Here is a 125,732-nt window from a genome sequence, read left to right as displayed (position 1 = left end):
TATTACTGTCACTATTTTTACTGTAGTTGTTTTCTAGATGACGTGCCAAATGTGCATTGGTGTGTGTGTGTGTGTGTGTATGTGTGTGTGTGTGTGTGTGTGTGTGTGTGTGTGTGTGTATGTGCATATGTGTGTGCATACATCTGTGAGTGTGCGTGCGTATGTGTGTGTGTGTGTGTGTGTGTGTGTGTGTGTGTGTGTGTGTGTTGGTAAATGGCATAGGACGTGTCAACAGCAGGGTTTTGCTTGTGTGTTGCCACCTAATCTCACGCTTGATTAGGAGAGCAATAACACGACTGTCTGAGCAGGTTACACAAATGTGAGCTCTTTCTCTCTTGTGTTTTGGTGTGTGTGTGTGTGTGTGTGTGTGTGTGTGTGTGTGTGTGTGTGTGTGTGTCTGTGTGTGACAGTCTAGAAAATGTTTACTGAACCAGTGACTGTCACATTACAACCAGACTGTCTCTCCCTGTTTTCCGTCATTGCTCCCTCAATCTTTACAGCTCTGTTTTTTTGACATGCTGCATTTTACCTGCCCTTCTTTTCGCCTCTGACCTTCATCCATCCTCACTGATTGCTTCCTCTATACCTTCACAGTTTCCTTCTCTACCACTTCTGTCCCCTGTGTTCTCTCTCTCTTTACTCTCGGTGCTCAAAGGGGTTGATTATGGAGATATCCACAGATATAGCCTAAGGTTTTACCACTAAACACATTCAAATAGCACACTCATGATAGATGCTAATGGTCTCTCTTCAGACTGCTTTTTTCTCATATTCCAGCTGTCTCCCTCCCACCGTTCCCATCTTGTCTTGCCCCTTCATGCCTTCCTCACCCTATTGCATTCACTTCCTGACTCTGCTCCGCCAGTGATTGCACCATTGTTCTGACTGCAAAAGGTATAATCTACTTTGAAAGAAAGCGAGAGAGCAGGGAGCATTTACAGTATAGCATTTGTGTGCGTGTGTGTGTGTGTGTGTGTGTGTGAGAGAGAGAGAGAGAGAGAGAGAGAGAGAGAGAGAGAGAGAAAGGGAAAAGGGGAAGAGGCTGTGTAAAGGAGAGATAACTACCATTCAACTCTCTCCAAACAGTGGGATATGGCGCCCTCCGATGGTGGCATTACAGTCAAACAAGCTATTATTTTCAGATACTCCTAAAGGCAATAATACTTGATGGTTCTGGTCAACTGAAGGTACTTTCATGGATGGCTGATCAATAAAATGGAAAACTGAAAATGTAATTTTGAAGTCACAAGGCAAAATCACTGATCACATCTGAAGTAATGGATTTGTCACAAGAAAATGGTCTCTTCAGTGAAACTAAATCGATTGAAATACACCCACTACTGAGCAAACTGTGTAATAAAGAAGGTAGTATTAAGGAAATTGTGGAGCCGTGTAATAAACATGACAGTCTTTGTTTACATGTTGCATCATGAAATACGTAATGAAATGCACCTTCTTCTGTGGCTCTGGCTGACAGCACTGCATCATGCTGGCAGGGAATAGCAGGCTTGACACTGGTGGCTGGTAGAATGTCTGAAAATAACCTGTACACAATGTGAGAAGAATTTTTTCCACCTCAAATGGTCTGAAGCACCCTGAGACCACACTCGGGTGAGAACCCTCACAAGAGTTCCCAGTGTCAGCTGACATTTCCTATGTCAAGCTCCATTACCACACACACTGGAGTTCATTCAGGGAGAGAGGCTGCACTGCTGCAACTTTTGTGATTATAACAAGGGCTTAAAAAAATAAAGCACTGAAAAAAACAACAACAACACAATGGCACTTTTCCATATGTGACGAAAGCTTCAGGAAGTCATGTCTGTCAAAGAGTTACTGGCATGATGTTGAGGATGATGAAGAGAAGCCAGCCATTGCCAGGGCATTGAAAGTACTGAAAAGATATTAAATTTGGGCAAGTTTTCACTTGAGAGCAGTTCAGCTTGTCTCATTTATTCACAAGCAGTGAGGATACATATGGCTTACATTAAATTAAAGTCACAATTAAATAAAAAGGCTAATCGTCTGGTCGCTAATTCTTCATATTGTTAACTAATTGTTATCTACACCTTGAACAAAAGAATGGGCCAGTTGCCATGAAATCTGATGAACACGTCCATGCTCATCGGAAGATGAACCCTCTCAATTCTGGTGAAATTGTCAGGGTGACAGGGTGACCTTTTCCTCTTACGCCACCTTCATACAAAAATATCAAACTTGCACACAAAATATCACTAAATCTAACCAGCGGATTGACATGATATTTAGTAAGTGTATTCATACTCCCCCCAAAAAAGATTCTTCTTGATTGTAACAACCCTATGACCTTTCTTCCTGTACCTGCGAGCATAACATTTGATTTTTGCGCAGCATACCTCTAACGTAATGGACTGAAGTAACTCACTGAACATACTGATGCGTCCCTGTGAATGAACTGAATAAATTTTGGTGTTACCATCACTTTTCCACTAGGGCCACCCATGGGTCAAAATTTCAATTTTTCTATCTAAGAATTTACTGGGGTGTTTGCAATGAATGTTGATGAGCATATGCATGCTCCTAGGAAGATGGACCTTGTCATTTTCAAGTGCAGAACATGCCCCCATACCTCAACATAAAATCCTTCTCTCTTTGAGTCGACAGTAATAACCACTGAGCCGTTGTGCCCCGTTGCAGCTCACTTTTTGAAGCTGTAGTATAATAGTTGAGATTCAGCAGAGGCACGACACATCAACTCCACTTGTTCTGGTCATTTACCTTCATAAACCTGCTCTACACACCTGTCTGCTCCTGTTCTGCCATGCTCGTCCCTCCTTCTTTGTTCTCTCTCCTCTCTCTTTATCACATGGTTCCCATGGGTCGTCCTTCATGCCCAGGAGCTATAGCAGATCCTTCCCCAATGCCTTCCCTTCCCTGAACCACAGTCAACTCTTTTCAGATGTCATCTCACTCTGTCAAGACAGTGTAACTTCATGTTGAGTTACACGACCTTGATCAAGAAATTATGTATTTTTTATGTATTTTTAGTAGCTGTTTCATTGTATACCCTGCTACAGGGCTTCTCAAAGTCTGGACCTCAGTCCGCATCTGGACAAAACGGCAAAACGGCAAGCGAATTTGGATCCATCCCATGGTGGTAATTACTTCAAGGTTGGCAGGTCTGGTAATGTAACAAATGAAGTTATCATCAATTTGAGTAACAATATCTTCACTTCACCTGGTTCAAACAAACAGCCTACCAGTGCATGACGCACATTTCTGCCACTAATTTCTCCCACAAATGTATTTTAACAATCTTGACTGTCTTGAACATGAAAGTATGTTTCTTAAAAGTGAGTTGATTAAATGTAATTTTGTTATCACCAATCATTCTGGACCTCTAACCTTGAATAAAATGCCTAAAACTTATTACCTTTGGGTAATAAGTTTTAGAACCCTTACCCTACTCAATGCACCCTGCAGACAATGTTCTGCACATACTGAGCTTAAATGTTTTATCATGTCCCTTTGTCTTGCTTCTCATATGTCCTGGTCCTTTTACCCTGTCTCACATTTTAATATAAATGCCGAATAAAAAATTTGAAACTTGAACAGGCCGATGAGGTGCTGCATATAAAACTAACATCATCACAGACATTTGAACAATTCTTCCACACTGCCCTTCCTGTCATATTAAAATAGCCTGCAACTGTTACTTTCAAAGTGACACCACTTCATTTTGCTAAGACACCATGGATGTGTCCCAGTGGCTGGAACTTATTAATTTTGAAGCATCCAAAATTTGTGACAGCTAAGGATTATCTGCAACGCATTTCACAGTGGATTACTTTACGAGCTACAGCATGTATGCATTGGACTTCACTGCCTTTCTCCCCCTGATACTGCTCCCATTAATTTGTTATGGTCCAACCCACTCACTTTTCAACAGCCCCTCTTTGTGTTATGTCCTGCCCCGACAGCCATTTTCAACAGAAAATTATTCAAATTACAGAAGCAACCCAACATCAATATTATATTTCATTGTTACTTTACAAATTCAAATGCTGTGCAGGTCTGCAGCCCAACTGTGGCGGTGACATAAAAATGATTAATGATCCATTTGTTTGAATGTGACCCCAGCTGCCTCGCTCCAGCTAATGTTAGCAACTGAACCCTTCACACACACTTTATGGCCAACCATATACAAACATAGTAGAACTGCTTCTGCAACATTTGACTTCATTATGAAATGCCGTAAGACGTGTTGTCTTAGGATCAAGATTTGTATACGACCATTAAATCAGAGCTGAAGTGTGATAATAAAGTGTGGCGATAAAGTTAACTTCCACAATGACGGATGTTTTACTGCTCAATAAGGAACAGACTTGATTTATAGCACATTTGATAGAGCACAGGCAGAGGAAAATTACAGTAAAGTGTCTCATCCTGACTGACTCACAGGAATGTGGCTCTTGATGGGGAGGAAAACACTTTCAGTCCAGCGACCTTGATTCAAAGAAAATTCCATATGGGCTCCCGTTGAGGAGAGAGAGGGTAGTTCATCCTGGCTGTTAGAAGTGACATTTCTGGGCTCACGTCTGTGAAAGGCCTGACATTTATCCTCACTGTAAAACACCATAGGATGACTAATCATATTTTTAACCTTTATTTGCCCAGGAAAAGTGCACTTAACACACTTGATCTTTTTCAACAATAGTCTGCAGAGGTCACAGGGATGAGGAAACTCTGAGCAACACTAATTCTGAAACAATACCTTACAGGTCATCGGAAATAAGGGTGTCCCACGGGTCATTTGTGATTCATGGCCCTTCTGCTGAATTTACACAGGAACACACACACACTCGCGCGCGCTCACACACACACACACACACACACACACACACACACACACACACACACACACACACACGCCCTCCTATGACTTAATTTCCTCTGTCAAGCCTAATTTCATTTTTCTTAATTCCCCTGTCATTTTATGTAACCTATTATCATCATACTATTTGGCACCACGTTGTGTTCTGCTGTATTTCCATCTGTTCTCCAATTCACTTACATGTTTGCTTGTCATCTTGTTGAAGAGTAGGTTTAAATAGCAGATCATTAATTAGCTCTGTTCATGTCTTATTAGTGAGAGCACAGTCTAAACAAGCACGTCTACTTAAGGCCATCACTTGTCAGAGCAGTCCGTCTGATGTACTGTAACCTGCACCTATCTGGTTGCAGCCAATCACTGATGCATGCTTGTTTATCTCAACTGAGCATTTTTTTTTTTTTTTTTTTTTTTTTGTATTTTTAGCTCTGTTTTTCATTTTATTTCATCACTGTTTATCACTCTGTTTTGTTTTTATGAGAAAAACTAGGCTAATCTAAGTGTAAAGCCTGTCTCCCATCTGTGCAGAAAACATAATAAAACTCAAAGCAAGGCATACAGAAACACTAGCTAATTAATGCATAGAGGAGAATTACCCCATCAGTGTTTGAAAGTGAGCAAGACATTTTGACATTACACATCTCTATGCATGCACAGAAAATTATATATTTGATTTGCTGTGAGAGAGCTTATAGTTACGCTGTATGTGTATCAATGTTTGTTGAGTCTGAAGGCTGGAAAAAACTCAAGATTCATGCTGGAAAAATACACTGTGCAAAAATATTTACCATTCTGTAAATGTTATCATTTCTGCGCTTGTTGAAATGTCATCACAGCAGTCCTACAGGAGGAATACTTTGCTCCGTTATCACCATGGAAAAGTATTTCCTTATAAAATTCATTTGATGAAAGTCATATGAAGATAAGCCGTAAAACTGGTCTCAACGAGGAAAGTGTTTCTGTCTCAAAGACAGTGAGTGAATGTGAAAATGGCAGCTGCATCCACATTTTGACCTTAGAGATGCACAAAAAGGTTTCACGCTGACTGGGCCACCGCCCACCAGCAGCTCTTCAGCCCTGGAGCCAACATCCTGAAAACACTGGTAATCCTTAGGGGTCTGTTGCCAAAAGCAATTTTATTTATTTATTACATAAATCAGCAAGTGGCATGCCACATAGCTATATGTTATAGCTATATGCAGATATAATCCAGATTATATGGGTGGGGTGTTTTTGTTTCATTGCTTCATTTATTCATTTTTAAGAACAAATTCTTTATAATGATGGATTGGCACATGTTGGCTCCGGGATTTTGTTTGTTTGTTTGTTTGTTTTTATTTAGATTACTATTAGCTGTAGCAATAACAACAGCTGTTCTTCCTGGGTCCACACCCCAGTCATTTTTTTTCATCAAAGACAAAACATCTCTGGGGAATCCACCTTTTGGGCCTAATTTCTGAGAGAAGAAAGTGGGCCTTGAGGTGGTAAAGGTTTAGAGACCCAGGTCTACAACAACTGAGGTATCATCTGGGACAGAATGAAAACTCTTGTTGGCAACTCAAATGTTCTGCTGGAGGGTGACAAGATGTGACAAACGGCTTGCACAAGAGTTCAATGAGGTTTTTTTCAGCAATATCATTCTAGAGCTGAAACCCCACCAAACAACCAAAATCAAACACTTCAGAGCTAAGGAAAGCCCAAGGCCTGACAGTATAAGCAAAATGTGTGCTCATCTCCTATGCAGAGCAACTAGGTCCCATTTTTAATTACATTTTCCAGGTGTCCTTCAATCAACAAACTATACCAAAAAACTGGAAACAGTCTACAGATATCCCAGTGGACAAATTCAATCACCCCAAAGTGCTTAATGACTTCAAGACAGTTGTCCTGACCTCCTTAGCTGTTAAGTGTTTTGAAAAACCTGTTAATCAAACACCTTCAAGGCAGGAAAACTAGGGATGGGATTTTATCACAGATCGCAAGAAAATAATGCATATAATTACATACAAGTTAAATACAGAAGATAACCACCACCAGTTCCTAAGAGCCAAGATATTGAAGTTACACATATTTAGATGTACAACGCCAGCAAAGAAGTGTAGTAGGCCAAGTGTATTTAATTATTTTTGTTCATGACATGTGAGCCACTGACTGATGGCACTTGGGTCAAGGCCAGGGTGGCAGGTGATTAGAGGCCAAGCAGTAGCCTATTGAAAGGTCACTTAGCCACCATAGGTTGTTAAATACTTCAGTGGCTGGCAAAAAAAACTAAAACTTTACATGCTCAGGGACACAGTACAGCTGTACTGTAGTCTGAAGAAAATGATACAGTGCAGGCGAGAAATAACAAATCAATGATTAAATCAACATGAAGGCTCTTATTCATACAATTTGACAAATAATCTGAAGTAAATTCATCTTCTTTCTTGATTTTTTTTTTTTTTTTTATGAAACACATAACTTCACATCAATAAAAACAAGACTACCACGTTCATGTTTTTCTGGCATTCCCCCAATCAAAGACTGTATAAAAGATACACAGTCTAAGCCCAAAACATGTGCTTCACTATCCTGTTACAAAGTTGAAACATTCGACGTTTTTTGGTAAAAACTTGATATTAACAATAAACTCGAGCTATTCAGAGTCCAGTGTTCACATACACCTGCATGACACCGATAAGAATCAGTTTTAGATTAGACACTTCTTGCCACTGGGCATGTAGTTAAGATTTCCTCCATGGTTAACTCTCCGAAGCCGTTTTGTCCTTTTTTCTCCGTTACCCTGAATGCAACAGCAGCACATTTGCGCTACGTCAAAAACGTCACACGCAGTAGCACCGGACGTGTTTGTAAAAGGGTTAAAAGACAATTGAAGTAGGCTAGCTAACATTAGCTGCCAGTTGAATTCAGTCGTTGTGCAGGCATGGAAGTGACACGAAAAAGTAAGTGGCCAGGTTTTACCTGCGGCATTTTCAGCTTGCCGCGTACATTGTTAACCTTTGCAGCTAACGTAGCTGCGGCGGAAAATAGAGTTCAAACGGACAAAATGTTCCTGTTCATGTCAGTTAATGTTATCTGCATCCAGCTAGCTAACAGGGACGTTAACTAGGCAACCGCGGCCGGGGTTGCCAGCGTCCTTGTGCTGGCCAGCGTGCATGGTGATCATCATGCCGCTGATAACGATGCCCTTTTCTCTTGGCAGATTATAAGGACTGTCTAAACGTTGTCTACAGCGCGATAGAAGAGGCTGATTTCCTTGCCATCGATGGAGAATTTTCAGGTAACGCTTATCGGACTTGTGTTCCTGTATTGCCAATAGGGAAGCAAAGAAACACGGTGTTATTGACGCTAACTGACGCGCTGTTTGTAAATACAGGAATAAGCGATGGTCCTAATGTCAGTGCACTTACCAATGGCTTGGATACACCGGAGGAGCGGTACATGAAGCTTAAAAAGGTTGGTGAGATTGATCATGTGGCTGCACACTCAGCATGCATCCCTTTCTCTTAATCGATCATTCATCTCTCCACGCAGGCCTGTCGGATTTAGGCTTTATTAATTTCACCTTGGCGTTTGAACCCCTCTTCTCTCTCCATCAGCATTCCATGGACTTTCTCCTGTTCCAGTTTGGACTATGTACATTCAAGTATGACCAGGCAGAGTCAAAGTGAGTAGGGTGAAGTGTGTGTGTGTGTGTGTGTGTGTGTGTGTGTGTGTGTGTGTGTGTGTGTGTAAGGGTTTTCCAAAGAGATCGAAATTTGGCAGCAGTGTACTCCATCTGCCATTGCCTGCTGACTTCTGTTGTGTTTATGTTAAAACTCATTTCCTAACCCTAGTCAAATGGAACTGTGGATATGTGTCCATGCTATTCTTGGCAATTGAGGAAAAAACATACTTATATTATTGGAGTTGCAACATCCATCTGACTTGTGTGTCACTGGTTTGTGTTGGGGTGTGCATATACATGTTACTGTATTAAATCCAAAATCAACATGAACATTTTTGTTAATGCCTTAATTTGTTTCTTACAATCCTGTCGTTGCAGGTACATCATGAAGTCTTTTAATTTCTACATATTCCCTAAACCATTCAACAGGACATCACCTGATATCAAGTTCATCTGTCAAGTAAGTCAGTGGTCCATCATCTTCACTGGATTGCTGCTCTCTGAATAACTGAGGAAAATAGCTTTAATTACAGTGATTGAGACAGTTTGAGAATGATGGTTGCTGTAATTTCTTTGTCAGCTGTAACAAGATGATTTGATTGTTGTTTTGTCTGAGAGATTCCTGATGCTGATGGGTCATCCTTGTCATTCCAGAGTTCCAGTATTGACTTCCTGGCTAGTCAAGGGTTTGACTTTAACAAGGTTTTCTGTCATGGTGAGTAGATCACTGGATGACAGTGAAGCTGTGAACTGTGAACAGGATAGTGTAATAGTTTGTTCTGGGCCACTTGCACTTTACTTAACCCTGCTTTGTGTGACATGGTCCTACAACTGGTGTGGTGTGAATCCTCTTTTCCCTCTGGTTTCCTAAGGAATCCCATACCTAAATCAGGAGGAGGAAGCCCAGCTGAGGGAGCAAACAGAGGAGAGGAGAAACCAACAGGCCAATGGAGCAGGAACACCATCCTACATCTCCCCATCCTCCAAAGGTTCTGCACATGTACCTGAAGAACACAAAGACTTCATCAACAAAGTGGTGTAAGTGTAACATATGGATTATTTTTTAAAGGACCTTGAAGGACTAGATAATCAGATGAGTGCTTAATTTATCCCAGGGAGAAAGCTCCCACATCACAAGACACAAAAATTTGGCACACAAAGCAACAAGAAGGTACTCAGTAGAGCTCAAGGTCACAGCTGGAAGTTATAGCCCTGTTTGTGCTAAGCCACGCCCCTTTCAGCCAATTAGTGGGGAAGGTTGGTCAGTGTAGCCTTGACCCATGACCAGCTTCCCCACTGGGTTTTGTTATGTTATGTGAATACATTTTGAAAATACTCTCCATTTCTGCTAAGCACTCCCCACTGCCACACGACCTTGCTGCTGAATGGCCAGAAAATTTAATCACCTCTTTGCTGGTGCATGACCAACATTCCCACCAAGTTTGAGCAAAGCCGGCATGTGTTTTTTTTTTTTTTTTTTTAAATATCCTGCTGATGGATGGATGGACTGACAGACAGACAGGTGACATAATGACATATTTTTAATGAGAATTTGCAAAGATGGCAAGTGCTGATTTTTCTGAGCTGATTTACATGGATAGAAATCAAGTTATTGCACCCAAATGAATATATTAATCCAATAGCCTACATGTCACTATTGTAGTGTGAAAACCATGTATAGTGGTCATGTATGAAGGACTGTTGGAACCAATGGGTTGCTTGTAGGGCAGCTGAAATCCTTTAGGTAGCTTTCTGCTCCAAAACAAAATCAGTGTTACTGGTTGAGAGTGGCAGTAGAACTGGGACTAAGGAAGGGGTCAATCTCTTTATCAGGATGTACCCAGTTAAGAGCTTAATTGGCCTTTTAGGTGAGGTTGGTTCAGGGAGCTGGTTTAGGGTTTTCATTATCATGGTTTGAACATTTCTGTTTGCTAAATATAAACAGTTTGTCTTGTTCTCTTAAAAATGTTCTGGATCAGTGAGCCCTTTCCAAGCCTTAGGCTACATCACTCTGAGTGGTTTCAGTCTCATGGTCTCTGATGGTCTTTAGAGGTAAATATAGAGGTCTGCATGGGCCTGTTTGGTTTTTAACACTGTTTCTGCTGCTTTTTGTGCTGTATCTGCTCACACCCCCAAGCTTTTGTACCATGCCTGTCCACCATACTGCATGCAGGCCTGCAACAGTTTTTCTTTACTGGTTTGATTTGTTTTATAGGCCTGCACCAAAGTCTGTGGGTCATGTGGTGTTGCAACACAAATTGGGGGACAATAACAGTGCTTACAAACAGATCTGTACCCAGGCCGGAAAAAGGGCCACATTAGACAAATGTGCAGACAGTTCAATCTGAGCTAGGTCATTTCCATATAAAATCAACCAATTCAGGAGGAAAATTCTCACCCGACCCCCTCAGTCAGCTGATTTTTTTTTCTCTCTTTAAAATATCTTGTGCATATTAAATGAAGCCATGCAAAATTTTACATTCATACTATGAAGACCTGTAACTCAGGAAGTAGTCGAAGTACATACAGGTTGGTCGAAATTTCACACTTTTTTATTCACATTGTTTTCTTCTTGCATTTTTGAGCCCTCATAACTTCATTCCTGATAGATATAGCCACAAGTCAATTTTATATCCAACCCAGGTGTCGCAATCTTAAGCTAAAATCTTTTTTTTTTTTTTTTTCTCAACACGATTTTTTCTGTAACCAACTGGAACATCAATGTCTTGGGAAAGATGAAAGCAAAACTGTTAATGTCTGTGACACAGGGGAATAGAAACAAGCATTGGTATGCTGGATGTGTCATATGTTTTCTGATAATTGATCAGAGAAAACTTGAAAGTGCATTCTGGGAAAACTTTCAAGGGTCATATCACCATGTGGGATAGGTGGCTGGTTTAAACAAGTTTGGCATATGAAAGGTCTCGCTTTTAGCAACATTTTGAGACCAGGCTCATGTTAGAGCCATTATACATTCTTTGTCAAAAATATTTGAAAATAGGAATATTTTGACTCTCGTTAAATGTAAAAGTGGAAATTCTGTTAAAGCATGAAAGGAATTACAACCATGATAATGCTCAGTGAGCAGACACCATATACAAGTTTTACCTCGCAACTTATGCTGATGTCAGTAGCAGCGTGCCCAGGGTTTTCCCAACTGGTCATCTTGAGCATATGAAGCTTACATATAAGTGAGTGCCATCAAGTCAGTCTGAAAACAGATTTTTAATATACCAGGTAGAAGGGATGAGATTGGCTATCCCCAAAACTCAAGTAGACACTAGCTTAACACAAGTGTCTGTTTGATCATTTTGCTCGATTTTTCCATCTACAGAGAAAAGGTTGAGGCCCTGTTCATGAACTCTGAGAAGACTGTGGATTTGGAGCCATGTACTGGGTAATCCATCTTGGTGTGCCCTATCAAAGAACATACTTATGTCCACTTTTTGCTATTCACCACATAAATTTGATGCTTTAATCTCCTCATTTTTGCTTTCATGCCAGGTTTCAGAGAAAGCTGATATACCAGACACTGAACTGGAAGTGAGTGTCTCTAAATATTATTATTTACTGTCATTGTTCTTCTGATGGTTTGCAGAAGGTTTATATTTGTTTTGCTCCTATAGGTTCCCCAAGGGGCTTCATGTGGAAACCATGGAAACAGAAAAGGTAAGAACTTTTTTTTTTTTTTTTTTCTCTTAAGCCAATGTCACTTTATTTTCTTCTCAAGCAGTCAAAGTAATATTTTGTTTATTCAGAAGCAGTCTTTATCAGGTTTTTAATTCTGTGTACAGAAGGAGCGGTATATCCAGATCAGTAAAGTAGATGAGGAGGAGAGGAAGAGGCGAGAACAGCAGAAACTGGAGAGGGAGCAGGTGAGAGCAAATATCCAAGCCAGATGTTTCCAAATGTGTCTTTGTGTTGTTGGATACAAGAAAATTAAGGCATTGATAAGAGTATAGCACAAAAATATCACACCAAAGGAAAGCATTATAAATATGACACATTTTTTGTACCCGCCTGCTTTAGGAGGAGTTAAACGATGCTGTGGGCTTCGCCAGGGTCATCCATGCCATCTCTAAATCTGTAAGTCATCTCCCTTCATGTTCAACTTTCTTAATTTCCACAAGCTTTGGCATTTTCATTAGTAGTGCAAGAAATTACACAAATATTATAAATTGGAATGCCATAAGTGATGAGCTATCTTGCCAGTCAGCCAGTCAGCTTATCAGAGCTGTATTGCTCAAGTAAAACATGAAGGTGTCAGCTGATAGTGTTGCTTTGAATGAGTCTTGGACATTTCTTCTTTAGCATGATATCTTCAGTTGCTAATCCAGTGCGGTATGACTGTTTTGCAATGTTTTATGTTTTGGTAAATGTTACGTATATCCACTTGTGTTTTTGAATGGCACACAGGGTAAACTCGTGGTTGGCCACAACATGCTGCTGGATGTCATGCACACCATCCACCAGTTCTACTGCCCTCTGCCAGAGGTACAGATATCAGATTTCAATTTTTGAATCCTTTTGAAGTCTTAAAGGGACAACAGTTTGAGTCTAGTTCATGCTTTTTCAAGTTTTCCTGTGATTTTTGTCAACGCTTTTTTCTCTCTAGGATCTTCAAGACTTCAAAGAGGTCACCCAGTGTGTCTTCCCAAGGTAAAAGTCTAATAAAAAAGTGTTTTCACAACTGTTTTCTCTGCACTGTAATCTTTTTGTTGTTCAGTCAATTATTCTATGCCCCTGTGCTTCTCTCCTCAGACTTTTGGATACAAAGTTGATGGCCTCCACTCAGCCTTTTAAGGTAAGTCATCCTCTTCAGGCCTCTAGATTAACTGGGCCATCACATTTTAAGTGGTGGCACCAACAGAAAATTTAGTGCCACTGATATTTTGCTCAAGAAACCGCTTCACACTGCTGCTGTTTGTGTCATCTGTTCAAACCTGTTGCCTGTTGAAATGTTTGAGTGCCTAGTAAATGGATAAACACAGTTAAAGTTCTATTTCAAAATATGAAAAGAATTCATATTTTTTTCTTTTTAACCAAAACCTTCATCTAGGGCAACAGAAATAGAGCTCATCCTATTATAGACCTGAAAATCTTGAAACACAACCAGATGACACTGGTTTATATTAGGCTGGACATCTGTAAGGTGAATAAGGTGATTAGAATCAGTCTTTGCAAGGAGTGGACCAATGTCTATTTTGTGGCAAGCCAACAAAATTTGTGCTCTGCAGTGGATATGATTTTAACATGTAGCACTCATTTAAAATTACTGACTTAAAAATGCTCAAAAGTCACAGTAATAGGAGTAAATGCAATAAATAACTTTCACATCAAGCACAACTATCACAAACAAAATAAGAAACAAAGTAAACTAAAGCTTAGCAAAAATAAAATGCACTCTGCTACTAGGGTCCCTGCTGTTGCCCCAATGTTTTTGAATTGAATGTTACATGTGATTATTGAACAGATGAGAGATGTTAGGAGGAGCCATATTGCTGGTTACTTATTGCCAATTGCACATTTTAGGAGCTGATCACCAACACGTCTCTGGCAGAGCTGGAGAAGCAGCTGAAGGAGAGCCCCTTCAAAGCACCTCAAGTTGGTGAGGGAAAACACACACCAGTGGCTGCTTGTCCTGTTCTTATGCCACACAGTCCTACTCACATCCCTTTTCTCCATTGTTCCTCTGTCAGAGACGGCAGAAGGGTTCCCCAGTTATGACACAGCACAGGAGCACCTCCACGAGGCTGGTTACGACGCCTACATCACTGGCCTCTGTTTCATCTCCATGGCCAACTACCTGGGTAACACACACATTCACACTCATGTCAGCAGATAATGAAGGTTGTGCTGATGCAGATATTGTGTAACTTGATCTGCTCAACATTGGCTTTTTTTTGTGTGTGTGTCCAGGCTCATTCTTGACTCCACCCAAAGCCCACATCTCAGCTCGCTCTAAACTGATTGAGCCTTTCTTCAACAAGTAAGAGAATCAATTACTTTTTATTGGCCTTATTTTGTATAGCTCCCTTCATTTAACTGGAGAGAGTCCACTGTTAGAAGTCTTCATTTTCTATCGTCTTTATATCATCATGTTCTCCAGGCTTTTCCTGATGAGGATTATAGATATTCCCTACCTCAACATCACTGGACCAGATTGTGAGTAAAATAAAGGAGCATCACATGCCAACATGTCAGGAATGTTGAAAGGACTACATGTTTTGAAATGATCAAAACGTCTTTCCCTCACCTCTGTTTTTAATTTTCCTCTCTACTATATTCTCTGTTCTTGTAGTGCAACCTAAAAGAGACCACGTTTTGTATGTCACCTTCCCAAAAGAGTGGAAGACCAGTGACCTCTACCAGCTCTTCAGTGCCTTTGGTAGCGCATAAATTTGTATGTTTATTTGACTCATACATGGGCATAATGCATCTTGATCGCTCACTTTGTCCCTCCGTTACCTCTGCTACCTCTGATATCCCCCAGGTAATATCCAGGTTTCATGGATAGACGACACATCAGCCTTCGTCTCCCTAAGCCAGACGGACCAGGTGCAGATAGGTGAGTCTTGGACTGTAGAGCAGACTTATTCATCTTCACAAACTGGCACAGATGAGTTGCTTACCCCTCCAACACTCATCACACAGCTATGAACACCAGTCGCTATGCGGAGAGCTACAAGATCCAGACGTATGCAGAGTACCTCCAGGGCAAGCAACAGGAGAGGGAGAGGTTCAGTCAGACTGCCCACTCGTGGGGAGAGGATGGCTGGGTTAAACCTCACTACACCACCTCCACTACTGGAGCAACTGGATTTGGTTATAGCAGGTGTGCATTTATGCAACTATATGTTTGTAAGACAGTCTATTTATCACTTGCTTTGGAGTTTCTACTGGCACCCACAATCTTGTTTATTAATGTGGATTTTTTTTTTCATTTTGGCTGTGTTTTTGTTGTAGGACATTGGGGAAGCGCAGCATCAGTCCCACTCAAGCAGAACAGGGGACTGGAGATCCTCTAATTACAGATGGCTGGAGTCACTACACATACTCAGATGGCACCGGCAGCAAGAAGATCAAAACTGATGGTGGGTGCATGCATACATGCATATGACATAGTTGCCAGATGCAGTGTGTTAGCACACAGGATAACACAGGGTTTGCCCCAGGGCAGTAGTTAGTGCAGCTGTGATGCAGCCTGAGGGAGAGGGCAGGCAGTGGTGGGAATAATGATCACAACCATGGAGATTGCCAAGTCAACCCAGACTGGGTAATTAGTGTGCTATGCAACTTCACAGTGATTGGCACAAAACAAAGAAAACAATGAAATTCTTATTCGGCACCCACACATTTTTTTTTTTTTTACCACTTAAAAGTAAAAGCCTGGTTCTGCAGAGTTTACAGCCATTGAAAGTAGAATAGTGCATGCTTCTAGGTTTTAAAGTTGCTTGGCCACCATAAACCTTGCAGTGCTCTGCCTTCATGTGGCAACTGAGGTTAACTTGGCCTCATACCCTAATAGACTGTGCAACACGCAAACAGAAACATGAACGTGTCAATACAATACATTGTGCTACCATTTAAAATGATGGAGATTTATACAAGATGTTTTTCAACTAAATTACACAGCCAGCAATTACTGGTGTGTACTAGTGGCTAACCAATCAAATCATTAACATTTACTGAGACTAACAGACCCAGCACACTGCCCTTTTCACATCAGTTTAAATAGAACTAGACACTGGCTTGGGTCAAATGGAGCCTCCATGTCATATCTGTATTTTGTCTGAAGTTTAATTGAAAATTTACATATTGGTGCTAGGGAATTTAACGTGTTGGGCACAGAGAAGCGATGTATTATATGTAGTCAGATCCATATGTAGTCATACTCCATGCACTAGTTGTGATTTGTGGGCTAGACTAATCACAGGATGCCAAGACCATAAAGGCTTTAAGAGCACAGACAAAGCGATCAACAGACCAGTTTAATTAAGGGCACATAAGCAAGCACAAAAGGGCAAAGGGCAGAGCCACGTCCATACAGGCACACTAATTCATAATGTTCAATAATTCAAAACATCATACCATAACTATACCATCAGTCGCTTAAATCTTCTCAGTTTTCACACTTCTTAAATAAAATTAGTTACAGTAAAAACATCCTCTGAATAATTTAATCTTTCAGACCAGCTTTCTTGTTTTTGCATATACTCAAATATAGGCAGTCATAATTAATTATGCAGTGCATAGGAGAACAAAAAATGGAATTCATCTTCAATAATACCAAGATCACATACAGCACTTAGCCTTTCTTCCTTAGACATAGGATTAAATCTGCCCTCCTCAATTGCCAGGGGAGTACCAGTTCTCAGCTGGGCACACAAAGATCATCTGGATCTTCTAAAGTTTAAAGTGATATTGGGTTCTGAAGTATAGAGGTTTATAATTTGTGATCAGGTTGTGAATTTGCATTGCTTTTATAGATACAAGTGGACGGACATATGCAGGAGTTGTTGACAGCAAGACATCAGAGGGATGGCTAAAGACGCAGTAAGTTAAATGCACATCACCTTTGCGCACACACAGATTTTATCATTTACACTGTAAATTGTTGCTCTATATCCTTCATGTACTGTTTTGCCAGTGATAAGACTCTTAATGATTGCAATGCCCTGCAGATCCTCATCAGATTCAGCAGGGTTAAGTCCAGTCCAAGAAGATGAAGGAGCTGAGGCGTCAGACCCGGGCAATGATGCTGAAGGAGCCGTCAGCTGGCAGCAGGCCTCAAGCATCCAGGGAAAGAAAGGTCGAAAGAACAAGAAAAGGAAGCCTGAAGGTGTGTTTCTCTTGGCTCTCTGCATAATGTGCATTTTAACAAGATTATCACTTGACCCACTATATTAAGGTGATTGAAATGTGGCTCTTGTTCTCATCATGTCTCATTTTTCTCTCTTGTGAAGGAGCTGAACCTACAGCGTCCCTGTTTGAGGTCCCTGAAGTCTGGTAGCGAGAGGTGAGGAGTGGAGAGGACCACCTCGCTACTCCACCAAGGACCTGTCCCCTACTGGGCCATCGCCCCCTTTATCTACTTAGCACTTGGGGCGCTTTCCTTTTAGGGTCATAACAGAAATGGGAGTGGTGCATGCCCCAAATTCATTTGTTCGCTCAATAGCCGTGGATACCGTTCCCACGGCTACCAGCCAATCAACTTGACTGGACTATTTGAGAGAGAGGGAGAGAGAGAGAGAACACAAGCCATAACGACAGCTGCCATTTTCCCTGCTTACAACAGAGGAGGAGCGGGCAACTCTTCATGATTAACACACACACACACACACACACACCACTAAATCTGAGAAATCTAAATTCTATAAATTCTGTTTTGTAGTCTCATATGTGTTCAGACTGGAATCTGCCACCACAGCGATGCTTTCAGTTTGGAATCGCTCATCAATTTTAATTACCCTGTCATCTTGACTCAGTCTTATATTTTGTGAGTGATTTGTATGTGAGTTTGTGCATGTGAGGGAGTTGTACATTTGCTCTAGTCTTTGTATGTCTGTCAGTCCATTTCAGATTTGTGAGAGTTAAAACACAACTTGACTGTTCCCGTAGTTTACAATGTCAGGGTTACGTAGTATTTTAAAGCAGTCAAATCTTGATTTTTTTTTTTTTTTTTTTTTTTAAAGTGTGTAAGTTCTGTCAAATTCCAGTTTTATCAACTATATAAGCTTATCAATGATAATGATATTTATTATTGGTGGCATTTTGACCCTTCATGAGAGGAGCTAGTGGTGTTTATTTTGTACATTTAATGTTTTTCTTTACCTTTTGTCTTTGTGTTAATGTTTTTGTAACTGTGTCAACCTGCGATGATGTCAAAGTATGTTCTAATGCAAAATGTGTAAATGTTACAAATACGTGAACATTTTTGTACAAGGAAAAATTAAAAAGATCCCTAAATATTTCCTTGGAGAGGGGAAAAATTAAAGAATGTTTCTTAGTACACCAGTTTGCTGTCATGTCTGTTCACAGGTCTACACACAAACTTTTTTTGTTAGTACATGTTTTAGTTTAGTATCAACATCAAAATTCTCTCAAAGGTTATGGCAAAAAAATTCCAAAATGTTAGTCTTTCTAACAAAGGTAAAAATGTGCCATCAAGTGAGATATGAAGATTGTCACTCATGTATTTCATTAATGTTACTGCAATGTACTGGAGCAGATATTAACATTAAGTCAATTTTAGAAATGAGAACCAAAGATTATAATCTGAGGACACTCCCATCATACAATTTCAAACTACTCCATTCAAAGTTAGTGCGCACTAAATCTGCAGTTATCTCTAAACTATTACATGTATGTAATATACCATGATGAAGAAGAATGTACTGTGCAATTCTTGTAGAGCAAGTTAAATACTGGTGATCACTGTATTGAGTCATCATAAAACAAAAGTTTGACATTAAAACTTTTAATGGCACAATATCAAAAGGCACAAATATTACACTGTACAAAGTAAATACTGTCAGTATATTTCAAGATACTATTTATAATACAAATTATTGTGGATCAGTGACCACACTAAGTGGCCTTGTTTAGTGTCACATTTTAAGTGACATCTCTGTTTGGGAAGATAAACAGTATTTATTAGACATTAATATATGCTGTTGTGAGCCCAACACTGGCTGTTTGGCACGTCCACATTAATGTCATTAATGCCACTTCCCTCTGGCAGATTTGGCAGAGAAAAGTCTGCTTGGAGTGTTTCTCCAACTTTAAGACCGTACTTTTCCCAAACTAATTTTGGTTGTTATCAATTAAGGATAAAACAGTAACACTAAAAGCCAACTTGCCAGTGGTGAATACACACATCAGTAGATTAAACAACAAAAGTTTCCTGTGCAGGGAATGGGATGATAATGTTGCACCAAAGGCAAATGTTACTTCAGAGCTTTGATTATATCCAGGCTACAAAATCAAGACAAATTCCTTGGAGGACTTTGTGAAGGATCTGACAACACTCTCTTTAAGCAGACGTACGTGAACTGAGATGTGTGACATACAGATATAGATTTATGTTGAAATGAGTCCGTCATTCAACCCTGCATGGGGATTAAATGCTTGAAAAACAGGGCAATTCTTGGCTCAGGGTACTCTGCTGTTCTAGAAAAATTCTGCATTAACATTAACAAGCATCATCCTCTCTCAAGACCCTGAATGGAAATAAGCAGGTACGGAATAAGGCTGGGCAATATGGACAAAATGTAATTTCACAATATATTTCACCACATACCTCGATACTGATTGTTGGTGCTTTCAAAAATTATTTATGATTTTTGCTAAACAATCATCGGTGATGTGAATATAATGACTAAACAGGTAGAGGCAAAAAAACAAGAACTAGAACCGTCTAATAAGTTCAGAAAGTTATGCAGCCTGTAAAACTAGAGTATGACACCCATATGCTGGAAAATGATATGACGATATCAAATTCCCAGACAATATTTAGTCCCACATCATGATATTGGTAAAGTTTTGATATATTGCTCAGCCCCAGTAGGGAAAATCATTGGATGTAACAGTAATAAATATGTTAAAGTGCATAACAGTGTTCTTTGAGCATCGGCAGACTGGCTGAAGTGTGCTGGTGTGCGTCTGAGCAAGTCCATCAGAGGCTGGGCTGACGACCTCATGAAGACCCTCGCTTGACCTCCATGAAGCACAAACCAGGAAGATGGCCGTGGGCGCTGGAGAAGAGGAAAAGGTAAGAAAGAGAGAAATGGTTCAGGATTATTTAAAGGAATACTACTGTTTTCACCTCTGTATGTCCACTGGTTTGGTTCCAGTGGGGAGCATTGCGTGTTAGCTTAGCATGAAGACTTGAAGTCTATGGGAGTCATTAGCCTAGCTCCATCAAAGTGAAAAAATAAACCTTACAACAACTCCAAAGCTGTTATTTACACTGAACCACTGAACATACAGGGGCGATAATGGTATCGAACATCTGGTCTCAGTCTGGGTGAGTCAGAAAAAGGGTATTTTGTCCAAAAGTTTTGAGTATTCCTTTAACTGCAGGGCAGAATGACCCAAACACATCCAGATTCCTCACCTCATGAGGCCAGGCAGCACCACCACAGACAGCGTGCCGTCTGGAAGGGATCTGAAAAGCTTTCCCAGCCAGCGGTCCAGCTTCCTCATCACAAGCTCCGTCTCCTGGTCCTGCACAAATTTGATAGTGAAATATCCATCAAATCTGCTCTCTATATAGTCTGTACAGAACTGCATGAACATACAGTACATCATATTACAGACTTGTTGATGACTCAGCTGAACCAGGAAACCACCTCACTGATAAATTCCATGCTTATTCCATGTTTTTGTCAACTGAGTCTATAGGCTTCCTCACTTCAATGGACCATTTGCCTATGCCTACTGGCTCTTTACATGATACTGCCACTGTTATTTTATTTTCTTCAACAATCTTTAGTAAAGGTTATGAATTACATTAATCAGTGCAGCACAATGTCTCTGCAAGATGTAGATTATTGAACAACAGGGGCTTATAGCTTCTCTGAGGTTAGACAAAGCTGCAGTACAACAGACTTCATGAGCATTAATGGTGGCAGGGAAAACTGAATTACACTATTCTTTAATTAGGACACTGATTCATCAATAATCATAAAAAGGCCCAACCATGTACACAGATCACTGTGTCATAAATCATGGACATAAAAAATGATCACATCATCATGTTTGTAAGTGGCCTGCAGCAAAAACAAGAGAGTGATGTCATTATGGAAACTCAGGGTACCCAGTATAGACAAACTTGAGTATTAATGCACTGAAAAAGTTCTGCTGAAGTGAAAAATGTCTTTAAAGGACTGTGAAAACTGACTGCGGTGCATTTCTTACCTGAGGGCTGGTCAGCGTGAGGCTCCATCCCTCCTCTATGGCTGTTCCCACTACAGAGTACGCAGTACTGATGGGAGTTGTCATAGCAACCCATGAATGTAAGTGGGGCGGAGTCAGGGACGGACAGATGAGGTACTTCTCATCCCTAAGTTCCTCAGAGGAGCTGAGGGCTGTGTGCACACTCTCTGTACTCTCAAATTCTGTCAAACACACAAACATAAACTCCCAGGTTAGAGAGACACGCACACACACACCCAATCCCCACACAGAGAAAACCTGATAATGAAGCCATAAGTTTTTACTCACTTATGTATGCATGTCTTGCACGTTTTCCAAAGGGCTTGGCAGGCAGGAAGATGCTCTCCACTGTGCCAAAGTGACCAAATCTCTCTCTGAGCTTCTCCTCAGAGAGTCCAGAGGAAGTGGCATGGAGATGCTTTGCTGCGGTTAAGTCCGTCTCTCCGACTGTTGTGGACAGTTCAGTGTAGCAACTGTCTATTTTTGACCCATTTACTTTGTCAGGGTGCAAGCCGTCAGCCATTTTCATAGCCGTTAAATCTGAATATTTACTGTCTAATGTGTGTCCATTGGCCTTTCCAGAGAAGTGTATGTGTTTCGCCTGATTAGTTTTTAACTTAACAGCATAAAGGTGACTAATGTTGAGAGGGTCCGCCATCAAAGCATCAAGAGTCAGATCCAGGTCCAGCATTGACTCATTAACAGGCCTCTGGACCTACAAATCATATGCACATGTGCACATCCACACATACACATCAGAGACAAAACAATTGACAAAATTTGAAGTTCAAGTTTATTTACAGCCATAAATCACTTAATCTAACATTTGTTCATCTTCACAGTAAGATAAAGGGACAGGGTAACAGCAGACAGAGACACACACAGAGGGGAAGGGGGGAACATACCTTGATGTACTGTCCATGCACATGAAGTCCATTCAGTGTCTTTAGAGCCAGCATAGCTCCCTCCAGCAGCTCAAACTCTATCTCTGCATGAATCTGGAAAGCAAGACGAGTCAAAAAGTAAGATTTACAATGCCCATCCAAGGTGAGGGGAAAGCCAGTACTGTTAGAGCTCAGCATCAGCTGGCGTTGAATGCTATTGCCTATGATCATGTTAGAACACAAAGATGTCCTCTACTGTCTGTGACCTCTAAGAGTATTAAAGTGGAGAGGAAAAAAAATCTCACATTAATCACAGATCCAGATTTCCCACGAGAGGCAAAAAACAATATGTTAATGACGGCCTTAGAGAAGATTTTTATCAAGACAAGTAATAATCTCAGAGGATTTCTGCTGTGGTGACACAAGATATCCCACCATAATCACCATTATATTAAATATAACTAGTTATGTTTATGAAGCTAACTAATGTATTAATTAACATATAGTTCCATTAAGGATGCACGATATTAGATTTTTTGGTGATATCCAATATGCTGATACATTCCAACTCCTTTGGCCAATTGCAAATGCAGATATAAATACACACATATTTCTTCAACCTGATTGCAGAAAACATCAAGGCTCTCCTTAATTTATTATTTTGCCTACTCTTATTGTGATGGTCCACTGGCAGATGCTAATTTAGGTAAGACACACCATATTTATTTTTATGTAACATTTTCTTTCAAACAAAACTGTAAGATTCATCCTACTTAAGCAGACTTTGAGGACACTCTCCCTGAGACGACCCTGACAGTCACCACAACCACTTCACATATCACATAGGTGGTTTCAACTAAACTGTATCCTGAAGCATTCTTATTAATAAGCAAATTTATGCAGGAAGATACTTCAGTATCTAATCAGCTAAATCTATTTTGCAGGGGAAACCAGTGGCATAGACTAAAGTTTTCATCACATGTTGTTTTTTTTTTTTTTAAGTTATTGTGTTCACAATAATGTGTTGGACACAGAGAAGCTACCATGATAAAATCATGTCCTGAATTCTATATACTGTACCATGATAATAAAATAAAAATTGCAGTTTATTAAATCAAAAATCGCAGTGCATCAATAATCACAATTCAGGCAGAGCATACCCTGACAGCTGCGTTAAGCATTTTGATTCTCCGAACCGGTCCACAGTACCGAAACAGCCGCCTCACTTCCTTCTCAGAGAAACCTGCTGGGAACGGCCCTGCAAACACTACACACATCTCTCTCAAATGTGCACACACCTGCAGGATAAATGCACACACACATAGAAACAGTAAGTAAGTAAATAGCACGTTGCTGCAACACATATACAGTACATCGCAAAGCATAGCATGACTGACCTTCTGGTAGTGGTGCTCCTGATGGGGGAAGGAATTTTTTAGGTGGTCTGAGAAGGAGGAGAACTGGAGCACAGAGAAGTAAGGACACTTTTTCTTTCTCCTGAAAGAGGCCAGCACCTGAAGGAAACAAGATTAGATATTTAAGGAAGGAGAATAGGGAGAGGGAAGGTTACACTTCCTGCAGATGTGCAGAAAAGGCGAGAAAGAAGATGACAACGGGTCACCTGTTTATTTTTGGTCGTGTCATTTTTTTTTTTTTTCCCCAGAGCTAAAAACAAATTTATTTGGGATCCCAACAGGCCTGTCTCATTGGGCCTGTGGATAGAGATGCTGCACTGGCCTCAGTCACCAACCCCCATAACATTACTCTCCTTCTCTTTTATACAGAATAAAAGCCTGGAAGGGGGTCCCAGATTATTATAGGGAAAAAATGGGGGGGTGTAATGAAACCCACAAACCATCCTTACATCAGATTTGTCCATCTGAATTTGAATGGGAAAGCCCAACTTATTAATGCTGTCAATGATTTGTACAAGTCTCTGCAACAGCTTGACAGAATTTCACCTCCAACAGCTCCGTATTTCACCAAACACCCTTTTATCACCTTCACACTTTCCCAGGGGAATCATATTCCACAAAGCAAGCAGAGGCGGAACAGGAAACCCCAAATTCTCTCCATCCGGCAAAACTGGGAGTCCAAGAGACCAGAAAAGCTTTGTCAAGACTAACCTATACCCAACCACAGCTTCTCACCTCTTTGTCAGAACTGTGCCACTGCTGATTGGATAGACTGAGCGTGATATCAGCACGCTTTCCTATAAAGCCAACTGAACAACCTCTGTCTTGTAGTACATCAGCAAACCTGCATGAGAGAAAGAGAGAGAGAGAGAGAGAGAGAGAGAGAGGGAGAGAGAGAGAGGGAGAGAGAGAGAGGGAGAGAGAGGGAGAGAGAGAGAGGGAGAGAGAGAGAGAGAGAGAGAGAGAGAGAGGGAGAGAGAGAGAGGGAGAGACAGAGAGAGAGAGAGAGAGAGAGAGAGAGACACAGAGAGAGAGAAGGGAAGGGAAAACTTTATGTCTAATATAAATGCATCAAAATGTTTGATTAGTAGGGGTTTACATCATAAGCATTGCCACATTCACGGGAAATTACAGTTTAGTCAAGATTTTTATGCCTTCATGAATAGCAAAATTCACTGACCACATTAAATGACTACTACCGGATCGCTCTAAATCTCTTAAAGCTTTCTGTCATAATTTACATCAGTGATCAAATAAATTACATTTTGGATATAGCTGGGCAGGAAAAGAAACAGAGAGAGAAATATTAATGTGTCATGTAGTCCTTGCACCTGTTACTGTGTGTTGGTGGAGATTCACAGACAGCAGGCTCAGTAATGGCTAGACATCCTCCCCACAGCTCCTCCAGGTGATGCTCTACAACCTGAAGAGAGCACATAAAGTTGCATCCTTTGTGTGTTTTTGTGTGTGTGTGTGTGTGTGTGTGTGTGTGTGTGAGAGAGAGAGAGAGAGAGAGACAGACAGACAGACAGAAAGGAAGAGAGAGCGAATGTGTTACCTGTCCTGGTCCTGTTTTAATAAAGTACTGTGCCAGCTCCAGGGCTGCCACAGCATCCTCAATGGGGTTGTGTCCCTTCTTCTCTTCAGTTTGTATTTGCCTCCTGGTGCACAAGAGCAACAGAAACAATGACCACTAGCCATGCTGAGAGAGACAGACTGATGGAGACAGAGAGAGAGACAGGACTTACTTCAGCACAGTCTCAGCCAGGACCTTGAGCTTGAATCTCTGTCCAAATTCTTTCCTGTAGAGCAGTGAGGTGTCAATTACATGAGGGTGGATCAGCTGCAGGGGAGGACAATGATCAAATCAAGTCAAACAAGCTTCTTATTAGACATACAAGTGTATCTAAGAAGTGTCTTTGATATCAAAAATACATATTTGAAAAATGTAACTCCTGTTACTGCTGAAAATAAAGTGAAAATAAAGTCTACTCAGTTATCTAACAGAACACAATAAATTGTAACTTTTTTGTCAGAGAAGTTTAAGTAATAAATGTTAAATTAATTCTATTTTTTTCACATTTCAGAAGGAGAAAGATAGTCTTACTTCATTGCATGTTAATTTAATGGATACAAATTTGGCTAAAAGCACTGAATTAAATAGTTTAAATCATAGTTTACAAGGTCAAATGGAAATGAATAATTTTTAAAAAAGTTCTTAATCCACTAATCAGTGAATCATGAATTAAACTGAACTGATGTTGAACATTCACACCTCTACTCAGAACTCAACTTCTGGAAGTTTGTGAAAGTCACTCACTTGGAGTGCCCTGAGGTCGTTGTTAAGGGAATGGCCCACCAGGACTGCATCCCGCGGCAACAGCATCCTCATCTTTGTCTGAACCTCCCTCAGGGTGGTTGTCACGGGTCGCAACATCGCCGAGGTGATACCAGAGAACCTATCAGGAGGCACACAGCAGGAGAGGTACCAGGAAAGTGTTTTAACACTTTAACACAGTGCATGTAGTCTGTCATCAATTATCTGCATGTGTGTGTGTGTGTGTGTGTGTGTGTGTGTACCTGGTGAGATAGTTGATGATTCGATTCTGGGGTTTGACCAGCTCGTCCAGTACACATCTTCCACTGCTGTCCACCAGAGAAACACGGGTCAATTCGTGCCCCTTTTCTGTCAGACACTGGAAACACCGCAGGGAGTCAGTGATGAACTAGTGGTAAAATACAGACCTGACCTGCTGTTTATCACGGATTCAAAGTAGTAATTAAGTACATAATTGACCTTGAGAGCATCTCACCATTTCACAGTCAAGTCCATACAGAGGGCTGTTGTCCGTCACAAAGTCATCACTGTCTGTGCACAAAAAGCCCTCACAGCCCGGCATACCTGCACCAACACAAAAATAGGAGGTGAGGGGAGGACACCAGAGAAAGAGATGGATGGAGAGAAGGGGGAGGGGCTCACCTTTCACAGGGAACTGTTTTTTGATCATCTCTTCCTGTGTGAGGACGTAGGCTGTTAGACCTCTCACCTCCGTCCCAAACTTGCTGATCACTGGGTGCCATTTCAGGGCTGCAGCAAAGCACAAATCCACACAAACAAATGCACTTACAACTAAAACACATAAACGAACAAACAGTGAAAAACACAAAGGGAAAACCCAAGCACACACTTGGAACACTGTCAAACACACATAGCACACCTTTCTGCAGATGCCTGCCTTCCTGTTCTCTTTGGGAATCAGGTGAGCTCTCCGATCCAGGAACCTCGCTGCTGAAGATTCCCGAGGCGATGCCGCTCGATGACGGGCTGAAGCTGACCCTCTAACACGGCCAGATAAATACAAACATCAACATGAACAAAAAGTGTAATAAGCACGCATTTTATGGGTGAGTCAGCCGAGAGACTGATGCTCAGACTGTATTACTGTTTTTGGTCATGATTTCAGTTTCAGATCAGTTTGTTTTGTTCATCAGGGAGAAAAAAGAAACACTACCACTTTCAATGTTCTCAGTATTTTGTCTTATTTGCCAAAAGTCAATTTTTTTTTTAAATTCATGGAAGGTAGCTTAAATTGGAGAGAATGTAGGACATACATATTTAAGTATTATGCTTCTGCTTGTGTCTTTTCATTCATTATCAATCGCCATTTCAGTCATTACTTGTCACTTTTAATTACTTTGTTTACATTATGGACTGTTTACACTTATTGTTTAACAGACTGTATATACTGTTTATACTTATTATACTGTGTGTGATGACTTAGTAAAAACACTACCACTACCACTGCTACTACAATACGCTTATTCCATGGCTCTTGTCAGTTGACTGTATACGGTCCTCATGACAACTGACCCTCTGTAATACTGCATGGTTCACCCTTAAACCGAAAAAGGTCAGAGTGAAAAAAGCATCCTCTATTTTAGATGCGCCACTCAGTATGTAAGGATGTAAGAGAAGGTAAGTGTCCCCACATTTACTTGTGTGCTGTGCTGGTACTTACAGTGGTGTAGTTGGCCCTGAGGTGCTGCAAGGTGAGATAGTGTTTGTAGAAGTGACTCTGGATCAGACCCTCGAGGACCACAACATTCACCCCTGTCACCCTCCTCTGGTGGTGGAGACGACACCAGCTAGCAGAAAAATAGGGAAAGGAGGGTAGAACAGAGGTATTTCTAGAGTATAGTAAGAGTGGTCTGCAATACAAAGGCCTTGACTTTCATATTCTTGATGGAAGAGTATCAGTGTCTGATGCTGAGTCTACCTTGGCTGTTTGATGCCGCACGTTTTCCCTAAAGCGGCAAAGTGCAGCAACTCTGTCAGGCCATCCAGTGTCAGCGGCTGCTGCAGGTGGCTGAGCAGCACCGAGATCCTCGGGGGTCGAGGGACACGCACAGGCTCAAACAACCAATCGCCGTCCTCGGTTTTCAGTCTCTTGGCATTTTTTGAAGGGTTGTCCTTTCTTTTCTTGCTGTTCCACGATATTGGCAATGATGGCTCCATTTTCTGGCTGATTCTATTCTAGAAAAAAAAAGGAAGACATCACAAGTGACAATCACTATTAATAATCTAATTAGAGGAACCCATTTGCTACTGCTACTATTCTGTCCACAGTGACGTGTTTTGCAATATGCAAATTGGAAAATGGGAATGACTTGTTTAATGAGTTTTTTGATGTATAGGCCTGCTGGATAAACACCAAGAGCAGCTCTTGTTAATGTATAGATGTATTTAGATGTCACTGTATAGACGCTGAGGGTTTGCTTGCATATGGCAGGCACTGTATGGCAGGCATATATGTGCATTTTTCCTGCCAATTTTGCGCTGAAGCTGCAGGGGAATTCATTGATGATGAATTTACCGGTGAGTTTTTCCTGCCAACCAATCTCAAGTTATAAGTGATTTTGATACCGTGAGAATGAAACACACTGATGCCCACTCATTCAATCTGATGCTTGGACTTGGACCTTCATTCAGGTGAAAACATTACTAATCATCATGCTGCTGTTCATCACACGAATAAACACTACTTCGGCTTGTAAATACGAACTTAACAAGCACGTAAACCTTATGAACATGATCAGCAGGTAAAACCAATGTCCACAAAGGCTATGTTACGTGTATGGTGGCTTGAATGCTGTGAAACCATCTACGATTTGTTCAGCGCACACATGAGAACAGAAGCGAATAATAAATATGGATAAGTACCAGATGTCAGCGCTCCTGCGACTTTCAATGGAGTGTTTTTCTCCTCCTGTGTGACCACATGGCCAGATTTCCACCGGAGGTGTACTGCGGCATGCTTCAGAATGGGATCCTTCCTGCAGCAAGCGAGAACAACAACAACAAGACAACTTCCGGCTCTACTTTTCAGAATAAAGGCATTATTCCGACAAAAACACACAAACTTTGTCAAAAATAAATTCACAATTTTTCAAGCACAATAATTAATGATTAAAAATAAATAAATAAATAAATAAATAAAAAAAAACACCCTCTCACACTCTGGGATGTAAAAAAATGGATTTAAAGACAGTATAGGTATTGTGCTGTGCTGATCCAGAAATAAAATTTGACCCATTACTCACAAGGTCCTCATTAGTTATCGTTCACTGGTTGTTCTGAAAAGGTCTCATATCATACTGGATTGCAGAAATATGAAATATAAAAGTATTAGGCTATTGCAAATCAAATTCTTATGGGCCTTGAAAGCACCATAATGTATATTATTTAGTTACTTTCCACCTCAGATCATAAGACCTGTGTTTTTTAGGCAAAGATAGATTAATTGAACGCATGTCATGCATGCCATGGTTTTGGCACCGAGCAGACGAAAGACTCATATCTGGTGCTGAGCTGAGTCTGTATGAGATGCATGACAGTTATTAGTTAAACCATCATGATAAATGAGTTATGCTTTTACTTTACAGGCGAAATGGTAAAATCGGAAGTGTACGTGGTGGTTATCTTCTGCTAATTTGTCAGGATCGATTATCTCTTTGGCCAATTGACATGCCTCGCAGCCGAAACTAGTCGATATCCGAATAATGGATATTGACGAATATTTAAAAAAACACCGCGAAGTTGTTTTGCATTGTTGTGGCTGCGTTTGCAAATATCCGTGGTATTGATTCTGCGTAAATTTGTTTCTACTAACAAAAGTCTAACTGGGTCGACGAAGTCACAGATGGCTACAAAGAAGCTGGCAAAGTAAGTGAAGAGGCTAATAACATTTGTTTAGCAGTACTGGCTAACAGTCGCTGAGGAGTAAATAAAAGAAGAGAAAACTCACACGGTGTTGATCAGTCGGCTACTGAAAAACACAAGCAGACACTTTGAATATGTGGAGCGGGGCTGATGTTGGTGTCGGCTTGAGTTCATAAGTGTTGAAATGCTTTTCTTTGTTAACACTTTCCTTGTTTCCTTTTACCTTTTGCGCTTATCACTGTGCTGGTTCATATGACTTTACAGCTCTGCTCACAGGACAAAACCTCAGGCCAGCTTCCATTAAAAATGTTTCATTGCGTTGCGTTCCTGGTAATAGATAAACACATGCACTTGATACAACATGACTTAAAATTGTATACGAATTGTTTGGGTCCACTGGTAAATTCGGCATGCCTCTCATGTTTTTGATGTGCATATTCGGCAGAGGGGACTTGTGCAGATTAAAATTTACTAAAGTAAGTCGATTTCATGTTTTCCTCTCAGACAGCTGGGATTAATAAGGAAGCGCAGTCAGTCCTCCACTGGACTGAAGAAAACACTGATATCCAGTAAGTATTCAGGAGTATTGGAATTGATAATGTGCAGATTTAGTTCACTGAACACGATGGTCTATTATTTTGGTGTATTTGTGAGAATTGGTGTATTACTTTTCAGATCAAATATTTTCGTACCTGATTGTGATTGATTTTGAGTCAACGTGCTGGAAAGAAAAAAACAACTACGCCCAAGAAATCAGTAAGTTTGCTCAAGTGTGACTTTGGCGCAACATTATACTTGTCTTGATTTTCAGGTTTCATGAAACAGCAACACATCTTTTTCTCCCCTCTTCTCCTTACCTCTCCCTTGTCTCGTTTCCCAACTCACTCATCATTCACCTGTAGTTGAGTTTCCTGCTGTTCTGCTGAACACATCTACAGGAGAGGTCGAGTCTGAGTTTCATACCTACGTCCAGCCCCAAGAGCACCCCACTCTGTCCAATTTCTGCACGGAACTTACTGGGATTACACAGGTGGCTTTCAACAGGCACAAATTACCAAAATGGCATGGCTTTTCTACCTGTATTTGTTGAGTTGTTTTTGTTTTTTAATGTGACACCTTTCTTCCCGTGTCTCACAGAGGCAAGTTGAGGCAGGGGTTCCCCTCAACATCTGTCTCTCTCAGTTCAGCCGCTGGCTGCAAACCCTGCAGCTCAAATTGGGTGTGGTCTTCCCCGGGGAACAGACAGGTTCTTCATGCTCAGCCTCTCCAAAACCATGCACTTTCCTCACGTGGTCAGGTAACACTTATCTGTATTGGTCTACAACTTTGTAAGGTCAGCTTGAAGCTGCACCATCCATCTTAGCCCCACTGTGTGATGTTGTCTCTTCTACTGGAGAAACTATTTAAAATGCTCTCGACAGTGTGACCATTTTCATCTGCAAATATTAGACTTTGTCAAACATCAAACCATTTCTCAATCATTATAGGTACAAGCCATAGATACACAATCCACATCATCTTATCACAAAAGTAGCATCTTAGGAGGTGTTTGGTGTGATTTTTCACTCCATACAAGGGAATTTCACCTATCAGAGCCACGTTTATCTAAAACCTGCCCAACATGGGGGTGGCACTTTACACCTATACAAAACAAATGCTTGTGATTGAATAAAGCAGTGTTTTCTGCTTTATCAGTCAAGTCCTGGTCACATTAATAAGCCTTCACTAGCCACAAATTCAGACCCACCCACCATTGGCCACTAGCCACCATTTGTCTGTGAAATTAAATGCTGTCATGTTCACTGTGTTCAATCTTGATACAAGACCATGTATCCCAGCAGACAAATCACTCAGCACCCTTTGCTTCTAAGAGAACTCACCCTCTGATGACTGTTTTTTTCTTTCCGGTTGGCCAAAAAGAAAACCCACCAAGAGTTCATAAACATCAGGTGGCTCACTTGGTAGAGTGCATACTACGTATTAAGGCAAAGACCTTACTGTGGTGGCCTGGGTTTGGTTCTAGCCAGAGCCACTTGCTGCATGCCATACCCTCTTTTCCCTGGCTTTCCATAATTTACTGTCACTACTGTATCAAAAAAGCAAAATGCCAAAAATCCTGCATTTCTAAATTCTGCACTTTTTTCACACTTTGTTCACATTCCTTTGTCTGTGGTGTGTGTATCAGACTGGGACCTTGGTGTCTGTCTGCAGTATGAGTGTAAGCGTAAGCAGCTCCATAAGCCTGACGTGCTCAATAGCTGGATAGACCTGAGAAGCACTTACAGGGTATGTAGAAGCACACTTCTCTTTCTTCCTGCCTCATTTCTTCTACCTCTTATTATTTCCCAAACTTTCTCATCCATTTTGTGAGGAACCCCTTTTTTGTGTTTTTCAGCTATTTTACAACAGAAAACCCAAAGGTCTGAATGGGGCTCTGCAAGATCTAGGAATCCAGTTTTCTGGGCGAGAACACTCTGGTACAAAATGCAGCTGTTGTTTGGTCCAATTTCACATATAACATAGGCTTGATCTAATCATTTTTCACACTCACTTGCATGTGTTGTCTTCTTTCTCAATCTTCCTCAGGTCTGGATGATGCCCGAAATACAGCTCACCTGGCAGTGAGGATGATGAGGGATGGGTGTGTAATGAGGATTACCAGGAGCCAAGAGAGGGTGAGTGGCTGTCTGACGACCCCCCTGATGTACCCCCACTCCTAACCCCCCGCTTCCTTTTCCCCTGCAAGGACTCTCACAGGTGACTCCACTCACCCTCCTACCTGCTATTCCATTCTGTTCTTACCTCCAGTTGCCATTTCCTTCTCTCAAAATAACCTTTATTTCCCAAAGAGCCTAATCCATACTGTGCCATGCGCTAACCCGTTGCCCTATCTTGCCAAACCCTGCCGGTGTTCTTTGACAGGAAATAGTACCCCAAATCACTCAAAGTCTCTAAGTATATGGATGGATAGATTGAACAAGGAGTAAGTGGGAGAAGTTGTTGTTGTTGTTGTTTTACTTTTTGAACTGTCCTTTTAAACTTTTGGAAGACTGAAATGGAAAAGACGGGAAATAATGAAATCAGCTGAAGGGAATGTAGAATGCAAAGCCAATGATTATTAAAATAACTTGTATGACTATAAATTCAGAGAAAAAGCAATATTGGCGACAATATATTTTATAGCAGTTTACTGATTACATCTGTCATCGTATCTTCCTCTCACAGACCCCACTAATGACCAAACCCCAGTGTGGAAACACAACTTGCCATGCGGAAAACAAGACAGAAAAGCACAACAGCAAAGAGGGAGAGGTGCTTGCTGCAATCAAAAGCTCGTCATCCAAGACTCCTCTACTATCTTATCAGCTAAAGTCATGTTCAGGCAACATTAAAAGGGCTGTGAGGACAAAGGAGAACTCTGAGTCAGTTCAAGAATCTGGTCCAGTTTGTCAAAGCCTGGTGTCACCAAAAACACTTCTGAACAGTGCAAGTGTGCCACCGTGGGGGAGGAGCAGCAGCAAGTCAGTCACAAACCTTTCCTCCTCGATTGTGATAAATGGTCGTTCACCACACAATCACGGTAACAGCCTTGTTCTGTGCTCTACCACAGTGAATTGCCTTTCGCCTCTACCTCAGCCAAACCAAACCTCCAAAACAGACGTAACAGTAGAAGTCACAGAGGAAGAGGAAGGAGCTGAAATTTTATTGGAAAATGAGGAGGGGCGTGGTTCGTATGACGATGCAGTGTTGGAGGGTGACGATGTCGTTAGTGAATTATATAAGGGGAATGGAAAGTATGACGGTGAGGGCATATCAGATTTTGACAGTGGATGTTCTTTGTGGAAAGAGCCAAATAATTCACATTCGGTCTGGGGTCAGCCTATATTAAGGTTAAAGTACAATAAAAGTACTGAAAAAAACTTGGGCATTACTAATGCATCATCTATTACTTCTGTATCTACAAACTCGGAAGACTTAAGCAAGACGAAGTCGCACTCCACTACCTCACTGACAGATGTAACTTTTGCTGTGCCTACAGCTGCTAATTTGAATTTGAAATCTGCCTCCATGTTAAAGCACACTGAGGTGTGTGGTACAACCTCTTCACAACACCAAGCTGAGTCAAAGGCATCTGATAAGAGCTCTAAAACAGTCAACTTGTCTTTCCTGTCCAGGCCTAAGCCACTGGCCCAAAAAAAGACCTCTATCCCGAATATTTCATTTGCCCGTCCCAGAGCAGTCATCACACAACACAACACAACTGGCACATATTTGAAAAGACACAAAGAAACTTCTTTTACGATCTACTCTGACTCAACAAATCCAACCGCAGCCTTCTCTCGTTCCCTCTCCAGTGGCTCTCTCCCACCGCATGCTCTCTCCTCTTCCTTAGCCAACACCTCCTCCTTGTCTACCAGCTACTCCTCCAATTCTCTGGCATCTAGGACAGGAGTGCCTAAGATAACATCCCCATTGTGTGCATGTGGGCGCCGTGCAAAGCGCCAGATCGTGTCCAACGGTGGGCCAAACCATGGGCGAGTGTTTTATTGCTGTCCAGTCCGCCGGTCAGGCAATGGGACAAAGATCCAGAAGGGATGCCAGTTCTTCAAGTGGGAGTCAGCTTTGATGAAGAGCAGTTCACTGGCTACTCCAGCTGTCGGGTCCTCTGTGTCGCTCTGTCAGCTCAGCACAAGTCTTCTCTGCCGGCCACCACAGAGGTCGTCACTTAGAAAGAGCTGTTAACCTTTTGGAGGCAAAGCTTACAACTTGTCCATTCTCAAAACCTCATAAGACTCATGGACTTTTAGACCTGATATTCCTCAGTCAGTACTCACAAAGCTAATTACTGAAGTATGAAGTATAAGTAGTGAATGTCAGCATTTTAATAGTTAAAATAAGCATGATAGGGCAAATGGTCATGCAGCAATGATTTTTTTGTGTGTGTGTATTAAATAAATATACCTATGTTTTATTTGTATTGTGGTTTGAAGGAGTCAGATATTTTAATTTAATAAATTATATGACTAGAGATTGTATCCAAAACTTTTTCATCTGCCATAAAGATGTGTTCCGCAGTAATGGTGAATGTTGGCATTTTAATTATTGAATGAGCATGATAGTCATGGTCATGCAGTAGTCTTATCACTTTTTGTGTACTGTTCAATAACTTTATATGCTTTGACGAAGGAAAATGTCTTGTTATAATAAATTATGACGATTTGTAACATGCTTTGACGACTATTTGTTACAACATGTGGTCATGCTTTGGGTGCATTACCCGATACTAGTCCTACTGTAAACCAGTGCACCTACAGCTGAAAACGTCCAACACTTTTGTCCCCCCGCACGCTCCGTACAGCACACATGTTGGCTGTGTTGTGAACATGGGTTTGTAGTTGGTTGTGAATGAACGTGACTGCGCTCCCCGGGGTTGTGTTTGGATTTAAATTTAAGCAGACAGGCTGTAGCTAGCGTTTTGTAAACCTCATATGACACGTTTCAATTAACAGCAGTGACAAAGTGGCGGGGAGCTCGGCGGTGTAGCTACTGTATTAGCCACCGCTGCTTAACGTTAGCTAACAGTGACGACTCGCAAGGAGTAACTGGACTAAAACTGGTGGTGGTAGCTAGTCACTCAGCTGCTGGCGACGTTTAATTTTGGTACATTAATTTTCACGTTTCCTCGCTAGCCTATAAAATGTCTGCCATGTCAAACGAGTCCAGGAAACGTAGTAAGAAGCGCTATGTGGTCGGACACCACAGCAAGCGCTCCAAGGGCTCCAGGGAGCTGGAGGTGGGCATGCAGGGCATTCTCATCACATGCAACATGAACGAAAGGAAGTGCACTGCCGAGGCGTTCAATCTCCTGAATGAATACGCCGATAAAATCTATGGCCCCGAGAAGGTGAGTCAACAAACGGGTCAGTGTTTTTTTCCGTGTAGCCTCACACCCCTAGTGGATGCTTCAGGTGCCAACTAAATAAGGCCAAAATTGTAGCCAACCTCTGATTTCTATGGAACAGGTGGCTGGATCATGTTTAGTGCACATCGCAGTAGTGGTAAAGTCAACCCTCCTGTTACCTTTAAATTTACCAACATATTTTATCAATTGAGGGTCAGTTTGACCCCTGTGAAACCTCTAGAAACAGAAAATATAATAAAGCTAGACAGATTATAATAAAAAATAGTTTCTCAGGTTTATGTGTTAGGTCCCTATGTTCCTCGTTGACTACCAAAACAGCCCTTTAAATAAACATTCACCCCATTTATACATCAAAGTTCCTGTGAGCATTATGTTTTTCCCCTGCCAAATGTCATATGAACTTGACTGGCGCTCTCACTACTACAGGTGTGGTCATATTTGGTGAGGGCGCGAAAGCAGAGGGAAGTTTTTTGGAAGTTATAAATTGTGTTATAGTTCCTCAGTTTCATCCAAATCAGCCAAAACAAATATGTGTAAAATATTTATTTCTGATATGTGTTACACAGTTGCAACAGCCTGGGGTCAGATTGACTCCTAAGAGATACTGATGCATACAAAATGTGTACAGGACATTGAAAATGTACCATCATCTCAGTTTTATTTAACATTAACATTTACATAGTTTTCCCCATTAAATTAGGAAAAGTCATTAAATATGAAGTAAAAAATAAAAATGATGTTAATCAAGTATTTAGAGATGTTAAACAGTGAATGGGGTCAAATTGACCCCAAAGCTAATAGGAGTGTTAAGGACAAACTTTAAGTTAAATGAAATTGCTTGCAGCAGTGTTTCTCACTGTTTCAAATGGCTAAGAAGAATTAACTCATTAAAATGTGGCAATCTGATGTTGGTTAAATTGCTAAACAAACCTTTCTTGTGATAACAGTTGCAAGATAATGACAGGAGTAGTAGCGAAGAAGAGGAGGATGAAGATGATGTTGATGCAGCCCTGAAGAAGGAAGTGGCTCAGCTGCAGGCATCCAGAGTTAAACAGAAGAGGCGCTTTGAGGCTTTGGACAGCGGTGCAAACAATGTCATCTTCATCAGGACTCAAAATCTGGGTAAAGAGGCCTAATTTAACTTAAGAGCAGAGTTGGTGAGAGTGAGTGTTTTTGGTCATTGGTATTAATTAATTAATTTGTCTCTCCACTAGAGCCTGACAAGCTGGTGCATCACATCCTGTCTGATCTCCACACCACCAAGAAGAAAAAGTCCCGTGTCATCCTTCGAATGCTGCCTGTGAGAAGCTAAACCCACACTAGTCAATGTAGCTATGTTAATATAGTACGGCTGCTTCAGCAGACACCGTACAGAAAAATCTTGCTATTATAATGACACTAAAAGTGGAAAGAGATTTGCATATTTTTCAGTTTTTAAAAAAAGTACTAGGCTAAAGCTCATTCAGAGTATCAAATACACAGATTTGCTTTTAATGGCATACAAATCCTAATTCCAGCAGCTGAGTAATGCTGTTTTCATAACATCAATCAGGATTGAGCTGTCTGCTCTCACATCAGAATTTCACTTAAATTAGGTCATGTTGTATAATCATCTATTACAGTGCAAGTAAATATAAAACGTGGGGATTAGTGCAGTTCAGCAGTTCACTGTATTATCACTATCTAACTCTCTTTTCATCTCATCCAGGTAAATGGGACATGTAAGGCCTTCCAGGAGGACATGGAGAAATACCTGACCACTTTCCTAGAGCCCTGGTTCAAAACCCCAAACCATGCCACCTACCAGATTGCCTTCAAGGCCCGCAACAGCAGCCACAACAAGAGAGATGAAATAATCAAATCAATTGCAGGTAGTCTCCAAACACAGCGCATGCTATATTCCATCCATCCATTTTGCATACCTGCTTATTGGAGCCTGTCCCAACATGCATTGGGCAAAAGGCAGAGAAGCACCCTGTAGAGGTAGCCAGTTCATAACAGGATTAACACACACACAAAAAACCCCCCTCACTCATTCACACCTATAGCAATTTACAGAAATCAGTTCCATATTCACATTCTTAAAGGTCATGGCTGATGTGCTTGTTAAAATTAAACACTCTACAAGTTTTGCAAGGTCTTTGAAATAATTCATGAATATTGGTCCTTAAAAGCAGCACTTAGCCATTTTTCTGCTGATTGCAAAACCATTGCTGATATGATTTGAATAGCTGCACAAGACTCTGAAATGTTCTTTTTGATTTGTGCTCATTTCAGGTCTGGTGGGGAAGCTGAACCCAAAGAACAAGGTGGATTTGACCAACCCAGAACTCACTATCATCGTGGAGGTTATCAAGGCTGTGTGCTGCATCAGTGTGGTACAGGACTACCCTCTGTACAGGAAGTACAATGTCCAGGAAGTGGTGAAAGAGGACGTATCCAAATCTGATGGAAACTCAGCAAAAAAGGATACACAAATGACTGACCAGAAAGAGAAAGCAGATGTAGTGGAGACAGACCGGGAAGAGAGGAAAGGTAATGAAGAAGTGGCCATAAATGTGCCAGCACCCAACAAGGAGGGTGGCAAAGGTCAAGGAGAAGGAGAATAATAGGTCAGATGGTGAGTTAGATTAACATTGAAATACATCTTCCTAATCTTCTTCATGGTAGCCTCTGTTGTAATGGATGGCAAAGCACCAGCTGTTTTACCTAAGCCAGCCATGTTGTCCCATAAATGACACCAGACGAAATAACAAAGTGGATGTGATGGCTTTGTTTTGGTAATTACAGAATACATTAATATCAGTAATAACTTCATCTAGTTGGCCATTTTGAATTGATTGTAATGTTGCTATCTGTCAGCATTTCCCTGCATAACTCTGCCAACACTGACAATTTTATTTTTTTAGAAGTCTGAATTATTTTCTCTTTGTGATTTCAGTGTCATTTTATTTTTGATGTGTCATTTTTGAAAAGAACTGGTCCGGTGAACTGGTTTCCCCTCTATTTCCAGTAACGTGTGATGTTCTCTAAACCAATGGGGGGGAGTAGAGGGGGTTGTAACTTTCCAAAGCATCACATGAATTAAACTTAATTATGTGTTTGACTATTCCTGCTGTAAATCAGTTTCTCTTTATGTGCAAATTTTAGCGCATTTCTGCTTCAGTGATCAGCACAGTAGTGTAGAAAGAGAGGGAAACAGAGAGATGGCATCGAATCACAAGTGTATTACCCACTGCCTGTTCTGATCTCCTGATAGAGTTGCACCTGCCTTCATCATTGAGAAGACATTTCTTCTCTACTCCACAAGATGGGGTTGAGCCCTCTTTTTGTAGAGGCAAGAACATTTATGTGACAGGATTGCTATTGTTACTGTTCACAGATCATCATTTTGTCATTATCCAGTGAAGCCAGTTTTTCTTGTTTGCTTTAGTACAGATTCCTCTCTTTTATTGTGTGTGTTTCAATTCCCAACTATCTTACCGCCGGTGGTAATTTTTACTTGGCTTTTATAGGCTATGCACCTGCCTCCTCATACCTTCGCAGATGGTGTGCAGATAGCAAGACAGTATGCATACGTACAACATACGCACTTCATATGCAGGCGTTTGTCAACAGAAAACTGATTAAATAGAATAACCCCTTCAGAAGGATGAGGAATCAAGTTGAATGCATCTTGAGTTAGTTAAATAACCTTCTTAAAGTAAAAAAATCAGTTTCAACAGAGTTCTAATGATATTACACAGTTATTCTTTGTGAACATGAAAAATCTACCAGAATAACATATTTCTTATAAAGAGGTCAAAAAATATGTATATTTCAATCTGTGATGTCATCATGTGACAAAGGACTGAGCTGCTCTGTTTCAGTGAACTGCAAAATTACTGTTCAGCCAGGGTTTGCTTGAGATTTACATCCAAATTAGCTTCATATCACTTTAACAGGTTGGAGCCAGAAAATGTGCTCAATAGAATTATCATGGGTTTTTGTTTGGGGTCCAATAAGCATTTCTCTAAATGTCATTGTCGGGAGCAGTTTTACGCTTTGTCTTTTGGGGATATTATCAAGACTCTTAGCCGTTTTGTTTCTAGATTTCGGGGGGCACATTGAGACTAAATTACCCAAAAATAGGAGAAATGCAGTTTTCTTCAGAATAAAACTGTATAGCCAGGGTCTCCAAGGCAGCTATAGTATATAGTGAAGTTGTTAATCATAGGATTGCCCAGCCGTGTTTATGGGAATTGGGCATAATGAGTCAAAATAAGCAATGAAATAGGAGCTAGTAACTGGCCTTTACCAATTGTGTTATTGAAGGGGATTCTCAATAAGACATATAGGTACTGAGTAAGCAATAATCTGGAGTGGAATATTACAGCTCTCTCTCACATACACACACACACACTCACATATATCCTCTGCTCATTAGAGTTCACTTACTAGAGTTGAACTGTTCCTGTGACCTGCCAGTCGTTATCTCCACCATACTTTATGTAAACTCACAAATTGCACCGCCACTGGATCTCAGGTGACCCAATCAGTGTAACCTACTGACAGGCTTGTAGCTTCAACACAAGGGGGATGGTTTAAGTGCTTTAGATTGCCAGTGTGTATTAGAAGTACACCAATTAGGCTATGTGACTAGCCTACATAATGGCTAATTTACAGTTGATGACTGTATGCGATATCACAGTGGTAGCAAGCTAATGACAGGTGAATTCCTTATATGTGTAGAAGACTTAATAATCGAAGGAAAAAACTGTCAAATTTTCCCACTAAAGCAAAGGTATTTTGAGATGGAAAAGCTTTTGAATTTGATTTTCACCAGCCTGAGGTTCATGAAAATTACTCGGCGCATAAAAGATACCAAAACATTTCCATTTCAGTCATAAAATGCATTGTCTGCAAATAATGACACTTTAAATGTCCAGCCTAGTCCAACATAATCAGAATCAGGGGAATATTCTCAGTAGTAACCATTTGGTGCTGTCTACTTAGAAAAACTTCCTCTGATGTTTTAATTGCCCCCATGACCATGTCTAATTAAATCTCTGCGGGCACCAGAGCCCACTGCTTCTCAGCCAAATAGGCATACAAACACATACACACTTCTGCCACCCAGGATTGTAAGCTCATTCAGGTTTAAATGTCACAGGCCTGTGAGACAATTGCATTCACAGGCGCATGTGCACACAGTCCCTGGGGTCAGGATTAGCATCCATTGGTTTAGCTCCATATCTGACCTTTATGAGTGTCTAAGTAGTGCTCTCCAGGGTCTCATTTGTCTCACTTTGCCCAAACAGTGGCCACAGCCCCACAAGTGTAAAATCCTCTCTCAGTGTAGTGCAGCAGGGCACTAGCACTCAAACTAATGTGGGCTTTTTGGTTTAGCTTCACAGCTTATCTGGAATACCAGGTGTACTTTTCCTTACATTTGGTCAAATAAGCTTTAACAGTCATTGGAGAGGACCCTCTGTCTATATTAGCCCTGTGATGGAGTGGCAGTCTGTGAGGGGTGTTTTCCCCGGCATTCAGCCCAGTACATGCTGGGATAAGCCCGAGCCTATGTGACCCTGAATAGGAATAAGCGGGTAAAGACAACAAAAAAGAAGAAAGAATCACAGAGAAATGACTTTTTCTCAGTCATCGCTAACATTATCAGCACTAAAACTGCACAACAATATACATATTTTGACACACTTGTTGGCATCCCTGCCTAAGAGGAATCATGTAGTCAGTGTAGTCACGTTTCATATGTTAAGCAGGTAGATGCTATTTTGTAGCTTTCCAGATGGTCCCTCTTTTGTCTCTCTCACACACATGCATGCATAGCAAATACATGCACACACCAATAATTTATCATAATTATTGTTACAGTGATGGGAATGTATTTTTGGGAGCATCTATTTTTCCTGAGAGATTGTCAGAGTGGAGGTGCTTTCTGCTTTCTGTGTGTGTGTGTGTGTGTGTGTGTATGTGTGTGTGTGTGGCAGCTGCCTATGTGAATGGGGTTCAATAATGAGAAATGCTTATCAACCCCCTACAGCCTGTCAGCTCGCCGCTATTAACTGTTACCCAACAATCCTACAGGTAGGCCAAGAGTGCTCATACTGATTCCAAATATTCCTATTTGTCCCTGCAGAAAGGGAGTAATCAATGGGCGGATTTTGTTGATTAGGATTATGGGAAGTCATTTGTGGAGGCAATAAGGGAGCATTTTAAAGGGCCTATTAATGTGGTGAAATTAGTTTCTTAATACCTGGTATGAAGCTGTTGTTAGAATATAAATGGCTGTTTATGTTTGTGTCCGGGATGTGGAGGGGAGAGGAAGGAAAACAGAATGAGGGGGTGGCTTTTGCAAAATGCAAAGCAAAACAAAGAGATGGAGTTGTGGAGTAAGAGAGAAGAAATCACAAGGAGAAAGGACCATGAGTGGAACGACAGATTCAGCAAGAGCTACCCTCTGTCACAAGTGCACACAAATTTGTTCATTCATTCTCATCGGTGGTATAATGCTCAGTAAGAATACTTTCCACAGCACTGGATAGCTTTTGCCTCTCAAAGATGCAGTTTAGCATAATACTAACAAGAACCTTGACAATTATGTAGACAGGAGAGGGGACTTGGGGGCATGAGGGCAGTGCATGGATAAAAATGAGAATGGGGGGGAGTTTGTGGGATTAAGGAAAAGTGGAACTAGAGCATCAGCTGTTTGACTCATACACTCTAATTACTTGTCTTTCTTTCCTTCAAAAGACCAGTGCTTAAGGAAAAGAGGATGAAAGCCCTATTTCACTTATTGGGAATCATCAAATGACTGTGGTACTGGCCTAGCAGAGAAGTAGACGGGAGAAAGGTATTGCATTCAAATAAATGGTAACTCTGAAATGTCATGAGTTTTAAGAAATTGCATCATGGGAGGCAACACAGTCTTGCCAAGGTCCTGTCTATATTCACATTTGAATGATCACAGTGTTTAGGTTGGCATTTGAGAAATAAAGTTTGTTAGCTGTACGATTAGCAAAGAGATTTGTGACACTGATGACCAGTTATTGACTTAACTGCATTTTTTTTACATTAATTTTGACTTGGGGAAGTAAAAAAATAAAACCTTGTGCCACTGTTCCTTGTCCTGTTGTCGTGTGTGTGTGTTTTTCTGGCATCCTGTTGGATTTGATTGCATATAGTCAGCTGTCAAAGGATACTGTGAATGTGGTTGTGACACTTGTATATGTGATTTTCAGGCAGATGTCAGACAGACAGGCTCTGATATACAACTCTAACAGGATTGGAAATGGTACTGACCAGCTGTGCGAGGTAAGAGAGCAAGAGACGGGGATGAGAGTCACAGCGAATCAAGATGGGGAGGAAGGGGGGCCATTGAGGAGTCAGTTTGAGAAAAAAAAATTAAGAGTCATTTAAACAAGCAGGTTGACTAAGAATCGATTTTTACTCGCGGTAACAGTGCAGAGATCGAAAAGAAAAACAAATAAAGATGTGGGAGCAGCGGAGAGGGCTGTGGGATGAAAGAAGCTGTTAAACACAACATCAAACACTGCAGGCACAGCAGGGGGCTTGTGGATACACCCGTCTGAGAGATGGGTATTGTGGGTGTGTTCATGTGTGTGTATAGTTTTGTATTGGCCTAATAAACCATCCATCTGCAGTGAGCAGAGTGGACGGGGGGGTACAACACTCTTTATGCTCCATATTTACGCCCTTTTCATATGCACAGACAGACAGACACACGGTCCTGCCCAGAGGTTCTTTGATGCTTGTCGATACTGCTGCGTGATGATGTCATACGGCAGAGAGCAAGGGAGGGAGGCATGATCAAAGCAGAGAGGGAGGGATGAAGACGCAGGAGAGGATATCCAAGACAACAACGGGACAAAGATGGCGACTGCTTCTACTATGGGACGTCCACTAGTGTCCAGACCTCCGAATCACCACGAGGAACCCAGGCAGCGCAGCGACTGTATTCATTCCACCTGTTCTAACAGGATGACCACCACCATGACATACTGGGACCACCAAACCAACCTCAGCCTCCAGTACCGCCGGGCTAACACGGTAAGCTCTCCGTCTACCTCAGCCTCTCCTCCGCAGCCGTTTAAACCATCAAACCTTCAAAGCCCCGATGTCTGTTGCCATCACTCCGTCCAAAGCATTTATCATGTTTTTCCATTCTTTCTAATAACACATTTTCTACCCATTTTCTTTCTTTTTTTCGACCCTTTCATCATGGTCCTTTTGGCTGTTAATATAGGCCTCTCTTTGCCATCAAAGGCAGCACATCAATTGCTTTGACTCCCAAGTGTATGTGAGAGAGAGAGAGAGAGAGAAAGGGAGAGAAAAGAAAAAAGAAGAACACCACGTATCAAAGATCAAGACACGCTTTCATGCCTGATTTTGGCCTTGGTTGGGTTTCGCTTTCCATCATCTTTCCATCCTCCTTTTCTCCCTGTTCTAGGCTGCAGACTGTCTCTGAACCTATCAACATTTTCGCCCAACCCTCAGCGCACCAAATTCTACATTTCCTCAAAAATGGAATCAGACGCTTTTGTGGGGAATGGATGCAAAGACATTTTCTTTTTTTCTGGTTTCTTTGAGAATATTCTGTAGCTTGCAGGCTCCTGGGCCAGAGTGCTGCCCAATGATGACAATACGTGAAACAATATTTGAATAAGCAGCAGGAGGGCAGCCAGCTAATCCACTGTGGCTAATCCAGTATTGGTGCAGGCCATATTGGTAGCTCGAGTATTCAACACCATCACAATACACATCAGCAGGACGCCATGGCAGATATACTGACACTCTTTTACTACAGGCATGGCTGGGAAAGGCCAGCAGATGGATGGATGGATGGATAGATGGATGGATGGATGGGTGGATGGATGGATGGATAGATGACTAGATGGATGGATGATAGATGAGTAGTTGGATTGAGACCTCTGATACTGATGCTGATCCTTCATCTTTTACCTATTGTCATTCTCAACAAACTGAGTGTGATCATGTGGGGTATTTTGACAATAAGAGAAAAAAGGAGGAGGAAAATGTTGGTTTAAGAGAGACAAAAGGAGGTGGTGGATATAAGCTTTGACTCTCCAGTTCCTGGACAGTGCTATGTCGATGTTTATCTCTAAATTTATAGTTTCAAGGAATACAGACCCACATGAAATGCTAATATCCCATAATTCATTAAATGTATAATATAATGAAAGGACCCACTGTACAACATCTTTCACATCCTTTGTTTTTGAGCCTTTGTGGTGCACCAAATAAAATACTTGTCTCCAATTAATTCTTTTAAAGAGCAGAGGTCTGTTTCTCTTTCAAGAGGTATATAATGAAGATTTCACTCTGTGTGAGCATCTAAATGGGTCTTTGTGTTGGGAGGCCCCCAAGAGATAAGCCTGTTTCTGACAGGCCTCCGTACAGACGCCCAAATCTGCTCTGGCAGCTGGAACAAAGGACCCCTGAGCTGGACCAGCATACTGACAAAAGCTCCATCTCAGTAGTATAAGAAGGTTCCCTCAACTTAATAATCCATGTTTTTTCACTGGAAAATACAATTTTGTATGTTTTTGCAGTGTACTGGCTGCACTTGAAGAGTCCTTCACTTAGGCCTTTTGTCTTTTGATCACAGCAGTTTTATACAGTGCTCAACCTGAGATTGTACAAATAGATTCAAGCTAATTGACTTGCATCATGGAGGCAGGTCTTGTATCATCAAAGGTATTACAGTTACGCTAACTTTTCCACATACTTACATCTCAGATGTTACCAGGCCTTTGTATATGCTCTGTTTAGCCCTGAATAGCCTATTACCTTTACATTTGCCTAATAGTCAAAACACAATCTGCAAGTTATAAAAGGCAACACAAAATGACTCAAATAACACCTCAGGACTCTTACAATGCAAAGTAATGCTGCAAACAGAAAAACTATAATTTAATTTAATACATATTCAGGGTATAGTACTGTTTGTTGAATGTGATGGCTAATTAACAAATTATTATGATGTAATTGTAGGTTTTTATATATAAAAAATCAATTGATATTTGCCCCAGTGTGAGAATCATCCAAAAGGATGATTCTCACACTTTTCACAGATAGATAGATAGATAGATAGATAGATAGATAGACAGATAGATAGATAGATAGATGACATGCATGGGGAGTATAAGGGCCAGGTGTGTTGGTGCCCCACTGTGTGGTGACCTTTCTTCAACTAAGAGCCCAGACCTCTAGGATGTGCTTACACACACACACACACACACACACACACACACACATACAATAAGCTCATTATAGATTCATAAGTACCAACATGCCCCCAACCCCTCCTCACCAAGACATCATAAAAGGTCAAGTTCATCTTCCTCAGTATTCTCTCTTTGTCTCCCCTCCCTCTCTCCTCATTGTCTCTTGGGGTGCTGCAGCAACCATAACAACACTAGCCTGTAGCAGTGGTTCCCTGTGTGTGTGTGTGTGTGTGTGTGCATGCGTACGTGCATGTGTGCATCTGTGTTGACTGCTGTGGACATAAACCAAAGTAACAGGAATACATTTCCATAATGAAGTGTGTGCGTAGCTTGGCTGCTAAGTCTGCCAATCAAACACGTTGCAATACATTTCATCATTATTTTCTCCAGCCACCATCTTAAGCGACCCTGCCTGTCTTCATCTCTGCCCTCTGTAAGCGTTCTCTGCCTCCAGGGCTGTAATTTCTTAATGCTGGTCTCTCCACGGTCCAGGTTCAGACTGCCATGGAAAACCAGTCAGTCCAGGAGTGGACCGAGACAGAGACGTTTGTGTGGACCTCACCTGAGCCACCAGACCCTACCCTCTCCACAGGACGGCTAGTCTGCCTGGTAAACCATGTTCAATACAACAACAACAACAACAACAATAATAATAATAATAATAATAATAATAATAATAATAATTTATATAGGACCTTTCAAAACACAAGTGTTTTACAAAAAAAAAAAAAAACGTTTAAAACACAAGACGAGTAAAATAAAATAAAAACCATTAATTAGAAAGGGATTCACTGAAAAGTTGCTGGAATCCACTTGTAACGACAGTGGAAAGAAACTGGGTTCCCAGAATGTTAGAGTGCATAGAGTACGTGGGGAAAGCGTATAATGCATGAAAACCAAACCAAAAAAAAAAAAGTTTGCTGTATTGAAGTTGACCCATGACTTATAACAGTAATGATGTTTTTTTTTTTTCATTTATTGTCTTTGCATATTTATTTATCTTTAACTTTAACTATGTTGCGCACTACCAATAGTGAACATCTTCACCTAGAAACCGCTTCTTAAAATTGGGGATTTTTTTTTTTTTTTTTTTTACTTTTTGCAGAGCAATTTTTAACATTTACTAACATCACTAAACCTGGCTGTGAAAAAAGCAAAGTGGAGTATATTAACTCCATATGTAATGTTGATTCCCAATACAGCTCCTGTGCTTTAACTGGAGTTTTGTCTTTAAATCAATTAAGAGACAATGAGTGATATCCAGTTGGTTGTAGTCTATAAATCTCTCTCCTCCCCTCGTTCTCCACATCCCTCTCTCTCTCTCTCTCTCTCTCTCTCACACACACACACACACACACACACACACACACACACACACACTCACCCGTACAGCCTGTCATAGCTGGACTGACTGACAGCTCGGCGTAGGCGAGTGACAAGCAGAATGCTCAGCTGGCGGCGGCGTGCATTCTCCGTCCTGTCAGTCACTGTCTGCCACCGAGGATGGGCTGCGTGATCTGAGCACCTGCTCAAAGGTAGGAAATCTCAATAAGACCACCACTGCTGTGTTATTTCAGTGTAACCCATATTGTATCAATTTAAGACTGGTTTCGTACTCTAATGTGCCCACCAGCCTGAGGAGAACTGGGCAGGACCCGGACAGGTTCTCCTTAGTTCTGCTCCTGTTCTCCTGGATTTGAGCTTTTGCGCTTAAGAATTTCCTCTTACCATAGGTATTTTTTTTTTTTTTTTAGGTGTATCTCATTTATTTAAAACCATCACTCGTTTTTGTTTAGCATTGTTTGTGCATACACGCTATCATATGATCAAATAATTACTGGAGTCTACATTCAATCATACTTTATATGCCAGCAATATATTTTAGAATTTTTCATGATGTGTAATGTTCTCCCCGTACCGGAGGTGGCGCTGTTGGGTGCAATTTCGCCACCCCGCCACAGATCTACGACACATAGAACTGGGGAGCCCGTTGAAATTAAATCACCCAGCAGGAATAGCAGTTTAACTCGTAAGCCGTTTTCTGTAGAGATGCAATTTTTTGATGGAAGTTGTTCGGAGCATTTTTTTTAATGCCTGAGTTTCAGAGAGGTTGGTGCATCACCATGACAACAGCGTAAATCACTGAGCGGTCCAGTTATGGTGCTGAGAAACACTCCATTGGTCTTTAAAACTTTGTGGCACTGCACTGTTTACACAAATGAGAATAATTTCTACAACAGACCTCGGATGATCAGCCCTACTCCGGGACGTTTCTCTTCTATCTGTTGTATTTCTATGGCCGTGCCACCACACACGCTCACTTCACGCACAGCGCGGCGTGCACGCACGTATTCTCTCGCTCTGTATTATTGCTCACAGAAACCGACCACTATGGGGAGTTAAGGACAAGACGACGGGTTGTTTTCGCAAATATTTAATACCTGAAAGCGTCCTTATGCTGCGTTTTGGAGCACCCAGTTCACGCCAGTATCCCCAATGCAGCGGATTACGGGGAACGGGCTTTCAGAGACGGTAGGACGGACACTTTTATGAAAAACATGGGACGTTCACGCACCTAGCTAACCAAACTAGCTAACGCACCAAGCTAGCTAGCTGGCGCTGCAGCCAGCAGAGTGGAAAACGTGCCTTCGTTTTTTGTGTTGTTTGAGCTCTGATCGACTGGTCTGTTGGCATTAATCAGTGCGACAGTTGCCGTTGCTTGTGAACTAGTTAGCTTTGTACGAATAAATTCAAAAAGTCCTCTTCCGCCGAAGTGCTTTTGTAGTAACTGCAAGCAGGCCCGTCTTGTGTGGTTGTAGAGTTTGTTTCTATACCCATCCCCCACCGTCTTTGCAGGCCAAGATGAATGAGATTCTCACTTCAAAGCACTGGCACTGGTGGTGGCATTGCTGCAAGGCTAACTAACTATCCTAGCTGGTTAACTTTAGCTAGTTAGCCAGCAAATGATCTTTGCCTCTAAGAAGTGTCGGTTTTGTTTTGCCAGCCGCTAACGTTAGCTTCTTTGCTAGTTGTTTGCTATGCGAAACTAAAAAAAAAAGTTGCCAGCGAAGTTTAGCTGGCCAAGTTACTTCATTAGCCTTCAAGTGGCCTCAGATAGACGTGAGTCTTTCGGTAGTTAACCGTAAATATAGTATAGACAGTATCTTCCCGGTTGCCGGTGTCAGATTGACATTCTAACAATGTTAGATGGATAATCTCACTTATTGGCCAGTCACATTCTTCTGCTGCTGATCTCAATCGTACATTCATAAAGAACCATTTGTAGTTTGTTATGCTTCTCATTATCTCGTTTTGTTGGCCCTTGTACTGGACGTGATGGGCTGAAGTATTGAGGGGGATGAGGAATAAGATGGAGATGAGTCAGTCATGTCAGTCATCTCTTTATCAATGTATGCTTTGTCTTCTTTGTGTCATCCACTCTCCACCACTAACTGTCTTTTCTCTTGCCTTCATCTTAGGGAGAATTGTTTGTCAGCAGAATCTTTGCTAGAGGGGAAGATCTGACCTCTGCTTTCTGCAGTCAGAGACATGAGTGTTGTCAGAGAATTACATGGGATTGGGTACAGAGGCGGGGGTGGGGTTGCGACCTCCCTTGGTGGCACAACCCACTTTACAGAGGATGCTCCACGGCCCCCAGTGCCTGGTGAGGAGGGCTCTGATGTGGACCCCCCAGTCCAGTCATCCAATGCCCGTCTAAACCCTCTTTCTCAGCCCCTCTACTATCCCCCATCTTCCTCATCATCTAAAATGGCTGATCTGCCAAGCTACACACCTTCTTCATCGTCTGCAACTCCGCGACGCCCAGACCTGGATTTGGGGTATGAACCTGAGGGCTCAGCTTCACCAACACCACCTTACCTGAAATGGGCTGAGTCGCTTCATTCTCTCCTGGATGACCAGGAAGGCATTCATCTGTTCCGTAACTTCCTGTGCCAGGAAGGGTGTGCAGATCTTCTCGACTTCTGGTTCGCCTGCTCGGGGTTCCGCAAGACCAGCCAAGAGAAGAGGGCTAAGCTGGCCAAGGCCATTTACAGGAAGTACATCATAGATGGAAGTGGGATTGTCTCTCGGCAGATCAAGCCAGCGACCAAGAGCTTCATCAGAGACTGTGTGGTGAGGCCGCATCCAGACCCTGCCATGTTCGAACAGGTGACTAAAACTCTGATATATGATGTTAATGAAGGAGCTTATTGAGCATAGGCCAAAGCATGTCATATTGCACAGACTAGTGGAAGTGGAATGATTGCATCTAGGCACAGTTAATCAAAATATTGAAAACACAATATGGCCAGTTGCAATATCCAAATCACAGGAGATGCAGTTTTTTGATGAGAGGTGGAATGTGTCACAAAGTAGCTTTATAAATGAAGTATTGTGGTGCGACAGAGATGACCAGACATAAGAACATGTGTTTGTTTGGTACAGACCCCAGCAAAAATCACATCATCATTTTAATAGTTATTTTTAGTGAACATAAAAATTATGATGGAAAAATGATCATCTCCACTAAAATGGTGAATGTTTTTGCAGTTGCCATATCTGTGAATAAATATCGAAGAGGTGTACACTTTGGATGAAAAATTAGAGTGAATAGAAGATAGTAATCACATATCCATATACCACAAATCAAAATTATGATGCAAAAATCATCAAATTGTGGAATCATGCTGCGGTTGCAGTATATGTCCAAATAATTCATTTAGTCATTCGACTGGTTCAAGAGGTGATGGTTATTGTTGGTAGTTGTTAGAGCGACAACACACATCACTTTACAGCTGTAAAACACGTCACACTCTTAAGTCTAAGAACCTCTCTGTTTTTGGCCTACCGTCCACACTAAGCCAGCATTTTCCTTCTGCCTTGTTGTCTCTTGTTGAAGTTCATCATGTGACCTGGAGCTAAAATCTCAATTTTACTGCTAATTTTAGTTCTGAGAAACCACATAACTTCACGGGAGAAACCAGCAAAATTCAAAGTGCTTTCTAACAAGTTTTATGTTGCATGTGCTGTGACAGGCTGAGTCTGGTTATGTCCAAGAAAGTCAGGCTTTAAGAAACATATGTCTCACAAATTTCAGGCCGGTGATATCCTATGGTTCTTTTATGGTATGGTAAAATCAGGAGATTAATGCGCACATGAAAAGAAAAAAAAAAAACTTTCCCCCATGAGAGTATAACAAAGAAGAGAACATCCATTTTTGTGAGTTGACAACATAAATGCCATGTTGTTGAAATTTTATAAATGATACTTTGATTTCCACTTTCCAGTGAACACGGGATAGGCACAGTTTTTGTCTGATTTTTCTTTTTCTTTTTGCCCATAATTCACAAAATGAAAAAGCACTCTTAAGTAATGTTCACTCATTTTTGTAACTTTTGAATTCTGAAATATTCAATTAAAATGTAATGGATAAAACTGTACTTGTCATTGTGCAAGACAATGAAATTACAGAGCCCTTCATAGTGCACAGCACACACAAAAAGATCATCAGATATATCATCACACAGATTTGTCTTGATGTTGCCCTTCACATCACCAGTCCCTGTTAATTTTGTTGCATCCAGCTTTAATGTATGCATCCAGTGGGTTTATTTTGCATGGCTGCAGACTACATTCAAATGGTACAATTTGTTTGAACCCAACTTGGGACCAACAAAATCTTGCTCAGGTAATGTTTTCTTTGTGAATTCTTTGTAAGCCAGACATTTTGCAGCATTTTGTTTCACCACTTTTACACAGGACAGTATCAAGGAAAGAAATGTGACCATCAAATAATTCAATCTAAATGACAGTACACACCTGCTCTTCTCTCCCATGTGGTTCTTTTTACCCCCTGGTAGTTACTGCTGTCATGACAGCCTGGTGGTCTGAGACCCTTTTGAATTTTGTTCCACTCCAGTATGTCTCCTCAAGCATCCTCCACCAGAGCGCACTTGATTTACACTTGATTAGATGATGGGAACATTTTTGAAGTATCAGTGCTGAAGATTCTGTCTGACATTTGCAAATGGTGCCAACAGCCCCAACGGTACGCGTGACCATCATATGTGTCTGTGTCCCAGGCTCAGACGGAGATCCAGGCCACCATGGAAGAGAACACCTACCCTTTGTTCCTTAAGTCAGATCTGTATCTGGAGTACGCTCGGACAGGAGGGGAGAGCCCGAAGCCTAACCCCAGCGATCAGAGCCCCTCTTCAGGGAGTGCCAAGCCTGTGCCTGGATATTTACCCACGCTTGCCGAGGATGAAGAATGGAGGTGAAATGAGCTTGCGACTTGGTGTTGCCATACTAATGTCATATAATGTACCTCCTCCCTCTGTGACTTTGAGCTAGCACACGTTTTTTCCCTCTCTTTTATTAAATATACCCAGCAAAGTGAGGGAATACGTCAGAAGTTTGAATCACTCATCTGATATCGTCTGATCTTAGGTGTGGAGGAGGAGCGAGGGAAGAGGAGGAAGAGGAGGATGAAGAGAAGTGTGGAGACACACCAGCTGGTAGGCTGACTCATAGACTGCTGATGGAGACGGCACCACAGAGAGCCTCAGCCAGCAGGAGGAGGCAGGACAGCAGGGAGTACAGGTATGCGTGTGTGTCAGGGTTCCTGTGTTTATCTAGCTATAAATTAGAGAAATCTGTGTGTGTGTGTGTCTGTGGCTCGATTATCTCTGCAACTGTACGTCCAATCGACTTCAAACTTGTCAGGTGTTTTGCCAAGGACCCTCCACAGTGATGTGGCAAGCATGAGTATTTATAGTTCAAAAGCTTCTAACATCGCTTTTTACGGTGTTATTTCTAATATTATTAGACAGATTTCGAATGTTAGGGCTATGCAGCGCGCACACTGCAGTTTTGAAACACTCACAAGACACACAAGTTTATTTCTGCATCACACAAACTATTATCAGTTATTATTTTAATTCATAGGACTTTTGCAATAGAAAAATGCATTGTCACAATTCTCTGTGTATAAATTATTAAATCACTTGGACCTGCATAAGCATAAATTTACAGTCCTTTTTCCACGGACACAATTGAGTTACTATAGGAATACTACTGAAATATTACAGGCGACAGTGTGAATGTGTGTGTCTGTGTAGATTCATCTCTAAACCTGTGGGCACACACAAAGCCAGACATATGTATAGGCTTTCTGTTTGTCAGATTAATATAAACCTGTGTGTACACATCATTGTGTTTTATAAAACTCAATCACTGAGGAGCTGTAGGAGCCTCTTTTCCACTCCCACAGATAATGATAAATGTATGGACACACAACCAACAATTTTTATATCAATCCGCCACCTATTTTACCAGTCTTTACACATGTCAATTAAACAAATGGGAAATAAAAAGTGCTGTTTTACAGATTGTACTGTGTTCTCCAGCAGCAGTTAATTCAGAATATAGACCTAAACCATCTCTTCCTGAAGTTAAAAGTGATATCTCAGAAATGTGTCAATGAGCACGTTTACATGCACACCTTATTCCTGTATTAACCGGAATATTCGCAATATTCCGGTTGCGCATGTGTCATGTAAGCACGCACCGAACCCGATTAAGGTCATATTCCGGTTGGAGAGAATTCCGAATAAGCCCCCTGGAATATTCCTGTTCCAACCGGAATATTGGGGCATGTAACCACCTTAGTCGGAAAACTCCCAGAACTGGAATATTCAGTCACGATTGCGCATGCTCGACTCACAAGGCGTCTTTGTTGCTATGGTTACCTGCAAGCGGGGAAAACGGCAGGGCGAACAGCAGCAAGAGCCAGGAGACTGCAGTCCGCCTTCAGCTAATGAAAGACTTAAATATCACGGAGTATATCGATGAGAGAAAACATAGAAATAGCGACAGAAGAAGAAGAAAAAGAAGAAGACGAGGAAGAAGACTTCTTCGTCTGTTTTTCCGGCAGACCAGACGCCTATACGCGTACTGCTGCCCCCCGCGGCTGAGTGTCGCATTACGTCAGAGAGTGGAATACGCCGAAACACGGGGGCATGCCAAGTGACATGTAAACGGAATATTCCAGTTGCCGCGGCGCAGTTACCTTAACCGGAATATTGAGCCGAACCGGAATATGGTGTGCATGTAAACGTACTCAATGATTAATTTGTAGAGCTCCTATCTACACCGACATTACACAACGTGTAACCAATAAAATAAAAGAATATTACCGGCTACAAAAAATGTTGACTGACTTACTTTAAAGAATGAGGAAAAAAATCAGTTGCACAAAAGTAATAATAATAAATGGAACCATAATAAATGTGCAGCAGTGAAATCAGTGAAGATAATGAGGCACAGAGGTGTTTCACCATGAAGTGTAGGCTCCACCTGAATAGTGTAGTCATTACTCACTCGCTATGGAAAACAGTATCACCTCAGGTTGTACTATTGAGGTATGTAAAATCTGGGCCTCGTCCAAACATTAAATGTCACTTTGACTTCATTAACCTTTTTAGTGGACCCTATACTCATTTTCACACATTTTAATGGCCATTGCACTAATTAAAAAAAAAGCCCTTGATGTTACACCATTTTAATTATTTCTCATCCTAGAGAAGTTGTGGAAGGTAACACACATATATATATATGTAAAACAACATTTTGAGAATATGTTAGGAATGTGTTCATGATGTATTTCTCAACAGTCAAGCTTGATTGTCTTGTTACCTTTAAAGTGCGGCAATATCATTGTTTGCAGCACTGTGATTATTAAGATGCCTGTATAATACCATGTGTCATGGAGCATGATGTATGACCGTGAGCACGCAGATTGCATCACTTCACATATCGCTATTTGCATATATATTTGTGCGTCTGTAAAACGCACTGAATGACACTAATAACTGGAAATGATGTACATCACTCAATTGAAGACAGTTTGGATTGAAACCAATAGATCTAAACATAGAGAAAGTGCTTTGCCGTCCTGGTTTGAGAGTGAAAGAATGTTCAGCAGCATACCTATTTAACCTTACTCGCATTTAGCACCACATGGCAGATTGTACAAAGTTTTATGACTGATCTTCCCCCTCAAATTATTGGCACAAAAACAACCCAGACAAAGACTTTTCTAAGATTGAGCTCAGCGTTGAAAATTTTACCCAGCTGTTATCTTAATGTTTAATTGCAACATTTTTATGACTGGTATGCCATTAGAGTTCTCATATTCTGCCCGAACCCGACCCGACCCGACCCGACATTTTCGGGTCGGGTCGGGCCTAAAATTTACGTGAATTGGGCGGGTCGGGTCGGGCTTGGGGTTCTGTGGGGAATTTTTTTTTTTTCTAAATAAAAAATAGAATTATGTGTTCTGTTATTGATTATGACGTTTCATTTTTATGTGACTGGTGGAGAGAGTGAGAGACTGGATTGGATTTGGAGGCTAAACTTTCAGTGACAGACAGGCGACCAGCTGTGCGAGCGCAGCGCAAACAAGTGAGAGAGAGTTGCAGCAGTATCCCGCTGTGCTGGCAGACTCAGCAGCAGGGACGGTTTCTGCTATGGGCAGTGCAACTGCCCAGGGCGCAATCTACTTGGGGGCGCACGAGAAAAAAAAAAAAAATCTCCAGTTTTCTAGACTACCGTATTGACCCACACATGCCGCGGCACCATCAGTCGGCATCAGGCGGGCCAGCCGCGGCACCGTCCGATACCGCGCCCACCCATCAGGTCTGCCGGATCTGACAGGTGAGCTGCCTCATGCTGGCCGGTGCCGCGGCCGGCCCGCCTGATACCGACTGATGGTGCCCCGGTGCCGCGGCCGACCGGCTCTGCTAAATAGCCTAATGGCGAATTTGGCGATTTTTTTTTTTTTTTGTTTTGTTTTTTTTGTTTTTTTTCGGGCTTTATCGGGCTGTCGGGCCTAAAGTTCGGCTAATTAGTCGGGTCGGGTCGGGCCTCGGGCTGGCCCAGTCGTGCCCGGGTCGGGTCGGGTCTTAATTTTCAGGCCCGATGAGAACTCTATATGCCATATATTTCAACTGTTTTTCTTTCAGTAGATTCCTGTCTGGTGTCGATTAATTTAATAATTTATAAGTGGATCAAAAGGACAGAAGCAATCACCTTCCTATTTTCAACATGTACCCAACAGAATCAAAAATTTGAAGAATGGAAAAGTGTCTTAACACTGAAATCTGTTCCTACGTGTGTAAATTTAACACCCGTACACAAATGACATTTTTGCTGCTCCCATTCTATAAGTAATGGGAGTGATAAAGTAATGTGTGTATTTAATTCAGATTGTTAATTAAAATCACGAAAGTGCAGTGTGCTGACTCACTTAATTAGGCTTTGTATTGACTCAATGAAATGGACTGACTCACCCACCAAAACACCATCAACCGGCCAAAAAGTTCCCAAGTTTCCAGCAGCAAAGTCTCAGACACCTCACATCACGCGTACAAAAAAATCAACACAGTTACATGCAAGGAAACATTCATCAGTCATGGCAGACATTACTGGTCATTGGTCACATGTAACATCTTATTTTGCCTCTGTGTTTGAATATAACAAATGCCTGCTGCTTATTTATAAGAGCCCTTCTTTTAACTTGAGCATGCACTTAAATTACTTCTCTGTGTTAATACTCAGGTATGAGGTACGACTGAATGTTCTGCTGGGTTTCAATTTTAAAAAGCTGAAAAATGCTATGAGAACACTGATAGAATCAAAGCATCTTGAGATGTGTGATACATGCCCAGAGTGACACAGGACAGGAAATCACGCTCAAGTCAGCACAACATGACACAGTCAGGGGCACATCCCATAACACTGCTGTTGACATCACAGATGACATCAGTGGACTCGGTGGTGCCTTTAATTTGTAAAATAATGGAAGCAACTGAACCCAAAACTACAATTAAGTCATAACAAAACCATAAACCATGGATTACCAGAACCATCTGGGATGCTGTAAACACACGTGCTGCATTCTACAACTTAGGGCTGCTTTGTGGAAACAAGGGCAGTTACAAAGCAGCATCCCACAATGTCAGAAGAGCACTAAAGAAGGCAAAAATTAGTAGAGGAAACAGGAAGAAAGTGGAACTACAGCTCCTTATATTACGTCTGTGGGGAAAACGACATGGCGCACAGTACAGCATGGCGAAAAGCAGCAAGAGCCAGGAGACTGCAGTCCGCCTTCAGCTAATGAAAGACTTAAATATCATGGAGTATATCGATGGGAGAAAACACAGAAATAGCGACAGAAGAAGAAGAAGACTTGTTATGTATTTCCGGCAGACCAGACGCCTATATGCGTACTGCTGCCCCTAGCGGCTGAGTGTCGCATTACGCAAGAGAGTGGAATACGCCGAAACACGGGAACATGCCAAGTAACATGTAAACGAAATATTCCATTTGCTGCAGCGCTGTTACCTTAGCCGGAATATTCACCTGAACCAGAATATGGTGTGCATGTCAATGTAGTCATTGTGAGGCCATTTGTAGCAAGCAAGCAAAAACAGCTGAAGCAGAGGTTTAAGGCTGAATTATGCTTCAGCGTAGGAAGAGCGTACGGGGGTTGTGCGAAGCACGCATTTCCTACGCAGCGCGTGTGTGTCCAACATACCTCTGCGAAACACACTGAGCAATTCTCCTCCCACCAACGTCGCTGCTCTTCTGTACGTCTTTGTAATGGCGAGAGGACGAGTGGTATAGGTGCGGGTACTTGCGCACCTCCTCGGCCAGGCACGTTCTTCCACAAGATCCAGCATTCTCCAAAGTTTTCAAACACAACCGACGAGTCAAGACACAACAGTTGTTTTAAAAACAGCACTGCCGGCCGGCACAACAACAGGATGTGATGCCGGTTGCAACGAAATGCCGGAAATGATGTACTTCGGCGGACCAATCACAGCTCTTGTGGGGCTGCGTAGGGTCCACGTAGTTACAATTTTTGGGAGGCGCGCGGCAAGGCTCTGCGGCGGTCGCACAACCCCCGTAAGCTTCGCACAACCTCCGTACGCTCTTCCTACGCGGAAGCATAATTCAGCCTTAATAGATGGGTGGGTGCACCTTTCACACTTATCACCCTTTCTGAGCTTGACGTCAGGAGGGCTTTCAAGCATGTGAACACTCAAGACAGCATCAAGACCGGACACATCCGTGGTGTTGACAGTGATATTTGACCTGTCCCTGGCTCTGATCCGAACTCTGTCTTCACCATGTAAAAAATGAAAATTCATTTTTTACCTGACAGAAGAAAACTTTGTCTGTAATGAAATTAAGATCAAGATGTTGTCTGTAATGTAATTTGTGGCTTGGAGCAGAGTGTGCAGGTGTTACATTGTTTGAGGAAACTGTGCTGTATGTCATGGAAAAGTCATGAAGCACAGGGAGCAAAAGTGCATATATTTATCCTGGTGTGTGTGAAAATGTGTGCATGTAGCCCTGTGTTTTTGTGTGCGGTTCTATAATTTGTCTATCCCTCCTCAGGCCGTGGAGAGAGCCGGTTAACCCGTACTACGTGAACATGGGCTACGCTCGCGCTCCTGCAACCAGTGCCAATGACAGTGAGCAGCAGAGCATGTCAAGCGACGCAGACACACTATCACTGACCGACAGCAGTGTGTAAGTGCACAGAACAAAAACTGTTATCCCACATGTTCATATCTGCTGGGAATTACTCTCAATCTTCACTCTTTCTTTTAATCATTAAGCTGTTCATTTATTGTTACTGAATATAACCTTGCAATTAACTGATAAGCCGTTAAGATCTGGGGTGCATTGTTGCTCATGTTTGTCTGTGTTTGTCTGTGTGCAGAGATGGTATTCCTCCATATAAATATCGAAAGCAGCATCGTAGAGAGATGCATGAAAGTGCCAAAGCCAATGGACGTGTGCCCCTACCTCATATACCTGTGAGTCATACAGATACCGCAGATTTCACCTCACATCAACATACCAAACTGTCTTCATACACTGATAAAGATAACATGAATCCTGTCTATTTATTCATCTAATGTTTACAACTGTAACTATGTTGTTGTAGGTTTAATCAAGATTGTAGCAGGTGCAGAAAAGAGTGACTTTATCAATGACTGACAGAGATGACTTCATCTCATGTCTTTTCATTGAGATCTGTCACTGACTTAAAATATATCAAAGTGTTAGTATTACAGGGTCATTTTTATCAAGGAAACTAGCGGCCTCATTATTGCTACAATAACAGAAATAGGCCTTCTTGTCAAAGTAAGCCATTTGGTCTTGGCTGCGTTTTTTGACTCATGCTTTTATAAGCTGTCAAATACCTTGCTGCCTTACTGACTATTATGATATTGAATAGTGTTTCATTTTGAAAGGTTATGATTTTGATCTAAAATATTGCCAGTTTCTCATAACGGTACATAATAGGACATCTTGGAAGGAACAGCTCAAGCATCCTTGATACGACGGGCAATTGGGTCATTCTCCAGAAAAGGTGGAATCTGGGTGACACAAATCTGCTGAAATGCATTCCTTTTTACACCCCTAAAACATCTTTAACAGCAATACCTAACTTCTTAACTTCATGAATCCACAACAAGTCAAGCTTAAAGTATTTTTATTATTTTTATACATTTAACTAAAGAATTAGTGTGTCGTGTTTTTGTCATTGGTGTTACCAGTAATGTAAGCAACATTAAATGTTTATAAAAATATTTTTTCTCAACACAGCCTGAATATTTAGTTAAAGGCATATTAATAGAGTGATAAGACCATGAAACATATTTGATTATCTTGTTTTTTTACGATGATATTGCACATTTAAACAACCGTGAAGGAACACATTTGATTTGCACCACAGTTTTGTTTTCTGTCAAACCAACAACAATTAAAGGATTGACAAACAACATGTTTGATACTAACTCAAAAGTATCAAATAATGATTACATCATGAATCAACAAACAAATAATTGCTAGAAAGTTTTAAAAAATACATTTATAATATCACACCCCTGAAAAAAACATGTAGTAACACCAGTGACGCAATATAACACCAATGACTTCTCAACAAGACATTATTTATTTATTTATTATTTTTATTTATTTATGTGCAGACAACAACAAACCAAACCTTTTGACAAGCAAAGAAACAGATTGTGCAGGTGAGAAAACCCCATGGGGCTTAAAAAAAAAATCTCATCTCATTCTAACTTTAGCAAAAACAAAGACAATAAAAATAAGACAGTAAATTTCAATTCATGTTTTAAACAATCGAAAATGCCATCAGAAACAACATACTATACCTACTACACTGTAACCTCTCAATTTAAAGGTATACCTTGAGATGTGGGGAGGTGATCTTTCTGGTGAAGACTGGGGGGGTCAAGACTGCCTGTACTGTTCTCATCAGATGTCTGTCTCTTGCTTGGTTAACATGCCACTGCTTTCTCTGAAGTAAAAGCAAACAAGAATAATGATAACAATTAGACAAAGATTTAAATATATTCACCTTTTTTCTCCAAGTAATGTCTTTTTGAAGCTCATTTCTATAGGAATGTCACTGGTGTTACCAGGAAGAAGAGTAACACCAGTGATGGTAACACCAGTGACAATTTGGGAATAAAACTACAATTTGAACAAAATGGTTGCCATTTGTCAGTCCACATGCCTTCAGTCAATATCTAAATCATTTAACTCTTCAATGTAGTACATTTTTATGATAAAATGTTTACCCCTGGGGCCATGGAATGGGTAACACCAATGACAGACTTAAAAGCTTTACGTAAAATTCTAAGATAAAATGACATTTAAAACAAAGAAAGTAAGATGTATCTGACTTACCTTATGCCTGTGTCCACTGCACTGCACAAAATAGCCTCTTGATCCAGCAAGTACCTCAAGGTCAGTTCATTACTTCAAAATAAAAGTGCTTTGTGTAGCAGTAACACCAATGACGTAATTTTGGGTGACTGATATTTATTTGATATTATTATTAATAATAATTTCTATTTCTTTATCATATCAATGTTGTATTCAGTGTATGTATTGTTATGCAAATGTGAATGAGCTTTAATTCATGAAAAAAAGTATTTTTAAATTAAAACTACAGGCTTCACTTCCATGTATGATGAAAGTGACAAGACAATTCCTTGAACTTGGCATTTTAAATAAATTCCTATTTTATATTTTTTTTAATTTTTATATATTTTTCTATTTGTATCAATGCAAAGACAGTCTTTATTTACTAAACATATATAATGAATGTGATTATTAGGTCAACTTAAAGTATTTTGGCATCTGCGAAAGTAAGTGACAGCACTTCCACCGTTTTTGGAGAATGACCCAATTGACATATCTAATGGCTACCACAATGGAGATAAAGGGCTTCTCTACTTTTTCCTCAGCAGACCTATGAAACATCTCTTAAAATCTTTTCCAGTGAGCTTTGAAAGCCAGATAGAGCCAGTTTTACTAAGCATACTGGCCCAATCCATCTGTTTTCTGACCATTTGTCTTGTGAGTAGGCATCCTTGTGACATGAGCATATTTATCTGCACATAATTTATATATATAAAAAAAAAAGATGGGATTTGCAAGAATGCATTTTACATTGTCTAAGATGATCGTTAATGACTGCTTCCACTCATATATAGAAGTTTCCTCCATGGAAAAAAACATCCTTCACAACTTAAAATGGCCTAGATATAACTTGCACACATTGCACTTTTTCAATATTTGCAGATCTTTTTTTCAGCAAATCTCATAGTTACAACAGTATTGTTCATGTGAAGCAGCATTTTGAGTTGCTGCCATTTTTTTGGAAGATAAAACACTCAAGCAACCGGTGGAGCTAGTGCTAATCATTGAAGAAGAAAAAACACGTCAGTTGACAGGATTGGCTGTAAGATGTGTGATGCACCCAATCTAGCTTGCCTGATGAATGTCAGATTTTAGGGAGGTGCACTGATACCTCTCCTTAAAGCAGAGGATTGTGAAACACCTCTGCTGACAAACTTTGCGCAGAAACAAGTCAGTATAGTCAAGGTCAGACATTTTGGGGGGCACAAACAAGAAAAACACATTTTTGAGTGGATGCCTACTCATGTTCTTCAGAGACTCTTTAAAATACATCAATACCCTGCAAATCCATCTTAAGCTGCACTGCTTTCACCCTGTCTTTCTGGGAATTGGTACATTTGGTCCACTCTGTCTTTATTAATCTTGTAAATACCATAAAATGTCTCCATACAGGAGAGACGCAACTTTTTGTCCCGTTTTTAACGTGTATTGCCTTTTTGAGCTTCAGATTCAACAAACACAGTTTCCCTTAGATTTGTAATTTTTTTCCCTTAAAGTATATGGTAAACTTGCCTTCCTGATATTAACAGGAATTCATGGCATGTATTTTGTGTTGATGTGTAAACAGCGCACATACCGTATGCCAAAGGACATCCATGTAGAGCCGGAGAGGTTTGCAGCTGAGCTCATCAGCAGACTGGAGACTGTTCTGAGAGAGAGAGAGGCTCAGGAGAGACTGGAAGAGAGGCTGAAGAGAGTCCGACTGGTGAGTCTAGATGCGTCTGTGTTACTGTGTGTGTGTGTGTGTGTGTGTGTGTGTGTGTGTGTGTGTGTGTGTGTGTGTGTGTGTGTGTGTGTGTGTGTGTGTGTGTGTGTGTGTGTGTGTGCCTGCCTCAGGCAAGTTTGGAGCAAAGTGAATATACATACATGGACCACACATTGGATAGGTGTGTGTGTACACTGTATTAGCAAAGCAGAGTGGCAGACCACCAAAGTGATGATAATAATAATAATAATAGCTATATATGTTGTTCTTTTTATCCCAGTGATGTGCAGCTATGGCAGTAGAAATTAAGCTGACGGGCTTTTACAGTTTAGTGCGTTAATGGGAGGCCCTGGGATCTGATTCAGTCCATCTGTTCATGTAGCTTTGTGAATTGACAGATGTGTTGCTGCTTATCTGTTTAGTACTACAGTGAATGATTATCTTGATTATCAATGTGGTTTAGAGCAAATTGCAGGATTTCCCCTATCATACCACAGTCCAGGGCTGTCCAAGTTGTGAAAATCTAATTTCTACATGGTGTCATTAAAAAAAATATCAGCATGATGTTAATCTTTAATTATTCCAGAAGCATTTATCTTTGCCAGTCTGATTTAAGCACACTTGAGCATTGATGTCATCTTAGTAACACAAATTTTTGTACTGTTACATATTACAAACTCTACTCAGTCAAAATACAAGGCAGTAAATGAGTTTTGACAGTAGACTTTTCTTCAGAAGAGCATTTGGGTGAATTCTGAGCAGTAGTGTGTCTTGGGCAAATTAAACAGAAATTTAATTTAATATTTTAATTTAATTTAAATTTGATTGTGGGTTATTTGTAACTGCCAAAGTGACGTCACATAAGATGTTTTCATAAATTGTTCACCACAGTAGTTTAATACCAAAAAGAAAAGCTTACAGGTAACATTGCTTTCATTGAGGTTTTGTTTTGTTTTGTTTGTTTGTTTGTTTTAAAATAAAGCCAAGATCATCAATTATCTGACTGGAGATTTGTTTGCACTGGCTTCATGGTACCAGCTATTATTGAACAGAGATAGTTGTGTCATGGTGCTTATTTTTACCCAGGCTTTGTGTCAGTGTATGCTCACACATACAGGCATACACATGCACATCTAGTCAAATCAAGTGTTTGTGTCTCTCTCCAAACCAGGAGGAAGAGGGTGACGATGCTGATGTCTCCATGACAACCTCCCTGTCCTCCCATAGCATACCACTTTCCCTTCCGTCATCCTTTCCACCTCTCTATGGTGCCCGTTACTCAGAGACCACTGCTAACACAGCTACAGTTGCAACTTATGGTGGCCTGGTTGCCATGGAGGATTCCCATGATGATGACCCGGAATCTATCTTGGACGAGCATGTGCAGCGTGTGATGAAAACGCCAGGCTGCCAGTCTCCAGGGGCAACCAATGCCCCACTAGGGGGAGGGGGACGACACACTCCTCCTAAATCATCACGCTCACCTGATGGAGGGATAGCGCCACCTCACTACCCCCCCTCGCACTACCCTCCCCACCGAGGGGGAGGCCACAGTCTGCCTGCTGCCGGGGTCAAAGGTAGGAGCTGGATGTGGGATGTGGGAGGCAAAGCAGAGGGACCATTTGGCCTGGCCCTTGAAGCCTTTCTCTTAAATTTGAATCTTTTTGACAGGTGTGAACATGTCAATTGAACTGTGGTCTGAATCACACAAAGCTAAAAGGTTTTCCAAAGAAAGAATGTCCTGTTTCACTACCAAGCTGACTTTAGTTGGGACTATTCCTGTGAGAGTAATTTCAATACAGTCTGAAACAAGAAAGGAAGTTATGCAGTGTGTACATTGAAGTTAAATTGTAAAGATTCATTATCAATTTAAAGGTGCATTATACAAAATTGCCAAGGGTCAGTTACAGTGTGGACTATTGGTAGACTGATTAATTGGGCCAATATCTGGCATTTTGAGACAATCAGCATTGTCCGATGCCTGTGCTCTCAAGGCCGTTGTTAAGTGCACTAAAACTGTATTTATTTTCCATTCCGCCACTCTGTTTGCAGTGCACTTAGTTATTTTAGATCTGCTCAAGGAGAGACAACGCAGACAGCAACATTAGTCTTAAATAAATGTCCATTTAAGTTCAGAAATTTTGGGTCTCATTTGTTATTATTATTGTTAAAATTGTTATATTTTTCAGATGCAAAAACAAAAAACATCAACTTGACATTTGCATTATATATCAGCCATCAGCCACCCTGCTCTAAATTTTGACAGCAGCCATTGAAAATCCCATATCGGTCAACCACTAGTGAGGACAATTAAACTCAACGGAGTTGATGAAATGTTTATTTCATTGAACTCAGCTTGGTATCTCTGCAGACTAAGAACCACAGAATAGTAAACATCGTTATGAACTAGCAGCGCTGATCCATATTGCTTCCCTCGTTGCTCTGATGCTTGTTGTAGGGTGTTTTAAAATTAAAAAGACCTGTAAAAAATGAAACAAACCCTCTTGCATTAGGTCCACACCAAGGAAAGTGCCCTAAGTGAACGGAGATCATGGACTAATGAATCTCCCAATTATGTCGGTCCTAGGGCATCACCACAAGCAGCTGTATCACCACAGAGGAAGAGAAGGGCAGGAAGAGGCAGGCCCTAGGTCTCAGGCCAACTTCCTGTGGAACGGTGACCCAGCCAGCCAGTACACAGGGAGAAGTCGTAATTACGCCGATGGGGCTGGAGCCAGCACACTTGAGGGCATGGGTTACAGGTAAGTTAGTGTGTGTATATCCATGCATGTGCATACACATGCCGGGACAACAACAGATTTGCACTTAGATTATCGTAATTTGTTTATTTACACACAGTAGCCACTTTATTGGGTAATCCTGCACAAACTAATGGCGCTTTTCCACTAGTACCTACTCGGCTCGGCTCGACTCTACTTTTCCATTAGGTGGTAGTACGTGGTACCAGGTACTATTTTAGTACATACTCAGCCGGGGTTCCAAGCGAGCTGAGTCGAGCCGAAATGTGATGTAAACGCCGTGCAGGCCACTGATTGGACAGGGAGTGACGACACATGAGAGCGACTCCTTCATGAAAACCAAACCCGGCATTTTTAAAAGAAAACAGCAACAGCGACCGTGCACATTGATCATCGCTGAAGTTGACAAAGTTGGAAAATGGCAAGCAAACCGGTACTCAGTTGTAATGGAAAATGACCGAAACCGAGGCGAGCCGAGTTGAGTCAAGCCGAGTGGGTACTAGTGGAAAACCAATCCAATACGACTGTTCTGCCATATAGTTTACTGTTAATGATGCCTATAATGCAGTAATAGAGATGTTCAGTCAATTGTGTGTTTGGCGTTGAGCTCATACTTAGTGGTACTGTTGTACTGGACTGCATTTTATTGAGAGGTGTTTCTAATATTCTGTCCCCCTCATGGATATAAATAGGGAGAACAAAAAATTAGACACACCTCTCAATATAATGTAGTCCAGTACAAGATCTCTGCAAACTACAGCCTCAACAACAAACATAATCAAATTTACACATTCTCCACAATGTCAACAAAAACTGAACATTCTAAACTTTTATGGCATTTATGGCAGAGCTGTTACATTGAATTGTATTAGATTATACAGGTGTACCTAATAAAGTGGCCACTGAGTGCATTTATTTTATTTTTTTTTTTTTTTTGATGAGGAGGATGCAGTTTAACATAATCTAGAAGAAAGTATGAAATTAACATGCTACATATGTTGCCTGCTTCTGTTTTGCAGTAGTAAAGGTAGCACATTATCTCGGCGAGGCTGTAAAAAGTCAGAGACGTCAGGCAAAGGTGATGAAACTGGGCGTGGCCTGGAGCCCCAGGTACCACTTGAGGATCTGGAGAGAAACCAGAAGATCCTGCAGTGGATGATGGAAGGAGAGGCTCTCAGACACAAGAAAAGCACACACAGGTGACTTTCACACCCAGTCTCCTATAGAAAACGCATTGTGCAATGTTAACAGATAGGCCTGTTTTACCTCACAGTTGTGATGCTGTTTTGTTGCATTCTAGTTTAATTCACACCATAAGTTCCTGTTAGAGTGACAATATAATTCTGTGGTGGTTGAATCTAAGAGACTGCGGGGGGGTGAAGGGGAAGGACTTACATCCACAAGCAGCACACATTTTCAACGTTGCATTGTGTTGTCATTCTGACCTCTTAAACTATGCAGTTACAGAGTTTGCCACTCAAATACACACCTTGCCGGAAGATCTTGGGAAATGGTGTTTTCCAGTTTCTGATAACAAAATTCTGTCTCATTTTACCTTCTTATAAAATGCTTTAGGTGGTGCATTTTTTTGCATTCACTGAATACTAATTTTATTCTGCATATATGGTTACATCTACCTAACACTGCAGAGCCGAAACCTCCTTTAACATATCAATCCCAAGCTAAAAAAGACTGTATCTTCCTCAGTCTCAAGCCTCAAGAGCAGAGAGCCTACCACACAACAACAACAATACAATACACAGCATTTTTTTTTGTCAGTTTTGGAGGCCCCTCCTATATTTTCCTTGTGTTGTTTTCTCAGCAGCAGCACCAGCGGATCTAGAAGGACAGGAGCCAGCAACGAGTCTCCACGTCCAACCTCGGTGGAACGTCCCGGAGCTGTGCACCCTTGGGTTTCGGCCCAGCTGCGTAACAACCCCTCCTCAGTTTCCTCCTCCATCCCCTGCTCGTCATCCGCCCAGGTCCAGCCTTCCCATCCTTTCATCCAGGACCCAGCTATGCCCCCGAACCCAGCTCCCAACCCCCTTACCCAGCTGGAGGAGGCTAGGAGGCGGCTAGAGGAGGAAAGGCGGAGGAACGCACTACAGCAGGCCAAGCAGAGGTAGCTTTCTATGTGTTTTGTGTGTGTCGGTGTGTGTTTGTCTACAGAGAAACTTTGGTGTTCTGACATGCATCTTGCACTCTCTTAGGCACAAGTCTGGTAAGCGCCAACTGTGTGACAATGTGACAGTTGCTTACTACTTCTGTGGAGAGCCAATCCCATACCGAACATCAGTCAAAGGCCGCGTGGTGACTTTGGGCCAGTTCAAGGAGCTGCTTACCAAAAAGGGCCACTACAGGTGAGAACATGTGATGCATATATACTTAAACACTTTGTGTGTGAGAGTATTACAGTTTGGAGGAAATGTAATTATTTTTGCCATCGGTTGGTTCACAAGTGCTAAGGAAGTTCATGACTGTATATTGTCCCTTTGTGTGCAGGTTCTACTTTAAGAAAGTGAGTGATGAGTTTGACTGCGGTGTGGTGTTTGAGGAGGTCCGTGATGACGACGCCATCTTGCCCATCTTTGAGGAGAAGATCATTGGGAAGGTGGAGAAGGTTGACTGAAATTAGGAAACGGGAAGATAAAATAGAATTGGAAAAAAGAATATCATTTGCAAAGAAGAATGATGAAGACGGATACAAAAATTCAGCGGTTAGAAAATGAGTGAAAGGAAGTAGAAAGATGGAAGGAGGAATGTATGACACCGGGGATATTACGCTGCATGTTAGAAGCTAGGCTTGAAGTGTTAAGGAGGACGATCTTTTTTTTTTTTTTTTTTTAATGAAATGCTACCTGTGTCAATTCCTGGATCAAACCTACATCGAGTAGAGGCTTGGCCAGATGGAACAGGAGCGGAGGAATGGAACACAACTTATTTCGCCTGTCATTTGTCTTTACTGTGGACATTTGAGGAGGACTGTCAAAAGCTAATGTCTAACCAGTCTTCCACTTCCACTACTATGGATGAAAAGATGAGGGATTGCTGGAAGGAGAGAAGTTAACCAGTCTTCCACTTCCTCTGCTCTGGAGGAGCCCCTCCTCCGCAGACCATTACGATGCTGCTACATTACCACGGAAACTCTTCAAACGGTGCTTGGAACAGTAAAGAACGCAGTTACGTTCCATCCTGGAGTCTTGCTGCCTTCCGCTCTCTCTCTCTCTGTTCCTCATCAGTCGGTGGCAAGGGGAGAGGACGCAGGACTTTAGGAATGGAACTTGGCCTGCTTCTCTTGTCGACTTCATAGCCTCAAGACAGAAACTCGCTTACCCTTGATTCCTAGATGTCATGTAATGATTTATCACATCATTGTTTTCAATGACAACAGTTCTCTACATAACTCGTTTACCAAAGCTACATATTTTTGATATGACAAGTACCATAACTACTTGTTGTCGACTTATTTGCATTGTGTATGTATAAGGCAGGTACTATTACGTATTAATGCAGCCTACAGATTTGTCATATCTCGACTTAATGTTGTATAATTGTCTATGTTTTGAAGCAAGTTGTTAGTCATTTCAGGGCAGCCATTTTGTGTTTTCCTTGCTGTTATTTTTTTTTTCTTCATACCAGATCCCTTATATGCAAATTCTGTACTCTTTACCATTGTGTGCAGCTGTCTTCTACACCACAATGGATTTTGAATATGGAGTTGCTTTTCTTCCTCCCCCCAGTGCTAATTATTGGTGCCATTCTTTAACTCTCATGAAAAAGAATGGTGCACCCAATAAGGCGTGCCATCTCTGACCACAGTATCTGTTGCTTTGACTGGCCACTCTATCCCCTGATATATATTGTACCTTTCTACTATACTAGACCCTGTGTACTTAACTCCAAGCTCAGTCTAGGTGCCTGTCCGGCCAGTGCCATTACTCTCTAGAATGCTTATACTTACGAGTGTTTGTGCGTGTAAAAGCCTGTGTTTGTGTATGCCTGACCTCAGCCAAAGAGCATATTGCGTGTTCCGTATGTCTGCGTGCGTGTCTGTGCAGTCTGCATCTGTGATCAAATAATTTCCAATGTCATGTTTCAGCTCGAACATCATGAACTCTCCTCCGTATCTCACAGGTTCCAAAATTTCAAAAGTTGTAGATAAATCGGTGTTGAGTTCAAACTCAACAGCTCACCTTAAAAATTGCTCCCACCACTTCAGTGGACTGCAGAAGCGTCATAAGGCCAGAAAGTCAAAAAGCGTCGAACAAAGACAGTCTGTTGACGACACCAGCTATGTAAGCAGAATGCAGTTTTATGTTAGTGCGGTTTCTTTCTGACACCCTCTTTGTCTTTGAAGGAGTAACGTCCTCGGTCATGTCATTATGCTTGAGTCTGTCTTTAGTTTTGATCCTCAGCTGTTGGGCAGATGGAGTGCTTTGTGTCATCCATACTGATAGTGTCCCCGAGGGCGAAGAGGTCCTAGGTCCCACAGGAATGTCAAATGAAATCTGTCCTGGGTTCGGCCTAGTAAGGGAAAGCATAGGATTGGAAAACATATTTGTCCTTATGTCAACACATTATGCCTTCAATATGGAATATAAAATTTTAGATATGTTTTTGTTTATACAAAAAAATGTAATTTTAATAATCACCAAGCATGTTCTTTATATGGATTGTTTTCCTGATGAGTTGAATTATCTGTTTTTGTTCTTTTGTTTAGCTGCGGTCTGCTACGGCCCTCTTGATATATTATGTTTTGTTAGAAAGAATGCCCAGGGATGAATGAATGACAACAATGTAAGAGTTGTTTCTTGTGATTGCTATAATTATTTTCTTCTGAGATGGACAAAACCAACAACTACGTCGTGTGTCGTCAGCTTGTGTGAAACACAGTGCCTTTATCATTTTAAATATGTTATTGAACCAATGCGTGCTTTTAATGTAAGTTTTTATTTTCAGTCAGTCCCATTGTATTTTTTAGCTCACACCATGCTCGCTTCGTTCCGGATAGGTCCTGTACTGTAAATATGTACATTATCATTTCATACGTGTCTTCAGACCTGCACCACATGTCCATGGTGTTTCTGTTTTTTCAAAGGTAAACGCCAAGATGTCACTGTGCTGGGTCCACTTGTACATTTCTTTTAAAAAGGTACTTCATAATAAAGATGTTGAATAAACCCTTTCTTTCTGTGATCAGATATTCTCATATTCACTACTTTTCTTACCCATCTTAAGGAGACATGCAACATACCTGTTTCCACAACCTCGCTAATACCTTTTTGCCTCCATAGTGCCTAATGAATTGGATCATGCTGAGTTTATGAATTTATCTGTGTTAGGATGATGAATAAATATGAAATACTTATTTTCAAAGTGAGGTCTTGGAGTCCATTAGGAGCCTCCAGTGGGGTCCCAGGCAAAATGAATAGTCAGGTTTCACTGTAATTTACCTCAAAAACTGCTATGATACCAAAAAAAAATTTAAAAAAATGCACAAGTGATTATTTTAACATTGTGTTTCAGTCTCACCACTTTGAATGTAGCCTGTTCAAATATGACATATAAACAAGTTAACACAAAGAAAGATATCTTTTAATGTTCTCTAGGGATCCTAGAGCAAAATTGCTTCAAATGGGGATCTTGTTCTGCTCTATAATCTTAAAGTCTTGCTCCATGTTGGCAGTGTTGTAATGTGGATATAACTCTTATTTCAACTCTTATTGAACAAGCAGATTAACTTGTTCATTTTATAGTGGACTTTTACTATGTGCATGCTCTTATAATGACAAGTACTCCTAGTGTAGCAGATCAGGTTCCTATAGTAATAGGCCATGCAAAATGAAGTGCCAGCCTAATTCACTGGCCCTGCTTAATGTGGCTGGCTTTTGGATTAAAGTAGTGGAAAATCCAATTATTTTGCATTGGAACTTTACACATCAGTGTGTTTAGAGAAAAATGCAGCTGAGAAATGTAGAGAATTCATTTTGACACTTATGGCATCCACCAGTCTGACAACTGGTTTGCTGCCACACTGTGGAATTAAGCACTTTGCAGCACTGCCGAAACTGTTAATGTGTTTGCCTTACAGGCACATCAGTCACATGTTGAGAGCCTTCTGCAACAACCGAGCCTTTGTAGAGGGCTTTGCTGAGGTAGACCTAGCTCTGCCACAGCACTGGCTACAACTGAAGCACCGCCTTCAACAGAAGGAAAATAAAATAACACCAAATAATCTGTCACATGTCATACACAAAACAATGCCTTGGCAATAAGTAAGTTAATTTTCATGAGGTCAGTGAATAAGGATGGTGATTATAGTACAATTCCCCTCAGATGAAGGAAATACAACAAGGACTTGCTCCAGATGGAAATATTTATTGAACAAACAGGATAAATGAGCATACATATACAACTAGAAAAGAAATTATGCATCAATGACTGAATGAAGGGAAACTGATAAAGGAATGACTGAATGGGAATTAAGCTCACAAGTTACTGCCAACAGAATGAATGAATAAATGAATGAATGAATTTGGAGAAATCAGAAAATCAAATAAATGCAATAAGGTGCAACTAAAGCCATTTGAAAAGGGAAACAATTTGGAAGATATCTTTGCATCCACTCTCATGCAGAGCACATGGATGGCGGGTTTTTCCTTCTGTTTCTGCAGCGATGCACGCATGAACATGGAACAAGGCTTTCCGAAGAGTCTCAGTGTGTTGAGGCAGACTTGGTGGACTTCAGGTTGCCATGGTGACAGCCAGAGGAGAGCCACTCTGCAGATGTTGGTTCAGATGTTCAGCTTGGATAATGGATCAAGTGCTGGATGGGCTCAGATTAAACAACACACACAACAGCCGGTGCATGAGAGTCTGCAGGTCTTGGTGCGTTCGCTTGCAGGCTGCAGAGTCTGATGCTGTAGCTCCACTTGATAACCACATAAGGGTCTTGAAAAAGTCTTGAAGAAAGTCTTTGCAGAGATGGAGAGCTGAACTCCAACTAACTATGAAAACAAGGTTTGAGTTCATAAAGTGCAAAATAATTTGCAATACATAAAAATAGCCAAAGATCAAAAATAGAAGATGACAAAATATGGCACATCAGTTAAGCTATATGCTTATGTTTACTAAGCATACTGTATATTGTACTGTCTGAAACAAATTTACCAAAGTGCCATTCCCAAACTCCAGGCCATTAAAACATGAGTTGATGTGGTCAACTAATTACATGCACCCAAGGTGCATGTAGTGTTTTTTAGGTTATAGCTTATTTTTCTACAATCTCACACTCATTTGTTTAAGTCACTATTCAAGTTTTCCATTAAATCTGGAAAATATCCTATATAATAGTGTGCAGACTTTTGAGTTAACCGAGTGGTAGAATTTCATTTTGCTGTAAATGGTTAGTGTTGTTATATGAGTTTGAAGAAAAAAAAGAAAAAGCAACAATTAAAAAAGAAAGCCACTGCTCGTTTGAGGCTGAGGATTATTTTTGATAGTGGATTGGTATGAATTAATGCTATCACTGTTTTGTTAAATCATTGCTCTGTTATGGTTATGGCAGGTCTTATTCATTTGATTGTAGTGTGAATCAGATATCAGAGACAAAGCTATGGCCCTTTTTGGTAAGTGTGTGCTTGGATTGTAGCTTTTTAGGCCAGTAGGATTGTAGCTTTTTAGGCCAGTAGGTTGGATTTCCAGAGGAGGCCCATGTGAGAAAACAACTGAAACAGAATAGTATCCACTCTAAGATTTTTATTAAAAAAAAAAAAAAAAAACATCTTGTTATAGAATTGACCCTAGCTTGGCCTGAGCTGCAGAGACAGCTGGCGGAGGCTTGTGCTGTGAGAATTTTAATAACAGAGGCGTGGAGAAGGATGCCTTTGGCAACATGTCAGGGAAGGTGAGAGGAATAACACAAGCACGGCTGTGGTGTAAGGAACATGGCACTGTTGTTTCGTTGTTTAGCCTCACTAATAATTTATTCAGCATTCACCACCACGTTGTAGTATTCTCAGTAGCCTATAGATTTTACTTTCCCCACAATTATCTCCTCACTCATAGTATGGGTATTTATGCACAACATGGAAAATATCTGCAAACGAGGATGCTGAGCGGCTGAGCCTTGGTTGCAGCCACATGTCACTGTTACAAAATGAGACTAACACCTGTACAAACACACACGCGCGCCCGCACACACGCACGCACGCCTTACACTCTTTAAGGCGGCCTGGACCAGGAGGTGCTGACACAGACACAGCATCTCCAACACCATGTACACCAGTTTTGATGACACTTACTCACGTAGTTTCAGTTTATTGCACACCCACGTGGCAGTTTTTTAGTTGCTGTTTTTTTTTTTTTTTTTTTTTTTTTTTTTGAAAACTGGAGCAAGTGAATATGCACATTCCACACATAGTAGACAGCCTACTATGTGCCAAAACCGCGCACATCGTAACCTAACAGCAAAGTTGAGATCCGCCATGAACCGTTAAAAATCCAGTAGGTGGCGGTAATGCGTCTATAAGCCTGTTTGCCAACCGACATTTAACCTCAGAGAAGAAGAAGGAGTAGTAGAAGAAGAGCCGTGCCGTAAACGCGCAGTCTGAACTCCACTCGGGGCTTGCGATAAGCGTAGGGTGACTAAGTTTTGTGTTTTGTTGAACATTTATATGAATATAATGAGCCGATTGGAAAGCACGTCAGTAACGTGAATGCATTTTTAAAAACACTCTGAACCCTTACGACCTCTAAACCAGCACTTTATCGCATTTAGCTGTTAGAAAGCTAAGATAGAACGGTAACTAGCTAGCACAGCGAACGCCGTTAGCCTAGCCCCAGCCAGTGCCATGCTATGGATGCGCTGGGTATAGTTGAGGATGAAGTGGCATTAGAGGGACTTGACGGGATAACCATTCCCTCATTGTGGATCAGACTTGAGGACAGACACCCCGCGTTTCCCCTGAAGCTCGACACGCACACCAAGGAGTTTATCTGGAGGTCCCTGACCAGCAACGGCGACTTGAAATTCTACGAACTTCCACAGGAGAGGGGCGACGTCGTGTTGTTTGACAGGTCACTATCAGGCTTTGATTGCATCATTAAGATAACGAAACGCCACATATATGTTGTTTTTCCATGTCGATGTGTTTACCTCTCACTGGCTGCTATGCATGATGATGTATATGAAGATAAGTCAGCGCCATATGGTGTAATCTAGACTGAGTGTGCTCTCTAGCAGCTGTGCACTAATGTGACTGTGCACTCAGTCAGATTATCAAGTTATTAAACTGAGAGTACTGGAAATGTCAAGTCAGATTCCAAACTGCTCCTGAGAGTCGCAGTCTCTTAAGTTTGAGACAGACTTGGCATTACTTTACTTTCCTATTATCTACAAGCATTGGTACAAATCTCATGTGTATTTGCATCTGTGGCCCTGTCTCCACCTGGCATTGAAATGTGCCTTTGGTGATCCGATCACAAGTGGACAGCTCTCAGTGTGCCACACCTGCCATTAAAATATACATACTACTGTGGAGTATATTAAAATATACTCCACATGCGTGTCACCTGTGCACTTGTGATCAGATCTCAGTTTCCTGCTCTATGCAGATAAATGCATATGATTGCCATTTGCCAGGTTGTTTTTTTTTTTAGTAGAGAGAGAGACAGAGAGAGAGATTTTTTGTCATATGCACAGTAAAACATAAATTATTACTTTGCTAGTCCTCCTTTCACACAAAGAAATAGATAGGTAGACAGTGTTTTTATTCATTAAACAGCTGCTTTATAGCTGACCTGAGGCCTGTACCATAAAGCTGGATTTCGGCTTAGCTAGGTAACTTCAGGGTTAACCCTGGGTTTTCTGTACCATAAAGGTGGTTTACTTTTTATCGGGGTATGTTGCCGTGGTAACATACGCTGAACACCTAACCTGCTCCGGAGCAGGTTAAGTTCAGGATAAGAGCTCAGCAGGTATAAAAGCCCCATCTACTGACCAATCAGTTCTCCTGGATCTCCAGTGGATCCAGATTGCGGCTGTCTGGTTACGTGAAGCCAGATAACTAAGAGAAACCCCGGGTATGTTAATCCAGCTTTATGGTACAGGCCCCCACTCTTCAGTTTGCATTTGGCCCATCAGTTCAGCTGCACTGGGCAGAGTCAGGCAGGGGAGTTTTTTCTATTGGAAAAGTTACAGTCTGGCCGCTGTCGGGGGTATAGGGTGGACCAGAGCTTAAGACAGAGGATGTCTGGTGAGTAGGCAGTCCTTCAGTCCGTCCTGGGACACGTGTGTTTACACTTAAAATGCGATGTGGAAAAATGTGTCCCAGGCCACATCTGAATGCGTCCTGAGTGATCAGCTCAGCTCAAGACGCATTGAGGACACATCAGTGCTGTTTACAGTCATACGTAGAGGTGTCAACTTGTGATCGGATCACGCAGGACGGATGTTACTGCCACATGGAAAAAGGGCCTGTGTTAACGTGTGCACATGTGTGTGTTTTCAGGTTTTTAGAAGTAGACCCAGAAACAGGGATTCAACAAGCAGAGAGGCTTTCTGCCTCGACAAATGACGTTTACCCGGTCAGTGTCATCACAGAAGACAAGAATGGGATACAGGGCTCGTGTGTCTTCTACAAAGAGAGGAAAGATGTCACCAGAAATGTGCGCAATAGTACCCTCAAGAGTTTGGTCACATTGGAGGAGGCTTTCAAAAGGTTGGTAGCGCCATAATGTTGGTCAGAACCACTGTGTCTGTGGCTTGGTGAAAGTCATGTTTTTGGACAGCTTTTGCTTGTAATCACCAATTCACCAAGAACCTTAAAGAAGGAAGCTAAAACATCAGTGAATTTCTGATTGCTCTTTGCTCCTTGCTCTCAGTTGGTTAATTTCTGTTGAAGTTCCTTTCTGTTGTCCGACTGCTTCAGTAGGACAGTTTATACACAACTTTAAATCCACATGTGTTACTTTGATTCATTTCCTATTCAAAGTGCATAGTCATGTAATCGGTTGCATATGATACTATCACTCCTGGCATCAGGCATCTACCAGCGCTACCTGTATTAAAAATTGCAGATAGTCTTAGAGCAGGTAAAACCTGTGATCAAATCAAATATGTGGGTCATAAATTGGGGGGTGGATGATCTGCTGTGGTGACCCCATAACAGGAGCAGCTGAAACAAGAACAGCTACAACAACAACAATAATAAATAAGACACAAAATTGCTAAACTTAAACAAACATTTATTTAAGACTTATTTACATTTATGTAACTAATGTTATTGTTTGCATGGTCTAACATACTTAAGTAGATCGGCATTCTGTTTGCATTGTTTATCTCTGTCAAAGTTTCTATGTTACTGTATGGTCATTTAGTGTGATGCTGCACAGATTTTAAAAACCTACACACCTTCTAGTGTATTTATTGGCAGGAATCTGATGTCCAGGATTTCCAAGTCAGCTGCCAGAAAACCACTGCATTCACACACTATTGATTGAAAAATTAAATCCACAAGACCCCAATTTCAAAGTAGACTCTCACATTTTGGTACTTTAAGATCAGTGAATATAGCTGGGTATATTGCAAACTCGTGAGGTTGCTATCTAACATAAATGTTGAGATACTAGTTCTTTAGCCTTGGTATCATCTTTGTGCTTTCCCAAGAGTTGCATAAAAAAACTCTTCCAAAGCAGCCCCACATACTCAACTGTCGTCTGTCTATGCATTTTGATCCCACCTCAACTGTTTGAGCAATCTGAAGGCCCTAGCTACCAGTTATCTTGAACATACCAGTAATACCAATAGGGCAGTTTTGAAACCATTTCTCTCTCACATGATAGTGAGAGAGAGAAACTGGAAAGGCGGGGGAGAGAGAGAGGGAATGATATACAGCAAAGGACTCAGTCGGGAATCGATCCCGGGCTGCAGAATCACTGCATATATCCTCAACTTTATCCACCTTGTCTGTGTCTCTCCACAAAGGGATTTAATTGGTTTGAAAATATGAGAGTCTAGTACTGTTGGATTCTAAAGGTTGTGAACATCAAAATGATGTAAAGACAATGAATTAATCTCTGAGTGAATTAATCAGGCTACATCTTGAATAGCAACACATTAAAGTCAGTAGTCCCTAGATAAGTTTGTTCCAGGTCACAGTAACATTATATTTGTCTCATGTAACAAGTCTTTTTCCCTCCTCTTTCTACAACTTACTTTTGTGCACTGTCTTTTAGATTTGGCCGAAAGCTTGTTGTTGTAGCGTCTCAGGCAACGAGATTTCGTGCTCTGGTTGGACCTGAAGGCGATCCCGAGTTGAAACTCAGTGACCACTCGTACTGTATATTGGAACGATTGGGCCGAGCACGCTGGCAAGGAGAACTGCAAAGAGACTTGCATACCTTCTCCTTCAAGTATGAGACAGATTCATGCACCTGCGCACATTTGCTCTACTGGATTTGGTTTGTGTTCACAAGCTGGGTTTCGGTTGTCCACTTTGTAACATCCGGTGTTTTGATTTGACAGGACAGATGCTGGAAAGTTGCACTACATGAGGAAGTCTCTTGTCAGACATGGCCTCATAACTATGCAGTCTCATGTCATACGCACGCCTTCAGGACAACAGCAGCACTCGATACTTCTGCTACTCAACCGCTTCCACGTAAACAGGTCTGTAACACACTCACACACAGACATGTGCACACGCACACACACATTACATTACACGCACACGCAAGTTACATTGCTGCTAATTTTCAGGTTCTAAAATAGTTACTATGCAGCATTTGTCAGGCTGATGGACAAACACAGTCTGTCCATTTATGGAAACTGTAAACTCATGTTGCTAAAATATAAATTTCTAATAGATACTTTTTTTTTTTTTTTTTTCAAATTTTGTGATAAATGACTTTTGTCCTTTAACATAATAATGAAAAGTAATTGCTTGGTGTCAGAGGTTCTCTTTTTTTGTTATTATACTTGCAGCTGAGTGCCACTGTAGTGGACAGCTGTACAATAAAATTCATTGTATGTATCTACTGCATGACTGATTGTGTGAAAAAATGTATTTGTGTCATTAATTTTAAGACCAAATATAGTAGATTCTGCAAGTGTCTTCACAAGTTGGTTTTATACATAAAATAAACAAGATGGACAACCGACAAACCGACAAAATATCTCTCGCTCTCTCTCTCTCTCTCTCTCTCTCTCTCTCTCTCTCTCTCTCTCTCTCTCTCTCTCTCTCTCTCTCTCTCTCTCTCTCTTTCTCTCTCTCTCTCTATGTCTCTCTCTCTCTCCACCCCCTCTCTGAAAAATTCTCTGATCTTTATGCAGGAGGAGTAAGTACGACATCCTGATGGAGAACATGTCCAACATTCTGCAGAAGACTCCTGGTCAGGTTGCCCCCATGTTGACACTTAAAGAACTACTTGTGAGTATCTCCGTGTGTTTGCCAGTCTGCTTGTGCTTGTCTTTCTTTTTGTAGCAGCAACTGACTGTGTGTTTTGCTGTAGAAAGTCAATGAGAAGACTTTAAAGCGAATCTACCAGTACATGCAATCTGCGAATTTGGTCCAGTTGGTCCGTTGCGCTCTGGAGGATGTCAATCCTACCGCCGAGCCTTGCACCACCAAAAAAGGTAAGTACCATTGATGTATAAATTACTGACCCATAAATTTTGGACATGACGGTGCTGTTTTTTTGTGTGACTAAAAAGTATTTTCTTGGCTGCTTCAGTGAACATAGTATCTCTGCAAGTAAACTCCTGCTATTTGACATGTATTTGGAGTTGAAAAGGGTCTGTGCATAGGTGTTTTGTACCTGCCCAGAGATCTCAACTTGTTGTCAAGACTACACGAGGTCATGCACTCTGATTGGTTGATCATAGCGAAATTTCTGTGCACAGGAATTCAACAACACATGCAGTATAAAAACTTCCACTTTTTTCAGTTCTAAATTGAATATATGAGTTTGGATATCTGTCAATACCAGTACCAGAGCTAGAGCTCTTTTTTTTCTTGAATATTGCAATTATAATTATTGTTGATGTTGATATTGTTATTATTTATAAGATTACATGAGACTGTAGTAAACCGCACAACACTTCTTAGCCAAGTGTCATTAGTTCAGCCAGTTGCAGAATGAAGGGTTTTGACATGGGCGAAGAAAATGTCAGGCCTTAATACATTTTCAATGAGAGACCAGACCAGAGGTAATGTGGGTTGAGCAGGTGGGTCAGCTCATCCTTGTAAAAAAAGATTGCACCGGTGCTCCTACATTTTCATACCAGTGTGCCTGCCTGTTTGAACAGTATTGGTATATCCTGAACTTCTAACGGCGTGACGCTCACCCAGTTGACCAGTCAGTGGACACAAGGGGCCCAGTCTTACTTACTAGTTTGCAACCGATGCAGTTGTCCATCCAGTGCCCACATTATGTAAATAGCAAATGCACTTCTGCCTATCTGTGCGGCTGTCGGCATGTTGGTATTGAAATGAATTGTGGTCAGCGGCATTGTTGACGCATTGCTGTCGTGGGGCAGTTGAAAGTGATTGACCAACAAAACCCGGGTCTGAGGACAGTGGCATAGTTTTCATTATTTTAAGGACACATTATCATGATAGTAATGTGCACCGACATAGGCTGGAGCCAACAAGCGTACGCTCTCCTTGTTACACACACAAGGATGCCTTTACGCACATGGACACATACAGGCCAAAAGTGGACTTGGACATTTAGGCTATTTGCACTTAGATTGTTAAAATAGAGCTCTTAGTACGTTATGTCTAGGTCTACCATCAGATGGTGAAATTCAACAAACTCTGATCTGTCCATATTGGCACCCGATTCCACTATTCGGATTGGTCCCAAGGAATGGCGCAGCATCCTGCAGCTGATGTTCATGTTGTAGGTTTGATTGTGACTGTGCAAAAAACATAACTCTAGACCCACTTGATAAATTGTTTCAACATATTTTCAAAGTGAAAGACAAGCAATGTGCTTGGTGTGCAGCAACATTTTTCACTTGACCAGGACCCAAAGGAAGTGGCTGTGCAGGAGATGCCATACATGAATTTTATTATACAAATCAGAACAAAGAGATCTCTGTTGTACACTTTGTTTAACTGACCAGTCCTCACTTTTTCTATAATGGCCAGTTGTTGAAAAGTATATTTTATAGAGAAATGTAACATAGACATAATGTAAAGCTCAAATACATACAATGCACCAGTGCTCTCAGTGTGTGACCTTGTGTAGACTTCACACCTAGTTGAGATTATTGGGTATACATGACACCAACACTGAGACCTATCCATCAAATAGCCTCTGTTTAAGTGTGAAGACACTATCTTCACATGCGTGTTAAAAATGAGAGTGAAAACAAACAACTTGATTTACACAAAGCATATCATAGATAGTTGCCCTGTAAGAAGAGAATTCGCCCACTTTCCTGCAGGTTGCAGGCACAGGCAGAAACTAAACGACCGACTGATTCTGGACTTTCTTCCATTTCTTCTCTAAAAGATTCTGTTCCCATTTCATAAATGCCTTTTCCCCAAAACTTTTTATTCATTCTTATGCTGATTTGATATTTCTCAGTATATATCTTTTATCTGTCATTTGCTGTTCTTTATATTTTCTCTTTGTATTTCCCCGTTGAACTGAGTGAACCTGAGCATCCAGTCGTGCATATAACTGATGCATATCATGAGTTGGCTTGCTTGCTGAATGTCTGCCACAAGTGCATACATACCACGTCCTTTCACTTTTGTGTTCCAGGGACTAAAGTACTTGTGCGCTGTTTGAAACTGGTGAAGCCATACAAAAAAAAGGTGATCATGGTAGAAGATGATGAGGATGACGATGAAGAAGATGAAATTGGAGTGAGAAGAAAATCCCTCCCTTCAGAGGGGCGAATCATGGAGAGGGATATCCTGCTGCAGGCCTATGATATCAGTGAGTTTGGTCCTTCCTTCATGTTGTACAGAAGATTTAGAGATTTTTTGTTGCAGTAAAATGAACAGGGATAATTTCACAAGGTTTTATAGTCCTTTGAAAGTGAAGTATATCTTTGTTTTTATGACTGTCATTTTTATGATCTGAAGATATATTAATTCAAATATTTCCCTGGCTTTCAGATTACTTGTTTTTCAGTAATTATTCTCTTTTTATTTGTTAATATAGTCGTGGCTTGTGGCACAAGGGGCATTTCCCAGACGGCTTTAGCAATGAGGATGAGCATCGGCAAGCTGGAATCTCGTATGATATGCAGGAAGCTGGAGAGGGATGGTATAATAAAGGTAAAAGTTTTAGTCTTAATGTGAAGGTTTGTGTGCTGTTAGATGGGGAGTATGTGGACTTGGTTGTTGGTTGGAAAGCGATGTTTTCATCTAAAACAGTGTAGAAAATGTTGCAGTAACATTTTAAATCTCTCCTGCTCTACTATGTTTATTTGTTCCACCCCTCAGGGATTCATGGAGGATGTGGGTCGGCAGAGGACCACAAAATTTATCAGCCATAAGTGAGTATCTTTGGTTGGATGTTATTTTATTTTTTATGAATTTCTCAAGTTGCCACTGCACTCATTTTTTTATGAAATTGTATTATTATATTGTCTGATTGGTCTATGACAGGTGTGTGGGCGTGAGTGACCACCTGCAACAATTTGCTAAAGAGCGGGAACGCAACAAGCTGCTCTGTTCCTCTGCAAGTTCCAAAGTCGCACCTCGAAACACCAAGACTTCACCTGCCACCCCCAAAACACCATCAGCCTCCAGGTCCAAATCAGAAGCGAGCGCGGAACCTCTCGCAGTGATGGATACTCCTGAAGAAAGTGGAGAAGTGGAGGAAGATGGAAATGAGATGGGGCAAATGTGTAGCGATGGAGAGCAGGATAAAGGAGATGTCGGCAGAGTTAAAAAAGGAAAGTCAGGAGCAAGAAAGAAATCAGCGAACAAAGACAGAGTGACAACAAAACGGACAAAAGCTGAGATCTCTATCACAGATCAAACAACACCAATTAAATGTGAGTACATACTTTGAAACCAAGAGCTGTTTTAAAATGAAAGATTCAGGGGAAACACTGACCATAAAATGTTTTTAGTACAAAATGCCTCATATTTGTTTTACTCAACACAATTTGACTTCATTACTAATTAATTTCAGGTTGTCCTTTTTCTTGTCCTGTCCTTTTTATAACTTCTCCAGCTGTGTCTAAAATCTGCCAGCATTCTTTCTGTATTTTGTTTTTAAATTATTCTTACATTCAATTAAAGGCAAAGTTTAAAGCATTAAAAGTCTTAGCTTTGGCTATATGAATCCTGGAGTAACCTTGTAGGCACATTTTTGTCTGCGATTACACAGGTAAAACCCCAGCCCGTGGAAGATCCAGGACAAATAAGAAGTCTGAATCTGTTGCTGGAGCAGGTAAGAAACACAACTGGACAACTGCACTTGCCCCCTTGGACGTGTTTCAGGTGGCAGCTGATCCCACACTCCCCACAATAATATTACCAGAGAAACAAGTCCTTAATCTGTGATGCCTTCAAAACAGTAACAGAAACAGAAATCTTAATGTCATCTGTCTTCGGAGTCTTGGCTCTCTGAAATTAAAGCAATGGGAGAAACTTGTTCACATTCACAGTGCCATCCCAACTAATGACACTGAAAACAAAAACTTCTGTGTCATTCTGCTTTAATAAGGAATATCTCTCCTAACAGAGCAAATTGACATTCAGGAGTTTGAGGAATCCATCTCGAGCCCTGACATCCCATCGCATCCGACCAAAGCTACTAATTCAGACAGTGACAAAACAGGCAACAGCATAATGGTTGTTGAGGATACTCCGAATGAGATGGTGAGTCTGACTGTTTGGTCGCAGTGGTTTCTTTTTCTCCAGTCAGGATTGGTTGAAACGAGTGTGTTGTAGAGTGTGGCTTGGTCAGTTTTTCACTATTATTTTCATTGAGAAAGCTATTAAAATGATGAAGGTGTGGTTTTGTTTGGTTTTGGGCACACATTTTTTCTGCAGTTTGGATATTGCACTTTGCCATATTGCGATTTCAGTAATATTTTGATGAGACATTCTGTGCTAAAGCGATGGCAAGATATGTGTCAACCCTTTCAGCTCAACCTTTTCTCTGATTGGTGCAGGACTCTCCTGACAATAAATGTGCAAAGTCTTCGAGTCGCATGCATCAGCGTCATGAGACATACCGCCTCCTGAAAAGGAAGAACATGATTGTGGAGGCTGTCCACAGCTTAAAGATCATAGAAGGACTCTACCCGTCAGTTTGTTGAACATTATATCAGTTCATCTAAAAAAAAAGTGATTTGTACAGAGCGAAGGGGTGGTAAATATGCATGTGTTGTCTTTATAAAGGTTACAGAAGATGATCAATGAGGAAGAGAGGCAGGATGGCGTCAGCACAAAGTGTTGCAAGAAGTCTATTCTGCGTCTCATACGCAGTCTGTCCAGAGAAGGCATGGTTAAGCTGTACACCACCACAGTTATACAGGATGGAATCACCAAGAAGGTATAAACACATGCACACACACACACACACACATGCTTGACTTTTTCATGTTCCTCCAATGAACTATTATTTTAATAATAGGCAAAAGCACTTGCTGTATACACTAAATAAAATAAAATAGTAAAATAAAATAACTACATAATATTATCCATAACAGCAACAACACCAGAGCTTGACAGTTTTTGTTTTTGAAGGCACTGACTACTGTATCCATTTACCCTGAGAACAAAGCAAAAGACACAGCTTGTGGTCATTTTCACTGCAAACCTGTCATATAAAATGCACTTGTTGTTTGAATGACAAGTGGCAGTCATGATTAGAAAATATAACAGATGTATGATTGGCTGAACTTCATCTTCAGTAGGTATAAATAAATTGATTTAATGCATATCTGTGCCTGATATATGTGTGTGTGTATGCGTATATATCTGTATCTATCATTCTAAAATCTATCTATATCTATCTATCTATCTTGATAATTTATTTATTTGTTATTATTTACATATTTTTTTTATTTCACCAAATGTTGGATCAAATTTCACCAAAGTACTTGACAGTACATTTGACAGAATTTTATCACTTTATCATTTTGACTGTTCTAAGTGTCCCAATTTTAACCAGAAAAAACTAACTCGGTTTTGCACGTTTCGGGCTTCTTGAAGTACTTTAACCCTTTGTTGTTTTCCATTTAGTACTACTTCAGGTACTTTTACACCATAATACCCAAAAGGCAGCTTTCAGCTGTCATTTTAAGAAGCTTCCAGCTAGCCCAAACAGTTTTCCCAGAAACTGTGCTTTTCTGTTTCATCTTAAAGTTGCCACAGGATTACCTGTGAGGCTACATTGTGATTTGTGTTTGCGTATTCAGAAACAAATCTGCTTATAAAGCGCTGGAGGACATTCTATAACTCGAAAAAACCCCAAAAGCAGTGTCTGTTTGTTCTTCACACTTAAAAAAAATTAATTCTGAATTTGGAAATATGGATTATATATTTTTACTTGCACATTTTTCCCTAAACTGTTACTCACTGGTGATCTTGCAGTCGACCTTACAAATTCTGAAAGGAAAAATATTTATCTAATTTATATATTTATCTAATTAAATAGACCCAACCATATAGCGGTATAACACTGTGCTGTTGTCATGATAAGCCGGGCATGCCCTCTTCTCACACAGAGACATCACAAATGCACCAGCACACACTCAAACGTGAAATTGTACATGCAAAACAATTTTTTTTAATCAGGGAAAAAGTGAACTTTTGAGTTGTTGATTATTTTTTTTCTTTGTTTCCTCCCTGTTCCCCCACATGCAGGTTGAGATGGTGGTTCATCCCTCCATTCAGCCCAATGATGATGCAGTGAAAAGAGCCATAGACCAGATCCGCTTCCGAATCTCTAGCTCATATCCTGTTGCACGGTGAGTACAGACACATACTGTAAAATCAAGTTACTCTTGCATAGTAATGTGTGGGCTCAGTGTTCACATTAGCCCAGGGGCTGTTTTTAGTTTTTGAAATGCAATGCACGCCCACTGTATTGACTGGAATTAAGATTATGTTCCCTTGCTCTCCCTGGTCTGCAAAAGCAAAAGGTGCAGTCTCTGACCATCAACTTTTCATGGTGATTGGCAGCAATTGTATAACTGGAAGTCTCACTGCATAGCTTTCAGGATTGAGTTTGAAACATTAACTGATACTGTTTAAATCAGTGTTTTTACAGTCACATAGACTTATTGTTCAAGTCAGTGTCACCGCCCCAACATGTATGCAGTGATCAAATAATGACCTCTTGTCTAAATATTTTGATCAGATATTTGCAGAGTGTTTCTGTGCACATGATCACATGTCGCGTCCCCTACAGCGTTAACTAAGATGGTGATGTTACACAGGAAAGACATTACAAATGAGCAAATATTCTGTTGGGGTCTTTTCCTCTATGCCATGTTTGATCTTGTTTTTTTATCACACCTTTTTTTTTTTCATTTGATCAAAATGCCATCTGTTCTTAAGCATGTATAATCACTGGATTTTGATCTGCCATTTTTGTCTGGCTGTCTTTCATTCCCTTGTCCTCCATCTCCACTGTCTTACATATTACTGCACCTCTTGCTATTTATTGATTATGCTTCATATTTTGCTATCCACTTTGCTGCTGTAATGCTGTAAATTTCCCCACTGTGGGACTAATAAAGGAATATCTTATCTTGTCTTATCTAATCTTATCTTATTCTTGCTCTGTCCTTCAGCATGCAGCAGGCGGAAGAGAAAGCCAATGAAAAAGGAAATGAGCTGAAAGGGAACACAGGGAGCACCAATAAAGGCCAGAAGAGCAAGACAGATAAAAAAAGAGTGGGCAGTAAAGAACAGGAGGACTTCAAGCCCATAACAGGTTCTGTGACTCCATCCAATATAGCTGTCGTCTAGACTGTATATGTTCAAAGGAAATTATGATTTGACTTTTGACCCTTGGATTTTTAGGCCCATATTTTTTATTGCTTTACCCCTCATTTTCTGTCTGTCTTCTTTACAGTTAAAGGACTGAGCCGGACTTTGGGATTTCAGCCTAAAATGCATCGTCTGCGTGTTATTCATAACTTCCTCTGGTACCTTATATACGGGCACCCGCTCAAACGCAGCTCTCCCGGCTCACAGACGCTAACAGACACAAACCCAGGCTCCCTGGAAAAGCCCTCAAATCCTTCAAACTCAGGCCCCGACAAAGACGTGCACAACACAAAAAACACAGAAAAACAAACCCAGTCATCCAAAAACCCTGCCTCCAGCACTGCGGACCAGCAAACTGCAGCGCCAAGCCCGCCTGATGAGATGACATCGGGTGATGAAGAGGAGGAGTTTATAGATCTTGATGGTTCTGGACCCAATCATTCTGACCTGAAAGGTGAGTGATTTGTGTGAGAACTTCAAAGTTATTGTTTGCTGTCCATTCTGTGAATTAACCCAGTCCACAGTTAATGAGCCGATTGTTCCTGTTTATTTCTGAGTACTTACCTGCACTTGGTTCAGTCTACACAATGGTGATGTTAGTGGTATGACCTTGTTTTCTCCGGTATCTGTTGTCTGTGTCTGATAGTATTTGTGGACGAGGAGACGTGGAAGAGGTTCATTCCTCCAATTCCCATACACAAGGACTTTGGCGATGGCTGGGCTCTGGTTAGTGATCTGCTCCTGTGCCTGCCTCTCTCCCTCTTCATACAGGTCATACAGGTCAACTTTAAGGTAAGCATCCTCTTATTGTTCCTTTTTTTTTTTTTTTTTTTTAAACAACACTGGCTATGCGATCACCTTCAAATCAGATCAAAGTTTTCAATTCAGTCAGGCCAGAAGACCTGACTGAAGTCTTTATGGACTTAATGTTGGACTTTATGGATTTGTACATGTCCAGTATTTTCTGTGTACACAGATAGATGGACTGGAGGCTTTTCTGAGCGATCCCGTGAAGCAGCACTACCTTGTCAGAGCCCTGCCTTCCAAAATTAAAAGACAGCTGCTTTACAAACGGTAACTTTTACTGTCTCACAGGCTCTCTAATACGTCACAGCACACACTCTAAAACTGATGTAGTTGTGTGTTTTTCATTTTAGGAAGTACATCTTCACTTTCCATGAGAATTTGCAGAAATTGGCCTACATGGGTCTACTGCAGTTTGGACCCATTGAGAAGTTCCAGGATAAAGACCAGGTATATATAAGTGACTTCCTGTGGTCTACACTTTCAGTGCCACATAAACACGACAAAAAAAGTAAATCAATGAGAAACTCTGTGTCTTGGTGACCTCTGCTCTGATGACCTCCCCAAACACAAATGTTTGCAGAAGGTATTTATTCAGTTTCAGTTTCAGTTTCTTTATTTACCTCGATGCCAGAAAAACAACAATCACAAGACACAAGGTCTATACACAGCAAAAAGAGAAGTGATTAAAAGAAAAAAAAGATACCAAAAAAAAGGCTCGAGGAGGGACAGGAGGAAGCGTAGCTCATCTGTATCCTGCCCCCCTTTTCCAAATACAAGATTACATTCCTCAATGTCGTGTGTCCACAAAATTGTGAGTACAAAGGTACGTATATAAAGCGTATATAAAAAGAAAGAAAAAAAAACACCTTCTGATATGTGTCACAACAGTTGGTATGAAGACACAAAAGCGCTCTAAAGCGAAAGTACTTAGACTGTACTATGTATCAATATACAAAAGAAAGACAGTTATCATATCACACATCATACCTGTACAATATAACAAGCAAGTCAACTAATGCTTAACCAGCTCCATATACTTGTAATGATTCATAAAGAATTGTTTATAATTACGTTTAAATATTATCATGTTACCACTCAGTTTTATCTTCATCTCAAGGTTATTCCAAAGTATTACCCCACAAACGGACATGCACATTCTTTTGAGAGTAGTACGTACTACAGGATGTTTTAACATTTGAATTCCCCTCAGTTGATAACCCCCCTCTCTACGAGAGAAAAGGATTTGAATATTCCTTGGTACATTGTTGTTTAGGATTTTGTACATGAATTGGCCTGTTTTGTACTTAACCAGGTCCGGGAATTTCAAAATTTGAGAGGCTAAGTATAATTTATTTGAATGGTCCCGATAACCTGCATTATGGAGTAACCTAATGGCTCTTTTCTCACTTATATTTAAATATGAATGAGATTTTTTAAAAATAGGCATTGTAAATATTATTCCTTAATTTTGTCTTGCTTTTGGTAGCTTGCCAGTGAGTGCAGAAATGTCATATTCAACATTTGTATTACAGCATGTGTGGTGACAAAAGCCAAAAATGGGGGAAATCATAAAATCCTATTCTTTATTTTGACAAAGGAAGTAAAAATTCAGTATTATGGTACTTCGGCATTTTTTTCTCACGTCTTTGTATGACTTTTCTCTGTATTTGTATCTATTCAGGTGTTTGTGTACTTAAGGCAAAATACCACCATTGTTGACACCACCAGCTCTGAACCTCACTACTGGATGGTCTCACAGTCGCCCGACAAACCATTTGAGAAGCGCCAATACGTGCTCGCCTCTTCAGAGGATGTAGAAAACTATTGGTTTGATCTGCTGTGTGTCTGCCTCAACACGCCGCTAGGTACATGCATATACACTGGCATCACTGGTAGTTAAATGGAAGACAATGGGTTTTAGCGTTAATGTGGCAACCCACACACACTTTTATGCTGGCTTTCAGTGTGGACCTGTGTCTGTGTGTGTTTGCATTTTCAGGGATAATCCGTGGGAAGCGAGGGGCCCCAGAGGACGCTGAACCAAGAATGTTTCCCGTGGTGACCGAACGCTTAAATTTTGTTGGAATGGCAGACCTTTTAAAGTAGGTGGACTAATATTTCTCTGGATGCTACAGAACAATGTAAACAATGTGTATCTCACCAGTGGTGTACCATCCTCAAATTTTGATCAGTGCTAACAGCTGAAACCTCTCGTCCAGAATGTAAGCAAGAACACAGTCAGAATTGGGTGTGGCCGTGTGTCAGCCAGCTTGCTTACAGCTGCGCACTAAGTCAGAGGACACCCCACATGGCTCTCATTGAAGCAATTTCAAAAAATTGAAGAGGGCATGGCCAAATCAGTGTGAGAAGTTTCCATATTGCTCCTTACCTCAGGACAAACCTTGCATCAAAATTTTGTTGTTGTTACATTAATCCATTGGGAAGCTATGTTACTTTTTGTGGTATGCCACACCCCACTGCCACGCCCCTTATCATTGATCAGCCTGAAAAGTTACTCAAGTGCTCTGTGGCCCATGACACACCGGTCAATGTTTTGTGATGACCGGTTAACCCAATCAGAAATGATGAGCTTTCCTGTGATGTGCCACACCCGCTATCATGCCCGCTTTTGGCCAGTGGGTGCAAAAAGTTTGGCACTTCTTCCTTAGCCAATGACGAACCTTCCCACTAAATTTGGTGGAAGTCTGAGCATCTTTCTTGAAGTCATACCACTGTGTTGCAAAAAGAGGAATGGACCCACATCAAAAGTCCACCCCCACCCTTCCCCTTCTCTCCCCTCCAGTTTTATTGGTTAGGGGACAGATAACATACAGAGGGCCAGTTCAAATGACTCAGAGGGCTGACGAATCAACAGGAAAGAACTGAAATGTATTTTAATAGCTCATCCATCTGTTGCCTCTCTTTTCCTCTTGGTTTATAAAACGAGACCAAACAATGTAGGCTTTTGCAGACAACTGATTGGCGTGTATTTGTACATGTACACACACAGGGGCAGTCGTGAAGTATGTGATGATGGGTCGATACCAGGGGATGGTAGAGGAGCAGGAGGCTTGCACTCTGAGTTCTTTGCTCATCTTAAGCGCAACTGGTTGTGGACCAATAGCTTGCTCGCTGTCAAAAAGGTAGACACAATGCACACACAAAAGATTGAATTTTGTCAGCTGTTGTGCATCGAAATTTGTAAAAAATTACTTTGTTTAATCCATGTGCCTCTGGCATTTGATGCGGGGTGTGTTTGTGTTTTCAGAACCATTGTGGTGAAGAAGTGATCAACAGCAAAATCAGGTTGAAGAACCTCTTGAGTAAAAATGCTCTTAGGTTGGCGATCAAAGCTGGTAAGTTAGCTAGGCTCAAACATCCTGGCAGGTCTGAGCAAACTCTTGGTGTGGGAGAGCTTTACTTTGAGCTGTCAGTCAACTGCATAAAAATTGCTATTGAGCTGTTGGAAAGAGGAGTGGAGACTTATGTGCTTTAGTTTTCCTGCTTTACTTCTAACTTCAGCTTTAAGCATGCCCATTCATTTTTATTTTATTCCTGTTCATCAGTGGATGTGTGTGTGTGCGCATGCTTGTAATCTGTGCAATAGGAGGATCAACAGCGCCTCATTATGTGACTACCAAGCGACCGCTCATCACAGAGGAAAATGTTGAGGTACAAATCAAATCAGTTATAATTTGGTTGAATATTATACCATGTCTGTTTGTAACATACAGCAATGATATTAACTGATAATACTGATAATAAATATATATATATTATATATACATTTTTTTATTATAATATATTTAAGGAAAAGAATAATGACTCAAATGTTTATTATGGTATCGAGGTCTCAACTGACATATTGTGTGTTTATTTCTAGCCAGTATCGGTCTTTCAAAATAGCGGCCAATTACTTATCACATTCTGATTCTGTAATGACCACCAGAGTCACAAAAATAAGGAGCACTGCTGGTGGGTTCAAACAGTTACGAGAAATTACTTACATGCTCCACCTCAAAATAGTTCAACTGATGGACAACTGTATACTTTGACCGGTGTCTGAAATCTAGCTTCAGCTCAAGTGTTTGTGTTCACGCCCTGCTCAGTCTTGTAGCGAACAGCAAAAACTACAGATTGAAAAGTGATGTACATTTGGTTTCACATCCATGTGTGTAGGTGGCTATAGAGCCGGCCAGCAGAAACCAGCAGGTGGTGGGAGGGAAGCGACAGAAGAGGAAGAGAGGCAAAAAGGATGTTGTCAAGATCCCACGCAAGAAGAGGAAAGGTATGTCAAATTAAAATTCATCCAGTATTGTGTGTTTGGCTGGTGGACAGTTTACAAATTCTGCATGTGTTTTTGTATGTGCACGTCTGTTTGTCCATGAAGAGCCCAAGAAGCGTACACCTGCTCACGACGAGGCCGACCACCGAGCTTTGACAAGGATGACCCGACAGCGTGTCTACTGGTCCCTGCAGGAGGACTCGCTGATGATGTTGTGCAGTGTGGCCTCACACCTGCTCAACAGCAAGGTACACACACCGTGTCGTACTTTGTCAAACCAAAATAAGATTTTGATGGTCATTATTCTGGTCTGACAGCAGCACACAAAAAATGGAAAACAGGGTTTGCAAAAAGGCCAAAAATAACCCCCCAAAAGGGGAGTGAAACCACTGCAATGTGCAAAATAAAAATTATTACAGCCTTAAAGTAGACATATTTCACAGTGTTGCTAGGTTTGTAGAAAAACCAAAAGAAGCATGCTCCTCAAAACACATTGCCTTGCAAGTGGTCTGCATGTAAATTTAAGTCTTGGTGTGTTTTTTGTATTTTTGTACAAGCCTACAAACACTGAAATATGCATATTTTTAGGCTGCAGTAAAATGTTTTTTGCACATTGCAGTGGTTTCTCTTGTAATCTTTTTGTGTTTTTTTTTTTGTTTGTTTGTTTGTTTGTTTGTTTTTTTTGGTCATTACTTTTGTCTGATGATAGAAGGCATGCCGACATGCCTGTTATCAAAAAACCCTGCTAAAATCTGCTATTTTCTTTTGCTGTTCCTTTTTTTTTTTTTACCACACTTGGACTTAAGTTTGATAGGAAACATTCACCTCAGATATAAATATTTAGCTGAAACAGTAGATTAAACAGATCATTAGCTCACATTAGCTTACAATACCTCTAGACCATACACTACATTTCACATGAAGGCAGCGTTCATAGATAAAGGATTACTTGAACACAGAGCGTTTGATCAAATTTTGAACATACAATAACATTTGTGTTATTTGAATAGAACCACTTTTTCAGTCCAACTGTTGGCACCTTTTTAAAGGTGCACTACAGAAAACTTTCTTTTTTTTCATGGGTCAAGTGAACTGAGGACTCGTTTAACTTCACTGACAAAAATGTTCTCACAATCAGTGTCATGATCTATTTGTGAATCGCCTGGTGATGAGAACCATGTGGACTCAACCTTCAGATTAAGTGCTTACTTAATATTTTTGGTCAGTTGAGTCTGCAGATTCCCCACTTCAATCGATTTTGCCTCACCTTACTTTACCTTTAAAGTCAGGTATAGTCACAAACACACATTTACTAACTTAACTGTGTGGTAAGGAGTATTACATTCCAATATTCTGGTGATGTGTTGCAGTTAAAAAGGCCGTTCATACCTCACTGTGTGGTGAGGGACCTGCTCCAAGCAGAGTTTGAGAAATCCATGGATAAAACATCTGTTGCTGTGGGACGTCGCACACGATACATCCTCAAGAATCCTCAGACACTCCTGAACTACAGGTAGGTCATACTAAGATGTGTGCAGTCATGTGGTTGTGTATGAACACACACACCCACAGTGCTATTTATCCAATGGATGTGTTGCAGGATCTGCCTGGCTGAGGTGTACCAAGACAAGTCTCTGATGAAACTGCTGGAACAAAAGAAACCTGCCAATCCGGATAAACCAGAGGTGTGTCATCACCCGTCATGGACATATAGTATGTCCATGAATATTGTTCATCTTTTTGATCTCTGATGTTCAGTTATCAAAATGGATTTCTGTTTTGTTTACGTGTTTGAAGTTAGCTTTCTGACTGAATTGCTCGCATGCTGTTTTTAGGACTGTGCTGAAGCCTTCTCTGAATATACCAAACTGTTGAGACAGAAGTTCAGCTCTGCCATGACCCCTAGTGACATCATTATCCCCGACACAAAACAGGAGCTCTTCTCAAGGTGAGGAGCAGAGGAAGAGGGCAGTGCTGCTGTGACTCGCATTCTAATAATTTCTACATTCAGGGAGTGATGGACGAATGAGAACCTGAGTGTGTGACCTCTAGCCATGATCGGTGAAATTTATTGTCTTTGTGTATTACAGGTTTAAGGTTTGCACGATATGCAGTGGAAGAGAGATGACCTTCAAAGACATACTTAACAGGTAGGGATTTCCTTTTGATATATGAGTTAATCTTTTCATTGTAGAAATTTCTACATGCATCTATAAGTTGTTTGCGTGTTTGTGCATTGCAGCACAGAGGACATCCACGTTATTGTCTTAAATAATTTGATCCAGAGCACTCTTGGCATGTCCAACTCTCAGATGAAGTCCTCCAGATCTTTCCAGGTACAGATACCATCCACTATTAATTATATTTATTGGTTGCAGGCAACACACTGGTTGGGTCTCATGCAAGAACATTTTTTTTTTTGTCTTAACTTTGTCCTACTTCATCATGAGATCTAATTCGTGCGAGTCGGCTTCATCAAACTCTGAAAGCTTATATGGTCCTTTCAAATATGATGAATTCCTCCTGGTCATAATGGAGTGCCTGCTCATGAGATTTTTAAAGCCTAGTTGACGCCAAAATGCCCCCCCCAAAAAAAAGGCAGACATCAAGCTGGAAGTTTCATTCACAAAAATAACATCTAAGAGGGACAAGCCAGGTTGCACGCATCATACCTGCCTGTTCTGTGGACCTCATGTCGACAGCCTCACCTGTCAATGTATCATTCAGCTCATTTGTCAGTTTGAGGTGTAGATAGATTATACAGTAATTGAAATTGCTTTGGCTGAGTTAAAAAAAAAAGTGCGCTCAATTGTCCCATTAAAGAAATATTCTTTGAAAATGAATTGGAGGCTGTCAGATGGGGCAGCCAGTATTGTTTAATTGATTAATTAATTTACTATAGGCCGTTAATGAAAAACAGGAACAGGCCCAAGGCAAAAACGATAAGTTCTGCTTACAAGAATATTGGTGTAGGAGGTAACGTCTCTCTTAAATAGCTCTTAGGTGTCATTTAGGAAGGAAACTGTTCATATGAGTGGTTCTTGCATGAGGCCTATTGTATTTATTTATGTCTCTGATTACACACACACACACACACACACACACATATAAACACAGATGTACACATGCAGTCTTCTGATTATCCATCTGTGTGCTCCATAGACTTTCCACATGTACAGTAGGTATTGTCAGGAGGTGCTTTGCCAAGTGTTCATACAGTGCAGGAAAAGGGGTCTGGTGAACCGTCGTCGTGTCTGCAAAATTTATGGGCCCAAGAAGAACCGGGCACTGCCCATCCTGCCCATGTCCTACCAGCTGTCTCAGTCATACTACAGGTACAGCCACCAATTACTGACATGGCTTGTGTATTATTTGAGCTTGTAGCCAAAAAAAACAAACAAAAAAAATGCTATTGCTGATATAAGTTACTGTTGTGCTGCTGGTTTTAGAAGTCCAGTTTAGAGGTTGTACTTGTGCCGTCACCATGGTCGCTTTTTTGTTTTTCAGTATTTGCTCTGTGCCACACCACCTGCAGTTTCAAAACTTTTTGACCAAGGTTTTCCCACTCCTTACTGACAGGTGTTTTGCGTGGCGTTTTCCTTTTGCGCTGTGCACAGATGTTTTTCGGTTCTTGAGGTCTCTAATCAACAACGGAACAGGGGACGACAAACCTCTCACCACATTCTACCACGAAACCGAGAGCCGGATGGACGAGCGGCAGGAAGTTGTGGAGAAAGGAGCAGATTCAGAGCAGGGGGGTGCACAAGAGAAGGGAGACAAGGGTAAAGGAGATAGAGAGGAGATGCGGATGAACAACAGACTGAACAAAGACTGCGAAGTAAGAGAAGCTGACAGACAAATGGGTGAGCCAGAGAGGCATTCTGAAAATGGAAATAACAGCTTGACAGTGGAAGGAGAAAATAACGAAAGTAAAGGGGAAGGTGAACAAATGGAGTTGGGACTGAACAATGATACAGCAGAGCCAGTGAGCAAAACAGAATCCCTCAATCAGCAGGTAAACCCAGAAGATTCCTCCACACTTAGCTTTAGTGAGGAACCATCCACCAGGGAGCAGACAGAGGAGCCGGCAGGAGTGTGTCCAGCAATGAATCCTGCACCTGCAGCTTCAGAGGAGTTGTCTGACATGCTGCGGTACCAACTGGACTCCCCAGGAGGAGCTTGTGCCGCCGCTCTCAGCCTCATGACTCTGGGACTGCTGTCTGTTCATGTGTCCATACCTAAACAGGTGGTGGTGGTGGACAGCAACTTGGTGGACAACGAAGTAGTCAAGAGGTGAGACGTAATACACACACATGTATGAACATACATCCAGTGTAAGTTGATTTGTTGTATCCAGTAACCACAACCTGCTGTTAGTTATTGGGTTCATATTCCCTTCTCACTCACTACAACTCAGTTCTTAAAAAAAATTCCCAGACCTTATCCAGACACAGTATTTCCCTCACAAATCTGAAGAAAAAATTTTTTTTTAAAGATGCATTTTTTAGGGCATTTTTGCTTTATTAGTTTGTTACAGTGGAGAGAGACAGAAAAGACAGGGCACAGAGAGAGGGGATGATGGTGAGCCACTGGGGCACCCTAGAAGAAAAAAATTAAAGGAGAATACCACTGTGTCTACTTAATAGTCCATTTATTCCTGTGTCTAATTAACATATCTGATCTATATAATATAGAATTTGTGTGCTCATATGAGATGCTGATATGAGAACAGTCAGCTTGAGCACAATTAAATCACAGTAAAACAGAAACTTGACAAGCTAGCCTTTTGCTGCTAACAAGGAGGATTAACACAGATCAGTTTTAGCTTTACAAGCAAAGTGGGAATACAGTACCACCATCACACACACTTTTACTGAACAGGGATTCACAGAACCTTTTCTCTCAGACATGCCATCGTTGGCTGTTGGTCAGTCAGATTAGATTTGCTAATGGAGGCAGGTAGTGTTTGGGAGAAGATGAGCCACTAAGTGGAAATGGTACTGTAAAAGAGAAATTGGATTTTGGATTGTGGCCCTTCATCTTGATAGCAACACCAAAATTCAGAAACTGAAAGGTTGTAGGTGTGGATAAGTGGATATTTTCATGAGGATGACTATGGCAACTTTTGCATTTACTCCTAACTCTGCTGTAGAGCCTACATATAATTTTAACAGACCTTAATTGTACCACTCATGAGTAGCAAGGAGCTACCAACTGGAGCTTGCCGTGTCAAAAAATAAATAAATAAATATAGATAGATAGATAGATAGATACACATACATATATATATATTATATGATTATTATGTCTAGGTTGGGGAGTCTCAGTCAGTTTTCATTTTGTACAAAAATAAATGGCAGCAACTGGCCTACTGAAGGTAGGTTATGCACGTTACAAAGGTTTTATGCCTTAAAATCAAATTGTGGCTTTTTAGTATGGCAGCATTGGAGGAAGAAGAGGATGATGATGATGACACTGAGGACTGTGAGGGCAGGAAGCGGCTGGAGGTGAAGGCCCATCAGGCGTCACACACTAACTACCTGATGATGCGAGGGTACTGCTGTCCTGGCATAGGTAACGATTGACTTTTTGTCATAACTTCTGGTTTTTGAGAGAGAAATGTTGTCTAGAGATTAAAACAAGTGTGAACTTGTCTCATTGTATTCATAGACATTGTAGTAAATTGTATATAGAGATTGGAAGGTCTGAGAAGGTCTCTGCACTAAAAAAACATGCATGACAGGCAAACATTGGCATTGAGGTACATGGTGTACATGAGCGCTCTGCTTAAATGCTTTTGGCTTAAGATCCTTATTTCATTCAGATGGTTAGGCCATATTTGTTTGTATTCAGTGTATTCAAGTAATTTGTGTGTGTGTGTGTGTGTGTGTGTGTGTGTGTGTGTGTGTGTGTATTTTATTAGTTTTAGTGTAGTTTTTGTTGACAAAAATTCAGTAGTTTTAGGTGATGAATACAGTAGTTTTATTTGACGTTTTCTTCTGTAAAGCCCTAATTCAATTACTTGTTAGTGAATTTTACACATAGCCTCATGCATTTTGTATCTAGCTTTTGTTGTTATATTGTACTGGTACTGTACTGGCAATTGAGTTTCATTTTTGTTCATTTGTCTCGTTTTTGTCCTGGAAAAAGTGGCATTGATGAATACTTTGTTATACTTTTAGTCAACAGAATTCACACTGGCACACACGTACATCTTTTAGTATTATGTATATTGCATGGGGCCTGGCTATCAATCTGTCACGATACTATTGTGGAAACAAGAATCATGCCACTGCAAAGAAGCCCCGTGAGATTTACTGTGAACATAAACTAAGTCGTACATGAAGAGCAAACTTTAAACTGAACTACATGCTTAATGTTTTAATAAACAGTACTTGTCAAAGCATGTCACCCATTCTGTATTAGATTTTAAATAAGGATAAATAATGCCTTGGATACAGAATCAGACAAGAAAAAAAAAAAGATTAAAAAAAATGGTGAAGAAATCCTTTACAGTTGGACCCACATCTCAGCTGGAGGTCAGATGAATGTGCCTATCTACTGTCTATTGAAATGGGTCAGTAACTTTTCTGTGTGTGTGTTTCCAGTCAAACTCCGTAACCTCAACACCAGTGATAGCATTGTGGTGGAGTCCTGTATTATGAAGTTTCAGCTGCGCAGCACCCCGGCTCACCAGGTGTTTAATATGGATGGTAGGTGTGAGATTACGATGTGTACAGTTTGGTCTGAAATCAAGTTGTGAACAGTGTGATACTGGAGGACAAAGGTGTTGTATTTGCTAATATCAGTGCTCAAAACTGAATAGCACATCAAAGCAAAGAAGACACATTAAACACAATAAAATGACACAAATTAATACAGATTGTTAATTTTTTTCCCCCACTGTTTTTCATGTGGATTCCTGGGTACAGTTTGATCTGAAAATAATTTTTCCTCCCCCTCCCCTGTTTAAGACTCTCCACCACTGGACCTCTCGAAATGTGGCCCCTCTCTGCTCCCGCCCATCCTCACCCACTCTGTCCGTCCACCCACCTCATCACCGTCTCTGTCCCATGTGGAGGAGTGTAATGCACGTTTGATTCATCAGAGGGATTACTCTCCTCAGGACATTGAGGCATGTGCTGAGTTGAGAAGGAGCTTAGATGAGGCTGGTGAAAACGGCTTGAGTGTTCAAGACTTGTACGAAGCACACACGCATCTGGCAGAACTACACTCTGGTCGCACCAGGAGTCTACAGCAGTATATGCAGGTAAAAATACTGCCACAAAATATTCCCTGGTCATTTTTGTCTCTCTGAACTGAATTTCCTAGTGTCGGATTTCTCTGTTTGTCTGCCTGTCCTGACTTTGTCCCATCTGATTGATTTAGGACTTAAAGGAGGAAGGGGAGGTGTTAGAAGTTGGAGGCTTGGGCGTGCGTTGGGTGCTCATGCATCGTGCTGGACCATGGCTTCTGACCACAAACTCCAAGCCCTGGTCCCAGTCCCGCTTATCCCAGGATGGATTGCTTCCGATGTGGGAGAACCAGCACAACATTCCCTTCATGCGTAAGAGACACATAGAAGGAGGAGAGGATGAAGAGGCACCGCCCAGCAAAAAAGTGGCTAAGGACAAAGAAGGGGACAAGGCGGGAGAGGGAGAAGAGGGATTATCAAGCAAGGCCCTGGGTGAGGAGGCACCGAACAGCAGAGAAGAGCTGTCAGAGCAGAGAGAGGGGGGAAATGAGACAAGTGGAGAGAACTTGTTAAACTCAGGAGAGGAGAAAGTGAAGGAGACACTGCCCGAAGAGAAACAAGAGGAGGCAGCAGAGACGAAGAATGAAACTCAGGAAAAAGGGAAGGGGCTCAAAGAGGTGGAAGGAGAGCAGACGGATATAGAGCACAGGACAGAGGAAGGAGATGATGCAACATGTTCGCCACCAGCAAGAGCAGCCAATACTGAAGATGAGTAAGTAGTTGACTGGGAGAAAGAGGAAATTCATCACTTATAATTGTTGCTATTGCAGATTTGATTGTGCATGCTTTCCTTTCCCAGTGTCTCATATCTACTTCATTGCATCTCTTTCTGTGTCTCTCGTCAACCTTTCATCCACACAGGCACACTGTGAGTTTCATCAGCCGGCCATGGCGCATGGTGGACGGCCAGCTTAACCGGCCGGTGTGTAAGGGCATGCTTGAGGGCGTCCTGTACCATATCATGTCCCGGCCCGGACTCACACAGCAGACACTAGTGGAGCACTATAAAAATGTGCTGCAGCCAGTGGTGGTGCTGGATCTCGTACAGGTATACTCAGTTAAACTCTCATCCACATGTGAACAAACACACATATTTCTCCTACTCAGATAAAAAAAATTGGAAAGGTCAACTGTATATACAGTCAAACTCAAATATTTGTCTACTAGTGCTTATTTCTTCTGCAGTCTATCTTTCCTGCTTCATATCTCTCTATTACTAACCTCCCTGTGTGAATGTCTGGTTAGTGTTTCATTCACAGTGTGGGAAAAATGTTGTCAGAACAAAGACTCAGATGTATTCTTGAGAGTCATGCCTTCATCTGTATTTTTTTTTCATTTCCTCTGCATCTCCTTTTTTGTTTTTAAATTTTGTTTTTAAAGTAGTCTTTAACGTTTATCTGCTTTCTGTCTTTGCTCCCTCTCTCTTCCATAGGCACTAATAGACATGGGCTGTGTGAAGAAGAGAACTCTGGTTCCATGTCCCAAGCCCTCACTGTTCTCCCGCCCTGTGGACCAGGCAGGAGTGAGGACGGCGACACCGGACAGAGTGTTTTATGAGCCCACTGTCAGCTGCTGCCTGCGGCTCGCTCAGGTCTTACCCAATGAACCCCACTGGAACCAGTTCATCCAGTGAAACTACTCAGATGCTGCCTGGCTTGCACTGTCCTGGGTCACATAAAGCTGTCTTGAGCTCTCGCTGACCTGGCTGTGGGGGATTTGAGACAAAAAGCTGTAGCCACAGGCAGGTGGTCGTGATATTTAGATCAGCCACTTCTGTGAAAGTTCTGTTCAACTCCAGGACGTTGAGACCTTTGACAGATGTATTAAGATCAGTTGGCGTACACTTCTGGTTTTACAGAACAACATTTCCTTTATACTGTTTTGTCTTCATATTGATTTATTTCTTCTATTGTGAGTGCTTTTAATTTTATTTGTCTGGCATTTGTGATCATTCTTTTTGTACAGATATTTACTTAAATTGTAAATAAAAATGCATACATTACTTGAGGTCTTTAACTTTGTGTTGAAAGAAAGTGGGTCTATCTAATAGTCAAAACAGTGTACTACAGAGCTGTTAGCACTGTGTTCATGTAAAGTCACCAACATGTACACATGTAGAAATTTTGTTTTGTTTTGTTTTACAGCACACAGTCCTGACAATACAGACTGTATCGTTTATCACACACACTGAAAAACATCCAGTGTGATAAAGGGCAGTTTAATATAATTGGTTATGTTAAACTTGTGTGGTACTTGAATGAGCTTCTCTTCATCAGAAAATCCGGATAGAAATCCTGCCGGTGCACGCACGCACACACGCACGCACGCACACACACACACACACACACACAGACTCCTCCCAGGACGCCTCTCACGGTTAGCAGCAGTAGATGCGCTGAGGAGAAACCGTACCACTGCAGTGCCTGAAACTGCCTCCGCTTCTCCCAGGTACACCAGCACTCTTGTTGTTGAACTGTTCCTGCGAGAGCGAAACACACTCTCGGTAGGATGTCCATGGCCTGAATTTCAGTGTGGGATTGTGGGTACTGCGCATAATTAAATCGATTCCCGCAAGTCAAGTAATCAGAATGCGGGAAGTTCACGCACACATTTACCGCGCTGTATAATACAGTATAGCCAACATTGAGACCACGTTTGAAATAGATGTTTTTAACTTTTCCATGTTATCCCCTGGATTGTAGTGTCTGGTAGCCCATAAATAAAATCTGTCAATCTTCCTTTCCATCCATCTAACACTTATACCAGTGTAGTGTGGGGACGGACTGGCCGGATGTGCCGCATCAGACCGACTGTACACCGACTTCCAGCCTGAACACCACACTGGCGCCCTCTCTCCCTCTAGAAGGCCTCGAGCACCCTCTGCTGTTGCTGTATCACTTGCTTACATGTGATACAATTAAAAGAAATAGGATAAAATATACAGCAAGCAAATAAAATGATAATTAAAATTCAACAGCCAAATTAAAAACAGCAATAAACTGTCGAAGATGGAAACGGAGTAACGAGTTGACAGTTCAGTCTTGTATCAGGCAAAATCCATCCAGTGCAGTTTCATTTTTTCCTGTTTTCTCAGCAGAGCTGAGAAATAGGGCATGGTGAAGGAGAACCACTAAAAGAGACTATTATGGCCATATAGCAGCCAGTTATTTGATATTTGTATGGGAAAGGTGGTGGTGTAGAATATCTCCAGTCATGCCATGATGGATATCTTGTACTCCAAACTGCAATAAAGTAGCACACATTCCTGGGTCAGCACTTGAGAGATATGTCTCTACCAGCACCTGACACCACCTCACCTCGGGAATTTTGCCAAAAGAATTTGTTTTGCACTCAAAGATGGCACAAGTTCTCACGAGTGAGCACAGATGCTGTTTCCATGTACAAAGTCTGCTTTGTTTATTGATATTTAGTTAGAACTGTCTGATAGCAAAGGTCGGGGTTGGTAATAAAAAATAGATAAACATAGGTATGGCCTACTTTTTTTATGGAAAGTCCCTCTTAAGGTGGACCTATTCACCCGTCAGCATTAGCTTTTGCATGGATATGCTGTATGCACATCCTATTCGTATTTATGTGCTTGCCTTGAAAAGGCAACACATCTTATCTTGCATATTTATTCTTTTTATTATTATTATTATTATGCAAATTTTTCGGCGCGCTACTCCTCCTACAGCTTTCGTTTTAGGCCCACACAATGAATTGGTGAAATGTGCGGCGCGATTTGGGAGAAGTGTTTATTACTTTTATAAGCAATCCGACTCACGGAATTTTGGCAATTCCAATTTTTCGGAAAATTTAGGCCATCCGAAGTGAATGGCCAAAACTTTGGTAGGCTCCAGGGCGCAGAGCTTTTGACCTGCGTCCACGCACCAAATACGAAAAACGTGCATCTCATGGAGAGGAAGCGACTTTCCGTTTTTCCGCAATTCCAGTTTGAAGCCGAAATTTGGACGCAATACACACTAATTGCGGAATGTTCTGAGTGCCAGAGTGAGCAACATCGCGGCTGGAGTGCAGCTGAAAAATCACCTGAAATTTTTGTTTTTAACTTGCTCTTCTGGCCACAGTTTTAACTCCACATGCATAATTCTTTGGAAAAGTAGTAGAAAAAATTGTTCTGCTTTGAAAAATGTGAATAGCTACAAAAACAAAGCAGCTTATACTTTTTAAACGCTGACACTTAACGCTCTCTCCCTCATTATGGGTATGGCATGGCCCTCAACCTCAACCTCCATGCCATTTTGTTTACTGTACTCTCTCTCTCTCTCTCTCTCTCTCTCACACACACACACACACACACACACACACACACACACACACACACACACACACACACTTCCATGGGATGGCTTCCAGGAAACTTAGCGATAAGGATCCCCGGGAAGTCCCACTTCCTTTGCTTTGTACCCCAGACAGGAAAGCCGTCTCCCTCATAACCAACTCGTCTGCACACTTGCTTTCATCGGACACAGTTCATACTGACCTCTTTGTGCGTGACCTAACACGGTTAAATCGTATAGACTGCACGGGACCGAGAGACGGGAATGATGTTTTTGCGATCTATACTTTTAATCATATCTTTGTTGAAGTTTCACTGTGGCCTTTTTGGATTATGTTGTGGTAAGTTTGAGTTCTCCAGCTAACCAATTGGTTACTCCATCAGGTGCAATTGTCTTTGTCAGGGGTGTGTAGTAACGCAAATTAGTTCTTTTTTATTTTATTTATTTATTGTTATAAGCGAATCCTTCCACGTTCCCTTTACTTTTGGAGTATATTTCTTTTTTTGAGGGGGTAGGGGAGGGTTGCTGCTGTTATCGACTGTGCATGTTTATACCTGAAAAGAGCCGTCATCCAAGCTGCGTGCGCGAGGTTACGCACGGAAACCTGTGGTCTTCCTTGGGGTACAAAGAAACGTGCGCTTGAGCTAGATATTAGTGAGCTTTGCAAATGCAAACATCAAGGTTCGGTTCTTCTACTAAATGTAACTTTAAGTGGGGCGCGGCCTGCGTCGCCCTTTGAAAAGCGGGCAGAAATACTTTCACTTTCCATGATGTCTGCCCTGATGTTTTAACTGAATATCCTCGTTGCTCACAGCGTGGCTGTCTTGATGGAAAGCAGCCCATTTCATTTCTCTTCTTCGCATTGGTTGCACTTTGTTTTATAGCGATGCCACTTGGTGAATTTAGGAAATAGGATGTCGCCGGTGAAACTAATCTCGGCTGTCACTCAGGAGGCTCCCGTGCTACTGCTACAATAATTCTTTACGTTATGAATTATTATGTTCAGAGATGCTTAAGGAATATGCATATTGTGTTGAATGCTATTATTTTGGAGAGAGCAAATCATAAGCAGCACCCTTCATGTCAAAGCAAGTATTTATTTACACTGCATGTTTTTGTTTTTTTGTTTGTTTGCTTGTTTTTTTTTTTGTTTGTTTGTTTGTTTTGTTTTTTACCTCAGCCTTTTAACCATTTGCAGTTTTTATGTAGCTATTCATCATGTGGAACATCTTAATGGCTTTTATGGAACACACCAAATTTTCTGTGCTGCTTGTGACACAGTAAAGTTTTCTTATAATTGGAATCAAACTGAAATGAATTAATTTTATGTCGACTGAGCTGATTAATCGACTAATCGCTTCAGCCCTTATTCAGTCAGTTACGAATGTAGGTTAGGTATGTAGAGTGCGTGATGAGCTTTCTCATCATTCTGTTTCTCCTGCTTGTGGCCTCCAGCTCACCACTGCAGGCTGCAGCTGATCACTACAACATGTAAAGCGGTGTGCACACGAGGCTTATCCAGAGTCTCCATGCTGTCAGAGCTGCACAGTTAGTAGATCTGTACAGCCAGCTGCTTCCTCACTCCACCTGAAATCCACCCAGTAGCGGAACAAGTCATGGCCAGGCCGTGGTGCAAGCCACATGATCAGGCCCCCACAGCCGCCCTCCTGCCCTGAAAAAAAGAAAAAGAAAAAATGACACAGTCACACTGTGCTCAGCGGTGGGCACGCCAGTAAAACACGCTATAGCTTACTGTTTCATTCTTGTGCTTGGCTACAAAATAAATTAAAGCTTTAAGTTACATTTCAATTCAATTTGATTGTAAGTTACATGCTTTACAACAAACACATGTCCGCAACTGCGGGGCTCACAAGCAATAACTCCATTTTTCACACAAATTCAAAGCGTTTTGTGTTCAGCACCACGGAGAGCGACAACGACATTTTGGAACCCACCTCAACTTAAGAGCACCACTGTAGCTAACAAATCCATTTACAATGATATGATTATGATTACAATTGTCACGGCAGCCCATCAGTTCAAGTACAAGTACAAATTCAGTTCCACGTAGGGTAGTAGGCCTACTCACCACTATCAGAAAGGAACTAGACGCGCCTTGCACTCTGTAAACTCATCTATGCGTTGTATGTCCAGTTTCCTCGCCCGATCACTTTCAACTGACAACATATCAAGTCCACTGAGTCTCCCCTGTCCCGTTGTGCTTCTCAAGTAGTTTTTAATTAGCTTCAATTTAGAGAATGAGCGCTCAGAGGTTGCGACAGTGACAGGAAGAGTAAGAAATAATAGAAAAGCTGTGCAAACCTCACTGAACGTAGAGGTTAATGCTGGGTGATTTACAATCAGCATTTGCGCAACAGAGCATAAAGTTGGCTTAATCCCTTTCTGATTTGGGCAGTAGCCTACATGTACAGGCTACCCATGTAGGCTTAGGGGCTTTCACATAGCACGCGGTTTGGGCCAGGCTCTGCGCTGGGTACGGCGCAGACGGGCGCAGAGCAGCACGCATCCGTGTGCAGAGTGACTATATTGCATTGTCTTTTCAAGAGTAGTGCATATCTCATGATGTCGATTATCTAGATTTCTAAATACGCACACCTCTTGTCAGTGTAGTAAATCATTTGTGCCAGTTTACAACAGTATTGGTGACTGCAGAAAAAAAGAGAATAAAATCTGCCTACTGTGGAAAGCAAAAACATCATATATCTCTGCCAGTTTTTAAACACACCTGGTATTCCCAAATTGTTGGAAGTCTTTCTCCATGATTGGGCTTTTTTAATGAGATCATGGTCGGACTGTAGTCTGGTGTCCCACAGCTCTGCACATAGAGAGACAGCTTCCTTCATTGTTTTTTGCCGTTCTGCCAAAATCTGACAGATTTTTTTTCTGATTCCACTATTCTCTCCTATTGGCCGCGCCGAAGTGTCGTCACAGGGCGCTGAGCCCAAGTTAAAAAAAAATCAACTTGGTTATTGGCGACGTCGCCAGCCTTGCACTGCGCTCAGCTCGGCGCAGACCGGTGCGCTGTTGCGCCCCTTGATCACAAACACAATAAATGGCAGAGCCGGGCGAGGGCTGAGCCGTGCCTGCGTGATGTGAAAGCCCCAGTGATGAATCGTCATCATAATGCTTTAATTAATGGGCCCACCCACTACCAGCTGCTCGACACGCCAAGAGGTGGGGCCCGTAAAGGACGTTTGAATTCTAAAAAAAATAACGGTCGGTGACGGCCGGGCCCCTGGCGACCCGGGCCCGGGTGCGGCCGCCTACCCAGCCTCCCAGGACAGTCCGCCTCTGAATCCACCACTAGAGAAATTCTGCACCACACCCTTACATTCACTCTTTACATGTACTCAAATTGTATCATGGTAAATGGTAACAAATCATGGTAAAAAAAAAAAAAAAAAGAAAAGAAAAAAGAAAGAAAGAAAGAAATCCTCAAAATCTAGTGATTTAGTGATTCTGTTAGTCTTGAAGGCATAATTTTCAAATATTGAAAACCCATCTCTGAAACAGTGATAGCTGAGTATTCAAAAGCAAAATCCTTATACCAAGTTGACTGTAGACAGCACAGTATCTTACTGTCAGCAGCTGACTTTAAAAAAAAACAAAAAAACACAAGAAACTTGTGAATTGCCTGCAGTTGCATGGCATGCAACCAAAGTGAAAGTGTTATGCCTCTGCCTATCTTGAGCATACATGTCTGTTGAATGGCATCACTATCCTGTCTTCAGTTCAGCTCTTTACTGACCCTTAATAAAGCAAAAGCATGTAGGAAAAGCATGATACAAAAAACAGCAAGACACGCAAGTGACACATGAAAGGCTCAATAAAACAATGAAAACATTAAAAACAAAAGCAGTTTCACAAGAATGCCAATCTCTCCATATGCACTATCCAGTGATAAGAAATAATTACCAATACGTGCAAATAAAAAAGTGCAACAATACAGTGAGAGTGCAATTTCATTGTATGTGCAAATTTGCCTTGGGGAACCTGACCTGTTCTTGAGGGGAGAAGACCAGATTTATCTAAAAGAGCATGGTCAGAGCTGTCCATCACTGAGTGTGCCTTACTCAAGCTTTGTTTGTCATAAACACCTGACAAGGGGGCTGCTGCACTTTAATCATTTCAAAATGATGTTCAATTTTCTGTATTGTGTAACAAAAAGCATGCCTCTCTTTCAGACCTGCCAAAAGCAGTTTTTGTGTGAAAGGGTGGGCAGACAGAATGATATAAAGGGGATATTTAGAGCATTAAGATTTGTATCTGTTCACACAAATTGTCATATGGATAACTAATCTGCAATGTGAAATGTAAGTCATTGTCCTCTGCCTCACAGATTACGAATGTCCAGATAAACCAGTGTTCCATCCATCCAGACTGGTAGTGAGGCGTGATGATCCTGCTGATGCCACTTGCCTATGTAAAAGTCCTTGTGATGGTGAAAGCAGTCATTTGGAAGTGTCTCTTGGTCAAACATTTAAACAAGAAAATGGAACCAAGCTATTATGGAAGGTTGACAAAATGACCCGATGGGAAACGTCGCCCATATGCTTTTATGATCATGAAGATCTGAAACAGTGCTGTAGCAGGCTGGCTGTAACCGTATACCGTGAGTGTCCTCACTGTTGGACACAAAACTCCAACTAGTGGTGGTCTCTACACTTTTTTTTTTTTTTTTTTTTTTTTTTAAACTAGAATATGTTGCATGATATAGCATATTGGGTAGATTCAAGTAGATTCTATCTGTTTTTAGTTCTCTTAATGTTTCTAAGAGATTTATGTTCAGACATATTACTGTGAGTTACTATTTACTATCTTCCCTCTTGCTGTCTCCTCGTGCAGAGCCTCCAGACTTGGTATCCATCAACTATCTAAATCACACTGGGCCCCTGACAGAGGGCCATGTATACACTCTGCAGTGCACAGTCGAGAACGTTGCTCCTGTTGGGAGTCTCTCTGTGATGTTTTACAGGGGACAGGAGGCTCTAGGTCCATCACAGTCCCGGAATAATTCAGAGAAGAAACCAGTGACTGAGATCTTCACTCTGAACATCAAACCTACAGGAGAAGATCAAGAGGGACACTACTGGTGTGAAGCCAAGCTGGAGCTGGGACCTGAGGGACCACAGATCCCTCCTGTGGAGAAGTCACAAAACCTCACAGCTACTGTCCATTGTGAGTCTCATAATGAAACCAACACACCTCAAACCTTTGAAACTTCCTGTTTCCAAACAATCTGGCTGTCGTCACCATAACAAAAGAAGAGTTAAATGTAAACCAACTCCACCCAAAGCCTTTGGAGGAAGTGGTGCTTCAGAACATCACTGATCACTGGTTGAGTTATCAGTCTCTCTTACATTGTTTTCCCAAATGATCAACACTCTGCTTATTTATTTGTTTTCCATGTGTTTTCATTTGCATTTTTCACTTCTGTTTGCTGAGCTAATGGGTGTTCTGTTTGTCCCCCTCCTCCCCAACACACTAACTTCAGATTGGGTCCAGAAAGAACAGGCACTGCATTCAATCACCATCACAGAGGGAGACAACCTGGAACTGAACTGCACAGCCGTGGGTAACCCCAGCCCCTCCTATGCCTGGACGCTCCCCCCGGCCAATCCTTTGCTTTTCAATGCCAGCATTCTCACTATCAATTCCATAGCTTTTGAGGATGAAGGGAAATACACCTGTTTTGCCAGCAACAAACTGGGAAATCTGACTGTGGTGTTTGACGTAGATGTCAAAAGTAAGTTCAACCTGCTGTCTCACCTACAGATGGATGAAAAATTAAAGGAAAAAGCAACATAAAGTGTCTTGGTAAGGTTACAAGAGCAGTGTCATTGCTCCTTGGAATAGATTCTAGAAATGTCTGGATCCCTACTGGACCAATGGAATACTGTTCTTCAGAAATACTGTACATATAGGAGGATATTATAGTAGAATTGCAGATCATAAAGCCCTCAATCATTACACAGACAAATGCACATTTGAGAGTTCAGTGGTGCAGAAACCATAGGCCCTTGTCTACAGAGATAAAGACCAAAAGTACATTGTGGAGCAGCAATATGCAGATGACAATGCTTTCGTCATCTACACAGAAAAAGATCTTCAGTGCATTCTTGATGCTTTTGCAAGGGCATACCCACCCCTTGGTTTAGCCATGAATATAAAAAAAAGACAAAAGTTCTCCATCAGCCCCCATCAGACTCCTGCACAGCCCCACCAACAACAACAACAGACAGTGTATGCCTTGAAAATGTGGACCATTCCTCCTACCCAAGTCTCTTTTAAAGGTCCCATGGTGTACACTTTTCCAGGGTTTTATTTTAACTGCTGATATCCCTAGCATGATGTATTTGTAGCATTGAGTACCTGTGGTCTGCTAAATATAGTTTCACAGCTCCTCTCTCTTGCCTTTATCCCGGAGCTCTGGCAGCACGGTTCGTTTAGGAAATCAGAGGAGAGAATCAGCCCCTCTCCACTGACGGGCCAAGCAACTGACGTCACTGCGCAATGCATTCTGGGATGTAAACAATAGCGCGTGCGATATTGAGCGAGAGAAAAACAGAGCCAACGAGATGCAGTAACTATTTGAAAACTGATAGAGATGATAAAAAACTTGCTTTCGACAGAAAGCGAGACTGTCATGGCTGCCCGCCAAGCGTGATGTTATACAACCGTACGTATTTGAGCTCGTCTCCGATCCCGAACCACAGACGAAGCCGGTGTTATGCCAAGGTACGTATCCCCGAAAAAAAAGTGTGTCCCCTGTCTGGTTTTGCCGATTAAAACATGGGTTTTCAATCAAAGCAGCTGGTTAAATTTGCTAACACTAACCCTAAACCTAATCCTAACCCTAACCTTAACCTTTGGCAAAAGCTTGTGGATAAAACTTGACCACTAAAACATCGAAGTTCCGCCCTCCTTGAATGTATGCGCGCTCCTGTCGGCTCCCGCGGACAAGGGACACAATTCTTATCGGGGATACATACCTTGGCATAACACCGGCATTGTATTGCTATTGTGATGAGAGCGTGCATGGACGCAGCGGCCCCTCCAGAGATCAGCAAGAGTGAATGTTTTAAATGTTTTGCTCAACCCAGACGCTCAGGTTGCATAACCTACAGTTGAGAGACTTTACTAAACATCAGCATAAAGCATGCTGCAAGAACTGAGGCACTCTGCTTTGATGTGGACATACTACGCCAGCACGGGATTTTACCTGCGTCTACACCGGCAGTCACCAGGGAGAGGAGGAAGGGCAAGCGGTGCGAACGTCAACAAAGGAGGGGGAAGAGAGCCAGGATCCACGCTAGGCTAAAGGCTAAAGGCTAAAGGCTAAAGGCTAAGGCCAGCGGGACCGTCGCTCTTGCTCTCTAATGTTCACTCCCTCGACAACAAGCTGGACGAGCTACGCTTGCTAAGAGACACCCGCAGGAGAGAGACTGTTGTGTGCTTGCTTTTGCGGAGACATGGCTCAATGGAAACATCCCATCCCTGCTCCACAAATACTTTGAACTGCTGCCATCAGGCCAACAGTTCAGAAGCATGAAAAGCAAAACCACCAGAATGCGCAACAGCTTCCTCCAGAAAGCTGCTAGACTTTTAAACTGCTGACTTTACCATCACTCGGGGATCCCAAGTGAGAAACGCTATCTCGTTTTGTGTGCACTACTGCTGTATGTGCAGCTTAATGACAATAAAGCTTGATTTGACTTGATTGTGTTGGGTTGATAAAACAGTCGGCGCTGAAATGAGCCCAACAGACGAGCAAATTTGGACTAAAACCCTGTGGGACCTGTGAAACTGGGACCCTGAGCGTGACGTTATACAACCGTACGATCCCGAACCACAGACGGCAGGAGAAACTGAACCACCTCAAATCCGTTTATTACAGGATGTTTCAGAATGGTAAGTTATTTTTGTTAAATATGTTGTAAATATGTTGTGAACTTGTTGCCCTGGGAGCGGAGGGGTACTGGCTAAGTTCACTAGCTTGGTAGCTAGCTGCCTTGGGACGCCGGCGCTGTGGGCAGAGTCACTGACGTCAGAACAGACACTGACGTCACAACTTCAAGGAAATGCAATCCGTTCGTTTTACAGGGACAGTTTCAAAAAACGGGCTGTGTGCACTTCTCCATTTATCATAGGTGAAATGCATGGGACAGTATTTATGTGGCCCCAAGACCTTCCTTATCACACAAAAACAACGAAAATTGCATTTTTCAGGCCATACGGCCTTTAAGGAGCAGGTATCTACAGTGAGGTACACCATCGCCTCTCCTATGCAAGTGGAACCTTTGCAAAACTCGAGCCTGCTTGTAAGGACCAAGATCCTGGTCTACAAGGCATTTGCCCATACTTTTATATGGCACAGAGACCTGGACAGCCTAGAGTCCTAGAGCCCTACCATTAGAGACACCTGTGAAAAATCTTGTGTATCAGCTGGAAAGAGAAGCACACTAACATCAGTGTTCTTGAGGAAGCAAACATCAACAGCATTGCTGCCACCATGATTAAACACTAGCGGAGAGATACAGGCCACATAATATGCATGCCTGACAAACACCTCCCTAAACAGGTCCTCACCTCGCAATTCAGTGCTGGCCAAAGAGCACCTGGAGGTCAGAAAAAGTGCTTCAAAGACAACATCAGCATCAACCTCAAAAAATTCCACTCTAACTGGGAGGACCATACTCAAAATAGAACCACGTGGAGAAACAATCTTTGACAGGCTGCCACAGTCAAGCAGCAGCAAAGAAAGGAGAGAGTTGCCACTAAAAAGGCTCTGCCACATTCCACTTTCAGCACTTCACATCAAAGCCCACACTGCAAGAAAAATTGTGGTTCCAAAATTGGCCTCTTCAGCCATTTAAAGACCCACAATAAAGACTCCCCTGGAGGACCATCATACTCAAATCTGAGTGATCGCTGATGATGATGATATGCTTTTTCCACTTGTTCCCTCAGAGGGAATAAGTTCTTCTAATGGGAGTGGCCTCTTCCGTGGTGTTATTGCCCTCATCCACAGGGCACAAGGGCTCACTGAATGGTTTGGTGAGCATATAAAATTTTTGTAAATCATGCTATGGGCTTAACAGTCACATCTCAACCAAACTGATCACCTATAAGAGACTCTGTATCAATGTTTTAGACAGCGCTCACCACCGCCATCATGAAAACACCAAATGAAGGAATATCTTTGAGAAGGAAGGTGTTCCATCTATCCAGTTGAGCTCCAGGGACTTTGAAAATCTATGCCAAGGAGCACTGAAGCTGTTATTGCAGCTCATGGTGATCCAAAACCCTATTTATTTATTTATTTATTTAAAAGGGGGACAGTGCATATTAATGAACATTATACATGTAAATATGCCGGTTTGTAGCCAAAGGCTAATTTCACAATACCCAGGAGATTGCACATAGACACTTAGACACTTTTTTTCCCTTTAATTTGTCATCCATCTGTAGCTGTCAGAGTTTTTGACTGCAAAGTGAATTGCTTAAGAGATGCAACATTACCTGCTTGCAGCAGGTGATTATTCTAGTGACTTTAGGAAGGAAGTTCACTGATTCTTGTGACTTTTTGGGATTGGTGTGACTTATAATGTTATCTGTTCCTTTTTCTTCTCTGACTTTCTGCAGTTGACCACTTACCCATCATTGCTGCTGTGGTGGCAGCAAGTTTGGTGGCTATCCTTTTCTTTGCTTGCTGTGCCTGCACCAGATACTACAGACACACCCGCATGGGACGCTACAAGCTGAGGGATGTGTTTCGTTTTCGCAAGGCCACCCATGTGGCAGTGTCCAATGGAGAGGACTAATATGACCAATGTGGATACTTATGTGAGCACTGAGCAAATTTCTTGTGTGTATCTGTATGTTGTTGTGTTCTCTATTTTTGTATGTTGTTTAGGTTAAACGTAAAGAGGCACTGAAATTAGCAAAAATGTTTATTTCTTCATGTCTGCAAAATTTCAAAACTGTCAGTTATGTAGTGAACTTGCCAATTTTATAAATATATGCAACAACACAAAGGCCTCAGGCAAATGAAATAATAATACAACACTTAATGATCTACATCCTAGCATAGTTTTGTATAGTATAGGTGAGACTATAAAATGGAATTTGCCTTACAAATTTGCCTTTATGACAAAGCAAAGAAACTGGTCACAATACAGACATTCTTTAAAGACAATAAGATGCAGCAGTCTCTCTTTTTGGGTGATTTTTTTTTTTTTTTTTTTTTTTTTTTTTAACTTCGGTTTCATTCAGTCACAATTCAGCTGGCTTTAACACAGTAAATAGCCTTCAGTGAAGTAAGAAATTGGTAGGCTGAGATATCACAGTCAATAGGGGGCCAAGCACCAAAGGTTCCAGCAGTATTGTGCCTGAACGCTGTAACAGAACATGCTCATATTCTTGATATGTAACAGTGAATAGAACTGTTGTTTTTGAATCTAGAAAATGTGAACATGAACATGTTAACTTTCACTAGAGTTAACAATGCTCTGAGGTTATTTTATGGCTGAAATCCGCCTTTATGAATATTTGAGTTTCATGCGCATATTGGTGCAGATTCCAATGGCAAAAAATCACATTTTTGTGCAAATTTTGCCCACGGGGTTGAAAAAAACAAGTTGGAACATCAGTCCCATCGGCAGTGAATTTGAAAAGACACATCGAGTTGAAGCATCCGACCAGTCTTTGAAAGATTTCTGAGTGAATGATGATCCCAAGAAATCATTAATAAAGGGTAAAACCATGAGCCAACAGCCACAAAGTTCTTCCACCCAAGTCAAACTCAAGCATTTTGCAAAGGACAGGCTTGCTCTAGAAGAAGGAGCACGTATTGGCAGCTGCCAATATTCCAGCTCGAGACCGGAGACAGGAGAAACTCCAGCAATACTATAATGATGCTGAAACAAGAATTTCTGAACTTAACTGTAAAGTCTGCTGACTCAGATGCAAAAAGTTCTGGTCAGTCGCAGCCCAGTGGTGACAAGACAGACACTGCAGCATCATTTATCAGATTTAAATGAAACCCACAGAATTTCAGAAAAACTGAACTAGACTCTTATTTGGATGCACCAACCACAAGAGGGTTTGCCGAATACATGCTGCTGTCCAAGCTCAAAAAGCTGCTCCTGAAGTACAACACTGCGCTCCCTTCAAACGCTCCAGTGGAGAGGCTCTTCAGCATTGGTGGTCAAATATTTCGGCCCAGGAGAAACCAGCTTGGTGATACCAACTTTGAGAAGCAGCTGCTCTTGAATGCCAACAAAAAGATTTGAGCTGTTTTTATTGGTGTATGGAACTGGTAGTATCTATTGCTGTGACTTCCTGGTGGGTCTATAGCCCTGACCCAAAATACACAGGGGAAATCTGCTTTCAAAATGAAGATGTGTTGAAAAAAGTGTTAAAAGTTAAATGCTGTGTATTTCTGATTTTTTTTCCCTTTTTTTTTTTTTTTTTTAGAGCTGTGCCTTTTCTCAGGGCAAACAGGTCAGAAAGATAGAAAATCAAATGAATGACAATGTCTTACTCATTGTTTGCACAATTTTTCTTTTGAGTACTTTTCTTGTTAGATGTTAAAATTTGTCGGCTGAATATTGCACTTTGAGCAGACTAGGCACAATTTAAGTTTGCATTTTCAAAGCCTGGCTCTTTTTTTCTATTTTTTTTCCTAATAGCTTTTGCCTGTGTTGGTGCATACTTAGGATGTTGTTGGGAATTGGCGTTTTCTGGACTCTCAAAGTAACCACCGTTCAGAATATACTCTTGGAGTTTTTTAGTCAGGGAGCCTGGTCTTTCCCCATTATTGCTTTCTCTAAATTGTGTGCTCCGTTGAACTGAAATCATTGCAAATCTTGTGGCTAGAGAATGTCATGAATCTTATGTTTTTGAACTGCTGGGTAATTTGGTTCATGCAGGCTACGTAAAATTTCCATTGCATGTATGGTATACAGAGCTGAATTACATTTGTAAACCAGCTTGTCTGAGTTGTCTTGTTATATGACGCATTGTTTGGTTGTGAAGCATTTACTCACATTGGATTTTCTTTGCTTTTTAAAGTAATCTCTGTGCTTCTATAGTAGTCTACAACAGCTTGTTTAAAACAAAAAAAAGGAGGAAATGAGCATGAACAAGTTTATTTTGGGACTGTGAACTTAGTTTAAAATTGTTAAACTACTGAAAGTGACTTAATTCCCTGTAATCCTAGTGAGAACTGAACTTTGACCTAGTTCTTGTGAACTGTGATGAGCTGTGTTCAATGTTGAAATTTGTGAATATAAATAGCTTTTGTAGATGTCCCGTTTTTGTGAAAGTTACCACTGGAAAAAATATTCAGTGGGCGTGGCCTATAACGTTTCAAAAAAAAAAAAAAAAGAGAGAGAAGAAGAAAGCTGCAATTTTTTATCACATGCTTGTAAATCTGACATACCTTGTTTCATGTTTGTAGCTGATATACAGCCTGAAATATTACTTGTTTCATAAAAATATGTGAGTTGTCAAAGAAGTTCGAAGGTAGCAATGTAGGAACTGTTATCATTGAGAGAGAAACTGTGGAAGCTGACAATAAAGTTGCGATAACTTAACGTAAAATAATGTCTTAGGCACTTCATTCCATGTGTGCTGTAAAGAACATGAGCAGGAAAATTCGGCTTAGATCTGCCGAGGCCACCACAACAACTTTGCTTGCAGGATGGACCTGATGTGTCTCATGCTCTGCATGGGTGCTTGGCCCTTTCATGGCCGCTTGCAGCTATATTTAGAATTGAAACAAAACTATACATACTCAAGAATAGATTCAAGGCAGTAAGTTCAAAGCTTTTTTGTTATTCTAAACATGTCATCTGTGTTGAAACTGGCTACATTACTCAGAGATCTTGGATAAATGACCTAGTGTGTCTTGTTTGGTCAGGTGACAGGCACTGATAAAACATAACTAGCCCACCACTGGGAACTGGAGATTTCCTATTTACGAGATTCCTCATAGCTGACTGAACTTCCTCCAGGGCCGCCCTGTGACCAAATAACTCCAAACTCAGAGCCAGTGTGCTGCAGTGAATTTGTGGTTATTGTTGTCAGGATATAGAGGACACTGTTACTTTTAAATGGTACTGACTGACACTCAAATGTTTGTATATCCATAACCTTTCATTCAGTGACTGAGTCAAATAACCACCAACAACAATAACACAAGAAAACTAAGACAGCAGCATTTTGGTTTGAGGTATCACTGTTAGGCTGACACAGGCTTGGTTAACTTGAAGCTGTGTTAACAAAATGCATTATCAAATGCTCATTGCTGTTAATCCAAGGTGAAATTACAGTTATTATTTTCATTGTCTGTTTCCAAGACTGATCTCAGGTTTACTAGGATGTGACTTCTGAAGTGAAAGGCTACCATGATAAAATTAATCAGTTTTATCAAGCTCAATTTAGTCTCTCCACTTTTACATTTCAAGAGTCTTTGCATTGAAATCTAAATAAAAAGACTGCATAGATTGTAAACAACACACTATTTGACTCTAACAGTGAAATGGAGGCACTAATGGGGGCACGAACACGATTGTGTATCTTGAATAGACTGTGCTATTATTTACAGTTTCCCATATCTTTTCTTCTAATGTGGTGCTGTTTTGTTGAATTTTAAATTTTACCTTGAATTTAAATTTGGTAAAAAGCTCAAACTTAAATAGATGTTTGATTGACAACACATTGATAATCTCAAATTACACCAGCAACCTGGTTAATAGTATTTTAGCAACAATAATAATAATAAAAAAAATAACCTTAATTTGCGTATTTGTGGGTGTTGTACATTGTGTATAACTATTCGCAGGTCTTTTACAGGTCTTACTGTCCGTGACTTTTTATAAGAAAACCGCGTTTTTATTGAATTGAAGCATTAAAGACTAAAAAGATAAAATAAACCATGTCACTTACTTTTATTTATTCATTATTTTTACATTTATTTTCTTTTTGTGGATATTAGAATTAGTGAATATATAATTAGACTCTGCACTCCGTTCCAGTTGGTGGCGGTAGAGGGGGGAAACAACCGAGGACGAGGAAGCGGTGTCCTCCAGTGACCAGTCTGTGTCTAACACCGGTCCAGCTCACAGGATTGGAAACTTTGAGTTTCTCTTCTTGACACTCGTGTGCTTTACGCGACTTTGTTTTCGCTACAATAAACGTGTTGGGTTGTTTTTCTGTTGCGTTCACGGTCTGCACGGAAATCTAGAGCGAGGTCAGCGGCGAGATGACGAGCACAGGCATCGACTACAGCGTGTGGGACCACATCTATGTGTCCGATGATGAAGATGTGACCCATCCCAACGTCGACACGCCGAGTTTATACAGAATGAGACATCGGGTCGGCCACCAACTTGGAGAAGTAGATGCTGTGACAAGTGGAGCCGAGCAGAGTCCATACACAGGGTGAAGGACCGGCCTGCTTCCTTTCTCTGAGCTGCTGTGGGGTCAGATGATGACTGCAGGTGTCATGAAGCCCTGCTGGGCATGGCCAAAAAAAAAAAAAAGTTACTGGAAATTAGATGAAATTGTGGGTCGAGTGTGTTTGCTCCAGTGGCAAAGCTCAGACTGTGTATGGCTCTGGACTTAGATAATTAGATTAGCTGGTGGCTGATGCCTAGGTCTTTGTCACGTGACCGGTGAATGTGCTAGGTCTTGGAGTGATGTGTGGTTAAATCCTCAGCCCACCCCACCCCACCCTACCGTGCACTGGATGTTGTCTCATTCTCATTCTGTGTGATACTGAAATCTCACATCAGTGTTGTATGAGGAGGCCAAGGAGGGGGAAAGAGCCACTCAACACCAGTGGCGGGCACATCAAGTTCCTGTTTTGATTTGGTTTGGTTAGTTAATTTACACGTCTAACAAACTTTTATAAAAGATACACAATCAAATTAGCAGGTGGCATATCGCTGGAAATAAGCTTAAACAGTTTGTCTGTCATACCAACAATTAAAAAAAGAAAACAAAAAGAAACATAGCACAGCACTGTGACAACAGTGCATCCCATAAATGCTCATCTGTGACATATGTAAAATGAATTAAGCCATAGCCATAAGACTAATGAATATGCACACACACATGGACACAAACATCAAGAATACCTGCAGGTGTACCCACCCTATCATAAGTATACACCTGTGATATGGCTTATAGTTTCCATAAGATTAGAATGATAAAAGATAGTAAACACAAGCATTTTGGAAAAATATATTAAAAAGGTTCATTTGGCCTACAAATGAATGTTAACCACAGCTTTTCTTTTTAAAAGGCCAGAGGTGTCAGAGGTGTCACTTGATGTTGGTGTGACGTCTTCTGTGATGTGTTATATGTGTTACATCACGTGACACCTCTGATGAAGGCTGCAGAGGCAAGGTAGCCGAAACTTGTCAGGTACAAACAATTTACCTTACAGGCCTTTTAAAAAGAAAAGCTGTGGTTAACATTTTGGAAAAAGATAGACTTGCTGATTCACACAAGCATGGAGGTCACCCTCAGTGTCATTGTCTTATTTTGTTTGTGTGTGTGTGTGTGTGTGTGTGTGTGTGTGTGTGTGTGTGTGTGTGTGTGTGTGTGATCATCTACTTTGAGAAGATGATCAAATGGAGCTAAATAAGTCATTTTAAACCATTTCTGTGTGATGAAGGAGCCCACCTGATTGGTGCCTACTTAAAGCACATGATATGGGCATCTTCCTCTTACCGATCCTCCCTCCCTTTCCCACCCCACCACCTCTATCCAACTTCACAAGCCACTCATTCTTCTCATCTGTCATTTATCTGTCCACTGTCCCCGGCTGCAACAGGCCCGTTTGGAGCAAATGGCCGAGTTTCAGCAGCGAGGCGAAGATCTGGAAAATAACTTGGCCGAGTGCAAGAGGCGAATAGAGGAAGCCCAAGGACGAGTCAGAGAGCTGGAAGAAGGAAGTAAGGAGGGAGATGAAGAAGAGGAGGAGGACAGGAAAGCAGAGCTGATTAAAGCCCGCGCCGAGGTGAAAAAACTGAGGAAGGATAAACAGCTGTTTGAAAAAATGATGGAGGAGTATCGGAGGGAGGAGAAGAGACTGCCTTGGAATGTGGACACGCTCAGCAAAGACGGCTTCAGCAAGGCGAGTCAAAGACACTCAGGTCAAACACTGTGCAAGGCAGAGGCGTGCAAGTAAAAATGACTCCTTAATGATTACCTGTTTGTTTCTCCTGTTGTCTTGCCTCTGGTTTTGTTGTGCAGAGTGTCCTCAACATTAAGCCTGTAGCAAAGGAGGAGACAGAGGAGGAAAAGGAGGATAAACACAAGACCTTCGTGGAGAAGTACGAGAAGCAAATCAAACACTTTGGTAGGTTTTATGACTGATATGACAGATAGTATGTTGGTTGTTGGGATGCACAAATGCTTTTTTGTTGAGGCCGAAGCCAATATCTAATATGCTCCCACCCATAGCAGCCAGTACTAATATACATTTTTGAAAGTATTGATACTTAAACCTAGATTTTCTAATAAGACTGTCTTAAGAGTTTTTTAAAGATGTGCAGGGAGAAGGGGTGGGATTATATAAGTTTCGACTTCTTCCCACTGCTTTTTGAACAAACTTTTCATTGTCTGTTATTATTCATGTTGTTTTGTTTTATTGTTGTTCAAAATAAACTTATCAAATCAAATCAAATCAAAGATATGTTTTAAACAAAACACCATGTCAGTTTTATTAAGTGACAAACTATAGTATAATACAATAGGATGGACTATATAATATAATAGTCCATCCCTAGTTTGTTGTTTTCTTTTTGTCTCTTTGTTTCTTTGTCTCAGACTATTCCCACTGCCTTTGTTCTCTTTACTCAAACATCTTAGTTGTCTTATGTTTATGCCAAGATTGTTTATTGCCCTGTATTTGTTTGTGTGTGTGCCAGGTATGATGCGGCGCTGGGACGACAGTCAGAAGTGCCTGTCGGACAACCCGCATCTGGTGTGTGAAGAGACGGCTAATTACCTTGTAGGCATGTGCATTGACCTGGAAGTGGAGGAGGTGAGCGCGTTGTGTGTGCATCTTTAAAAAAACAAATGCTTCATCCAGGGCATGTCTCGTAAACTGTGTGTGTGTGTGTGTGTGTGTGGTTGCGTGTAGAAACATGCACTGATGGAGCAGGTGGCCCACCAGACCATAGTCATGCAGTTTATCCTGGAGTTGGCTCGGACACTGCAGGTCGACCCACGAGGCTGCTTCAGACAGTTCTTCTCCAAGATCAAGGTATGTAGCACGGTGTTTGCTCAGGGTGTGTGTGTGTGTGCGCGTCTCTGGCTCTGCTTTCCATAGTATTTGTCTTATTTGATTTGTCTGTTTGTGGGCTAACTTTCAGTGTGTTTGTGCGTTTGTTTCAGACTGCAGACAAGCCATACCAAGACGCGTTCAACCAGGAGCTGGACTCTCTAAAGGAGCGGGTTTGCAGCTGTGCACAGGTCCGCATACAGAGCGTTATGAAGGAGTTGGAGGAGGAGGAGAGGCAGAAGAGATTGGGTCCAGGCGGGTTAGACCCTGTGGAGGTTTACAACTCCCTGCCTAAGGTAATCCATACACACAAGCACACCCACACTTTTCGTTTAACTTTTTGTTCAGTTGGGGCGTGCTTTGTTTCTCAAAGGTTGTTCAGACCATTTTGTGCCAGTTGTTTGCCACACAAACAGAACAAACTAAAGCTTCATTTGCTTCATTCTGCTCACTGTATTGTGTAATGTGCAACTTTTTATCAACAAATACACTGATGATGCACCACACTATAAGGCATCCCACAGAACCCCACTGATGACATAAAAGCATGTTAGGCTCCAGCATACCTTAATAAGACTGAATACCACATTAAAGCCAAACCCTAGCATAATTTAACACAGAGTAGTCAGCTTTCACACCATACAGGCCTCAGATCTTGGCTGTGAAGGCTCATGCACACCTTCAGTTTCTTGTGGATGCGTTGGAAGAAATGTCCAAATAAGCAAGAGAACAGAAGATTCCTGCACACCATCTTAATACTTGCAATAAACTTTATTCAGAACACAACGTCTTCATCCTTAGACCTTCATCAGGTGAAAGTTCAATAGTTGTCTGTATCATCTGTTTTGGAAAAAAAACAACCACAACAAAAGAACAAAAAACTCTATTTTTACTCCTTGTATCTTTGTATCTAACCTACTTCATCGTTATAAATATTAACTGAGGAATATGACTCATAAGTTATTGGAAAACTATAGATAGATAGATAGGTAGATAGAGCTTCTCAACAATTACCAAAAATGTGACCAAAAAAAAATCAACATAATAAAACTGAGCCTCAGGAGAATTAGGGAAAGGGAGTATTAAATATTGAAATGTGAATTTGAAGTCATGGACATTGACATCCATGCTGTATGTAAAAGTGGTGTCCTGATATATTACATATACTGAGCATGCGATCATTTTGGCATATTAAATTCACTCACATTCCATATGCTAAAAAAGTGTGTTTATCATTCAGACCTCTTGATCTGGCCTTAATCTTGATGTTAATTGTAAATGAGGCTTCTGTCTCATAGGAGATGCAGCAGTGTTTTGATGAGAAGAACATTCAGATGCTGCAGGAAGCCCTCAGCCGACTGGACCCCATGGTGAGTGTGATTGCAGTCACTGCAGACCCAAAAGAATGCTCTCCTGTCTTTAAAGAGTAACATGCAGATGAAGGCCACACAGTGTGCTATGAGTCACATGAACTTCATTCATTCATTCTATGGCAGGAACCTATCTAACTATATTTTATCTGTAAAGGAAGGAAAATACCATATGATGAGGTGCATCGACTCTGGACTCTGGGTCCCTTACTTAGGAGGGGATGAGGATGAAGAGGATGAACCGGATGATTAAAAGGAAACCGAAAAACCAAAGGAAGACATAAGGCAAACAGAAAATCTACTGTCATTTGTTGAACCTCCGTCCTCTTGGGACTTTTACCTACAGGAGTTCTACTACATAAAATTCACTCTGTGGTGTTCCTCAAGGCAGTGTTTTAGGACCTCTGGTATTTTAGTTAATTTAACAACATCAGACCTGTATGCAGATGAGTCTTTGTTGTTAGTATCACACAAGTATTTATGCACAGTCAGAGGATGGTAGGTGAGGAGTAATTGGGATACAATAGTTTGCATCTTTACAACTGATTCCATGTTTGTGCAAATGCCAGGTAGTGTAAGTGCTACGAGGAGCCAAAGCCCTCTCAGGTAAATCTGTCTTAACTAAGGCTATATACTTGAAAACTGTTGTGAAGGACAGAGTATAGTAATGATGATGCTTGGTAAAAATAAATAAATAAATAAAAACACATACATACTACATACATACATACACATATAGTCCCATGCTTACATTTTGGCCAGAGGATCAAATCTCCTAAACAAGAACTTCCACAATTTACGATGTTCTAGTTTGTCTTACTGTGAGGGTGGTCCATGGTTTTGGGGGTTGGGGTTGTTATTTTATAGCTCCCCACTCTTATCCTAAATCAGACTTAACATGTCCCATAGACTTGTGAAAAATAGGCCCACAGATATATTCACAACTTTGCAAATCTGGATATAGATGGATTTAAAAATGAAGTTCCCAAGAAAATATACTGTTCTCTATCGTATGAGAATATCTCTCCATCACATATAGAATATATGTTATGGGATTTACTGACATTCTAGCAGCTGACGTGAAAACCTCTTTAAGACACACCACGCCTACCGTGGCTTCCCCTGCGCCCTATAAATAGACCCAGCTGCGCAGGGATCAGCTGATTCTCTGATTTTCACTGCAGATCAGAAGACGTGAGAGACAAAAGTTTTGAGAGAGGGAGACGAACGGTGGCTTTGTGCGATCCACATACCTTCGGGTAGAGAGCTGGTCTGTGTTAGACTCCTCTCAGGGTGAAAAGTCGCCTTCTTGCTCCCTTGCATTTCTTGGGGAAAGGAGTTGAGTTGGGGGTACCGAGCGTACAGTTGGTCTGACGAAGCGACGAAGTCGCGGGTGCAGCCAGCGTCCTCTCTCATATCTCCCTTTTTCCCTTTAGTGTGGGGAAGTTGTCTGTTGGGAGGATTGTGCCGTACAGGTGCAGCTGGCCGGAGAAGCGACAAGTCGCGGGCACGGCCAGCACTCTCTTCTTGGGCAGCTTTCTTGCCATTTAAAAAAAAAAAAAAAAAAGCTTCCCCGTGTATTGTGTTGTGTCGGCAGTGGCACAACAGCGTCCATTTCTCCCCATCCCCATTCCAGATCGATTCTTGTGGGAAAATAAAACTCACAGGGAAACTAAAATAAAGCTAACAAAGTTAGCAAAACAAAACGCAAACACAAACTTTCCGGGTCACGTGACGGTGACGTCACCGCAATGACGAGCCGGGAGAGTCCATTGTGCCTGGGCTGTGGGGGGAAGATCCCCATAGATGATCCCCATGATTTATGTATTTATTGCTTGGGAGGGGAGCATGCATGGGCAGCACGGGAGGATCCTGCTGCATGTATGAGCTGCTTTTGCATGTCAGCAAGGCAAAGGGAAGCACGTTGCCGGTTGTTTTATAAACAGGGCACAATAAGGGAGACCCCTACTGTAGGCCTACATGCTACCAAGCGGTTCAAGCCTACAGCTGTAGAAACTGGGCAGGCTGGCATGGCTTCTCCTCCAGGCCCGCTTACTGTGCGCACAGTGGGGGGTGTGCGGTCTGTGTCCAGGTCTGACCCAGCCGAAGTGGTGCATTCGCCCCCAGGGCCCTCACATGAGGAACGCCCGGCATCCCCGTTGATAGACGTGGAGGGGGATGACGAAGAGGTTTCCTTGTTTCCTTCCGAAGAGGAGGATATGTTTGCTGCGGATCAGCAAGAGGAGGGGGAGCTCGATGAGAAGCGGTCACCCCTCCTGCAAGGTCTTATTAGTAGGGCAGCAGCAGCTCTGGGTGTTGACATGCCGCCTATACAGGGGCTTGGCCTGTCACGGTTTGATGACGAAAAAAGGGGGTCCCAACCCTCAACACGCTTCTCGGTGCCCCTCCTCTCAGACTTTGAGGAGGTGGTCAGGAGGCAATTTAGAGCCCCACGGGCATTGGGTCACTGGTCCGGGCTCTGTCGGGCCATGACTGCAGTTCACACTCCAGAGAGGATCGGTTGTGGGCCGCCACCCTCGGTGGACGCAGCATTGGCAGCTCTGGTGGCTCCCTCTAAGTCAGTTCTGGGGAAAGGGAAGAGCCGGAGCAAGAACTGCAATATGATGGATGGCTTGCTGGTGAAGATGCATGGGGCTATGGCAGTCCAGACGAAACTGGCCAACACGGCGGCCATATTGTCCCTGTATCAGCGACACTTAGTCCAGCAACTTTCAGAGGAGTGTGGGGGGCAGCTCATAGAGGACCTGCAGCAGGTCTCCTCACTTCTCCCCAAACTTATGAGAGAGCAAGGGGAGGCAGCCGGCAAGGCCTTGTCAGGTCTCTGGCAAGCGTGGCGTCATCTGTGGCTGTCACAGTCCCAATTACAGCCTGACGACAGGGCATGTCTGCTCAGGCTGCCTGTGGAGCCGACAGCTATGTTTGGGCCAGATGCGACGATAATGATCCAGCAGGCGCAGGAGGCTCGTCGCGCGGCTCGTGAAATGTCAAATGCCCTGAGGCAGACCACGGGCTGGCAGGAGGTGCGTCGGTCACAGCAGGGGCACCAACAGCAGCATCAAACCAGTCAGGCGAAGCCAGATCTGAGGGTCCGGCTGGATGCAGGGCAGCGCAGCAGGAGAGGACAAAGAGGGCGCGGGGGTAAAGCACCCCAGGGCCCCAAGTCCCAGTCCTGACGCCATTTTTCCCCCTGTCGGGCCAAGCCCTCAGGGGCCTCATGCAGTATGGGAGTCCCTGGGGGCAGACCCCTGGGTCGTTTCAACAATGACTCAGGGGTATCGTCTTCAGTTTTCGAGTGCTCCTCCTGTGACTTCGGTACCTGCTTTTACCATCGTTGCAGATCACCTACGCAGAGAGATTTTGCGCTCAGAGGTGTCCAGTCTCCTGGCCAAGAGGGCCATCAGAGAAGTGGGGCACGAAGACAGGCGGGCGGGGTTCTATTCGCGTTACTTCCTGGTCCCAAAACGCGATGGGACACTCCGGCCCATTTTGGACCTCAGGGGCCTGAACAAGTTTCTTCGGCCCCTGAGGTGCAGGATGCTGTCCATCCCACGGGTGAAGCAAGCGGTCCTTGTGGGAGACTGGTTCGCAACGGTCGACCTCAAGGATGCATATTTCCAAATTCCAATTTGGGAGGGCCACAGAAGATTCCTCAGGTTTGCCTTCGACGGCAAGATCTTCGAATTCTGTGTCCTCCCCTTTGGGATATCGCTGGCTCCCCGCACCTTTACCAGGTGCATGGATGCAATCTTAGGGCCTCTGCGGCAGCAGGGTCTCAGGGTAATGAATTACCTGGACGATTGGCTGATATGCGCTCAGACAGAGGAGCAGTGTCGTCACCATGTCCAGATGTTGTTGGTGCACATCCAGTATCTGGGTCTGTGCATCAACGAGAAAAAGTGCAGTCTGCAGCCATCTCAGGCCACCC

At 41.6% G+C, this 125,732-nt stretch overlaps 8 protein-coding genes across 12 annotated transcripts; 7 read left to right on the top strand and 1 right to left on the bottom strand.

The window, feature by feature from the left end:
- The first annotated feature begins 7,690 nt into the window (after nucleotides 1–7,690).
- On the top strand, nucleotides 7,691–18,549 carry parn (poly(A)-specific ribonuclease (deadenylation nuclease)). Its single transcript, XM_030060488.1, has 26 exons — nucleotides 7,691–7,812; nucleotides 8,073–8,150; nucleotides 8,247–8,326; nucleotides 8,470–8,537; nucleotides 8,916–8,997; nucleotides 9,192–9,252; nucleotides 9,410–9,575; nucleotides 11,872–11,934; nucleotides 12,042–12,080; nucleotides 12,164–12,206; nucleotides 12,332–12,412; nucleotides 12,567–12,623; nucleotides 12,954–13,031; nucleotides 13,153–13,196; nucleotides 13,299–13,341; nucleotides 14,070–14,145; nucleotides 14,237–14,347; nucleotides 14,457–14,526; nucleotides 14,647–14,702; nucleotides 14,839–14,925; nucleotides 15,031–15,105; nucleotides 15,192–15,372; nucleotides 15,504–15,631; nucleotides 17,027–17,093; nucleotides 17,222–17,379; nucleotides 17,504–18,549. Exons 1-26 carry the CDS (start codon nucleotides 7,794–7,796, stop codon nucleotides 17,548–17,550), a joined length of 2,058 nt encoding a protein of 685 aa, XP_029916348.1. The 5' UTR covers nucleotides 7,691–7,793; the 3' UTR covers nucleotides 17,551–18,549.
- Nucleotides 18,550–19,008: 459 nt separating this feature from the next.
- rexo5 (RNA exonuclease 5) lies at nucleotides 19,009–29,110 on the bottom strand. Of its 2 annotated transcripts, none has more exons than XM_030054807.1 (19): nucleotides 28,997–29,110; nucleotides 28,053–28,309; nucleotides 27,795–27,921; nucleotides 26,994–27,114; nucleotides 26,756–26,863; nucleotides 26,589–26,677; nucleotides 26,356–26,471; nucleotides 26,096–26,234; nucleotides 25,524–25,618; nucleotides 25,334–25,436; nucleotides 25,107–25,198; nucleotides 24,511–24,619; nucleotides 23,758–23,874; nucleotides 23,521–23,658; nucleotides 22,382–22,474; nucleotides 21,765–22,191; nucleotides 21,459–21,658; nucleotides 20,656–20,765; nucleotides 19,009–20,293 (listed from the first exon to the last, which is right to left on the bottom strand). In XM_030054807.1, the coding sequence occupies exons 2-19, from the start codon at nucleotides 28,289–28,291 to the stop codon at nucleotides 20,236–20,238; spliced, it is 2,481 nt and encodes an 826-aa protein (XP_029910667.1). In that variant the 5' UTR covers nucleotides 28,292–28,309; nucleotides 28,997–29,110; the 3' UTR covers nucleotides 19,009–20,235. The 2 variants fall into 2 exon arrangements, with proteins under 2 accessions (XP_029910667.1, XP_029910675.1); XM_030054815.1 differs by having other exon boundaries at nucleotides 28,053–28,304; nucleotides 28,997–29,101.
- Nucleotides 29,111–29,802: 692 nt separating this feature from the next.
- On the top strand, nucleotides 29,803–35,220 carry eri2 (ERI1 exoribonuclease family member 2). Of its 2 annotated transcripts, none has more exons than XM_030054825.1 (9): nucleotides 29,803–29,998; nucleotides 30,500–30,564; nucleotides 30,671–30,751; nucleotides 30,898–31,025; nucleotides 31,133–31,292; nucleotides 32,181–32,281; nucleotides 32,391–32,472; nucleotides 32,582–32,670; nucleotides 33,221–35,220. In XM_030054825.1, exons 1-9 carry the CDS (start codon nucleotides 29,976–29,978, stop codon nucleotides 34,736–34,738), a joined length of 2,247 nt encoding a protein of 748 aa, XP_029910685.1. In that variant the 5' UTR covers nucleotides 29,803–29,975; the 3' UTR covers nucleotides 34,739–35,220. The 2 variants fall into 2 exon arrangements, with proteins under 2 accessions (XP_029910685.1, XP_029910694.1); XM_030054834.1 differs by having other exon boundaries at nucleotides 32,582–32,752; nucleotides 33,221–33,349.
- Nucleotides 35,221–35,334: 114 nt separating this feature from the next.
- Nucleotides 35,335–39,029, top strand: thumpd1 (THUMP domain containing 1). The gene is made up of 5 exons (XM_030054845.1): nucleotides 35,335–35,900; nucleotides 36,866–37,040; nucleotides 37,133–37,218; nucleotides 37,627–37,789; nucleotides 38,196–39,029. Exons 1-5 carry the CDS (start codon nucleotides 35,694–35,696, stop codon nucleotides 38,525–38,527), a joined length of 963 nt encoding a protein of 320 aa, XP_029910705.1. The 5' UTR covers nucleotides 35,335–35,693; the 3' UTR covers nucleotides 38,528–39,029.
- A 9,533-nt stretch (nucleotides 39,030–48,562) lies between these two features.
- LOC115361095 (axin-1-like) lies at nucleotides 48,563–70,649 on the top strand. Of its 2 annotated transcripts, none has more exons than XM_030054389.1 (13): nucleotides 48,563–48,718; nucleotides 49,666–50,356; nucleotides 52,270–52,463; nucleotides 52,637–52,789; nucleotides 58,652–58,786; nucleotides 58,980–59,076; nucleotides 62,568–62,705; nucleotides 63,877–64,282; nucleotides 65,293–65,467; nucleotides 66,484–66,663; nucleotides 67,290–67,586; nucleotides 67,675–67,824; nucleotides 67,967–70,649. In XM_030054389.1, exons 2-13 carry the CDS (start codon nucleotides 49,736–49,738, stop codon nucleotides 68,091–68,093), a joined length of 2,673 nt encoding a protein of 890 aa, XP_029910249.1. In that variant the 5' UTR covers nucleotides 48,563–48,718; nucleotides 49,666–49,735; the 3' UTR covers nucleotides 68,094–70,649. The 2 variants fall into 2 exon arrangements, with proteins under 2 accessions (XP_029910249.1, XP_029910240.1); XM_030054380.1 differs by having other exon boundaries at nucleotides 67,287–67,586.
- Nucleotides 70,650–74,080: 3,431 nt separating this feature from the next.
- On the top strand, nucleotides 74,081–100,799 carry gtf3c1 (general transcription factor IIIC subunit 1). The gene is made up of 40 exons (XM_030053904.1): nucleotides 74,081–74,542; nucleotides 75,976–76,185; nucleotides 77,702–77,878; nucleotides 77,991–78,134; nucleotides 78,798–78,894; nucleotides 78,977–79,100; nucleotides 81,242–81,418; nucleotides 81,647–81,762; nucleotides 81,931–81,983; nucleotides 82,096–82,487; nucleotides 82,826–82,888; nucleotides 83,183–83,319; nucleotides 83,616–83,749; nucleotides 83,845–83,998; nucleotides 85,315–85,418; nucleotides 86,247–86,389; nucleotides 86,531–86,899; nucleotides 87,092–87,237; nucleotides 87,422–87,519; nucleotides 87,603–87,699; nucleotides 88,934–89,117; nucleotides 89,252–89,354; nucleotides 90,263–90,395; nucleotides 90,521–90,608; nucleotides 90,860–90,924; nucleotides 91,432–91,540; nucleotides 91,643–91,785; nucleotides 92,908–93,050; nucleotides 93,138–93,222; nucleotides 93,373–93,485; nucleotides 93,628–93,687; nucleotides 93,780–93,873; nucleotides 94,700–94,872; nucleotides 95,117–95,830; nucleotides 96,972–97,111; nucleotides 98,146–98,250; nucleotides 98,512–98,807; nucleotides 98,927–99,504; nucleotides 99,654–99,840; nucleotides 100,225–100,799. Exons 1-40 carry the CDS (start codon nucleotides 74,322–74,324, stop codon nucleotides 100,423–100,425), a joined length of 6,870 nt encoding a protein of 2,289 aa, XP_029909764.1. The 5' UTR covers nucleotides 74,081–74,321; the 3' UTR covers nucleotides 100,426–100,799.
- A 2,499-nt stretch (nucleotides 100,800–103,298) lies between these two features.
- LOC115363960 (cell adhesion molecule 4-like) lies at nucleotides 103,299–114,524 on the top strand. Its single transcript, XM_030058339.1, has 5 exons — nucleotides 103,299–103,433; nucleotides 107,454–107,726; nucleotides 107,960–108,292; nucleotides 108,609–108,860; nucleotides 112,760–114,524. Exons 1-5 carry the CDS (start codon nucleotides 103,358–103,360, stop codon nucleotides 112,936–112,938), a joined length of 1,113 nt encoding a protein of 370 aa, XP_029914199.1. The 5' UTR covers nucleotides 103,299–103,357; the 3' UTR covers nucleotides 112,939–114,524.
- A 2,700-nt stretch (nucleotides 114,525–117,224) lies between these two features.
- Nucleotides 117,225–122,473, top strand: LOC115359659 (hsp90 co-chaperone Cdc37-like). 2 transcript variants are annotated; one of them, XM_030052228.1, is made up of 8 exons: nucleotides 117,225–117,497; nucleotides 118,962–119,264; nucleotides 119,384–119,489; nucleotides 120,061–120,176; nucleotides 120,276–120,398; nucleotides 120,530–120,712; nucleotides 121,715–121,786; nucleotides 121,944–122,473. In XM_030052228.1, the coding sequence occupies exons 1-8, from the start codon at nucleotides 117,384–117,386 to the stop codon at nucleotides 122,037–122,039; spliced, it is 1,113 nt and encodes a 370-aa protein (XP_029908088.1). In that variant the 5' UTR covers nucleotides 117,225–117,383; the 3' UTR covers nucleotides 122,040–122,473. The 2 variants fall into 2 exon arrangements, with proteins under 2 accessions (XP_029908088.1, XP_029908094.1); XM_030052234.1 differs by having other exon boundaries at nucleotides 117,397–117,999.
- Nucleotides 122,474–125,732: the final 3,259 nt, after the last annotated feature.

This window comes from Myripristis murdjan, chromosome 1 (genome assembly GCF_902150065.1).
Source record: "Myripristis murdjan chromosome 1, fMyrMur1.1, whole genome shotgun sequence".
Taxonomy (NCBI): Eukaryota; Metazoa; Chordata; class Actinopteri; order Holocentriformes; family Holocentridae; genus Myripristis; species Myripristis murdjan.
This window is presented reverse-complemented; position numbering and strand designations above follow the sequence as displayed.

Excerpts from the sequence above, each read along its gene's own strand:
- LOC115361095 (XM_030054380.1), top strand. The coding sequence starts at position 49,736 with ATGAGTGTTGTCAGAGAATTACATGGGATTGGGTACAGAGGCGGGGGT. Across the intron at positions 65,468-66,483 it reads CTTGAGGGCATGGGTTACAG|TAGTAAAGGTAGCACATTAT; the intron begins GTAAGTTAGTGT and ends TCTGTTTTGCAG. Across the intron at positions 67,587-67,674 it reads CTACAGCAGGCCAAGCAGAG|GCACAAGTCTGGTAAGCGCC; the intron begins GTAGCTTTCTAT and ends GCACTCTCTTAG.
- LOC115359659 (XM_030052228.1), top strand. The coding sequence starts at position 117,384 with ATGACGAGCACAGGCATCGACTACAGCGTGTGGGACCACATCTATGTG. Across the intron at positions 117,498-118,961 it reads TATACAGAATGAGACATCGG|GCCCGTTTGGAGCAAATGGC; the intron begins GTCGGCCACCAA and ends CGGCTGCAACAG. Across the intron at positions 119,265-119,383 it reads GCAAAGACGGCTTCAGCAAG|AGTGTCCTCAACATTAAGCC; the intron begins GCGAGTCAAAGA and ends TTTGTTGTGCAG.
- eri2 (XM_030054825.1), top strand. The coding sequence starts at position 29,976 with ATGGCTACAAAGAAGCTGGCAAA. Across the intron at positions 31,293-32,180 it reads CACTTTCCTCACGTGGTCAG|ACTGGGACCTTGGTGTCTGT; the intron begins GTAACACTTATC and ends TGTGTGTATCAG. Across the intron at positions 32,671-33,220 it reads TTACCAGGAGCCAAGAGAGG|ACCCCACTAATGACCAAACC; the intron begins GTGAGTGGCTGT and ends TTCCTCTCACAG.
- LOC115363960 (XM_030058339.1), top strand. The coding sequence starts at position 103,358 with ATGATGTTTTTGCGATCTATACTTTTAATCATATCTTTGTTGAAGTTT. Across the intron at positions 103,434-107,453 it reads CCTTTTTGGATTATGTTGTG|ATTACGAATGTCCAGATAAA; the intron begins GTAAGTTTGAGT and ends TCTGCCTCACAG. Across the intron at positions 108,293-108,608 it reads CCTCACAGCTACTGTCCATT|ATTGGGTCCAGAAAGAACAG; the intron begins GTGAGTCTCATA and ends CACTAACTTCAG.
- thumpd1 (XM_030054845.1), top strand. The coding sequence starts at position 35,694 with ATGTCTGCCATGTCAAACGAGTCCAGGAAACGTAGTAAGAAGCGCTAT. Across the intron at positions 37,041-37,132 it reads CATCAGGACTCAAAATCTGG|AGCCTGACAAGCTGGTGCAT; the intron begins GTAAAGAGGCCT and ends TCTCTCCACTAG. Across the intron at positions 37,219-37,626 it reads TCATCCTTCGAATGCTGCCT|GTAAATGGGACATGTAAGGC; the intron begins GTGAGAAGCTAA and ends CATCTCATCCAG.
- parn (XM_030060488.1), top strand. Across the intron at positions 12,207-12,331 it reads AAACCATGGAAACAGAAAAG|AAGGAGCGGTATATCCAGAT; the intron begins GTAAGAACTTTT and ends TTCTGTGTACAG. Across the intron at positions 17,380-17,503 it reads CAAGAAAAGGAAGCCTGAAG|GAGCTGAACCTACAGCGTCC; the intron begins GTGTGTTTCTCT and ends TCTCTTGTGAAG.
- gtf3c1 (XM_030053904.1), top strand. The coding sequence starts at position 74,322 with ATGGATGCGCTGGGTATAGTTGAGGATGAAGTGGCATTAGAGGGACTT. Across the intron at positions 78,135-78,797 it reads AACCGCTTCCACGTAAACAG|GAGGAGTAAGTACGACATCC; the intron begins GTCTGTAACACA and ends ATCTTTATGCAG. Across the intron at positions 94,873-95,116 it reads CTGTCTCAGTCATACTACAG|GTGTTTTGCGTGGCGTTTTC; the intron begins GTACAGCCACCA and ends CCTTACTGACAG.
- rexo5 (XM_030054807.1), bottom strand. The coding sequence starts at position 28,291 with ATGGAGCCATCATTGCCAATATCGTGGAACAGCAAGAAAAGAAAGGAC. Across the intron at positions 26,235-26,355 it reads ATCATCAACTATCTCACCAG|GTTCTCTGGTATCACCTCGG; the intron begins GTACACACACAC and ends GCCTCCTGATAG. Across the intron at positions 20,766-21,458 it reads TCACGCTGACCAGCCCTCAG|GACCAGGAGACGGAGCTTGT; the intron begins GTAAGAAATGCA and ends AAATTTGTGCAG.